General features: G+C 35.5%; 7 protein-coding genes across 8 annotated transcripts in view; 5 read left to right on the plus strand and 2 right to left on the minus strand.

Annotated features, from left to right (window-relative positions):
* Positions 1-16,617: 16,617 nt before the first annotated feature.
* On the plus strand, positions 16,618-24,382 carry LOC142342419 (uncharacterized). The gene is made up of 2 exons (XM_075393739.1): positions 16,618-17,226; positions 23,834-24,382. Exons 1-2 carry the CDS (start codon positions 16,640-16,642, stop codon positions 24,321-24,323), a joined length of 1,077 nt encoding a protein of 358 aa, XP_075249854.1. The 5' UTR covers positions 16,618-16,639; the 3' UTR covers positions 24,324-24,382.
* A 10,252-nt stretch (positions 24,383-34,634) lies between these two features.
* On the plus strand, positions 34,635-84,854 carry LOC142343206 (transmembrane protein 209-like). The gene is made up of 5 exons (XM_075394949.1): positions 34,635-35,392; positions 46,312-46,502; positions 50,228-50,406; positions 50,651-50,745; positions 84,055-84,854. The coding sequence occupies exons 1-5, from the start codon at positions 34,649-34,651 to the stop codon at positions 84,679-84,681; spliced, it is 1,836 nt and encodes a 611-aa protein (XP_075251064.1). The 5' UTR covers positions 34,635-34,648; the 3' UTR covers positions 84,682-84,854.
* Positions 35,497-36,871, plus strand: LOC142343207 (protein LKAAEAR1-like). Its single transcript, XM_075394950.1, has 2 exons — positions 35,497-36,030; positions 36,545-36,871. The coding sequence occupies exons 1-2, from the start codon at positions 35,814-35,816 to the stop codon at positions 36,808-36,810; spliced, it is 483 nt and encodes a 160-aa protein (XP_075251065.1). The 5' UTR covers positions 35,497-35,813; the 3' UTR covers positions 36,811-36,871.
* Positions 62,547-75,761, minus strand: LOC142342348 (uncharacterized). Its single transcript, XM_075393647.1, has 6 exons — positions 75,592-75,761; positions 72,946-73,094; positions 68,010-68,110; positions 66,487-66,616; positions 63,065-64,013; positions 62,547-62,809 (listed from the first exon to the last, which is right to left on the minus strand). Exons 2-6 carry the CDS (start codon positions 73,081-73,083, stop codon positions 62,547-62,549), a joined length of 1,581 nt encoding a protein of 526 aa, XP_075249762.1. The 5' UTR covers positions 73,084-73,094; positions 75,592-75,761.
* A 15,504-nt stretch (positions 84,855-100,358) lies between the features above and the next one.
* Positions 100,359-109,272, plus strand: LOC142342420 (uncharacterized). Its single transcript, XM_075393741.1, has 4 exons — positions 100,359-100,428; positions 104,609-104,694; positions 105,370-105,488; positions 108,408-109,272. Exons 1-4 carry the CDS (start codon positions 100,363-100,365, stop codon positions 108,857-108,859), a joined length of 723 nt encoding a protein of 240 aa, XP_075249856.1. The 5' UTR covers positions 100,359-100,362; the 3' UTR covers positions 108,860-109,272.
* A 1,596-nt stretch (positions 109,273-110,868) lies between these two features.
* Positions 110,869-112,211, plus strand: LOC142342421 (peptidyl-tRNA hydrolase 2, mitochondrial-like). The gene is made up of 2 exons (XM_075393742.1): positions 110,869-111,148; positions 111,853-112,211. The coding sequence occupies exons 1-2, from the start codon at positions 110,923-110,925 to the stop codon at positions 112,152-112,154; spliced, it is 528 nt and encodes a 175-aa protein (XP_075249857.1). The 5' UTR covers positions 110,869-110,922; the 3' UTR covers positions 112,155-112,211.
* A 12,494-nt stretch (positions 112,212-124,705) lies between these two features.
* The window catches only part of LOC142343208 (choline O-acetyltransferase-like), a 154,507-nt gene continuing 135,033 nt past the window's right edge, over positions 124,706-144,179 (minus strand). For both annotated transcript variants that reach the window (XM_075394952.1, XM_075394951.1), the window contains 5 exons: positions 144,070-144,179; positions 140,208-140,330; positions 139,504-139,708; positions 137,727-137,861; positions 124,706-125,469 (listed from right to left, as the gene is read on the minus strand). The exon at positions 144,070-144,179 is cut by the window's right edge and continues 43 nt beyond it. In XM_075394952.1, coding sequence (XP_075251067.1) covers positions 125,275-125,469; positions 137,727-137,861; positions 139,504-139,708; positions 140,208-140,330; positions 144,070-144,179 — 768 coding nt within the window. In that variant the 3' untranslated portion in view covers positions 124,706-125,274. The remainder of the gene's footprint in view (positions 125,470-137,726; positions 137,862-139,503; positions 139,709-140,207; positions 140,331-144,069) is intronic.

Raw genomic sequence — 144,179 nt, forward strand, 5'->3', positions numbered from 1 at the left:
TGTTGCTGTATCAAGAAGGCTCCAACAAATGAGATCCTATTGTCGAGGCAATATACGGTGCAGCAAAGTTTCCGATGCTTGAACTAAGTTAAAACTCAAACCTAACTGAGATCTGGCACATAGAGAGCACCAGTGCTGTAAGAAAAGTGTCAAACTGCTGAAAATTGTGTCTGACAGAGAACAAATTCCATATTTAATATAATTGCCTAAATTCCAATTGATTTTTAATGAAAACTTGAGTTTTGAAGTTCTTGAAATTTCAAGTGGAACTTGAAAACGGAAAGCGCTAACAGCCCGAAACGGCAGTACTGTCTTCAGGGACAACTATGGAATGCGAAACCGACAAAGACATTGGACTGAAGTAGTGCCTCTCTGGAACCAAAGATCAACACAACGATCGACGAAATAGAGTGACAATCGCAAAATCATAGAGAAAGAGGGCTTGTGCCAGAAAACGGACATCGCACCGTTGAAAACGGTACCAAAAAACACTGAAGAATCTCATTAATTTGCCACTTAAAAGAGTTGGTGGCTGCTGGTGCGTTCCGCAAATCTTGTGGCGAAAATAAATTTTTGACTGCTTTTGTGAGGAAGAACTCACATTGATTCATGTTCTCCACTCTGCAAAAGATTATACTCACTAGTTTTTTTAACAGAATTAGAGATACGTTTGCAAAGATAAGGCGTGATGTATGATGTGATTTCAAACTTGAGCCAATTCTTCATTTGTTAGGAGGCGGAAACCTATAGAATCATTTTACTGAAGCTGGTGATATCTTTCAATTGGTTTATAGGAGTTTAAATTTAACAGAGCTTTCTTCCCCATGAAAAATTTCAGTCGGTTGGCCATGTCCTGCCATAAAAAGACCAAGAACTAAGGAGGCATTTATAATCCGACATATCAACAGCGAATTGTAGAAATTCTACCTGTAATTTCGTTTTTGCGCGCAATTATTATTATTTTTTAAAAAGCAGGGCCGTCTGCGAGGTCAATTCAACTAAAAGCAACTAGCAACAAAATTTCAGAAAGAATGGAAGACCACTAGTTAAACTCAACATCATTCTTCAACGCAAAGTTGCTTTTCGCAAATCTAGGAAGCGCAAAAATCTGTATCAGAGGTTAGCTATCGTTGTTCAAAAGGGCGTGCAATTGGTTTAATACCTGTGGTTTAGTTCTGCGGCATTTGACTCCTGATAAGTTTATTATTAAATTAACGCTGTGACGTGGCTCCTAGAGACTAGCTTTTTGCTGTAAAAAACAACATTTTCTGAGATAAATTTCAATACGATGCTTTCATAATTCACTATTGATTGAATTCTTTTCCTTTTAATTAAAATAACGAGCAGCTATGCTCAAAAGAAAGTTAAATTTTCAGCAATTTTTTGGCAGCGTTGATTTGGAGATTAATCAAAACTATATAATCATCAATCAGCCTACATTAACCAGCACTTTGCGCCATGGTGACTATGGAATGCGAAACCTACTAAGACATTGGACAGAAGAAGTACCTCTCAGGAATGTCTACATCAATCAGAAAAGATCTCAAGGATCAACACAAAGATCGAACAAACTTATTGAACATTTGCGAAACCATAGAGAAATAGGGCGCGTACCACAAGACGGACGTCCCACCGTTGAAAACGGTACCAATAAAAAGTGAAGAATGAATCTCATTACTTTGCCACCTAAAACGAAAACTTTCAGGCTGGAAAAATTGGAGTTTGGTGGCTGCTGGCGCGTTCGGTAATTTTAGGAGCGAAAATAAATTTTTGACTGCTTTTGTGAGGAAGAGCTTACGCTAATTCGTGTTCTCTACTCTGCGTTGGATTATACTTACATGTTTTTAACGGAATTAGAGATACACTTGCAAAGATATGGCGCGATGTCTGATATGGAACAAAACATGAGAGAAACTTTATTTGTCACTAGGCAAAAAATATTTAATCGGCAATAAAACTGTATTTAATCGTAATAATGAGAGAATCATTATTAAGTGTCAAATTCTTTGTAAACATGGAAACTGCAGAATCAACCAGAAACTAGTGAATTTGGACAATTGAAAAGATGTAAAGCCATGAAGAACGCGTTTCAAGTTCTCTTCTAATACTTCTATTGTCAACATAGTGTCACTCTTGCGCAGCATCACTGTGAAATGCACCAAAAAGCTCATTTTCATCAAATTATGTTTTCTTAGAAGCAGTAATCAGAACAAAATGGGCCAAAGTTTTGACTCCGATCATGAAACAGAATTCCTAAAAGATGCCATGAACGTGCTCACTTGTTCAATTCAGAAGAAGCGCTTAAAAATATAAAAACTGTATAAACTATTCCAAGTCTTGTGCCTGAGAAATCACAGCCAACACCATCTAAACAGTCCCTAGCCATCATTATTTGCTGTACCAAGTACGCTCCAACAAATGGGATCCTACTGTCATGGCATTATACGGTGCAGCTAAGTTTCCGTTGCTTGAACTAAGTTGGAACTCGAACGTAACCGAGGACACGTGCTGTAAAAAAGTTTTCATACAGCTAAATACATTCTGCATTCTTTGACGATGAATAAATTCAATGCCTGATATACTTGCCTATATGACAGGTGATTTTACTTGAACTCACAAAATTTAGGACACGTACCAGAAGACAAACATCGCCCAGCTGTAAACGGAACCAACAAACAGTGAAGAATCTCCTTAATATGTAGCTTAAATTGAAAAGTTTCACGCTAGAAAAATTGTAGTTTGGATGCCGATGGCGCCTTTGGTAAACCTAGTGGCAAATAAAATTTTTGACTGCTTTTATGAGGTAGAACTTACACTAATTCATGCTCTCTACACTGCAATGGATGATACTCACATGTTTTTTTATCGAAGCAGAGATGCGCTTGCAAAAATAAGGCGTGATGTCTGATATATAATAAATTATGAGAGAAACTTTGTTCGTCAGTAGGCAAAAAGATTAAATCAATTTTCTGGAACTCAAACAAAAAGGCAAAAATCATAGCCAAGACTGACATCGTTTCATATATTAAAAAAATTAATTGATAACAAACTGGAGGCATGCAAACATGTTGCCTCAGACACAATCTACAAAATTCAACTTTTTGGAAAAAGTTAGAAAAAAAAGTACTTGACGTAAAATATCCCAAAAAAGAATGTGTTCAAGAAAAGATAACCAATGAACATAGAAAACTAGAACTACAAATAACCTTAATTTGACTGCAAACGACTGACGACGAATTCTTCCAGCAAAATTATGTATGAACTATATTTTAAAGTGTATTCATTCAAATTATGAGAAAAAACTTACGTAAAAGAATGTGTGTATTTCTTTCATCATGTATTTAATCGTAATAAAGAGAGAATCATTATTAAGTGTCAAATTCTTTGTAAACAGGGAAACTGCAAAATCAACCAAAAACTAGCGAATTTGGACAATTGAATAGATGTAAAGCCATGAAGAACGGGTTTCAAGTTCTGTTCTACTAATTCTATTGTCAACATAGTGTCCCTCTTGCGCAGCATCACTGTGAAATGCAACAAAAAGCTCATTTTCATCAAATTATGTTCTCTTAGAAGCAGTAATCAGAACTAAATGGGCCAAAGGTTTGACTCCGATCATGAAACAGAATTCCAGAAGATGCTAAGAACGTGTTCACTTGCCTATATTCAGAAATAGCGCTTGAAAAAATGAAAACTGTATAAATTATTTTAATTCGTGTGCCTGAGAAATCACATCCAACACCATCCAAACTGTCCCTAGCCACCATTATTTGCTGTGACAAGAACGCTCCAACAAAGGTGATCAATTTACGGTCCATCTAAGTTTCCGTTGCTTGAACTAAGTTAGAACTCAAACCCAACTGAAGGCATGTGCTGTATAAAGGTTTTCAAACAGCTGAAAACATTCTCTGACGATGAATAATTTCCATTCCTAATATGCTTGCCTGAAAGCCAATTGATTTTCATTGAACTCACGAAAATTAGGGCGCGTACAAGAAGACAAACATCGCCCAGTTGTAAACGGAATCAATAAACAGTGAAGAATCTCAATGATATGCCACTTAAAATTAAAATTTTCACGCTGGAAAAATTGGAGTTTGGTGGTTGATGGCGCTTTTGGTCTTCGGTTTTACATCTAGTAGCAAAAAAAAATTTGGCTGATTTTGTGAGGAAGAACTTACAATAATTCATGTTATCTGCTCTGCAATGGACAATGCTCACATGTTTTTTTTACGGAATGAGAGATACGCTTGCAAAGATAAGGCGCGATGTCTGATATAGAATAAAACATAAGAGAAACTTTGTTTGTCAGTAGGCATGAAACTAAAATCAATTTTCCGGAACTCAAACAAAAATGCAACAATTACAGCCAAGACTGCCATCCTTTCAAATATTAAAAAAAATAATGGACAATAAACTGGCGGCTTACAAATCATGTTGCCTCAGACAGCTTCTAGAAATCCTAGTTTTCGGAAGAAGGAAAAAAAGTAAATATGACTTAAATTATCCAGACATAGAATTTGTTCATGAGAGAATTACTTTTCAACATAGAAAACTAGAATTACAGCTATTCTCAATTAGACTGCAAACAACTGATAACAAATTCTTCCAACACATTTTTTTATGAACTGTTTTTTAAAGTGTATTCAAGTTATGTGGAGAAACTTACGTAAAAGAAGGTGTGTATTTTTTTCATCACGTGTTTAATCGTAATAAAGAGAGAATCATTATAAGGTGTCAAATTCTTTGTAAACATGGAAACAGCATCACTGTGAAATGGAACAAAAAGCTCAATTTCATCAAATTATGTTTTCTTAGAAGTGGTAATCAGAACTAAATGGGCCAAAAATTTGACTCCAATTTTGAAACAGAATTCCTAAATGATGCTAAGAACGTCTTCACTTGCCTATATTCAAAAATAGCGCTTGAAAAAATAAAAACTGTATAAATTATTTTAATTCGTGTGCCCGAAAATTCACATCTAATACCATCCAAACAGTCCCTATCCACCATTATTTGGTGTACCAAGAACGCTCCAACAAAGGTGATCCTATTTTCGTGTCAATTTACGGTCCAGCTAAGTTTCCGTTGCTTGAACTAAGTTAGAACTCAAACCCAACTGAAGCCATTTGCTGTATAAAGGTTTTCAAACAGCTAAAAACATTCTCTGACGATGAAAACTTTCCATGCCTAATATGCTTGCCTGAATGCCAATTAATTTTATTGAACTCACTAAAATTAAGGCGCGTACAAGAAGACAAACATCGCCCAGTTGTAAACGGAATCAATAAACAGTGAAGAATCTCAATGATATGCCACTTAAAATTAAAATTTTCACGCTGGAAAAATTGGAGTTTGGTGGCTGATGGCGCCTTTGGACTTCGGTTTTACATCTAGTAGCAAAAAACTTTTTGACTGCTTTTGTGAGGAAGAACTTAAACTAATTCATGTTCTCTGCTCTGCAATGGACAATGCTCACATGTTTTCTAACGGAATGAGAGATACGCTTGCAAAGATAAGTCGCGACGTCTGATATGGCATAAAACATGAGAGAAACTTTATTTGTCAGTACGCAAAAAATAAAATCAATTTTCTGGCAATCAACCAAAAATGAAGAAATACGCTTGCAAAGATAAGGCGCGATGTCTGATATGGAATAAAACATGAGAGAAACTTTATTTGTCAGTAGGCAAAAAAAATAGAATCAATTTTCTGGAACTCAAATATAAATGCAAAAGCCATAGCCAAGACTGCCATCCTTTCAAATATTAAAAAAACTATTTGATAACAAACTGGCGGCCTACAAATCATGTTGCCTCAGGCACCATCTAAAAATCCTAATTTTCGGAAGAAGAAGAAAAGTAAACATGACGTAAATTATCCGAACATAGAATTTGTTCAAGAGAGATTTACCTTTCAACATAGAAAACTAGAATTACAGCTATCCTTAATTAGACTGCAAACGACTGACGACAAATTCTTCCAACACAATTTGGTATGAACTATTTTTTAAAGTGTATTCACCCAACTGAAGGCATGTGCTGTATCAAGGTTTTCAAACAGCTAAAAAACATTCTCTGACGATGAATAATTTCCATGCCTAATATACTTGCCTGAATGCCAAATGATTTTACTTGAACTCACGAAATTTAAGGCGCTTACGAGAACACAAACATTGCCCAGTTGTAAACGGAATCAATAAACAGTGAAGAATCTCATTAAAATGCCACTTAAAATGAAAAGTTTCACGCTGGAGAAATTGGAGTTTGGTGGCTGATGTCGCTTTTGGTAAATCTAGTGGCAAAAGTAAATTTTTGACTGCTTTTGTGAGGAAGAACCTACACTAGTTCATGTTCTCTGCTCTGCAATGGATGATACTCACTTGTTTTTTAACGGAATGAGAAATACGCTTGCAAAGATAAGGCACAATGTCTGATATGGCATAAAACATGAGCGAAACTTTATTTGTCAGTAGGCTAAAAAAGTAGAATCAATTTTCTATAAATAAACCAACTATGCAGAAATCATAACCAAGACTGCCACCCTTTCAGGCATTGAAAAATTAAATTGATAAAAAACTGGCGGCATACAAATCATGTTGCCTCAGACATAATCTACAAATCAAAGTTTTGAGAAGAAGGTAAAAAAGAAAGTAAATCTGACGTAAATTATCCGAAACAAAAATGTGTTCAAGAGAGATTTAGCTGTCAACATAGAAAACTAGAACTACACCTTACATTAATTAGACTACAAACATCTGACGACATATTCTTCCAACAAAAAAAATTAAAATTTTGTATGATCTATTTTCTAAAGTGTATTCAAATTTTGAAAAAAACTTATGTAAAAGAAGGTGTGTCATGTTTTCTCATTATGTCTTTAATCGTAATAAAGAGAGAATCATTATTAAGTGTCACATTCTTTGTAAAAACGGAAACTGCACAATCGACCAAAACTAACAAATTTGGACAATTGAATAGATGTAAAGCCATGAAGAACGGGGCTCAAGTTCTGTTCTACTACTTCTATTGTCAACATAGTGTCACTCTTGCGCAGCATCACTGTGAAATGCACCAAAAAGCTCACTTCCATCAAATTTTGTTTTCTTAGAAGCCGTAATCAGAACTGTATGAGCCAAAAGTTTGACTCCGACCATGAAGCAGAATTCCTGAAAGATGCTAAGAACGTGTTCACTTGCCTCAAGTCAGAAGTAGCGCTTGAAAAAATAAAAACTGTATAAAAAATTTTATTTCGTGTGGCTGAGAACTCACATCCAACACCATCCAAACTGTCCATAGTCACAATTAATTGCTGTACCAAGAACGCTCCAACAAATGGGATCCTATTGTCATGTCAATATACGGTGCAGCTAAGTTTCTTATGCTTGAACTACGTTAGAACTCAAACCTAACTGAGGACCGGTGAAAGGAGAACGCCAGTGCTGTAAAAAAATTGTCAAACTACTGGAAATTTAGGGCAAATTCTTTATTTTAGTAAATTCCTAAATTCCAATAGCTTTTAAATGAAAACTTGAATTTTTTATTTGCTGTACCAAGAACGCTCCAACAAATGGGATCCTATTGTCATGTCAATATACGGTGCAGCTAAATTTCTTATGCTTGAACTGCGTTAGAACTCAAACCTAAGTAAGGACCGGTAAAAGGAGAACGACAGTGCTGTAAAAAAAATTGTCAAACTACTGGAAATTTAGGGCAAATTCTATATTTTATGTAAATTCCTAAATTCCAATAGGTTTCTAATGAAAACTTGAATTTTGAAGTTCTTAAATTTTCAAGTGGAACTTGAAAACGGAAATGACTAAGAGCCCGTAACTTCAAAACTACAGCTATCCTTAATTAGACTGCAAACAACTGACGACAAATTCTTCCAACACAATTTGGTATGAACTATTTTTTAAAGTGTATTCAAGTTATGGGAAAAAACTTACGTAAAAGAAGGTGTGTATTTTTTTCATCACGTCTTTAATCGTAATAATGAGAGAATCATTATAAGGTGTCAAATTCTTTGTAAACATGGAAACTGCAAAATCAACCAGAAACTAGCTAATTTAAACAATTGAATAGGTGTAAAGCCATAAAGAGCGGAGTTCAAGTTCTGTTTTACTACTTTTTTTGTCAACATAGTGTCATTCTTGCGCAGCATCACTGTGAAATGCAACAAAGCTCATTTTCATCAATTAATGTTTTTTTAGAAGCAGTAATCAGAAGTAAATGGACCGAAAGTTTGACTCCGATCATGAAACAGAATTCCTAAAAGATGCTAAGAACGTGTTCAATTGCCAAATTCGGAAGTAGTGCTTGAAAAAATAAAAACTGTATGAATTATTCCAATTCGTGTGCCCGAGAATTCGCATCCAACATCATCCAAACAGTCCCTAGCCACCATTATTTGCTCTACCAAGAACGCTCCAACCAAGGTGATCCCATTGCCATGTCAATATATGGTCCAGCTAAGTTTCCGTTGCTTGCACTAAGTTAGAACTCAAAGCCAACTGAAGGCATGTGCTGTATAAATGTTTTCAAACAACTAAAAACTTTCTCTGACGATAAATAATTTCAATGCCCAGTATACTTGCCTGAATGCCAATTGAATTTACTTGAACTCACGAAATTTAGGGCGCGTACAAGAAGACAAACATCGCCCAGTTGTAAACGGAATCAATAAACAGTGAAGAATCTCAATGATATGCCACTTAAAATGAAAAGTTTCACGCTGGAGATATTGGAGTTTGGTGGCTGATGGCGCTTTTGGTAAATCTAGTGGCAAAAATAAATTTATGACTGCTTTTGTGAGGAAGAACCTACAAGGAGAACGCCAGTGCTGTAAAAAAAGTTGTCAAACTACTGGAAATTTACGGCAAATTCTATATTTTATGTAAATTCCTAAATTCCAATAGGTTTTTAATGAAAACTTGAATTTTGAAGTTCTTAAATTTTCAAGTGGAACTTGAAAACGGAAATCACTAAGAGCCCGTAACTTCAAAACTGTTGTCAGGGACAACTATGGAATGCAAAACCGACCAAGACATTGGACTGAAGTAGTGCTTTCTGGACTCAAAGATCAACACAACAATTGACGAAATAGAGAGGCATTTGCAAAATCATAGAGAAAAGGGCGTGTACCAGAAGACGGACATCGCACTGTTGAGAAGGGTAGCAATAAAAAGTGAAGAATTTCATTACTTTGCCACCTAAAATGAAAAAATTCAGGCTGGAAAAATTGGAGTTTGGTGGCTGTTGGCGCGTTCGGTAAATATAGGGCGAAAATAAGTTTTTGACTGCTTTTGTGATGAAGAACCTACACTAGTTCATGTTCTCTGCTCTGCAATGGATGATACTCACATGTTTTTTTTAACGGAATGAGAGATACGCTTGCAAAGATAAGCCGCGATGTCTGATATGGCATAAAACATGAATCAACCTTTTAGTTGTCAGTAGGCAAAAAATTTAATCCATTTTCTGGAATTCAACCAAAAATGCAAAAATCATAGCCAAGACCACCATCGTTTCAAATATTAAAAAAAGTAAGTTGATATACAACTGGCGGCATACAAATTATGTTGCCTCGGACACAGTCTACAAAATCCAAGTTTTCGGAAGAAGGTAGAAAAAGAAAGTAAACTTGAAGTACATTATCTGAACTTAGAATGAGTTCAAGAAAGAAGTACCAACATAGAAAACTAGAACTACAGCTAACAAATTCTTTCACCAAAACTTCGTATAACCTGTTTTTTATGGCGTTTCCAAATTATGAGGAACAATTATGAAGAAAAGGTGTGTAATTTTTTTGCTTCAAGTTTGTAATTGTAATGAAGACAGAAACATTATTAAGTGGTGCATTTTTTGTAAAGGTGAAAACAGTAACATCAACCAGATACTAGCAAAATTTTATCAACTGAATAGATGCAACGCCTTGAATAACGGGGTTCCAATCCTTTTCTATCAATGCTATTTTCAACAGAGTATCGCTGTTGCGCCGTATCGCAGAAAGTGCATATAAAAAGCGCATTTCAAACGATTTACTTTATCTTGGAAGCAGCAATCACCACTACATAGGCCAAAAATGCGGGGTTGACTGCAAATATTATAATGTGTTCTGCTTGTGAAGACTCGGAAAATGAAGCAGGACTCCTAAAAGATGCTGATAATGCATTCATTTGCCTAAATTGACAATTAGTGCTTGAAATTATAAAAACTCCATAAACTTTATTAAGTCTTGTGCCTCATAAATCACACTCAACACCATTCAACCTGTCCTAGCCACCATTTTGTTGCTGTATCAAGAAGGCTCCAACAAGGGAGATCCTATTGTCATGGCGCTGTACGGTGCAGCCAAATTACCATCTCCTGACCTCAACTGGAACTCAACCCTAACGTAGGAATGGCCCATGTGCTGTATAAAAGTTTTCAAACAGCTAAAAATATTCTCTGAAGATGAATAATTTCCATGCCCAGTATATTTGCCTAAGTGCCTTTTGATTTTACTTGAACTCACGAAATTTAGAGCCCAGAAACTTAAAGGAGATCAAATGTCGAAAGTTTGAGACTGTTGCCATTTTTTCGATTAAAACTTAACATTGTTGAGAGGCAAGAATGATTGTAAACGACAAACTTAGAAAAACCATTTCAACTCTGCCTCCAGAACAGAGAAAAAATGGACTAAAACGCCTAACCTTGCTCAAAAACTTGTTGTCCTATCAGAAAAACTTCTGACGCACTCTTTCATCAACCCAGAGAAAAGTATTATTAAACAACTTTAGGCCATATTTGTTCGATGATGGATGTCCATTGTACTCGCTAACAGCCTGGCATGGTTGAACAGTCTTCAGGGAGACTATAGAATGGGAAACCGACTAAGACATTGGACTGGAGTGGGGCCTCTTTGGAATGTCTACAGCAAGCAGAACATGATCTCACCCAGGTCGAGGTGGCCAGACCGAAGTGACCCCTGATCAGACGAGTTTCGAGCGCACAGATGTTCCCGGTGCGCTCGAATTACATGGTCTGGAAAAGGCTTCGAGCGCACTTTTGTCTGAACAATGGTCTGGAACTTGCCTGATCAGAGGCCACTTTGTTCTGGGACGGTCTGATCAGAGGTCACTTTGGTCTGGGACGGTCTGATCTGAGGCAGTTTCAACCGCGCACAAGTCTGATCAGAGGCCGATTCGAGCGCACACTAGTCTGACCAGAGACCCATTCGAGCGACATTTTTTTCAAGTTTTTTTTGTTTTCGTACGGACTTTTGTTGTCTCGGGTAAGAGACAACAATAAAACAGCATTCTGATCGCAACTTCATCTGAAAATCTGATGGGTTTGATCAGAACCAAGGGGTCCAGCTGATAACAACTGCCGGTCCCCTCAAGAAAAAGTTTTGAATCTAAGTAGATCAAGACGTTTTTATGCAGAGCTGTCTAAGTTCATTTTTTCAGTTAAAAGCATAAAAAAATGGCATACTCAGTTATTTTTTTGATCATTTTTTTTCGATTTACTTTCATTAACAATACTTTCAAGATTGGTTTTTTGTTAGTTGAATATAAGATTGATAAAAATGATAGATGAAATGAATATATTATAACGATATTGAGAGATTTGTTCATGTTTAAAATCATTCTCTGATCAGACTATTTCGAACGCACTTTAGTCTGAACAATGGTCTGGAACTCGTCTGGACAATGGTCTGGAACTTGTCTGATCAGGGGTCACTTCGGTCTGGAACTCGCCTGATCAGAGGCGGCTTCGATCGTACTTCGAGCGCACAATGATCTTCGAGCGCATTCTCGTCTGATCAGAGGTCACTTCGGTCTGGGACGGTCTGATCAGAGGTCCCACTTGTCTGGGACGGTCTGATCAGAGACGATTTCGAGCGCGACCTCAACCTGGGCAGGGATCAACATAACGATCGATTATATGGAACGTACAAATATAAAACTATAGGGAAAAAAGACGCGTACCAGAAGATAAATTTCGTCCCGTCTAAAATAGTACCAACATTAGTGAAGATGCTCTACAAAATGCCTCAAAAAATTGAAATTTTCATGTTCAAAAAATTGGTTTTTGGTGGTTGCTGGCGACGTTGTTAAGACTTTGTGACAAAAAACATTTTGACTTCTTTTGTGAGGAAGAACTTAGACTAATTCCTGAGCTCTACCCTGCAATGGATTATACTCAATTGTTTTTCGACAAAAACAAAGGTGTGTTTGCAAAAATAAGACGTGATGTGTGATACGGCGTCAAAATTGAGCGAATCCTTTATTTGTCAAAAGGCAAAGATTATTATAATCAATCTACTGGAGCTCAACCAAAATTGCAAAAATCATATCCAAGATTGTCGTCATGTCAAACAATTAAAGAACTTATTGATAAACAGTTGGCGGCCTATCACTCATTATGACTCATACGCAGTCTAAAAAAACCCAAGCTTTGGGAAAAAATCAAGAAAATTAAAACATGACGCCGATTGTTGGAATATAGAATGTGTTCAAGAAAGCACTACCTGTCAACATAGCCGAAGAGAACTTCACAAAATCGAAAATAGACTATAAAGGCTTAACGACAAGTTCTTCCAACAAAAACTCGTACAACCTGTTTTTTTAAAGTGTTTTCAAATTATGAGAGAAACAGTTCAAAAATGTATGTACTTTTTAATGCACCAGGTCTGTAACTGCAATAATGTGAGGAACGTTATCAAGTGGCGCATTATTTGTAAACGTGGAAACTGCAACATCAACGAGAAAACTAGCGATTTTGACAACTGAATAGATTCAAAGCCCTGAAGAAGTGGGTTCAAATCTTGCTCTAGTTCTACTATTGGAAACGGAATGTCACTTCTGCGCCGTATCACTGGGAAGTGCACTAAAAAGCTCATTTCAAACGGTCAATTTTTTCTTGGAAGCGGTAATTACCACTGCATGGGTCAAAAATTTTACACCGACAATACAACAGTACTCCAACAATATGCTAAGAACGCATTCATTGGCCTCAATTGACAAGTAGCGCTTGAATATATAAAAATTGTATAAACTACATTAAGTCGTGTGCCTCAGAAAACACGCTCAACACCATCCAAACTGTCCCTAGCCACCATTTTGTTGCTGTATCAAGAAGGCTCCAACAAGGGTGATACTATCCTCATGGCACTGTAAGGTGCAGCCAAATTACCATCTCCTGACCTCAAATGAAACTCAATCCTATTGTAGGAATGGCACATGTGCTGTATAAAGGTTTTCAAACAGCTAAAAACAATCTCTGACGATGAAATATTTCCATGCCCAGTATATTTGCCTAAATGCTAATTGATTTTACTTGAACTCACGAAGTTTTGAGAGGCAAGAACGATTCTTACCGACAAGCTTCCAAAACATTTCAACTCTACTTCCAGAACAGAGAAAAAATGGACTAAAACGCCTAACCTTGCTAAAAAATTTGTCTTATCAGAAAAACTTCTGACGCACTTTTTCATCAACACAGAGAAAAGTTATTTTACATCTTTCGGCCATATTTGTTCAATGATGGGTGTCCATTGTACTCGCTAACAGCCTGGCATGGTTGAACAGTCTTCAGGAAGACTCTAGAATGGGAAACCGACTGAGACATTGGACTGGAGTGGGGCCTCTTTTGAATGTCTACAGCAAGCAGAACATGATCTCAGGGATCAACATAACGATCGATTATATAGAACGTACAAATATAAAATCAGAGAGAAAAAAGACGCGTACCAGAAGATAAATTTTGTCCGGTGAAAATAGAACCAACATTAGTGAAGATGCTCTACAATGTGCCTCAAAAAATTGAAAGTTTCATGTTCAAAAAATTAGTTTTTAATGTTTGCTCCCGACTTTGGTAAAACTTGTGGCAAAAAACTTTTTGGCTGCTTTTGTGAGGAAGAACTTAGACTAATTCATGTTCTCTACCCTGCAATGGATTATACTCAATTTTTTTTAAAAAAATAGAGGTGCGTACGCAAAAATAAGGCGTGATATGTGATATGGCCTCAAACTTGAGCCAATCCTTTATTTGTAAGTAGGCAAAGATTATTAGAATCAATCTACCTGAGCTCAACCAAAAATGCAAAAATCATATCTAAGACTGCCGCCATAACAAACAATGAGAAAAGTTATTGATGAAAATTTGGCGGCATATAACTCATTATGCCTCATACGCATTCAACAAAAACCCAAACTTTTTGAAAAATTCAAGAAAAATTATACATGACGCCAATTATTGGAATATAGAATGTTTTCAAGAAAGCACTACCTGTCAACATAGCCGAATAGAACTACACAAAATCTAAATTAGACTATAAAGGCCTGATGACAAATTCTTCCAACAAAAATTCGTACAACCTATTTTTTAAAGTGTTTCCAAATTCTGAGAGAAACAGTTTAAAAATGTGTGTACTTTTGATTGCATCAGGTCTGTAGTTGCAATAATGTAAGGAACATTATCAAGTGGCACATTATTTGTAAATGTGGAAACTGCAACATCACCGAGAAACTACAACATGTCTAATGTGCCTGATATAAAAATGGATCTTCATGAAATTAATTGATTTGGTTTCTTATTTTTTCTTTAGAAAAATCTTGTCACTTTTTAACAATATTGAAGGTTACCACTGGCGTTTAAAAGACTCTTTGCTCAACATATAGATTGGTTGCAACGAAAAATTTTCAGATGGCTTCGACAATTCGGACTTTTTTCTAATGTAATTTTGTTTTTTGCCTTATTTGTTGGTTATTTGTAGTCAGAGAATCTATTCTGATGAATGAATAACATCATTAGCTTTCAAATGAGCTTTAAATAATAAAGTTTAATGCCTTCAATTGGAGTTAATGGTTTTAGTGTCTCTGATACGATGAGTTGTTTTTAAAATTTAGTGATTGTTGTATCTCAGGTCACAATAGTTGATGTGTTTTAAGTCACATTCTCACATTGGTGGGAAGTCCTATTGGCGTTGAAAAGAATCAGTTTTATTTGACAAAATTTTTACACTGAATTAAATTTTCCTCGAATATTTTGTAATTTCTGGTTTTTGCCTGTTTATGTTTATTTTGTATTCGTACGATTTTTTTCTTATAAATAAGAGTTCTTAAAAGCTTCTTCTCAATGGATGGGTTACGGCACCTTTTTCAATTGGGCCATAGTTTTGATTTTGAAATCGGTTGCTTCCAATTGTTGTAGAGTTTTTGAACTTTCATTATTTGTTCCTCTTTTCGTAGTCTTGAGAGGTAGTCTCATCAATGATAGGTGCCATCCCCCTTTTTTGTGATTAAAACTTCAACCTCTTTTTAAAGTTTTATGTTACAGTCGATGTTTTATATCTTGGTCACTATGCGTTGTCTTAAAGTTTTTTTGATTGGTAAATTATTGAGTTTCTTTTTGTCCTTTTGAATATTAGAAATATAAACACGTCCTATTGATTTTCAATTGAGACCCGAGTGGTCATATATAAGTTTTCGTTTAAGTTTTTACTGAAATAATATAAAAAGAAAATGAAATAATAACGTATAATATTAATTGATTATGGCGTTAATGGCTTCAATACTTTGTTCTCGTAGATTGTTTTGTAAGTGTTTTAAATTTTTGTATCTGTAGTTGTTTTCTAGTCCTGTTCTGTTGATTGTTCTCTCCGAATACCCAAATACAGTTTCCCTAGAGACTTATGTTCATCTATTAAGAATTATTAGTTAAAAGCTTATGAGATTTATGAATTTTGAAATTATTTGGTGTAAAAATGCGATGGGTTTTTGGGATCTATACTGTTTCGGCCCCCATTGTTTTTATGACCCCCAATTGCAAATTATATAGCACGTTACTATGTAAAAAATAGCACGTGAGACTGGGAGCACAAGCTGGGGGCCAAAACAGTAGATCCGATTTTTGTACTTCGCCCCTTTCTTTTTGCCAGCTGGTTATCTAGTTCATTATTTACTACCAGCTTTGTAGACTAGTACAAGTCATTTTTTTTTAATTTTAGTTATATCTTGTGGTATTTTGATTTTTCCACTATGTGCTTTTAAAATTAGATATTAATTTTTGCCAGATTTTTCAGATTTTCTCTATTTTGTTGTTTGTGTTGTCTCGTTGTCTTATTAATTGCAGGTGTCGTGAGAGCTTATTAATTGCAGGTATCGTGAGATCTTTACACAAACATCTTGTTTTACATCTAAGCTCTTCATGGCAAAGAATTAGGCCAAAAATTGGGATGAGCGGGGTCGGAACATTGTGCAAACGCATATTACCGAGCCTCCTTGCTTTGGTTTTATAAAGTAATTTATCACATTTATTAATTTGTCTGAATTTAACTTGCCTTAGTTGCCTATAATAATCCATGATAAAAATATTTAGAGCTGCAAGCCAACCCGCATTGTTTGCTTTAAGCACTATGTTTTCTTTTTGGATCTTTTCCGTTTGCCCCCCCCCCCCCCCCCCCCCCAGCTTAGTGGGCACATATAATTTGCACCCCCAGACGCACGTGCCATATTTTTACATAATGATATACTATGTAATGGCACGTGCTCTGTAACTGGGGGCGCATAGCGTACTGGGGGGGGGGGGGGGCACAAACGGAAAAGATCCTTCTTTACTTTGCAGCAGCTTCGTGGACCTTTCAGAAATGTAATATGGAATCTGACGGTTTCAACGAAGATGAAGGATTCCAACAGGTGGCCTTGGCTCCTATAGAGGGAGAGGATGAGGATAACGATGATAATGGATGTGGGAATAGTGACTTAGCTACAGCCTCCAGCTATCTAAGAAGCGTAATGAGAGAAGCTAAAAATTTCCCAGATGTTGCAGTTGCTTCGCCGTGTTCGTTACGGCAAAGTGCGGGATATAAGAAACAACTGGGTCCCACCATGAGGTTATATGCTCAAGTTATGAACTCGCCTGACTCAAAACTGTCTAGTGATTCTTCTGTTGTTTCTTCAGACCAGGATCGGTTCCCCTCTGAAGAGTGGCAAGTAAAACAATTGGAACAGTTCATTATGCTCTATCATTATGTCGAGATTTTGAAAGCAAGAATTAAAGAAAATAACGAACGAGGTCCAAACATTCCCAGTGCAAACAATGAGTTCATTTGGTGCTGTGAGCTCTATGGGAAAGACTTTGCCTGTGATATTATTGACATTGAAACAATTCCGAAGAAATTGAGGAAACGACAGTGGTATCTAAAGCTGAAAGAAGAGATGAGAGCAAAGTTATCAACGACGTAAGAAAATAATCATATTCCACATGCAACAAAGTTTAAAAAGTTTGTAATTGGACAAAGTTCATGTTAATTTTGGTTACATGGCATTATAATGGTAGGTCATGTTTCCTAGCTACATTTCTAGCTATCCATCAAAATATGGAGAAGATTTCAACACATAGGTGGTTGAAAAATTACTCTCATTTCTCGGTTTACCTAACCCTCATAAATACATCATGGCAACCATGTCAATGATTAATTGGTAAAGAAACTGCTTAAATTTGAAGTTGGCGCATTAACTGTTTCAGCTAATTGCGTCTTACCTTGATAATAGGCAGCAATTGGTTAAATTAAATTGGGAAAATTCAGAAATGTGCGATGGTAGTGGTAGTGGTAGTGGTTTGAAGGTTTCTGAAATTTTACATGAATTTGATGCTAATTCGGATGTTTTTCATGTATTTTGCTGATTTTTGGGCTAATTTTTACGATTTTTTTTGCTACTGTTTTGTTTTACTGCCTCAAATGGGTTTGAAGATACCCCTAATACTTGAGCAATTTAGTTAACACGTGGTTACAGTTTTTTGGATATGAAGTTTTTTTGTTGAGAATTATGACGAAAAATGTCGAAAATTGAAACTAATTTTGTTAATTTTTCGGTTTTTCAGTTTTTCGGTTTTTTTGTTCATTAGACAAGTTTCTTAACCTATTAAGACTTGCCTATTGTTTTGCGAGTATCTGTGTACCCTATTGGCTGAAAAGAATTTTTGTTGAGATTTATGTGCTTTTGTAATATTAAAAAATATTTTTTTTTCAGTTTTTTAGTCAAAGTTGTTTGTAAGAGCTTATTTCATGATTTGGCTGCACGTATTTTTAAAAAATCTCCTAAGTGGTTTAAGTAGTTACTAGCTGTGGCAGATATAGTTTTTGGGGTATCAATTTATGACAGATTTCTTATCATATTTTAATAGATTTGATTTTTTTTACTTTTTGTTTTATGGTTTTATTTCAAGAGAGTCGTAATTTGTTAGAGGTGCGTGTTGTCTGATGAGTAGTTGGATGGCATTCAAGTGGATTTCCACTTCGAGTTGTTTCCGGAATTCTTCCGGCTATGTTTTAATCAATTCTATTGGAGTGATTTTTGAAGAGCGAAATGAAACGCGTGAAAAAATTGGGATTGATTTCGGTGCTGAACAAAAGTGAAGAGCGGAGCGAAAAGAGAGCGGTTTTTGTTCAGACCGCTGTTTTTGAGAGAGCGAGAAATTGATGTGTGAAAAAATTTTCTCCAAGCGAGCAAAATTTTTTTTGTTCACGTGCGGCTTTTAAAAGCAGTTTTTTGCGAATTTGATCGTTAAGAGGTTTGATTATGATATTCTATTAGTATTAGTCTTGTTTTGATAGGAATTGAAGGTTTTAAGTATTTAATTTGAGTTTAATGCTAATTTAGAGGTTTTTGATCAGTTTTGCTGATTTTTAAGTCAAAATTTACTAATTTTTTGTCTGTTTTTTTTGTTTTACTGCTTTAAGTGGGATTTGAATAGAAGCCTGTTACTTACGGAATTTTCAGATACCAATTGATTTAAATTTTGTTGGTATAGAACATTTTTTTCTTGGAAAATTTGACAGAAAAATTGAGAAATTTTAAACCATTTTTCTTATTTTTTTGCAGTTTTTCTTTTTTTAAGTCTTAGATAAGTTTTTTTAGCCTTTTATGACTTGCCCATTATTTTTCGGCTTTGTTTTTTTGTACTATAAAAAAACTTATTGTTTTTTGTGTTCTTTTTTTGTTAGTTTTTTGTTCAATTTGTTTTTGAATGCAGTTTCGATTCTCCCTTATTTTTTTAATTGAATTTGTGGGGGCTTAGGGTTCACAATAGTTGTTTAGTCATACTTTTGGGCAATTTTCTCCTTCGAGTTGTTTCCGGTATTCTTCTGGCTATGTTTTTTAAGATCTGTTCACACAATTTCATGATTTTTGAAGTCAAATGTGGTCTCGCCGAAACAGGAAGTGGAGCGAAAAAGCGAGTGGTTTTGTGGCGTGAATATTTTTCGCTCTAGTTTCAAATTAAAGTGAGAAAACGCTGGTTGAACAAAAATTCGGTTTCTCGGTAGTGGTTTTTTTTCACATGCGGCAATTTCACTTTGATTTCTTACTGTTTTTTCAATTTTTTGGATCGGATTTTTTTCTAAATGGTTTTCAATCCATTCACAGCTCATTCTAGACCTTTTTTTTTGTTTGAATTAAGTTTTCAATTCTCGCTAGTGGTTTTTTTTTGTTCACATGCGGCATTTTGACATTGATTTTCTGTTTTTTCTTATTTTCGATCTGATTTTTTTAATGGTTGTCTCAATTCACTCATTGTCCATTCTAGGTCTAGTTTTTGTGTTTATTCAATGAAAATTCTTTGAATTTTACGTCAGGACTTTTCTTGTTGTTTTTTTTTACTTCGTCTAACAGATTTTTGTTTCGTCTTACCCTGACTTCTTGGTATTGACTTTTTCAATGACTTCAGTGAATTCTACTGCTTTGCAGTTAAAATTTATGTTCGTCACGTCATTGCTGCTTTCAGGTCAATTGCACGACTCGCCTCACTCAAAAAATGACTTCAGAACTCAATAGTGTGCATCTAAGCAGTGCCAAACATATATGCCCTAATTCTTGATTATTAGAGTCGATTATTATAGTTTTTGATTTCGAATATTAATTTTGAAAAGGCCTATTAGGGCTTTCTCCTTATAGAGCCTATGTGTCTCATGAGAATGACAGTACGAATCTAATTCCAAAAGTCTAGTGGTCTATTAAAGGACTGGTGGTCATAGCCACAAGCATCTATCGCGGCTGTTTTCCGGTAATATGCCGGCTATGTTTAATGTACATGGAGAATTGTCATCAAATTTGGTCGCTGCAAAAGCTCGCAATAACTTAACCTGAGCTAATTGTGGACCTGCTACATGGGTCTCTTATCCCCAGGGATTATCGTACAGCCTTAACGACTACTATTAATATAGCCTGACCGTCTGAATCTTGGGAAACTTGGAAAAACTAAACCTGGCCTGAAGAATTATCATTCAAGGCTGAAACATTATGAATCACGCACTGTTTTAACATATAAATTTATTGTTTCAAGCTTGTACATTAGATTTGATTCGTTTTTGATGTGGTTGCGCAGAAAACTGTCAGCGCCCGAAATTTTTGTTCGATCTCAAGCTGAGTTTTACACCAATTTGGTAGTGGTTAGCCCTCAGTCAGCTATGGGAAAGTTAATTCGAGAAAGCATTAGTATTGAGTTTTACCAAAATGTCTGTTATGAGGTCGTTTTAATGCGACCATAGTAAGAAAAACGTAAGTTAAGGTCGCTTCTGTGAGATTCATGCCTTCTTCTTTGCAAGACTTGATGTATTTTATTAAAGTTTAATAATTCTTTCAACTGCACTGTTTTGCATGGATAGTGTTATATTTTTAATTTCAATGTTGAAATTTTACTTTACAATTGGAAAAAGCGGCATCGTCGATTCCAATGTTATCTAAATAGTCGGTTGTTGCGAAAAACTTTGCTAATTAGTAGAAGTTTTTCACGAACTATTTTACTACTTCTATTCGCAGCCATTTGGAGAATCCTTCGGTGGCCTTCGTGTTTTCATTTGCTCTTAGTTGTCCGTATTTATATTTTTGAGTTTTTTGTTTATGTTAAAATATGGGTTTTGATTCATTTTTTTGGAGTAATACAAATTTAGCATTTTACTTGCTTTAGTACTTTTGATGCAATCTTAGATGCCGACTTTTGTTTTAAATTGTGGCGTCGATATTTGGGCAGCAATAAAATTGATTCGGACTGAATCTTACATGCTCTGCAATGTTTTCGGTGAAGGACACGTTTAATGATCTTCGAGTTCTGGTCGATTTCGTTGTTTTTTTTTTCAAGCATGAGATCCTCAAATATTGTGTCCAATAGTTGACAGCTTTTGGGCTGAGAACAGGTATACACTTCTGCAGCATTTTAACATTTCACACCATTCCTTGCATTGGCGTTTTTTAAATTAAATTTAAAAACCCGACAGTATTACCAAAGTTCTTTTTCTCATAATGTTGAAATACACGATTGGAGCAACAAAAAGGGATCACTGTTTTAGCATAGATTATGCGCCAAATAACTAAGCCAATTTGGAAATTTATCCGCCAATGCATGATATCCTCCCTAAGTATCTCACAAGATCAAGATAGTCATGGCTTCCCAAAATGATTACAAAACTTGAAAATAACAAGTTTGGATTTTTGTCACTTTTGTCCAAAAACTTTAAACTATAAATTTACTTAAGAATGGTATTATTTTCTCAGATAAGGAATTTGAAAGAGCAACTTTCCTATTTGGTCTGCATACTAATAATATGTGATCTATTTTTTAACTGCCAAAAGATGCTTTTTACTGTTTCCGAGTTAAAAATAAGGAAAAATTAGATTCAATAGTTTGTTTTTAATAGTCGCACAGCGATAGCTGGGGCTATTATTGGCCTTCTCTTGGTTTTTTACAATTCAAAGAATTTGAATTGTATTGGGGCGCTGTCTTTTTTTTAAGATCTGTTCACACATTTTCATGATTTCTGAAGTCAAATTGGAGTAGTGATTTTGGTCACGCCGAAACAGGAAGTGGAGCGAAAAAGCGAGTGGTTCTGCGGCGTGAAATTTTTTCGCTCTAAATTTAAAGTAGAGTGAGAAAACGGTGTTTGAACAAAAATTCGCTTTCTCGCTATTGGTTTTTTGTTCACATGCGGCAATTTCACTTTGATTTTTACATTTTTTTCAATTTTTTGGACCGGATTTTTTTCTAAATGGTTTTCTCAATCCATTCATAGTCCGTTCTTGGTCTAGTTTTCTGTTTAGTCAATGAAAATTCTTTGAATTGTACGTCAGGACTTGTCCTGCTATGTTTTTTTTTTATTTCGTCGTCATGATTTTTGTTACGACCATATGACGTCACAGCCATTTTTTTGTTCATTCGTTCATGCAATTTCAACTGAATTGCATGCGTGACGTCATTTTTCGCTCTGAGTGGAGCGAGTTTTTTTGTTCATTCGCGTGATTAAATTTTTGGTCACACTTGACTTTTCTCACTCTCAAAAATGACTTCCTCACTTTGAAATTGACTTTTATTTACTTTAATTCAAAGAGATAAGGTCAAATGGGTGTCACTCTAAATGAAGGTTAATTGAGATCAGCTAATAGAGACAGCAATAACTTATACAGATTTTTAATCAAAATATAACAGATCAGCCTTTCAATGAAAAGACAAATTTTTTTGGTCTGTCTTTTTTACTGTTTTTTTTAGACTGGCGATCTGCGAATCTATTGCGGCTATTTTCTGGCAAATTGCCAGCTATGTTTCATTTTTTCCCTCTGCTGATAATTCTTATTGCGTTTTCTGCAAACAAAATAGCATTTTACTCTCTTGTATACGTACCTTTGGGTTATGAGCAGCTCACTTTTAGTTTTATATAACCGTTTTAGAGGTGAAAAATTGGAAAATAATGCAATTTTTAATCTTTAATGAAAATTTTTGTTTTTTCAGAAGACTGTTAACTTGGCACTTTCCTCTGATTTGTAGGGCTAAGATATCTCAGCACAGAAAGTTCAGCTCATCTTCTCAGCCGGCTATTATTGCGCTCCTATTTTTTACAATTCAAAGAATTTGAATTGTATTGGGGCGCTGTCTTTTTTTTAAGATCTGTGCACACATTTTCATGATTTTTAAAGTCAAATTAGAGTAGTGATTTTGGTCACGCTGAAACAGGAAGAAGAGCGAAAAAGCGAGTGGTTTTGCTGCGTGAAATTTTTTGCTCTAATTTTTGAGAAAACTGTGTTTGGACAAAAATTCGCTTTCTCGCTAGTGGTTTTTTTTGTTCACATGCGGCAATTTCACTTCGATTTTTACTCTTTTTTTGATTTTTTGGATAGGATTTTTTTCTAAATGGTTTTTCTAATCCATTCATAGTCCGTTTTAGGTCTAATTTTTTTAGTCAATGAAAATTCTTTGAATTGTACGTCAGGACTTCTCCTATGTTTTTTTTACTTCGTCGAAATTTTTTTCGCTTTACCATTTTGCCGCTTTTTCAGCATTTTGCGTGAAATCTTTTTGACTATTCTAGGCTAGTTTCTCTCTTCTCTCATTCTGCTAAAAGTGAATTTGAACATCAGTTGCTCAGCAAAGCAATTCAAAATGAACAGAGTCAGAATAAAAAATTGAGGTCAGAAATAGAAACGGGATAAACCCATAAAGCCCAATTTTAGATGCCCGCTATTTGAACGTCGTTCCTATAAGTCTTAGTTACCATCTCTTATGCTTATTGGTATTGATATTAGTCCCTGTAGCCTCTCTCTAAGAAACAGAAGTATGTTCAACTACGAAATGCCATCAAAATAAATCGGACTTAAAAAATGTTTTTGTACAAAAATTTTTTTTTCGATATCTTCTATTCTTTCAATCCCAATCATGCTTATTGGAATCAACAGCGGCTATTTTCCGGCAATCTGCCGGGTATGTTTGTTGTGTTGATAAAAATAAATTTGCTGTTTGTATTGCGAACCTTTCCTTCGAATGTGATATATTTTGAATTACTGAGTTCAAAATATTTTTAGGCCTCGTGAAGACACAAACAGCGTATCAGAAACAGACGAACAGGGCGAGTCAAGTGAAGACGATGAAAACGATAGTGCAAATGAGGTGCTGAATGAGCGAAATGAATTAATCCTTGAAAGCGACAAGCCTATCAGAGAACCCGTTTTGTCATTTATGGCCTTTCTGCCCCAGAAGGCAGTGGAATGTCTTCTAGCTTGGCATTACGAATGGTTTGGAGATGACCAGAATTATTCCAGTAATTCTACTGTCACAAATTACACCTTGAACAGCTCAAATTGCCTCTGGATTTATTCTTTACTGGCAGTTTTGGAAAAGCCAGTTAGCCCTGATACCGTTTTTTCTCTTCGACAACTTTGCAGACTTTGTAAAAAGTTGCGGATGTCATTGAATATTAATGAAGCAAACTATACAAAAGATTTGGCTGCTTTGAATTTGATAATATTGATTATAACTCGCTATTTTGATCAACATGATTTGGCTGATGGTTAGATAGTTAGTACTTGTTTCCGTTCCCGTTCTATTTTTGAATTTATTTTTCTTCCATTTAATTTTGCCTGAAGTTCCAAAAAACAGAATCATACTTCAGTTAAACCATCATACGTTGATTATTAATAGCCGCCGTCAGCCTCTCAACGCCTATTATATAGTCGCTCTCCTTTTTTTACATCTCCTTTTCTTGCGAGGAGTATTGGTGGTGCGTCTTTTAAGACTCGAATAGGCTTTATGTTTTTCTGTTTTTTTTGATAAGTGAACGAGCAAGAAAACCGGATGTTCAGGGAGTGAATAAAAATAGTCAAAAATGTTTTAGCGAGCAAATTCGAAGGGTTCTTTTGTCCATGCCTTCTTTTGATACAGAGCGAGAAATGTAGATGTGATAAAATTTTAGGCGAGCAAATGTGTGATAAAATTTTAAGCGAGCAATTTTTTGTTCACGTGCGGCTTTTTCAAGCGTTTTTTTTTCGGTGCTTCTATATTGTCTAGGAGATTTCAGACTACAGTTATAGTTTTAAGATAGTTTTGGTAGCGTTTCGAAGGTTTTTGGTAATTAAAGAGTTTTACGCTAATTTGAAGGTTTATCAACTATTTCTCCGATTTTAAGGCTATTTTTATCAATTTCTGGCCTAGTTTTTGTAATAATTTTACTTTTCATTGAATATAAGCATTATGCTCATGGGCAGTTTCTATTACCATTTTATTACAGGTTTGTTGGTACCAAGCAATTTTTTATAGCTGCGAAGCTGTAAGCTGAGCGTAGCTATATTGCGGTGCTCTTGGTTTTTTTTGTTTCGTCGTCTAACGCCCTTTTTTTCGTTTTACATTTGTTCACACAGCAAAGCTGAAAAAGTCAAATTTTCTGAATGACTTCTTCTTCTCACTAACAGCATTTGCGCGCGTGACGTCATTTCTCACTCGCTTTAGCGAAAGTTTTAGGTTATTTGCGTGATTAGATTTTGATCATACGTGACTTACCTCACTCAATAAAATGACTTTTGCACTTTAAAACTTAGGTTTAATTTGAATTTTTTTAAGGTCAAAGGAACTCATATGTGCAGTAAAGGTCCCTAATACGAGGCTACTGTGGAATGAATTTTAACAAGCTTTATTGGTTTATCGCTGAATGTTTTTTAGCCTAGTTTTTTTAGCGGCGGCGTCAATTTTTTTTCCATTTAGATCTGTATCTGTTTCTATCTCTATTTTATGGCACGCAGGTCTATTCTTTCGCAGCTATTCCGGCAATCTGCCGGCTATGTTTAATTAAATTTTGACAAAAATGCAGAATATTGAGTTTTATCTGAATTTCGCTTTCTTCAAAATTAGAGATATTTTTTGGTATGTCCTAATTTGTGTGAGCAATTAAATTGTCTCCCTCACATTGTTTTCCTTTTTTATTTGTACTTACACAAACTAAAAAATTATCTGAATTTTTGTTTTTTTGTTTAAATTACTTTTTAGTTAAATTTTGTTTTCTTTTCTGAATTAAGATAGTCCTCCCTCTTCATTATTCAGTCTTGCTGCAATCAGAAACTAGAAATTCAGCTGGCTGCTTTTTGGCAAAGGTATCTTCGAATCTTTTCCGGAATTCTTTCGGCTATGATTTTGATCGGTCATTTTGTTGGAGTGTATTTGAAACAGGAAGTGTTTAGTTCAAATTGCTAAAGGCAAAGAGAAGAGAGAGTGGTTTTCTGTTCATGCTATGTTTTTGAGAGAGCGAGAAAAGTGGGCGTCAAAAAATTTCGTTAAGAGAGCGAAGTTTTTGATCACGTGAGGCAGTTTTTTAGTTTAAACACCATTTTTTCCTTCAAAGATGTTTTTTTTACTGATTACCCAAACTAGCCACAGTGCATTTGACAATCCGAATCAAAAATGATGTTTATGATTCAACTTTGAGCAATTTTTTTCACTGTTTTGCAATGTACTCTTTTCTTAGCAGCTTTTCGTTCAAATTTATATAGCATCTGTGGAGTCCTGTGGTGTAAATTGGCTGTCTTAATGGTTTTAGTGGCTTTACGATATAATTTTCATTGATTTTGAGTTGTTTTTTTGAAGATAATTGAGTAAATTTAATCAAGTTTTTGACAATTTTTGGCGTTTTTTTAAGTTTCTGGCTATTGTTTTTCTTGTTCAATTGTGTTGTACTTTTGATCTGTTCTGTAGGTTTGGCTCCTAAAAGGTTCCATTGAAGGTCAGAGAGGGCACTTCGCTGAAATAAATAATAGTTTTGTTACTTTTTTCGGGTTCTTTTTTCTTTGCTTTTTTGTTCAAGTTTTTGCCAGATGTTGAGCGGGTATGTTTCTGAACAGAAGCAGTCAGAATTTTGTTGCCGAATGATAGATGGGAAAAAGCATTTTAATATCGGATAATTTTGTTCAAATGTTCTGTCGAAAATTTTTTCCCGACACTACCTAATTTTTCTACTCCCACGGTTTTCGCTCCCATTTATCGAATTAGAACGAAAGGATTTTTGCCAGTAGTGGTTTTGGAGCCGCAATTCGTAATGAAAAATTTTTAATGAGATTCTTTATCAATTTTTGTTGTCAGTTACACTTCCGTTGTTATTTCGCCTGTTATTGTTTCAAATTGAGTAGCCTTATCAATTAGGAGGTTCATTATTTTAACTAGGGCACTCATTTTTGTACTCCGAGTTTTTTCCGGAAGTCTTCCGGCTATGGTTTTTTTATTTGGCTTTACCTTTTGATCACTTTTTTTTGTTTTACGTAAGCCACGGTTTTCACGCTTGACTTACTTCACTCACTGTTTCAACTGAATGGATTTAAAATCCTTTCCTGTACTGAATTACCTAATGTAGTGAATACGGTCAAAGGTAAAAGAGCAAAATCGAAAGAAACTGGATACACATATGAAGCTAGGTCATTAAGCCGTTGTGCATTATGTTATCAAAGTTCATTGATGCGATTGCTAGCTGGCATTAGTATTATGCTTAATAGCCTTCAGTTTAAAAGCTGAGTTCAATTTAATTTTAGAATCTAACCGAATATGCAGAATTTACACTCCAAATATGAACATCTTTTCACTTAGTTTGTCAATTTCGATCTCTAATTTTTTCTTTCTGTTCCAATCTCAATGTGCGTCAAGCGGCTCAACGGCGGCAAATTTCCGGCAATTTGCCGGCTTGGCTTTCAGGAAGCACTAATTCACTGTGTAGACAATTTCTAAGTTTAAATAAGAATTAAGTTTTTTTAATTTGCTTATTGGTTGTTTCACATTATAACCCTCCACGAAATGAGGGGCCCGGTTATGATATAATTACCGCAACGGGGGGGGGCATTGTATGTTATAGGATTACCGAGCTAAGAAGGCTTTAATGGAATAGACCCGATTTAATCACCAACGTTAGCACCCAAAGATTGCCAAAGACTAATGATTTTTCATCTGACCTTTTTGTTTTCGTCGTCAAAAACGAGATAAACATATAACGAGCGTAGAGCATTAAGTCCTCCCAGAGTCTCGGCGATGCGATACTGAAACTGTTTTGGGGACATAAATTTATGGTGTGAAAGGCCACTTCACTCCCCACCCATTTCACCGCCCACTCACTCTTCCCCCACCCACCCCTACCCTCTTCCCCTCCCCACCCCTACCCCCACTTCTTCCCCTCCCCCCCTCCCCACCCCTACCCCCACTTCTTCCCCTCCCCCAATCACCACCCCTGTACATCGTTCTAGCCGTAACGCAGCGCTCAGATTTAGGTCTCATATTAGCTGAATGGGGCAGCTTCTGCTCACTTGTTAATTGATCTCAAACAAATGTTATATCGAATATTTTAGTTCTGTTGTTCTTAATGAGGTTTTTGTACTACCAATTTTTTGTCTGCCTGCTTTTCCGTCTGACAACCTAATTTTGTGTCTTTTTTCTTGAGAAACGGGCTAAATTGGAAACGCCTGAGGGCGTCAAGATGCTGAGTTCGTCGAGAGCCTTACTGAAGTCATTTTAGAGTTTAAATAACAGAAATCTGGTGATAAATTCATGAATTTTTGAAAAAAAAGATAAGCGGAGATTTGAAAAGAGAGAACTGCACAACATTTAAAGAGAAATCTGTTAATGGCAGCCGTTTCGATAGAAGCAAAGCTTCTGGTGATATCTGATCTAACAAGATGTTTTCATCTCTAGTTAATAGATTTTTTAAAAAATTTTCTGGGATCTTGAGAGTTAATATTAAACGTAAATTCTGATGTCATTACTAATATTTTTCATCAGCTTATACTTCTGTTGTCTTCTGTTCTCTTAGATAATTTTGAGGTTTGTGACAACTTGCAAAAATCGTTTGCCAAGTATAGTCAGTCTTTTACTCCTATTAGACTGAGAGACTCCGATTCGTGTAAGCTTTATTTAATGCTTTTTGGCCTGTGTTTTGACGGGAGCATAGGAAATTAGGAGAGACAAAAATTAAACGAAACTTTTATCATTGCTCTCAAAGTTTGTACCAGTTATTTGGGTCCCGTTGGTATTTTTTGCTTGATCAATTTTGTCAAGAGAATTAATTGTTATGGAGCTCTTAGGTCATCGGTAGTCTCTCAGTATACGTTTTAACAAATCTGAGGAAGTTAACTGTCGTGATTCTACTTTCAATTTTGGCTGTTTTTGATCCTTCCTCGTTCACATGGGGAGGGTAGCCTTCCTAGGAATGAGGTAGCTACTCAAAACCCCAATCCCTCGCCAGTCGTTTGAATGATGTATTTCCAGCCTTAGTCGGTTTTGTCATAATTTTTAGCATTGTTTTTAATCTTCATTTTGGCATCTTGTTTTTCCGTACGTTGATTAATTATTCTTTTTTTGGAAGTCTTGGCTGGTTACTCATGTAAACCATTTTTGAACAACGTTTTAATAACTTTGTCCTTTAGTCTGAAAAATCGGATAAAATTACACTCAAGAAGCGTTGTGATTCTTCTTGATTTGTGAAGTTTGTAGAATGACACAAATATCATTACAGGAAGTTCAAATTTCGTTAAGCGATTGTTCTTTTAAAAAGCTGCTATATTTTTCTTCTACTATTTACAATGCTGAGAACAACTGTTTTTTTACAATTCAAAGAATTTGAATTGTATTGGGGCGCTATCTTTTTTTTTAAGATCTGTTCACACATTTTCATGGTTTTTGAAGTCAAATTGGAGTAGTGATTTTGGTCACGCCTAAACAGGAAGTGGATCGAAAAAGCGAGTGGTTTTGCGGCGTGAAATTTTTTCGCTCTTAATTTAAAGTAGAGTGAGAAAAGGGTGTTTGAACAAAAATTCGCTTTCTCGCTATTGGTTTTTTGTTCACATGCGGCAATTTCACTTTGATTTTTACTGGTTTTTCGATTTTTAAGATCGGATTTTTTTCTAAACGGTTTTCCCAATCCATTCATAGTCCGTTCTTGGTCTAGTTTTCTGTTTAGTCAATGAAAATTCTTTGAATTGTACGTCAGGAATTGTCCTGCTATGTTTTTTTATTTCGCGGTTATTTCTGTAATAAAAAAATTTTTTTCAGAGTAATTTTCTGTAATAAAAAATTTTTTCAAAATCTTTGATCATTGTCTGTTTTTTGAGTGGCTGCTCTTAGGATCACATTTCAAAATTTTTAACAGTTACTATCTATTTAAAGCTTTTACAGTGCCTTGGGGAAATTGCGTAGATGAAGTTGAATTAGACATTAGAAACTTTTCATTTTCTAATAAGGTTAAGATTTTGTTGGTGCAGAGCAATTCCTAAGGTTAAGTTTTGTGCAAATTTGTGCAAACACTGTGCCTTTATACAAATCAGATTTTGAAGTTCGCATTGGCATACTTGTAATATTCTCGTCGTCTTTGCGGCTGGCTATTGTTGCGATCCTAAGAATTTGGAGTGTTGGTGCTGTCTTTTTTGAAAGATGTGCTCACACTTTTTTCGACTTTGAGCTTTCAAAACGAGATTGAATCCAGGGGCCGTTAAGTTGCACTGGAGGCTCTGAGATGGCTTTTGTGGTCTTTGAATTGCATAGTGTACTGAAGTTGTTCTTGAAGTTCAAAGCGAATTGATCACTTGTAAAATTTGGGTCTAAACTGTTTGGGTGTAAATGTTTTTGATGAATGGCGCGTCATTTGACGTTGGGTATAGCTAAGTGTGGTCTAGTACAAGCACGAATTTTCTTTCATGTTTATTTTCTGAGGTATTACTCTTGATAATGCCAAGTCCATCTGCAATTTTGAACTTTTTGAAAGTTCCTTTTTTGAGTAATTCTTTAAATTTTAGGGACCGATAGTTTTATCGAAAATTGTTCCAGAATGTTGTCTTGTAATTTTACATTTTGATTTTTTGGGGGCTAATTCTCTCTTGGGATCTGCTCTTGGTGCAATAAAAAGTCGTGAAAAGCAGGTGTAATCCTATTGCCCGACGTTGAGATGTTTCGACGTCAGAAAGAAATTGCTCATGGAAAGTATAAAAGCCGATTTTATTAGTCAATATTAAGTTGCTACATGTTGATTTACAATATTCGGATATGTTGAGCTCTGATTGCAATTATATTGTGTTTTTTGCCTATTTGGAGATTTTTGATAGAGAAAACAGCTTTTGAGGGTGTGTAATGATGACCGTTTCTCTTTTCTTGAAAAAATGAAAGTGTAAAAAACACGTCCGTCATTTCCCCATTTTGACCTATACATTGATTGTTAATTGTATTTGCTATAAATTTCCGCTATTTCTCTCTGTAACAAGATCAAACGTATCTGCAAAAAGCGCAACACGTTTTGGGTTAATTTTTTCCTGAATAACCCTCACTTTCCAAGTCACGGAGAGAAAATTTGACTTTTTGGAAATTTTTTCCAAGTTGAAAAGTTAGCAAGACGGCTGGTGCGATTTTGTGCGTATCACAGAATGTTCCAACATACCTTTAAATGTTGCAAAAACAACTTTTTAAGGAAACAGAAAAACCGGTTGGCAGAAAAACCGTTGTGGGTATTCGAAGGCAACTTTATGAAATGGGGATAATTACTTGTAATGTTTGAAACCAAAAAAATTGCCGTATTTTTTCTTCACCACATTCTAGAAAGATAAGTGCAGTACAATATGAAACACATAGACACAGAAAAACCAAACGAAAAGACACAGAAAAACCAAACACACAACACATTTTACACAAAATACTAGGAACAATAGTTTTATTTTGGCAGTGGTCATTACTCAGAGTTCTTCACTGTTAATTTGGGTTTAGTTTTAGGGTTTAGTTCTAGTTTTAAAAAAAAACTACGCGTGGATGTTTTGAAGCAATTGTATTAGTAAATATTATTATTTAAGCACTAAGCTTTAAAATGTAATTTTTGGAGTTTTTCAAAGAATGTCAATTTGTTTGATTTTTAGTAAACGGTCAAGAAAAAAGTCAATATAAAAATTTAGTTTTTGGCATCTGATCTTTACTCAAGGTTCAGCAACGTTCGTCTAGGCTCTTATTGTTTTTCTGGAGATCTGAGTGTTGGCCTCTTGAGGATATTGGTAGTGGTGACATTGACGTTAAAATTTGAAATGAACGTTTCCAAAATGTTGGTCATTTTGGATATTTCATGGGGAAATAAAGCATAATGAGACAACTAGTTTTTAGACTCCCGTAGAAGTGTTATCGGCAAAAATTAAAAACACAGATTTATGGCTTTCGACAAAAGTGAAGCACCGCAATTAGCATCTTTCGAGTTCTTCTAATTTTTCCAGATTTCTGCCAGTTTTTGCGCTCTGCCTTTATTTGTGTCTAACACTTAATGGGATAAATCTGTCAGCCGTACATGTTTTCAATTCTCACACATACCACACATTTCAAACACACTTATGCGTACACCCACACAAACGCGCACACATACAAATACAAACCTCGTCAAGAAAAAACAAGTATCAAGATTTTGGTGGCATCCGGTCTATACTCAAGGCTCGTCAAAGTTCAATACGTTATCGATTGTTTTTTCTGGAAGTTTAGTGTGAAATTTTTGACGAAATTGTATCGGTAATCGAAAAATTGGCATTATAATTTGAAATGAACTTTTTCGAACGGAAATATTTTTGTTTCAGGAGCATAATCGGCCTAAACTGTTTTTATAGCTCTGTTTTTGTTTTTAGCTAGATTTAATTAACAATTTTTTTAGTTGGATTACATTTAAAGCTGCATTTTGGAGAAAATTTCACACTTTCTAGTTTTTCATAATTTCTGCCCCTTTTGCCCTCCGCCTCTAACATGTAAACGGTCGTTAAAAGCTATACCTACAGGATCTTTTATTAGCCTTTAGAATTCATTGGTTAACATTGGTTCAAAATCCATAATTGTCAATTACTTCTGAATTTTTTGATCTAGAGGATATTAATTGGAACTATCTGCTCTGACATTATAAAGAATACATATAAAAAGTTAGGAAAAGATTTCCATCTTTACTTTTCAGGAATGTTTTTGGTTGATGTAATGTGCATTTCATGAAACTGTATTTCTCACGCCTCCGACGTTTTGAGAATACCTAATTGGTTAGTTCTCTTGAGATAGCAGGAATTGTTTGAAAAGACAACTCTAGATTTAGAAATCAAAACACTTTTTTCTGGTTTTAAGTTAACATTTCAAAGTTGATTTTTGCTATTTTGAGATATCTAAATTGTCTATACTATGTGATTTTCCTTATTTGTTTGTTACTGAGAAAAAAATGGTTCGTAATTTATTTTGTAACCAACAGAATACATTGTAACCAGCAGAGTGTTAAAAAGTTTTTTAAACAAAATTTTGAGAATAATTTTTGGAAGTTTTCGGTCAAAACGCTTAAATTGTTGATTTTTAGTCTTGAAACTGTGAAGATTTACTGGTGACAAAACACCATTCAACCTAACCAGATTTCTTGCATTTTTTCGTTTTTATCTTAGATTTCACGGCGATCTGCCCCCCCCCCCCCCCCGAGCTAAGTGTTTTGTTTTCAAGTTTTTCATAATTATTTTTCTGGAATCAAAACTAGATCCTGAGGGCAATAAAATGGTCTTTTTTCTCTACGGTGCGTAATCAAAAACTGAAAATTTGACTGAAAAAAAAGCCGGCCTTGCATATATCTTCCCCCATTTTTGAAAAAAATGCTGGAACAATAATTTGATAATTATATAACTTCCAGGCAGATAAGCATTTCTTCGTCTCATTACGAGATAATTAACGTTTGAATAAAAATTCCAGTCGAAAACTTAAGTCTTCACCATCCAAGTGAGTTCATTTCAGAGTTTTGACTTGTTACTCCAAATACTCGATACTGTTATACACGCCGCCTTCATCAAACAGTTCTCAATGGGCGTGGGTATGTTTTTACCAACGATTTGATGGGTACGACAGCCTCACGCGATCCCTTTTGTGGGTTTAATAGGCACCAGATTTCACTAAAATTCGTTTTGCAAATGAGCATCCACATTTGACATGAGCTTTGTGTCAAGTAAGTACTTTTTGGGGTTTTATCAAGCACAGCTGAGCGGTATGATCCTATTGTCTGTATAAGTCAAAGTGGTTCTTGGTCCGCTAGCAGGATTAGAAATGATGGTAAGTTTAAATGCAGCGTTGTTGTCGTTTTTATCAGTCTATAATATGTTTAGTGTTTTCATTGCTGTAATGATATCGTTTTGCACAACCAATTTTTGAATTATCAATGAGTGGAGTGATAATAAACTGTAACCAGATTAGAAGTGTTTTATTTTGATCCGTAAATGAGCTCACGTAACTGAGTTTTTATAACAACTGTGAATTACAAAAAAAAATTGCCCGAGCAAATGAGAGATTGGAATGCTCATCAACATCAAAGAAAATCTTTACTCTAGTTATGAAATCGGAATGTATATTACAATGATGTCAAATATCAATTTTTTGGTGTTCATATTCGACCTCAAGAAGCACTTCTCAATCAATGAGTTCATTTAAACTTGCAGAAATTGTCTTTGCTTGACATATGGCTGTTTTTGAAGCCACATGCAAGCAGAGATTATGCAAAGTTGTTAGTCCTCATTAAGTTTTCTTTTTGTATGCTTCTTGTATGACTACTAAGAATTCATAACAAGACATATATGGTCTATTAGGAGTATTTTCGGAAAGCATATTAGGTTTAAGTTTGAATTTTGTATGATCCTTGCATGAATACCTAGAAATCATACAAATCAATTATGAGCTCGTGTGTTTACCAACAATCATAACGACACAGTATGACTTCTTAGAATTTTACATAATAGTTAACCTGTGTAATCCGTCTGCGAAAATGGGAAGATGTTGACGTTGATATGCTATATTGTAAGCATGTGAAATCAAAAATTTTTATCTATTATTCTCCAATATTTCAGAGAAGTAACCATATAGGTATGTATTCTCCCCAAATGACAAGAAGGGTTCCGGGTAGCCTTAACAGCTCTTTCGACTCTCCGAGAAAAGAAGATTCTTTCATTCTGAAAGAACAGCAGCTGAAATGGCTTAGGAGTGCGAATATGAACTTAAAGTCTTGTCTTTTTCAAACTACAATAGCCGTTCTTTGTTTCGCCGAATTTTACTTGCGGCCGTTTGACCTGTTTATTGCCCAGCGACAGTTGGGCAGTTTTTACGTTTGGGTTCTTGGCGTCCTGTTTGCATCTAGTGCAATTATATGTTTCCTGTGCTATCTAGTGTACCGGAACAAGCATCGGGTATCGTTACTTGCAAAACAAAAACTGAATGCTTTCCAACAAAACAGTCAGATCGATAGCATCAAAAGGAAGTTGCTACTCAGTTCGAATAACATCAGAGAAAATTTGTCGAACAGTTTCAATTGCGTTAGACTGTCAAATTCTCAGAATAATTCACATCTTGCGAGCTTGGATGACAGCCAAAATTCACCCTTTGCAAAGTTTTCCACAGGACCGCTCAATCTTTCGGCAACGTCATCAGTTTTCAATACTTCAGCCGGGAAGTTGAGTCATTCGTTGAACAACAGTGCCTCTTTTTCAAGGTCAAGGTTGTCACCTAATGATTCTATGAATGTTACTGGCAACTCAAGCTACATCAGAGGTCAAGGACGTAATTCGTCATTTTCAGTTAGACAAAGAAGCTCGTTGATTGCGGCTGCTGAACAGGTGAGTTTTCACATTGTTTATTTGTGCAAATATTCTACTGTTTTGTCTATTTAGCTGTTTTGATTGAATAATAGAAGCGTGCTTCTTTGAGAGGTAAAATATACAATAACAGGCAAAAGAGTGCACGTGTATTTTTTCAACCATTCTGCTTGTTTTGCTACAAATGTATGTTCAAAATCGTAACGCTAATGCATTTCTCTAACAAAACGTTGATTTGTATTGTGTCTTATAAAATCGTTCGTTTTAAATTGACATAACTTTTGCCAGATTCGGAATTAATTTTTGTTTTGTCCATTGATAAGTTAATTGGTTACTTTTCAACGCTTTGTTTTGTAAATATCAGTTTTCCGTTATTTTGGTGGATCAGTGACTGATAACTACAGCAATTAGCGAATTAACTGAAGTTTGTTAGTTATAAATAATGACGGAAGAAGAAGAGAAATTTAAAGCTCATAATTGGAAGCATTTATCTCCCCATGAAGTGAAGAATTTGCCTCCCGTCCAAAGGGGGAGATACTTAGCCTACGAGGAACCCCCGAAAGATGTCTTGGATGCGCAGGAGGCGACGTTGAAAAGAATCAGAGAAACTTACAAACAGAAGAAAATAGCGACCAGGGGCAAAGAACCCGTAGATTTAGGCACGTTCTTAGCTTTCATATGTAAAATCTCTTTGTACGTTTTTCTGCATGTTGCTGTTTTTCGGGTCTGTATTATGGCTGCCCCCTCCTTCATTGTTATATCTTTGCGACTATGGGTGTAGGGTAGGAGGCGCGCATATGTTTTATGACCACAAGGGGGTATAACGTGAAAGACCTGTTTGTTCTTCTGGATACAAACAATTGAATTGGACCTTTTCCTTTGAGACTCCAAATTAGAAGATGCTTATCGTTTTCAACACTCCGGAGAAGGTGTTTTTCGACATCTTAACGTTCTTTAGAAGCGCAGTTTTTATGCCTCTGTTTGATATTTCTTCACTTCTGATCGGTCATTTCATCTATAAGCCATGCAATTGTCATTGCTAGTGGTTGATTAAGCAAAATTTTAAAGGGGAGGTGGGAGAAAAATGATTCTGGTATTGAGAACTGAAAACAACTCCATGTTTGTCTTTCTCTTGTTTATGAAAGAACGTGCCTTAACTTTACCGTTGGACAGAACGTGAGAAGCAAGAGATTCTGATTGGTCAATTAAAAGCAGCGGAAGCTCGAAACCGGTTGAAAGCGATGAAGACGAAGTACTATCACTACAGATCAGATGATGTAGCCCATTTAATCACAACACAACCTACAGCTCTCGCATCAGTTAAGCTGGAATGTCTTTTGCCCGCCAAAGAAGAGGAGTTGAACTTGAGAGACCCTTTAAACAGACTGAAACGCAGGAGGGTCGAGCAGCTTTTAGATGACCCAAACTCTTATGCTTAGATTAGATTTTGTGGAATAGTTCCAAAGCCTACTTTGAATACATTTAATTTGATGGTTTTAATACACTTGAGACAGCAAATCAATGATTGACGGTCTTTGAAGCCCTTTTGATTTCTAAAGTTAAAGGGACTTTCACTAAAGTGGGAACATCTAACTAATTGTTCCAACGTATACGGGAAATGTATATGAGAGGCCGGCTCTTTGTATTACAGGTTGGAAAAGGGAGCTCTTTAAAATGTTGAAAGGAAAACGGGACATGGAAGGGGGCGTGGGTGCGGTCCAGGAGTATATTAGATTATATTAATATAGTTGCTGGAAAAATTTTCATTATTTCGTATGATTAAATTCCTTTATAAAAATCTGTTTGAAAAAGAACCCAAATTTTCTAATTAAAATTAAGTATTCAGAAGCCAAAAATTGAAAAAAAGTTTTAACTTTTTGTGATATCTTTCTCTTCTTAGTACCCCTTTTGGCTTTCACTTTTTGGTAGTTATGCAGATTTAACCCAAACCGAAAAACGGAATCGGAAAGTTATACAGACATTAAAATTTATTAAAAAAACATTTAATTTTCTTTTTTATCCTAAATTAAGGTTTGAAACTTCATTGTTTTATATTTAGTTCCTCAAATTTCATTTGCCAGAAGCCTTTTTCATATGAGAAACAGTATGTACGTCAAAAGGCACTAAAGAACAATTTTTCTAGAGAAAAAATAAAAACCAAAGTCCGATATTTTTTTCTTTACCTCTCTGTGGTTTCTCTGGCCTCGAAGAAACTATTTTGCGTGCCCTCTCGAACAAACAATAACAATTTGAGTTTTTTTCATCATTTACTATTTGATTCCAGGGCAAAGGTATAGGAACATTAATATTTTTTGAATTACGAAACAGAAAGACCAAAAGCCTCTTAATTAACGAAATTTAGTTTTTATAAAATTTTGATGGAAACCCAGATCCTATGTTTCATTTTTAATTTGATTGGATTGAAATCTTACAGATTTGAGCATATTCAAATCTATATTCTGTTGATCGTTCCTGATTCCTCCGATGACTTTGGAATTGGAGGTCTCCGTAGGTTTCCGGTTGACCACATATTTCACTCAAAATAAAAATTGAAAAAAAAACACATGTAGAGATAACCAGTATATTTCTGCTTTACAAAACACCGGGAATTTTTAGTCGAAAATTATTTTTTTCTTGTCCATTTTTATGCAATTAGATGATGTACATTATAACCCACCACCGTTTTTGAAGTTCTTTAAGTCGTTCTTTAAGCGATATTGAAATCCAAGTTTATTTGGTAGGAAAGGTTTTTCTAAATAGCTGCAAAATATTAGCCAGAAGCAAGTCAACCTGTTTTTTAGGAGTTGTGCTTGGCTAAGATGAGGGAAAATTGATCGCATATGGGGAATTTGTAAAAGGCTCAACAGCAAAAAGCTTTTAAGAAAAGAAGAAGAATAGTCTATGTAAAACACTACAACCGTCCTCTCAACCTATTTTTGAGTGACTTTAAAACGCACTTTCTCCAGTTCTCCCAGAATTGGTTGAGTTATCAGGTTACAAAATTCACAAGAGTGAGTTAGATAAAATACAGAAATCTTCACTTTTTCAGTGCAGATCTTTTTTTTGATGACAGCTTGATTTTCAGTAACATTTTGATGAAAAAAATGTTTAACTGTGAATGTAAACCTCCTGTCAACTGAATTAACATTTCAGCCCAATATAACACGAAGGCAAGTTTTCCTTGTCAATGCTGCACCGTCTTGTTTACTCTTGTTTGGTTGACTTTGGAACGTACTTTCTCCAGTTGACTCAATATTGATTGAACCATCGAATTACGGAAATCATGTTCTTCGATTTTCCAGGTAAATAATGAATGGAGGTTTTTTTCTGTTTGATTAATAGCCGCCCTCATCTTCTGGCGAATAAATTTTGCTGGCGAATAAATTTCGCTGGCGAATAAATTTCGCTGGCGAATAAATTTCGTCAAAAGAAAGTCGGTATTTTGCAAAAAATCTTTTTGATATCTCTAGTCGAGTTTTGTTGTGCTCCTTTTACTGAAAGTCCTTTTAAACAGCAGTTACTCGGCAACGCAATTTAAAATAAAACGAATCAGTATCAGAAAACAAAACCAGAAATAGAGATGGGAAAAACCCATCAAGCTAGCTCAATTTTGGATGCCCGCTACTTGAATTTCGTTTTATATATCTGAGTGGTCGTCCTAGTGCTTTTTTGTACTGATCTCAATCCCTGGATCCTCTCATTAAGGAGCACGATTTTTTTGTTTTTCTTTCAATCGCAACTTGTGTGATTGAAATCAATTTTCCGGCTGTCTGCGGGTATGTATTAACTTGTTCAACGATAGAATTTGTCCGAATTTTAGACTATGGAATGAGAAATAACTTTCAACGGAGGTCTTAAAAAAGTCAAGATTTGACAATTAAAAACTGTGTTTTGGATGACACTTTGATTTTCAATAACATATTGATGAGAAAAGTTTGCAACTGGATTTCTTCATTATGCTATTAAATTGCTCTCAGCTTTACAAACTTATACGAAATCTTCAGTTCAGTACGAATACCTCAATCGTTTCTCAGCAAATGGGATTTGCTTTACTTCTATTTTCACCTTCTCTTCTAATAATTTTCGGCAGATTCTTAAAGCCGTATGTGTCTTTTATCGCATTATGCTTAATTGACTTCTGATTTCACCTCCTCTAGAGAATTATTTTAAAAATTTCTGTTGCACTTTCATCCCATGAGAGTAGAATTTTTTTGAACACCCTGATTTTTTTTCAATCGACTGTTTAGTGGAATTTTTCTTGGCTCTCGAGCGAAATTTGAAGCTATCACTGTAAGCATGTTTCCTTTTCAATGCAAAATTTTTGCTTGACTGTTATTATCCTTTTCTAGAACAATCTTTTGCTGCCGTTTTTGTTTCACGCTTGACTTCTTTGTTTTTCGGGATCTGAATCGATCTTGTTCCGAATTAAGTCCGTCGCTTTTTTAAAAGCTATTGCCCCAGTTGAGTTTTGTTAATTTTTCCGAATTTAGGTTTTTTGCATTTGAAAAGTTATTGTAAATGCGATACCAAAGAGGTGTAACTGAGTTTTAAGGTTGGGGTTGGAACCACTTCGCAGGCTATTATTTTGCTTTTTTTTCAAAATAAGCTGTCATTTTATTTTTTGCAATTTTTTGGTTCAGTGCTTGCCTGGACGAGATTTAGTCTGTAATTGATTTTTCCTGTATCGCCAGGATATTAAAATGCCATTTCAAAATAGATTTGCGAGTATAAATTAAAGAAATGTTCGAGAAAATGGACTGAACTACTTTCTTGAACTGAGCATTCTACGTCTTCATTGCAAGTTTTATCAAATTAGTTTTGCAAAGTAATTTGAATATAGTTTTTAAAGATCAGAAAGAAATTTTAAAAAATGAAATCATAAACGTTACCAAGATCTTCAAAAAGTAGCGTTCCAATTTCTTTTTGAGCGTGATTCGGGGTATCGTCTTCAGAAGTTGCCTTTAAATTGTTGGAGCAAAGTAAGAAAAACCATTGGTAGTGAAATTTGTTTAGGAATTTTGTGGCAAAATGGATACAATTATGTGTTGATAGTAAAGATTTAGATGGCAAGAAAGCACTATTGGGGTCTTTTTGTAAATATTTTCCTAACTATGTGATTTCTTTTCAACTGATTTGGCAGTTGCTCTAATCATTATTAATTGCTCTCAAACAAAATTTGCAATTATATTCATCCTGTGATCTTTTTAATGCGATTTTTTGCTTGACCAATTTTTCGTCTGACCCATTTGACTTTTTGTCTTCAAAAATGGGACAACAATTAACTTGCGAAGGGCATTAAGTTCTCTTAGAGCCTTACGCTTAACCATTGTCTAAGAATGCGATTCACCAAAAATGTTTTGAGGAGACAATTATTTCATTGTGCAAAGAGCGGTTCGTACTTTTAAAAGTTGGAACCCCCAAGCAATCATCCCACCCCCAGTCAACCCTCACCCCGCACCTATTCCGCTACCTCCCCCTCCCCACTCTCCTCAAAGCAAGCATCTCAGCCCCAGCTGGATACTAACGCAGCCAACAGCTCGATGGTCGTTTGAGAGCTATTTGCACGACGTTACTCGGTTAACTATTTTAGTTACCGGTAATTGTCGCGCAGTATATGGGGAAGCGTGCTCCCATTCGACTCATTTCGTTTTTTTGGTCACGTTGAGAGTTCAAGTCGCAGACTCCAAGAAATTGTTTTCATTGGTAAAAATTTCTGCGATTAAATTTTAGGAGTGGTCCTTGGTACTTGTTTTGTCCAATCTAATGTCTAATCAGAAGGCTTTTTAACGGCATTATTCCAGAATTCTAAATAGGCGTTGCGTTATTTTTTAATATAGGCGCTGTGAAATTATTTTAACAGCTTCTTTTAACTACTTACCGCCTCTTATGTTGCAGGTTTTGTCGGTGAACTTTTTTTTGCAATAGTTTGTCATTGAGTTGCAACATTTTATTGCAAAACGCTTGCTACAAGTTTTTCTGTGATAAAAGCTATAGCCAACTTCAGGAACGTTAATTGATATTCTTTTAAGTTTTCATTCAATTCTGTTTTCGTTGTTTTCAAAGATGTCAAGCATGTCTAGAGTGGAATGTTACCTGAAATTCGAATGACATGTTCTAATATGTAGAATAAGTTTTGTTGTCGTTTCTAACAAATGTTCCAAGGTTTTTCAAAATAGGGGAATATATATGCAGGCTGGCTTCTTTCTTTAGTCAAATTTTCACTTTTGGTTTTTGCATCTTAGAGAAAAAAGAGACGGTTTTGTAGCCCTTAGAGGCCAGTTTTGATTTCTATTAAAAAGTAATTTTGTTGGAAAAAGCTGTTCAAAACTGAAACGAAAACAAAAACGCAATGTTTGGGGGCGTGAAGGGTGTCCGTTGAGGAAGATATTCAATTATATCAATATAATTCCTAAAAATGTCATGAAACTATGTAATAAGCGTTTATATTCGACTTTAAAAATTTATTTGAAACAGAGAATAATTCCTTATAAAAATTAATTATTCAAAAGACAAACGGAAAGAAAGAAGACAATTTTTGTAATTTTTTGAGATCTACATCTTCTTCTTAGTGCGCATCCTAGGCTTTCACTTTGTAAGTGATCTCAAACGAAGTTCGTATTATGTTAGTCCTATCGTCTTTTTAATGTAATTTTTTGTTGGACCATTTTTTCGTCTGACCCATTTCAGATAGGTAAAGCCCGAAGGGCATTAAGTGGCTGAGTAGCTCACTTAGAGGCTTAGGCCTTAATAGTTTCTTATTATGAAATTTACCGAAACTGTTTCTAAAGACCATTTCGAGGTATGAAGAGCGATTCTTCATCTTCAAATTATGACCTTCCTCATTCACGCTCCCGTCCCCACTAACCCAACCCCAACACTCGTCGCTTCCATCCTTCTGCATCTGGCGATCTGATGAACCCCCTCGTCCAGCCCTCCTAATCATACCCCCCCCCCCCACACACACACACACACACACACACACACACACACACACACACCCACCCACCCCATCGGTTCACCCCCAAACCCCCCTTAACACTTAACCCCGACTCCACTCACTCCCCCGCCCTAGTTATAGCGCCCTAAGTCCCTGATGGCTACTTCGAAGCCAACCGGTCGTTTGATAGCAATTCACCCGATGTCAGTCGTTTATGTTTCCGGTTAAATTTAACCAAAACAGAAAATCTTAGGAGATGAGAATAGAAAAAATTGAACCGACGACAAATTAAAAAAAAACATTAAATGTTTTTCTTTGAAACTGTAAACGAGGTTTCAAACTATTTTTTGCTTGATAATTAGTTTCTCTGATTTCATTTGTCGGCAGCCGTAGCCATAGAAACAACTGTGATGCTCCCTACATGCCAGCAAATTTCAGAAAAAATTCTAGAATAGGAAAAACAAAGTTTTGTATATCTCTCTGGTGGGTTTTTGTGCCTCTCTGTATCGATTGAACTGTATTTTATGAAAATTAGGGTATCAATAGCAGAGACTGTTTGATTCAACGGCAAAGTTATTTGAACATTTTTCAAGTTGCACCTACGTGGGAACTTACTTTTAACCTCAAATGCACATCCCATATTTCATTTAGAAATTGATTTGATTGAAATTTCCCTGAACACCCTCTGTAGTCAACGAACAGAAAATTTGCAAAAAGTCGAAGAGATCATCACTGCATTTTCACTTCAAGAAGATAACTATTTCCAATCAGGAAACTTTTTTTCGAAACGTAGAGAATAATGTTCTTCATGTAAAATTTTGTACAAATTGATGCTTTGTACACCTTCAGCATTGAAACCCTCCGTCTTTTTATGCGTTAATATGTCATAAAATAAAGGAATTGGTCCATTCAGGGAAATTCAAAAATCTAAAAACAGTAAAGGTAATACTTTTAGAAAAAAAATTCCTTGTTTCATTCTATTTACTTCAGACTTAAATTGATTTTGCTCACCTGTTTTTATTTCATTAGCATTCCGATTTAATGGGATTTCCAGGCTATCATTAGCCACTTTGATTAGCCGGATCCATCACCTATGAGGAATTTATATTAAGAAGAACAGAAAAAAAAGTAGCCATTTGAGAAAAACGAAGAATATTATTGCCATCAATGCACTCATTCTCTCAACTTATGCTTGGCTGACTTTAAAATGTACTTTGTCAATTTGACTCAAAATTGATTGAGTGATCAAAATGCAGAATCTAATTGCTTTCGGTCGAAAACATAGAAGAAAAACTTAGCTGCTTTGTTTTGCAAAACAATTGACAATGTATGTGATTTAGTGTATCTTAAATTCATATCGAAATGAGGGTTTTGATTATTTTTTAATAGCCGCCCTCATCTTCTCAGCCGGCTATTATAGCGCTCCTATTTTTTTTACAATTCAAAGAATTTGAATTGTATTGAGGCGCTGTCTTTTTACGACTCGAAGAGGAGTTTTGGAGAAGTCCTTTTTTTAATCAATTTTATTGGAGTGATTTTTGAAGCGGGAAATGAAACGCGTGAAAAAATTTGGAGTGATTTTGGTGCCGAACAAAAGTGAAGAGCGGAGCGAAAAGAGTGGTTTTTTGTTCATACCGCTGTTTTTGAGAGAGCGAGAATTTTGTGTGAAAAAATTTTCTCTAAGCGAGCGAAATTTTTTTGTTCACGTGCGGTTTTTGAACGCAGTTTTTTGCAACTTTTGATGGTTGTGAGGTTTGGTTTCGATATTGTATTAGTTTTAGGCTTGTTTTGATAGGGATTGAAGGTTTGAAGTTGTTAATTTGGGTTTAATGCTAATTTGGAGGTTTTTGATCAGTTTCGCTAATTTATAGACGAAATTTAATATTTTTTGCGTTTTTTTTGTTTTAATGCTTTAAGTGGGATTTGAATAGAAGCTTGTTACTGAGGGAATATTCAGATACCTATTGGTTAAAGTTTTCTTGGTATAAATCATTTTTTTCTTGGGAAAATTGACAGAAAAATTGAAAAATTTTAAACCATTTTTCTTATTTTTCAGTTTTTCTTATTTTTTTTATCTTAGACAATTTTCTTAGCCTATTATGACATGCCCATTGTTTTGCGATCTTTACAATGCTCTTAATACAAAGAAACTTTAGTCGGCTTTATGTTTCCGTGTACTATTAAAACTTACAAAAAACTCATTAAGTTTTTCTTTTTTTTTTGTTCAAATTGTTTTTGAATGCCGTTTCTATTCTTCCTTAATTTTCTCATTGCATTTGTGGAGGTTCAGGGTTCACAATAGTTGTTCTAGTTTTTTAGTCATAAGTATGGGCAATTTTCTCCTTCGAGTCGTTTCCGGAATTCTTTCCGCTATGTTTTTTTTAAAGATCTATTCACACATTTTCATGATTTTTGAAGTCGGAATAGTGATTTTGTCACGCCGAAACAGGAAGTAGAGCGAAAAAGCGAGTGGTTTTGCGGCGTGAAGTTTTTTCGCTCTAAAATTAAAGTAGAGCTAGAAAACGGTTTTTGAACAAAAATTCGCTTTCTCGCTAGTGGTTATTTGTTCACATGCGGCAATTTCACTTTGATTTTTACTGTTTTTCGATTTTTTGGATTGGATTTTTTTTAATTGGTTTTTCCAATCCGTTCATATTCCGTTCTAGGTCTAGTTTTCTGTTTAGTCAATGAAAATTCCTTGAATTGTACGTCAGGACTTGTCCTGCTATGGTTTTTTACTTCATCGAATTTTTTTTCGCTTTACCATTTTGCCGCTTTTTCAGCATTTTGCGTTAAATCTTTCTGACTTCTCTAGGCTAGTTTCTCTCTTCTCTCATTCTGCTAAAAGTTAATTTGAACATCAGTTGCTCAGCAAAGCAATTCAAAATGAACAGAGTCAGAATAAAAAATTGAAGTCAGAAATAGAAACGGGATAAACCCATAAAGCCCAATTTTAGATGCCCGTTATTTGAACGTCGTTCCTACAAGTCTTAGTTACCATCTCTTATGCTTATTGGTATTGATAGTAGCCCCTGTAGCCTCTCTCTAAGAAACCGAAGTATGTTCGACTACGAAATGCCATCAAAATAAATCGGACTTAAAAAATTCTTTTGTACAAAAGTCTTTTTTTTTCGATATCTTCTATTCTTTCAATCCCAATCATGCTTATTGGAATCAACGGCGGCTATTTTACGGCAATCTGCTGGGTATGTTTTATTTTTTTATATTAAAGTTGTAGTCCTGGTAGCTTCAAAAAATAGCTTCCGTTTTCGTTTAGTAGAACTGATTGTGAAAAGAGTTTTTCCGCTCAGAACACAGAAACAATTTCACCAACTTGAGACATGTTGGAGCATTCTGTACTACGCATAGTCTCAAACGAGCCGTTTTATAATCTATGGAAAGATAAATAGTTGAATTACTAACAAAAAAGTAACTTGGCTTGTTCTTGTTGATGCCCACCTTTCAAAAGAAGGAGAAAATGAAAAGATTTGTTAATAGCTAAACTTCTAAAAGCCACGGAGAAGTTACAGATAATAAGTGAGTAACTGAAAAAGCAGGCTCGATGGCCGTAAAAATTAAAAACTATAGAAATGACTAAACTTGGAAAGTCTTGCAACTATAATAATCGTTTTTTTTGGCTGTATACGACAATGCTGAGCTTTTATTACGAATCTATCCTAAGGTTTTCGGACTAAATTTAGACAAAGTCTTTTATTTACCGTAGATCAGGGCAATGAATTGTAAACAGGAGCGGACTAAAGTGAGCCTCAAATCCTGCTTAGAGCTTTTACATCCCCACCCCGCTGGATGAAATCTGACATTCATATGTGCTTTAAGCTTTACCTGTTCTTTTCTTTGAAGAAATAGCAAAATAAACATGAGTTTCCTAATATAACAGCCTAGGCGCGCACGCGTGTTAAACACATTTAAGGTGTGGGTCTTTTTGATGTTTAATATCTTCTTCATAAAGATGTTAGTTGTATCCGAATTTCATTAATTTCAGTCTTTCCATCTCTCTCCAATGACTTGTCTTTCATCACCGACTAGTCCGCGCCAAAATGTTGGCGATTCGTCCTTTGCTTCGCTTGGGGCAGCTGGTGATGACATAATTAGTGACGTCAGAGATCTGGAGAAGTATCTGAACAGTTTCTACCAACAAGAGGCCGAGACCCTTGCTGCGCTTGACGGAGCGAGGTATGTTTATTACCCTTTTTTTAAAACAATTATTATCAACATTGATGCCTAATTGATTATTTATTCCCCATTTATGCACTTTTTTGGATCTCTGTCCGATGCTTATGCCATATGTTTAAGAAACGTCAAGTATACAGCCAGTCATAACAACCTAAGAAATCATCAAGAACTGTCGATTTTGTATAAATGGAAAAAAATTGTAGAACTCACCACTGGTTAATTTACTATATACCATTGCAATCTGTTATCATTTCAGTCCATCTAATCAATATCCCAAAGTTCTTCGGGCTGTCAAGGCAACAGCAATGCGGGTTTCAATCTGTCGCTTTTAGTAATCCGTATTTAGCATTGCCGCACAAATTTGATCGCTTTCTATTTAAAAATTTGAGGTGTATTTTGTCCTTTGACAATTGATTCATCATTCAAACGTGTTTTCATGTCATTGTGCAACTGTATCTTTACAAAGCATCCATGCAAGGCTTATACTAAGTTTGGATTCAATGTTTTGCAGAGTCAATTTACGTCTTGACGCATTCTATTTTCTATTTTTTTTTCGTGAACTTCTATTTTGCTTAGGTTATCTATCAATTTGGTCAGACGTTTTGTTGTGTTCAGAAAAGAAAACTAAGGCAACATCACTAATTGTTCGACCCCTCTTGAGGGGGGAGGGACTATATACTCAAATGGGTTTTTTTGTTCAGTCAATTTTGACCGATCGATATATTCATCGTAGAGAGTTGTGAGTGGTATCATTAAAAAGCCCGTCCAGCGTAGAACATGGAATTAAAAAGCTTTTTTGAATTTCGTTTTCTAGAGCGAGTTATTGTGGTTTAAATTTTTTGTGAATATTAGACTGATTTGCGTTTTTTATTCACATTTTCCGGAGTTTTTGCGCAAAGTTTTGTCAATTTTGTATTTCGTCTATTTGTTGTCATTTCGTCAAGATATATAAAAGTTGTTAACAACAATACTGTTTATTTTTTTTATAGACAAAAAATGTATTGTTGATAATTTTGGTTTTATTTTTTGGCTAAAATTTTGGCCAAATTTTTCAAAATTCAGCCTTTTTCATCAAAAATTGTCCGAAATAAGCTTCTTTAGTCCACGTTGATTAAATTCACCGGAGGTACACATCCTAAAACAAATAACACAATATTTGTAAACTACAAAAGGAGCTAATCTTATTTCCATTTCCATTGAGAGTAGTCTGGAATCAAATTTTTGCCGTTTTTTGCTACTTTTACTCTGTGATTATCAAAAACGCAGCATGTTTTTTTGATCTTTTAACTAACAAAATATTTAGATATATATAATTTTCGAAACAACTGAGTGTTCTCAATGGAAGAACAGCAATAGTTGACTAGTTTTGGTCCAATCTTGGACTGTTACAATCCAAAAAATATCGGATTGTAATAAGTCGGTCTTTTTAAAAAAAATTTTTTTTTTGTTATTGAAAGTACAGAACAGCTCAAATCAAAGCTCACTGTTGATGGGTCCAATTGTTTTCCTTAACACTTCCTAATTAATTCAACTAGCTTCCTTTTTGCTCGAAAGATTTATGTCGTTTTGACTTTTAGAAACTTCATTTTTAAATATACTATAGCTTGTTGAACTATTTTTCTCTTATTTTGGTCAACTTGTAGATTAGTGTCAGTAAAGAACGAATGCTTCTTCCTCTTCTTTTTACTGAAATAAAATTTAATGTTATTTATGGTTTCACGCGTTATGTTTTGGTTTTCTGGCTTCGATAATACTAGATAACACAAAATTTTTACCTTTAGGTATTAGCCCATTTTTCACGTTTGTTTTCTCGTTTTGTCACATTATCACGTTATTGACAGTTATTATTGCACATTATTGGCGTTCAAAATCAGACACAATTGATCGTAGAAAAGTCTCTAAAGGCAAAATTTATATTTTTAACGGCTTCGACACGCCTTTCTAGAAGAATTCAATTTAATTCTTTATATGTCTTTAACTACTGTTTTTACTTTGTCTTTTTCGTCGGATGAATTTTCCTGGATAATGAGAGGTCTCACTGTTTTTCTGTGGGGGAATATATAATCCTATATTCTGATTTCAGCAGATAGCTGATGGTTTTCATGACTTTGAAAACAATTGTTTTCAAAAATTAAAGAAACACTTAATTCGCATTTTTGTCTCTTTTTGTCTATTTGTTACCTAGTCTCGTTATGAGCAGCTCTTTTAGACAGGTTTTCATCGAGGAAATGTGAAAGTGTGCGCAATTCATTGTTTCAAAAGACTTCGTTAAGTTTTTACTGGATTTGACACACTACTTTTGCAAAAAAAAGTTAACTAATTTTTGATTTTTCACTGTTTGACGTTTTTTCTTGTAAAAATAAAACATATTCTGAACAATTAACAGGTCTCAAGCGCTTCCTTGGAATAATAAATGAGCCTATTTAATTATTTCAATTTGTGGCTAATGGTTTTTATGACTTTAAATATCATTGTTTTCGAAATATACAAAAGTATTATTAATTGCTCTCAAACGAATTTTGGAGCAATTATGGTAGTCCTGTCGGTCTTTTTTTGCAATTTTTCGCTTGACCAAGTTTTTTTCTGACGCAGTTGCCTTTCAATTTTTGAAAATGGGATGTACAGGTAGCGCCCGGCGGGCATTAAGTGCTCTTAGAGCCTTTCAGCTCACTAGTCTTCAAATATGCGATTTACAGAATCTCCTTTGGAGAATTATAAGTATGGTGCGAATGTCGGTTCTTAGACAGTGACCCCCCACTGTTGCCTCCCCATCAACGCCCGGTGCACCTCCGCTGCGCTCACTTACGCCCCTTCATTTAAGATAAAGATAGCCTTACTAAACCGTGCTGAGCTACAGACGAAGCCAACCGCTCGCCGGTCGTTTGAGAGCAATTCACTTTACGTTAGATGGTTATGCTACATAATTTTGCCCTTTTTCTTTTTTTCTACTTGTTACCTATTCTCATTGATAAGAGGTCGCATACCAGATTATTGGCGTTCGAGGAAGTTTTAATTTAACTTTTGTTTTTTGTCTCTATTTGTTCTTCTTGTAACCGCATAAAAGATTTAGGAATGCTAGGTCTTAATGTCCTCCTATGAAGGCGTTTTTGATCATAAACATTTTGGATGTTTTCAATTGCTATCTAATGATTTTGATTACTTTGAAATTAATTTTTCTAAAATCTAAGCCAATTTCGTAGCTTTGCTGTTTTTGTTCTTCATTGTCTAATTGATACCAGGCCTTATTATGGAGTGGTCGCATATTTTTCCTAGTAAAGTACAAGTTTTTTTAGTCAGTTTCAGTTTTATCTGACGCTATTTTGACCTTATTAATAATTTTTAAAAATGGACATAAAGTTTTGGATGTAATTAATGTTTGTTGTTATTGTTGTTTGATTTTGTTGTTCGTATTGACTTGCTTTTTTAATAATGGCTGATCTCATCAATCTAATGCGGCATTTTTTACTCCACTGAGTTGTTTGCTTTGGAGGCGATCTTTTTGTTCATATACATTTTTTTTGAAAAAGTTTCGAATTTTTGGGGTTTTTCGATCTGTTCCTCATTTGGTAGACATTTCTGCCAAAAATTTGGATGAGCGGGATCGGAACTTTATGTGCAAACGCACATTACCGAGCCTCCTATTTTAAATTTAAGTGTTTAATTTTGGAATTTTTAAAGTGCGGAATGCTTTGTAATTACGGAAGTTTTGAAATGATCTGTTGTAGGTTCTTGAATGAGGCCTCTCCCTCTTCTCGCCTTCTGAGAAACCTTCCGAATGACAAGTACCAGATCAGCAGTCCGTCTGTCGAATGTCTCGATTCCAAATCAACCTCTCCACTGGCTAAATCATCTGCTGCTGCATCTCTGGCGTCTTTGGTGAAATCAGACATTGTCTATTTTGGAGGCTAGTCTAGGAAAATGTGATACTGTTTCCCAGTGGAATTTTTTGGTGTCGTTTTTGTTAGTCATTGACAAGACAAGCTTCGAGAAAAGGTAGAATCAAAAGTGGCATTAAATTACTATGTGCAGTCTTACCCAAAGTATGCTAGAAAATTCACGATTTCAAATGCTGCGTTACATCGTGTACAGTGTTACAGTGAAATTATGGTTTTTATTAATAGATATTAGTTCTTGGATATGCGGTTTAGGCATAAGTGGTCTAGAAGTGGGTGACAAGATACAAAACTGGGTGGAGAATATGCGCAAGTGGATTGCGGCTACCGTTTTGAAACCCCTCGTTAAGGTATGTGATCAAATAAATGGAATCATTTTCTCCAAATTTTTGCCTTCACGTCGCAAATTTTTTAACCTCATTTTGCTTCAACTGAGTGGAATTAGTATCTGTTCAAGAAATTTCAGCTACTTGGCAGCATTTGCCAAATCGATAGCGGTCTGTTGTACAAATTTTAGCATGTTGTCAAAGGTCAGCGATTGTTGCTCTTTTTATAAACCCGATGCTTAGGATGCAAAAACTTCTGCATTCTGACTGAAACTGGAAACTAGCTAGGAAATTTTTTTAAAATTTTAAAAATTTGGTGGCTAATTTAGTGCCATTTTATTTAGCTCCACCCCACCTCGTTTATCCCTGGCCCTTTCAATTGAGCTAAAGCTAGCCTACCTCAATTAAAGTTTGAAGCAATTAAGTATGTCCTTTTAGGCAAAATTTTCTACCAATTTTAAGGCAAAATTTTTGCTTCTCTCTCAGAACATTCGTTCGCTCTCTAGTGACTTCAGGCTTGACTTCTTCATTTTTGAGTGATATCAACTACTTTCATTCCGAAATTAAATCTGTTGCTAATATGAAGGCGGTTGTAAATGTTACCTGGAAGCTGGTAAAGCTGGGTGGTTAAGGTGGGAGACTAGCATGTAGTAGATTGCTGGTTCGAGCCCCTCTTGGGTGGGGTTTTTTGCACGCATAAAAAATTCTAAGCTACACTCTGAAATAAATTGCCCACCTGTCCAAAAAAATTTCGTCCAAAATTAGTCGATATTTGTTTCTTCAATTTTTTGTTACCCGCCGCCAGCCTCTCAAAGGCTATTGTTTAGGCGCTCTCCTTTTCAATTCAAAGTTTGGATTGTACTGGTGCTGTCTTTTGTTTTTTTTTTGTTTGACGTTTTTACACTTTTTTCCGACTTAGAGCGTTTGGAATAAACCGGAAAACTCAGCGCAGATCAAGTTTCAATAGGTACACTAAGCTGATTTTAGCATTTTTTGATCTGCGAATTGTTATAACGTTTCTGGGAAGGCCTGATTTCAAGGTCAAGGTAAAACTCGGTTTTCCAATGTCAGTTTTTGATTCCAGATAAAAGCAATTTCCCTGTTTGTCAATTTTTAAACTTTAGTTTTTTTGAAGGTCAGTCATAGTTCATATGGCTGTTGTGATCTTCAAAATCTACTTTTATGCTAATTTGTTTGGTGTATGCTAGTTGTTTATGCCAGCTTAAACACTAGAATCAGAATAAATTTAAATGTGTGTTAAAGTTTTAAAGTGTTTTTAAATATGTCATTCTATAGTTGTCATTCTATACTCGCAGAATATGGGTTTTGGCTTGAATATGGGTTGATAGGTTGACCAACACAGAAAAGACTTCGAGGAAGCTAGGAACCGAATTTCTAACGACTTTTTAAAACTAATTTTTCCGTTTTTAATACTTTGTCTTTTTCAGGTGTTTAATAGCCGCGTCAGCACTTCAGGCGGCTATTATTGCGCTCCTATTTTTTGTACCGTCTAACAGATATTTGTTTCGTCTTACGCTGACTTCTTAGAATTGATTTTTTCAATGACTTCAGTAACTTTACTGCTTTGCAGTTAAAATTTGTGTTTGTGACGTCATTTGTGCTTTTAGGTCAATTGCGTGACGTACCTCACTCAAAAAAGTGACTTCTTAACTCACTTATGGAACTTCCAGTTTTATGAGCATTTACTTATTAAAGTTCAATAGTGTGCATCTAAGTAGTGCCAATATTCATGCCCTAATTCCTGAGTAATAGTCTTGAGTTTTAATATCGAATATTAATTTTGTAAAAGCTCCATTAGGAATTTTTCATTGTAGAACAAATGTGTCTAATAACAATGACACTCTGAATCGAACCCAAAAAGTCTAGTGGTCTATTAAAAAGCTGGAGGGGGGAGGGGGAGGGTCGAAAAATTCTGAAAGTTTCGATTCATTTTAATGAATAAATTTTGTCTTCAAAGAATTTGCTTTGAGATTTTCAACTCGACAATTTTCAGCATGATTTTTGTGCTTTTGTTGACTTTTTCTGTTTTGATCAGATTTTGCTACTGTTTGTCTATAACCTGCAATTCTTCTGATTGCTTGCAGGTTTCCTGTTTTATAGTTATTACAGAGAAATAGCTGATTTTAACTCGGCTATAAAGAAATTAACTCAAGTATAAATAATTGCTATTTGTCATTGAACATTTTTGTGCAGAGCCATTTTCTAAGAAGAGCCATTTTCTAATGGAAAATGTCACATGATTATTGCGCTTGCTGCTGAGTGGTTAATTTATTTCTAAACACACAAAAATGTCTCTGAGGATATTTGCAACAAGAATTTTATTGTTTCTTGGAAATCAACAGTTTTTGTTTTGTTTCCGCTTTTCCTTTGTGTCAACAAAGATATTTGCCAGCTGCGAATTTTTCCATTTTTTAAGTTTTCAAATACTAAATTTTGGTTCTCGATACCTCCTGTACCAAATAATGTGCAGTTTGAGTTTTTGTGTTTGATAATTTCATCTATATTTGTGAAAATGTTTTTCTGTTTGGCTTGTTTTTTTGCTATTGTTCTGATGGTCAATAGGTTTTTTTTTCGTTTTCCATTCAATATTTTGGATTGCAATTGAGGAATTTTTTTAACGGTCGATCACATTTTTTGTTCTAGACGTTTAAGACGACTTTTACCGACTTGGTGCTTTAAGTTATCAAAGTTTCTTAGTGTACTGCTAACTGGAAATAAAACTGTTGTTCAGATTTTACAATTATCATATTAATTTTAGGATATATAGCAAATGCCGTCGCGGATAATATCAAAAGAGATGGGATAGACCGATAAAGCCCTGTCATTAAGTAATCGTGGATTTGGATATCAGAGTTCATTGGAGAAATTTGTAGCTGGCAATAGTATCGTTAATGTTAATAACCTTTATTGGAGAAGCTTATTAAAAGTATAGTTCTTTTGTCCAATGTATACTGCTCTTCTTTGGAATAGAGGAACTTCCACCCATGTCAACTTTCATTTTTTTCTGTTTCATTCGCGGAGTTGTGGGCGGGGTTGCGGTATATTAGCTAGCATATTGCTTTTATTTCATTTTGTTGTTGCCGATAACTTTTAATCACTTTTTCCTGACTTTAAGATGCTGCTTACAATAGGCCGAATGCATTCTATTTGTTTTATAGAAGTAAGTATTAAGTATACATGAGCTTAAAGCTTAGGTAATATTTTTTTTCGAAAACGAAGTTCCTTATTTTTAAAAAATAAGAGGTACCTAATGAGTGCTGTTGGAATGTCATTAGTCTGTTGATCAAATGCTATTAATGGTCAAATTATTCGAGAGATTGTCCCTTTTTCTTCGTTTTTGTGGATGGAGACCTGCTTTCTCAATAAGCGAACTCAGAGGAGAAAGGTTAAACTTTGCAAAACATGTACAGATTGAACGACAGCAGGTTTTTAAGCTATTATTGGCCTACTCTTAGTTCTTTTATTTTGTTGTCAAGAGTTTTGTTTTGAACGTATGAAGCCAGCTCATTTCAGATCTCCTTGTTCAGTCGTTCATGAAATTTTGACTAAATTGCTTGCGTAACCTCATATTCTTTCTTAGTGGAGCAAGTTTTTGTTCATTCCTGTACTGGGTCACACATAACTTACCGCACTCTCAAAATGATTTTTGCTTACGTCAATTGTACGTGGTCTATTGAGTATGAAACGGTAGTTAAAGGTCATTTAAGGGCAGATCATAGAAACATCAATAAGTTGTACAGATTCTTTATAAAAAATATCTCACAAAATTGTGAAAAACTAAAACTCCTCCTTAAGTCTTTTTTCCTTATCTTTTGAGACTTCTGCTGAGCTATCGCAGGTATTCTGGCAATCTGCTAGCTATGTTGTAAAATAAGTATTTTCCGTCATTTTGGTTAGTGCCTGCATCCCATAATTTTTTCTCCACTTGTTGTGCTGGTTGTTTTTGAAGTTCCATATAACTAAACCTGTAGAAAAAATCTTTCAAAGGAGTCATTTGAGATGCATCTGGTAGCAGAAACAACAAACAGCAGTGTTATTGAAATTTGTGTCGTTGATTATTTTCTATGTTGGAAAATTTTTGTTCTTGACGCTATTTCACTGGCTCCTTTTTCCAGTCTTTTTTACTGTTGTTTAGGGAATCGACATCTATCTGGTCAATTGCACACTTTTCGGACGGACTCATTTTGCTTCAATTTCTGTTGTTTCAGAACTGAAACGCTGCTAATTTTCTGGAACTAACAATTCATATCCCTTTTAGGATTTTCGGAGACTCGAGTTGAACTTCTGTTTTTTACTGCATCGGCTCAGATCCAAAGATAAATTTATATATCCGTGTTTTCATGTTTATCATTGAACCAAATTAATGGTGTTTGGTGATGATTATTGGCGTTGCTATTAGTGAAATGTTTTTGAATTTGAAATGGTAGTCGAAATTAGTTTTCTTGCTCTTCCTTGAATTGTCCTCTTTTTAATCTTTTTCACCGGGAAAACAAAGATTTGCATTAGTTAAGGAAGTTTTTGAAGCGGCGATGAAAAGACTTTTTGAACCACTGGTGGGCTACTCTACAGAGTTTTTCAAAAGTCTCAATAACGTTCATAAAATTGTTTTTCTACTTTGAAGCACAATCACTGAATTGTGAGAGTTGTCCTAACAAAGCTGAAAACAAACCACTCAGTTTCAACTCAAATTAATTTTTTTTGCTTCATTTAAACGCTAACATTGGCTCAAACCCAAAAATTTAAAATCTCTGTGATGTATATGAGTTGGTCGAAGATGGTGTCGTAGTTATTCATACATTTTTTTTTGCATCGGAAATTCACAGTCGAGCTCTAAATTAGTTTTCATCTCTCAGCGTCACATCCTTTTCGGAAATTTGTAGAAGTTTATTAACAAATCATTTCAACTAATTCTACAAGAAGAACAAGGAGGCTCGGTAATGTGCGTACGGACATAATGTTCCCACCCCGCTCATCCACATTCTTGACTTTATTGGCTACCAAATGATGAATAGTTAGGAAACTTTCAAAAGCGTATATGGTTAAATAACCCACTGATGGAATACAATAATGCCACGCTACAGGGCTGATGAAACTTGTTGTTAATAGCACTACTAGAAAAGCAATCATAAATATCAAATAACAAACATTATGTACGACCAGAACTCGATTTCTTTATTTAAAAAAAACATGAAATCAGACTCGCATCAGATAAAACCTTAACAAAACAAATTAACCTGTACTTCATTAGAAAATATATGGGACCTGTCCTCAATGCGACGGGGTAACAAAAAAGCAAAAATGTGTTAAGTTGAAAAATACGTTTCCATGTTTACAAATAATTAATTTCAAAGTGATAAATATCAATTGATTTTAATTGAAATCGTTGAAGTGCTCATTTATATCTCCATAGGAGGCAATTGAGACCTGTCTTTATGCAGTGTATGTCATTTGACTACAAAAATACGGACAAATAACGGCAAAATGATAAGTTCAATTAAACTTTGCGCGAGAACTGTGGAGACCTACCATTAATGTTATAATTTAAAAAGAAAACAGAACCCTTTAACGTCAGTCAAGACCTATAACCAACCGAGAAAATAATGTTCGAATCAGCAAAAGTATTTGGGACTTCTAATTAGTGAGATTGAGTTAACTGTTGACGAAAATGAAAGGAAAAAGGAGACAGGTGGAAAAATCTTTTTAAAAAGTTATTTGAAAGTCATGAAAACAAAAAGCTATAAGCTGAAATCCTTACATAGGTTTAGTTTTAAGTCCTGGAGAACCAATTGAGACTTATTTTGATCAGGTATATGTCGTACAACATCAAAATGAAAGACAAACATAGGCAAGCATGAATAAAATCCACTAAATTTTGCGAGAGAACTCTCAGCCCAAAAGCATAAACTGTCCAACAAAAACAAATAGCATAATCAGCTGCGCTTTTTTAAACGCTGTGCATTTTTCCAACTATGTTTTCCTTCAATCAAATCTGTCAATAATAGGATACTTTTACAAGAACACAAAATGAACCTATAAAGTTTGCAACTATGTTCAAAAATTAAAAAAAAATTGTGAACTTGTCGTACCAAAAACCAAGAAACTATTTGTTAAGAATGAAGCAATTACAAAAGTTAGTTTAGATCTCAAAGCAAATGAATTTTGGCCATCTTTCTGAGACTGCGCAAGAAGTTTAGAGAAATAAGATGAAGTAGTGGCAAAGCTCAAAATTTCATCGACATTTTCTTAAAACCAATATATTCAAAGTGATGATTGACATAAGGTAACAACTGAAAGCATTGTTTAGTTTCACGTTTTACTCCTAAGAAATTCTATTGACTCTTGAGACTAAGTCATTGGACCACAAAAAATATAACAAACAAAACCAAAACATAGAATTCCGTAAAATTTTTCGGAAACAATTGGTCAGAGCCATTAAGACCTTGAGTTTAACTCGTGAAAACATAATATATGGTCGTTGGGCCTTATTTCTGTAAATAGTATCTGTCCATAATTGAGCCCTGATTGGAAATTCTTGTCAGTAATTTACATAGAAATATATGCGGAAATGTTTGAAATGCCGCGCCTTATAAAAATCTTTTAACCTCATAAATTTTTTTTACCGTAGGGGTCCACAGTGAGAAGAAGATCAGCCCTAATAGTGCTGCGCGGTTATGAAAACAATCAATCATTCAAATAGTTGTGAAATAGAACAATTCTCAAACAAAATTTTGCAGTATATCAAGTAAACAATGCATTTTGTGTAATTATCGAGTTCAAATTTTCAAAAAATTGACAAATTTATAATTTCAGAGGACTCTAAAGCCAACCGGAATACAACTAGCTCTCTTTTGAGCGTACGAAAAACATGACCGCAGTTTTTGTCTGTCTATTTTCAGCAAATTTAAAGAAAGTGGCGGAAAAAGCGTATTGGTCACATTTTTGATGAAAAAGGTTTCATTTTTGAAAAAATTAGCATAATTTCTAGCCAAAAAAAACTCGGATCGAACGATTGAGCAACCATCCTCTATCTTTAAATAAAGAAATCAATAGCACTACCGTAAAAATTTCAACTTATTATAGACAAAAAATTTGTTCAAGAATACGGAAAAGTGAATTTCGTCTACTATTCACAAAAATTTAAACCACGATAACTCGCTCTCGAAAACGAAATTCAAGAAATCTTTTGAGTCCATATTCTTCGCTGGTCGGGCTTTCTAATGATACCACTCACAACTCTACGACGATTATATCGATCGGCCAAATTGGACTGAACAAATTAAACCTGAAGATCATTGTATAATTTTGATTATTTCAATAAATATTCCTGATTATTCTAAAGGCATGTAAGCTTTAACCTTTCGGTTATATTATTAATTTACATGTTTGATAAAAAACTAATTTGAATATATTGTTCCTTCCCCCACTAAAGTGGGTCGGTACAATTATAAGCTTTTTGAGTTTATTAGCAGTACATTCTTCCAAATTGTACTGCTTTTCAAATTCTTCATATTTACACAATGGTTTTGGTTTACTAGGATAATACATGTTCGTTCGTTGAACGGAAAGGTTAAAAGCTTATGTAAAAAAGTTTGACATTTGCTGAAGGATTCTTCATCCCCTGTTGTTCTCGGATAGCTGCTCTGTTTTTTTTAAAAAAATAATTTGTGAAGCATAAGGAGTTGAAATGCAGAAAACTGAATTGCTTAATGACATTAAATAAAGTTGCTTAATGTTATTGATTTTATTTTTCCACTTCATTCTATAGTAATTACCTTGAGCTGAATTTAACTACATTGTTTCAAGTGAATTTGCCCGCTTGTTTTTTTTAAGTAATGGATTAAATATTGTATGCTCACCTTAAGTTAGTTTAAACTAAAACATAGTTTCGTCAACTTTGCTTCAATTTGATGGTTTTTTTTTGAAAAAACGTTCGAAATTAATTTTCATCTTAACGTGTTGCATGTTTGTGTTAATCTTTGTCCTCGCGATGTATATGAAGATATTTTTACTAGCATAACAACAAGAAAGTGTTGTTAGAAGCGGAACTTTTTGCACTTGTGTTGAAATATATGAAATTTTCAAAGGTTTCTGCTTTTCTAATGTTTTGCTTCCTTTGTTTTGCAGTTATGATTTTGTTGTACAGTTTTTAAGTGAAAGATTTTGCTCAAAACGCCTTCAATTTTTTCTGCTAAGAAACAGGTATGGCAAGCAGACTTTTTTCACAGCTTAAATGATGGAATTATCAAAAAAACGCAGATTTTAATGGATTTAACAAAGATCAGAGTTTTGTCTATTTTCTCCATATAATAGTTGTCAATCAATGAAAACGTCACGCTCTTTTGGTCTTTGTTTATCGGTAAAGATATCATTGAAATGGCCATTTTGAAATTATATGTAGTTTAAAGAATTATTTAAAAACTAATGCATTTGCCCCTTTGTAATATTGTGTCGATTTTCTTCGATAGAGATCGTATGAAAAGTAAGGGAAAATAAGCAACTTCAAAACAATCTACTTGACGTTTCTTTGATTTTTTTTATCTTCAGTTCATTAAATTTTTGAAAGCGCGTGTAGTTCGAATTTCGGTCTATTTTGTAATTTGTATCTTCTGGGTCAGTTGTACTATCGTCTCCTCCAAGGTTGATGTTGGATCTTTCAGGGCCATTCACAGTACTAGATCAGCCCTCTTGTTCAGTTTTGATTTTCATTACTTCCGGGTGTCTGATCACTGTTAAAAATCCAGCGTTGAGGGAACGCATTGTGAAGTAAAAGTTTCTCATCTCCAAATTATAGTAAACTTGTGACTTCTTTTAGGAAATCAAGTTTCGATGTCTGCTTAATTGGCTTTAAATTCACTCAGTCGGTCGAACTTGTTTGAGGAAATGGGATTCATGTTACCCGTAGAGTACCTCTCGTGGTGGTTTTTCTGTTTTTGATGTAAATTTTCTGAAGTTACTCAGTTCTTCTTTGAAAACTATGACAGAAGACAATAAATGAAGATTATTTTTCAATTAAATATCGGTAAATTATCATACGTTAGCCATACATCTAAATGCTCCTTCTACCAATGCAACACCGGCAATATATTGACCCAGTAGATGACTATTGTTTTATCGAACAAAACTTTGCCCATGTTTTCGCTTAATGTACAGCTTGTTAATTAGATCTATATAAAAGAGGGTTAAGATATTGCAGAAAATTATTTAGTTGTCAGTTATATGAAGGTAACAGTTTTTAGTGTGTTTGACTGACAAAAGCACATTCTTAATAAACTGATTCCATCGGCTGATTTAGTGCATTTATGATAATTGATCAAAAAAAGAAGAAAATATTTTTTGGTGAGTTAGACTGACAATAGCGCACTTTTGAATGTATAATTCCATCGGCTGATATTCTGCATAAATAATAATTAATCAGCAATTGAAAAATAATAATCTCTTAGCAAGTTTGACTGAGAGAAGCACACTTTTAATAGTTATTCATCAGCTCATTCATGTACTATAGTTATGATAGTTTATCAATAATAAAAAGGTAATTTTTTGTGACAAAAGCACACATTTAATTGGCTAATTCCATCGGCTGATGTACTGCATCAAAAATAATTAGTCAGCAATAAAATTTTAATAATCTCTTGGCCAGTTTGACAGAGAAGCACACTTCTATTTGGCATATTCATCAGCTCATGTACTATAGTTATGATAATTTATCAATAATAAAAAGGTATTTTTTTGTGACAAAAGTACACATTTAATTGGCTAATTTCATCGGCGGATGTACTGCATCAATAATAATTAGTCAGCAATAAAAAGTTAATAATCTCTTGGCTAGTTTGACAGAGAAGCACCTTTTTATTGGTCATATTCATCAGCTCATGTACTATAGTTATGATAATTTATCAATAATAAAAAGGTATTTTTTTGTGACAAAAGTACACATTTAATCGGCTAATTTCATCGGCGGATGTACTGCATCAATAATAATTAGTCAGCAATAAAAAGTTAATAATCTCTTGGCCAGTTTGACAGAGAGAAGCACACTTTTAATAGTCCTTCATCAGCTCTTTGATGTACTATAGTTATGATAATTTATCAATAATAAAAAGGTAATTTTTTGTGACAAAAGCACACATTTAATTGGCTAATTCTATCGGCTGATGTACTGCATCAATAATTATTAATCAGCAATAAAAAGTTAATAATCTCTTGGCTAGTTTGACAGAGAAGCACCTTTTTATTGGTCATATTCATCAGCTCATGTACTATAGTTATGATAATTTATCAATAATAAAAAGGTATTTTTTCGTGACAAAAGTACACATTTAATTGGCTAATTTCATCGGCGGATGTACTGCATCAATAATAATTAGTCGGCAATAAAAAGTTAATAATCTCTTGGCCAGTTTGACAGAGAGAAGCACACTTTTAATAGTCCTTCATCAGCTCATTGATGTACTATAGTTATGATAATTTATCAATAATAAAAAGGTAATTTTTTGTGACAAAAGCACACATATAATTGGCTAATTGCATCGGCTGATGTACTGCATCAATAATTAGTCAGCAATAAAAAGTTAATAGTCTCTTAGCCAGTTTGACAGAGAAGCACACTTTTATTGGGCATATTCATCAGCTCATGTACTATAGTTATGACAATCTATCAATAACAAAAAGGTAATATTTTTGTGACAAAAGTACACATTTAATTGGCTAATTTCATCGGCGGATGTACTGCATCAATAATAATTAGTCAGCAATAAATAGTTAATAATCTCTTGGCCAGTTTGACAGAGAGAAGCACACTTTTAATAGTCCTTCATCAGCTCATTGATGTACTATAGTTATGATAATTTATCAATAATAAAAAGCTAATTTTTTTGTGACAAAAGCACACATATAATTGGCTAATTGCATCGGCTGATGTACTGCATCAATAATTAGTCAGCAATAAAAAGTTAATAATCTCTGGGCCAGTTTGACAGGGAAGCACACTTTTATTGGGCATATTCATCAGCTCATGTACTATTGTTATGACAATTTATCAATAATAAAAAGGTAATATTTTTGCGACAAAAGCACACATATAATTGGCTAATTCCATCGGCGGATGTACTGCATCAATAATAATTAGTCAGCAATAAAAAGTTAATAATCTCTTGGCCAGTTTGACATAGAGAAGCACACTTTTAATAGTCCTTCATCAGCTCATTGATGTACTATAGTTATGATAATTTATCAATAATAAAAAGGTAATTTTTTGTGACAAAAGCACACATTTAAATGGCTAATTGCATGGTCTAATGTAATGCGTTTATAATAGATAAGAAAAGCTCGGACGATTTTAACGGAATTTTATGAATTTTACAATTTTTAATAGAATATTTTGAACTCTTTTAATGAATATATGAAATCAAACGTGTTTAATGCTCGCAATCAAAGTCTGTAACAATTATATTAGTTCTCAAAATGATGTAAACAATTGAAGCCCGGGGAGCATTAAGTGGCTGATCCATACGACTCATGTTCTCTAAGTATGCGATTCACCAAAAATGTTGATAAATAAATTCATGTGAAAGGGCGGTTCGTATGAGTTTGACCCACACTCACCCACCTCCCAATTCAACAGAAGATTCAGCCGATAAACCCCATCTCAAACTCCACCCCCTCTCCACCCCAGCTCCCACGCGCCACCCCTCCCACTTCTTTCTAATCATAAGACGTTTTTTAAATATGAGTTACACGATAACACTTCGCACACACTTCCTTCGAACGCTTCAACGGAAAGATAATTAAGTTTTTGCTTCTATTGTCTAAGCATCATATGCTGCGATGACTTGCGCACATCTCCTGTGCTTGTCAAGCATATTTTGTCTTCTTATTTTCCAGTCATCAAACATTCTCAAACGTTCTTGGTAGTCGTGTAATCTGAGCTCTTCCTCGGGTGTCTCCCATTGCAGTTGAACCAACTCCTCGTGATACCTGTCAATGGTTTGAATCTCCCGTTGAGCCTCTTCGTTTAGACACAGCAAGATATGCGATGGAATGACATTCGCAAGGCGGTTTGCGGCCAGATCTTTTACCAGCTCCAAAGAATTTACATAGAGCTCTGTGATGGAATTGTTGACTGGGGGTTTAGGTTTAATGTTCATATATAGACGATGGAATATGTATTTACCCAGGTATGAAAAGAATATAATCGCGAAAAGTATCAGAACCAACGTGTAGATCCAACTAAATATCCAGTTAATAACATAACCGAAAGGTTGAAGCAAAGTCTTAAAAAAAGTGTCTTTGGTGATATCATATACAATCAGTAGTACAAACGTACCAATAAACAGAAGATAGATATAAAATCTGAATGTCGCTAAAATCGGCGCAGAAAACGTGCGAATTGTGTACCGAATTGAGTCCAAAACGTTGCCGAAAAATGTGTTTTCAGTTATCAAATTTGTTTCTGCAGGAGCAGGCCCCGACGGGGAAAGATTGACTGCAAACTTTCCCTGGAGCTCATCATCAACATGAAGGTATTTTTCACATTCGTAAACTCGCTCCAGTTGTTTCTTCAGAATTGAGTCCTGTTTCTCAAAAATTTCGTCCACTTTGGTCCTAAGGAACTCCTCGTGTTGTGGGTGGTTCCCAAAGTATTCGTGTATGAATGAATAAACAACTTCCTTGTTTCTATTGAGCACTTTTTGTTGGCATTTAGTTGCTGGCTCTACGAATGACGTAACAATTGGCACTGCTACACTTTTGAATGCAGCCCAATTTGAGAACCCTCGCATTTCCTGTTGTCGGCCCGTATCCGCAAGTTCTCGAAGAGATTGTGGGCAAGTTTCCATTTTTTGTTTGTATTCTCTGTAAAATTCCGAAAAGTACTCGCGGTAGAAAGCGTAAATGCGCTGAGCATCACGCTGCTGTCCGTTCTCACTGGTGTATATACATTTTAGGGCATTCCTGCTTTGCTCAATGAACAGCGACAAATTTCTGTTTACTATTCTGTCTCTGTTATTAATGCGATCTTCTAACAAGCGACATTGCGCCTTGATTATATCGAAGTGCTTCTCAACTTGTGTCCAGTTGTCGTTAAATTCCTTGTACATAGGAGCAATAAGCAAGGAACACACCTTCTGATGCAGTTTGTCGAATCCACAGCATTCGGCCGATAGTGAGAAACGGGCAATGATGTTGTTGAAAAACTGGGATTCGTCTTCAAAGTTTATTTTAAGGCTGTTGACGAAAACGTAGTTCCTGAAGCTGTGTCTTTCCTTCTTATGAATCTGTGTAGAAAAATGTTTGTATGCTTGAGAGTGCATTTATCGGAGAAGAAATGTGACTTGAAACAGTTTCTTATTAATAGCCGCCCTCGCCTTCTCCGTCGGCTATTATAGCGCTCCTATTTTTTTAATATCCAAAGAATTTGGATTATATTGGTTCTGTCTTTTTTTACAATCCAAAGTAATTAGACTGTATTTGTGTGTTGTCTTTTTTATGATTCGAACCGGAGTTTTGGAGAAGTCTTTTTTACGACTCCAAGAGGAGTATTGTCGAAGTCCTTTTTTAATTCATTTTATTGGTGTGAACTTTTGCCTGTGCCAACTTGATTCCTGTTTTCAGTGTTTCTTCCCTTGAGTGCTGTTTTAAGTATGCATATGGGTTCGAATGGTGACCTTTTTTTGACGCTATTTGTTGTCAAAGGTTTTCAGGAAATGTTTAATTTTCGCCCCTTATTTTATTTATATTCCTGTTGTCTTCTCACTTAGTATCCTTATTAACAGGTCCAATTGGCTGCTGATGAGGTGCAATTTAACCTAAATAGTGTTTCGAATTTTTGGCTATTGGATACCATGACTTTGCCACTATTTTTTTTTTAGTTTTCGAGTCTTTGTTGTATCATCACTATTTTTTTTTTAGTTTTTCGAGTCTTTGTTGTATCATCAATTAATCTCATTAGCGAACGGTCTCGTAGGTTGCGATTAAGAATCATTTTATTTGATTTGAATGTTTCAGTTCAAGGCTAATGTTCAGTTCTTTCTATGACTTGACACTAATTGTTTTAAGAGAGAACTTATCTGTTGTTACGGAAGCTTAACTCTATCGCATTAATTGTTTCAGCTCAAAGCCATTGATTTTTTTACTTATAGGCTGTTCATTTTGAAAGGACGGTCCCCGAATTTTCGCTAGAGTTATTTTTCTTTTTGCTTTCTTATTAACTAATCTTCACAAAGTACAGATCTCGTCGGTTGCTAATATGATGATTCATTTTATCAAAATGTTGGGTTGTAGTCCTTGATTTTTGTGGCTTTTACTCGAGAAGCATTAGCGAGTTTGTCATTGGCAGGTTTTGGCGGCTGAGAGAAAGTGAATTTAATTAGTTCCTTGAGCTCGCAGCAGTTTTTTTTTAATGTAATTTTGACACTTTCAAAAATTGTTTGGTTTTCAGTGTTGCATCAGTTGTTTTTCTCGTTGTCTTATCGCTTGGTCTCCAAACTAACAGTGCTTTTTTTACCTCTAGTGCGGCGTAATGTTGGGTATTTTATTGGATCCGACTTTTAGCTAATGTTAAAGGATTTTGGGTTTGATTTACGAGGCTCTTATTTGCCGTCACTCACTTTGAAAGATATTCTTATTTTTGCCGGTTTCTTCAACTTTTCATTTTTTTTTCGCATTATCTGTTGTTGATTTTTACATGATTTTTGTATTGTGTTCACATTCTAAGGACGGGTACAGGCAATATTTAGAAATTGTTTTTACTTTTAGTGATTTTTAAGAATTAAAGACCCGAAAAAAATTCTTTGTTTTTAGATTTTGTGTTCAGCTTTACGGATATAGGATGGATCATGGGCTTTTGCGACTGTCTTAGTTTAATTTTGCTATAAAATTGTTAGTTTATTCAATTCTTTGGCTTGTAATTCAGGACTCAAGAGAAGTAATGGTGAAGTCCTTTTTCATCTATTTTATTGGTGTGAATTTTTGCGTGTGGCAATTTGATTTTTTTCAGCGTTTCTTCTCTCGAGTGCTATTTAATCATGCTTATGAGTTCTAATGGTGCCTATCCGTAATTGCTTAAATTCTTTAACGGGCAGTCAAAGCTTTTTTTTAACTTTGATGCTATTTGTTGTCAAAAGTTATCAGGAAATGCTTGATTTTTGCCCCATTTTTCTTGTTGTCTTCTCACTGAGCATCATTATTAACAGGTCTCATTGGCTGCTTTTGAGGTACAATTGAGCCTTCAAAATTTCTTCACATTTGAATACAACCAACAACGAACCGTGTGCGGAATCTATATTGTGGGTGTTAGATGTTAAATAATTTTTCCTGAAATGAGAATTTACCTTGTTTTTTAAAGGATCAATACTCTTTACTGTAACTTTTCAAAATAACTAAACTTAAATTTCTGATAGTTTTATGTAGAGAACTTATTTCTAAGATAACGTACGACGGAGCTTCAAACCAGATCAGAATTTGTAAAGACAGTTCTTTTTTTCATCCTAAATTGTTGCTTTTAATTAGAAAAGTAATTAAAATTGACCTAAAACTATTTGAGCAGACGTCCTAGAAATTTCAATGTAGAATCTTGATTTAATCCATTAAGTATCGAAAATATTAGTTACTCGCAGAAAGTCACCTTTTCCATTGCTTCTATTTTGATTACTTTTCTGTTTGCATACTCAAATATAGTGGACATAATATTTCATATCTTCGATGCCTCCAATTCCGTGGAACAGCGTTTAGAAGTTCTTACTTTTTTACCTTTTCAATGAGTTCCGTTACCCCCTCTCTGTCGTCAGATATCTTGTCGATTTTTGTGAACACAATTATTGTTCGTGACCCCTTTTCGTCAACTTCGCGTAGGAGCTGGAAAAGCGTGTTTAGACTAAATCTTTTGTGCAATCAATCACACACAATATCACACATTGTGGATCTCGTATATGTCTCATAACTGTTTCCTGGACGTCCCGTGTCAGTGAAGGGTCTTGATTCTGAGTAGTTGAATGGAAAATCCCTGGCAGATCTACTACTGTAAGGTTTCTTGTCTCCGGACTCTCTATCCTGAATGATGGCATCTCTGTGAGTTCGAATGCTCCATTCATCCTTTGATTCTGATTGGACGGAGCTGTTTCTTGTTCACTCTTAGAAAGGTCTTCCGGTATATCAAAAAATCTTTCGCTATTTTTAAGTCACAGATATGGCGATGATTAAATGATTACGTGAAAACAAATTTGCATTTTAAGTTTGACTACTTTTACCAAGATTCTGCCAATGGATAAATAGCGTCTGGGCTCGAACTTTGTTCTTAGTTACCATCTCTATTGCTTATTGCTGTTGATACTAGCCACTGTGTCGTCTCACTGCGAACCAGGAGTATGTTCAGTTCCAAAATGACATCAAAATAGTTCGCACTTTAAAATTATTTGTGTACAAAAATCATTGTTTTTCATTAGTTTTTCCTCTTCCTTCAATCCCAATCTTGGTTATGGGTTATCAACGGGGCTACTTTCCGGCAATCTGCCGGGTATGTTATAAATAATTTGTCAGAAGTTAAGTAATGTCGCAGAATTTGAAATTATTTTAAACCATTCTATCTACCTCTTCAAAATTGTAGGTTGTGAAATCCTTTAATGAAACTGCTTTTTTTAATAGGCGTTCCTATTTTGAAACAGATCCCTGAAAGTTGAGAATTTCGTCTTTGATTGAACTGGAACTGCTGAGTCGTCGCTTTTGTGGGTAAATCATAGAGCACGAGCTTGTGTCTTTTTTACGCATTGCGAGTTGAACTGCACATTTTGTTACTGCTCTTCCATCTCCTAAACATGCGGCATGAATTAATAAATTGTTTATTTAAAGTGATAGATTTTTTGTTAAAACACCTAAATTTTTTGTAAGGAGAATCCTTAATTTTTCCTTTTAAGGAGAATCAACAGTCTAAAAGAAAAGGCAACCCATGCACCCTGGCTCTCTCGACATTCGCAAACAAGCACGCACGCACTGACATACGCCCGCTTTCGGCAAAAAGCACAACGGAAGGCAACCTAGCCGATAACACGCGTGCGTATATTAGCCTCGTGCAAAATCAAATCTAATTTTTATAACTTGTACCGCTGTTTTATAATATAAGAATTTGCCAACGTTACTGTATTTTTCAAATTGTTTTGCTCCCTCTTTTGAGACTACAGGTTGTTTTTAGTGCAAAGTGGGTGGTTGCAGCCCTGGACCAAGTGGTTCTCAGTTTGCTATATATTTGAAATACTGTTAGTTGTGTTAGGTATTGTTACTTGCCTGTTGGAAGTTGTACTCCGCTTAGTATTCCGAGAACACTACTCTTGCCCGAAGACTGATCGCCAGCAGCTATCACATGAGGGATGTTGATTACGTCCTGTGAACATTAAAAATTTTAGTTGGTTATAATAACGTCAATTAATTCTTTGGGTCGGGTCAAGTTTTTCATATTTTTTATTGATTCCAAAAAAAATCTGTGGCTAAGTTTGCAGTTAGCTCGGGTGTAAATCATTTATTTGTGCGTTATCTGAAACTTTTTTGGTACAGAAAATCGATACAGCGACGGAGATCAATTATCGTGAGTAATGGAAGGAAGCAGTTACTTAAAAAGTGTACGGTCGTTGCTTTTGGCATTCAAAATTGATTTTCAATTATTTCCTATTACAAACATATTCAAGACTGATATCAAAGAGGAAACTCTTGATTACAATTTAGCCTTGGGTCCTTTAGATTACAATGGGTCCGTTACAGCGCTACTCTTCTGAACTTCCATTGGATCGACCTTGTGTCTGCATTTAATCTTGATGTTTATGCCGCGCTTTTTAATTGAATAAACAAACAAATTCAAGGTCAAATTTAACATTAGAGCTAGAATAGCATGACAAGAAAAATTCAATGCTACTTTCTGTCAAAGCGCATTCAATGTGCTCACGCTTGTCACCATCTTTACGATTGGTTTGCGAATAACCTGTTGTTGATATAGATTTTCGGCAAAATTTCTATAGGGTTAGCAAAGTTCTACGACATCAAAGTTACGCTGAAAAGAGTGATTGTATGGAAAATGGTTTACATTTTGTTGACATCTGTGTCTACAGCCAATCGAAGTCACATATTTGACATTTAAAACCACTCGACTATCGGCATAAAAAGAGCTTAAAAAGCTACCAAAGTCAGCCAAGATTCATAAATTTGGTTTGATTAAGCTGACATACTGTGCGTATTGAAGCAAATTTCCTGGAGAGGTAAATTACTTGTTACTGTGGTTTGTTTCTGTAAATTATCTGAGTTGTTGTTCAGCTTAACTTAACTTTGACGTGTTGAAAAGAGAATTAACTTTGAAGCCTTTACAATTTTCTTCCCTCAAGAGGAGCGAGTGAGACTTAAGTGGGACTTGTCTAAAGTACCAAGCAATTTCTCTTACTAGCTTCAAAGAAGCGTCGTTCATCTGTTGTGTCATTGAGCAGTTCGGTGAAAACACCCAAAGTGCGATTTTTGCTACATTTATTAATTTTTAGTGTCGGAAAAGAGTCTTCAAAAATATTAAAACTTTGGAGAGAGAAATTACTTGCCACAATTATTAGGTAGGACCATTGTCTTGAACTTTTGTCAAGAATTTTGCAATTTCGAATAATAATTTGAGTTCTTAACAGAAACTCGGCCGAAATTTAAATATATTTACTTGAAATCAATATTTTTTTGTATTCTGAGCGAAGCAGATGTTTGACAGCAATGCTGAACGATTTGTTAGTTGGGATAATTGAGTATCAAGTAATGCAGCGGTAATCTACAGTATAGTGGATTATACAGTTCACAAAACTTAACTGCAAAAACAATAGCTGGACAGATTTGAAATCGCTGAAACGAATTGATTGGTATAAGCTTTTTCGGTTTTGATAGGAGAGCAGCCGCTACAATTGATTTGGCGAGTAAAGAAAAAGTTTTGTAAATTAGGTAAGGTGCGCTTTATAAAAATGACATCTTTCGCTGAGATGTCAAAGGCGTGAACAAACAAGGAAACAGCCGAAGAAGTCCACGATTCACTGGCCGACCAGATTTTCTGAGGCCACAGCCAATCACTTATTTTTATAAACTGATTACTTCCTGATGCCATTAAATTTCAAACAAAATTGAATGAAGCAAAAAATCAGATAATTTCTTTGAAAACTCTCCAAATGTAAGTATAAAGAACACATAATTGTTATTATATTGTGCAGGTGCATTACGAACAAACTGGAAAAACCGGAAACGGAGAATAGAAGATTCGTACAGTTGGGTCTCTATCCCAGCTAACTGATCGGTCTGTGCGGATGCACACGGTCAAATCCTTTTTTCACTGAATTGGCTAACCGTTTCCGCTCAATCATTGGCTAACAACGCAACAGACGGTCCATTAAAAAACGGTGGAAACCAAGAAATGCTATGATTAACCATTTCTTTTCAAATTTCATTGAATACTGGACCTTCAACTCGTTAAAGTGCCTCTTATTAGTAAAAACGCAATTATTATTTCCATAGAACCATTTGTAGTAGGCGTTCCGACAAGGACAACAATAAATAAAAATAGGCTTGTAAAAAATGGAGGAAAGGGGTCAACATTTAATCCAATTTAATCACAGTTTCGCAAACAGCTTGCTAGCAATCATCTCAAAAAGTGATACCAATAAAATTAATATGAAAATCAATGCCATTCAAATGAAATCTGATTTAAATTAAATCAAAAGACAACAATGCGGTAGATAAAATAACTGCAACTATTATATCCTCGTAGACCGCAAAAAGTTTTTAAAAAAACTTCTGAAAGTGCGGCTAAATGAACAAAAAAGCTCACGTATGCATCTAAAAGTCTAAATGCTCAAAACAGTCAAAAAGCTTCTGAACATACAAATACTTGTTAATCTATGTGAGAAGAATTTCTGACGATGACTTTAGACTGAAAACGAAAAAAAACTACTTTGAAAAGTGACTCGTTATCGAAAAATTTTCTCGGGCTCCGTGAAAAGAGTGTCACACCTAATTATGATTCTCAGAATTATGCGTGATCAAAACCCACTCTGCTCTCTTTCTCCATCCTATTTTTGATCTCATCTTTTCAGCAGATAAACCTTAAAACTTTTCCACGTACGGTTGTTTCTGTTTAATTAACATTTGACCGATAGAAAAATGGTCCTTCGGCTCTTGACAAATGGAGCACAATGCCTCTGCGGTTTAGTTTACTAAAAACTATCACCTTAGGCCTCGTTTTGTTGACAATTCGTCAGTTTTGTGCGTGACAATTGAGGCTTGAAAAGTACATGTTCGAGGCCTACTTTTGTTTATATATTCATAAATTTTTTATGCCCGTTTATAGAGTGGAATTGCCAACTGCAGTCCTGAAATGAAGCAGTGTCTGAGTGTTGACCATGAAGAATGAATATAATTCCATGCACTTAAACTGAGCGCAAAAGGTAGACATCGCTTGGGTAATTGAGACAGGTTTGGTCAAGGCCGTATTACCTCAACTCGATGACTCGATGTCAAAGGTCCCTGATTTCTCCCGTTTGCAATCAGTACTCGATAGAAGTTTATCTGTTATATTAAATGTAAGTCGCACTTGGGCGCAATGGCTAACAGCACTCCTATCGTCACATAGTTTAATGGTCCTTAAACATGCAGCCTACACCACCATGCTTAAACAACTGATCTGCGAATGTTTTGGTGCTCATTGAGCATGCAGCTAAGCAAATACGAGCGTAACAAAAAAGCAGTTGACCAAAAATGTCCTTATTTAGAAAGTTCAATAGACGGCAGTAGGCATCGGTTCCGTAAGGGGTAGACCTATGACTCTTAATCGAGCGGCATGGGTTCGCGCCCAAGTGCGGGCGGATGAAGAAGCATAATTTCTGGGAAAAATTTGGAAGTTGGTTCTCTTTTTCCGTTCTTCATTTGTTCTCTCTTATTGTTTATTCATTGTCCTTTCGTTCTTTCTTCCTTCTTTATTTCTTCTGCCTTTCGCTCTCTCAGTGTCTCTTTATCTCTTTGTACATCTTTCCTATCTTTCATTTCTTTATTCTTTTTATTTTCTCTTCCTTTTTTCTCACTCTTTTCTCTCTCTCTCTCTCTCTCTCTCTCTCTCTCGCTGTGTGTGTCTCTTTATCTCATCTGTTTTTTTTTATTTTACTTGGTACTTTCTTTTCTGTCTTTTCTTTGGTTTCTCTTTTTCTCATTTTGGCTTTATTTTCGTTCTTTATTTGTTTTCTCTCATTCGTTTCTCTCGTTCTTTCCTGTCTTTCCTTTCTGTTTTTTACCTTCTCCTTTTTCCTCCGCATATTTAATGTCTTTTTTTCTTGTGTAAATACATGCGTCTTCAGACGCGCTACACTGCCATGTTTTGCGCTCATAAAGCATGCTAGTTCAAAAACAAGCGAGCCTAATCTGACCAATATTGTGCTGATTTTGAAATGATTTTTGATTTAGACTTAAGCAAAAGGCATTGGTAGCCTAAGGGATAAGACCAATTGTTGTTAAGCAAATGGCAGGGGCTCCAGTCCGAAAATTGGCTGAGAATTACGCATGATTTTCTGGCCAAAAAATTGGCAAATATTTTTTTCTGTTTCTTTCGTTCATGCTTTTGTGCACGTTCTTGTGCCTATTTTGTGCACGTTTTTGCGCTCATAGAGCATGCTGCATAGCAGAAATAGGTGATCCTAATAGCTTTAATTTAATTGTTAATTTATTATGTATAATTTCCTAATCCTGGCATATTTTAGCGCTCCTTAAACAGAGCCTAGCGTAGTACATGCGTTTTGAGACGCGCTGTGCCATCATGTAGAGGCTCGCTATCTGCAAATTCATAGCGCTCCTTTAACATAATGCTCTTTAGACACAGCAAAGCCGAAATTGTCGCTTAACAAAAAGCTGCTGTTGAATAGGGTAATGGACGCCAAAATTACACTTCAGTAGGCTAAGCGGCAAGAGCTGTGGCTGTTACACGAAGGGCATGGGTTCGAGCCCGAGATTGTACAAAAAATAAATCCTTAAATATTTTAAACCTGTTCGGATATGATTTTATGACGCTTTTTGCGGGCTTGCTAGTTTTTATTTAAAAATGAACCTTAAGGTGTTGCTGTAATTTTGTTAAAATTTGAAGTCAAATGTGCTCCATATGGAGCTTTCTTCCCCACATCATTCTTTCCCTGAGATGGGGTCAACGGCTGTAATAAGAAATTGTGTTACCTTTATTATGTTGGATCGTTTTATATCATCTGCAAGATCCAGAAGGTCAGAACAGTAAGCGTCAAATGCGCTTTGGGCCTCTTGGTTAGCCAGCTGTCTTCCACTAGTTGTGTTGTGAGTGAAAATTGGTCGATACATAGTTACTGAGGCTGTAAGCATGGTATGGGCAAACATTAAATTGATCTATTGACCTACATATGCATGAATAAATAGTTTTGTTAAATTGCATTTAACAGTTTTTAATCAAGAAAACCACTCGAACTTGCAAAGGGCGATAAGATTTTTTTAAAAGTTAAATGTAAAATGTTAGGGTAAATTAGAAGCTGACTTTGGGTAATTTTTTGATCCCACACAAAAGGATATTGCCCAAAATAGTTTAGCTTCCTGTTTTTTTCCTGGACAATATTAGCTGTTAACTTTTTTGATAGATCGTACAATTAAAGGAAGGTACTATTTTTCTTTGGTGTGGTACTTTGAAACTTTTATCTTATATTAACTTTATTCAATTTAACTTATATTGAATGCAAATCGAACTTCAGCACAATGATTAACAGCGCTCCTATTTTCACTTGTTTTAACGGTCCTTAAACATAGAGCCTAGCTTAATGCATGCGACAGAGCAAAAACAAGCGAGTCAAAAAAGCCATTGACCAAAAGATTGCTGATGTACAAAGTGCAATAGAGAAAAGCAATACGCACGGGTAGCCTAAGGGATAAGACCTGTGGCTGTTAAGCGGGGGACATGGGTTCGCGCCCCAGTTGGTGCCGAAATTGGCTCCAAATTTCTTTGCCCAAAAATTAGGTAATTGTTAATAGCCGCCCTCATCTTCTCAGCCGGCTATTATTTTTTTTACTTCGTCGAACTTTTTTTTACAATTCAAAGAATTTGAATTGTATTGGGGCGCTGTCTTTTTTTAAGATTTGTTCAAACATTTTCATGATTTTTGAGGTCAAATTGTAGTGATTTTGGTCACGCCGAAACAGGAAATGGAACGAAAAAGCGAGTGGTTTTGCGACGTGAATTTTTTCGCTCTAATAAAGTTTTTAAAATTTTTTCGCTTTCTCGCTAGTGGTTTTTTGTTCACATGCGGCAATTTCACGTTGATTTATACTTTTTTTTCGATCTTTTGGATCGGATTTTTTTTTCTGAATGGTTTTTTCAATTCATTAATAGCTCATTCTAGGCCTAGTTTTTTGTTTGAACTTAATTTCCATATGATTTTTGATTTTCAAAATTTATTGTTGGCCTTTTGCTTTCTTTCTGGATGTCTGCAACGTTTGTTGTCTAAAGCCACATACGGTGAGGCTTTTAGAGATGTTATTAATAGGCGCCCTCATCTTCTCAGCGGGCTACTGTAGCGCTCCTGGTCCTATCACATTTCATAGATCATGAATTGTATTCGGGTGCTGTCATTTTTAAGATCTGTTCACACATGATTTTTGAGGTCGAATTGGAGTGGTGATGTTGGTCGCGCCAAAACAGGAATTGGAGGGGAAAAGCGAATGGTTTTACGGCGTGAAGTCTTTTTTACTGGAATTTTTCAGTATATTAAAAAAAACGGTGTTTGAACAAAATTTAGCTTTCGCTATTGTGATTTTTTTGTGCACGTGCGGCAGTTTGTCTTCCTTATTTTCCGATTTTTGATCGAATTTTCTTTCTGGTTTTCCGAATCCATTCGTAGTCTATTTTTTGGTCTAATTTTTTTGTTTAATCAATGAAAATTATTTTGTTTCGGTTTACCTTAGCTAACATCTTGTTCAACTTTTTGTGTGAAAACTTTTTGACTTCTCGGGGCTAGTTCCATTCGTCGCTCAGTCTGCTCAAATTTGTTTTAAGTGGAAGTTGATCAGCAGAGCAATTGTTATTCGTTGGCTTGGGGGAAGTGAAGTTCGAGTCGATTTCGGAGTGTTCCGGCTATGTTTTTTTAAGATATGTGTCTACAGCAAACGTCAATATTTTAAGAGAGGCAAAGTTTGGTGTGGTCATCTGAACAGAGTCAGTACCAAAATAGAAACGGGATAAACTCAGAAAGCCCAATTTTAGATGCGCGGTACTTGAACTTCTGGCCCTTGTTAAACCCCCATTACGAAACCGACGCATGTGCAACTTCGAAATGAGTTGAAATTAGTTTGCTCTTTTAAAATGTTTTTTGTACAACAATCAATTTTTACATTGTTTTTCTGGTCTTTCGCTACAAATCGGCGGTATGAGAATCAGTGGCGGCTGCTTTTTGGCAATCTGGGGGTTTTGTTTCGAACTTATGTGTGACTACGCTTTTTGAAAAGAAAAGATTTTGTGAGACTTCTGAAATGTTTTATTTTTGTATGTATTGGATTTGATTTGTTTACTATTCATGGATGATCTTCTAAGGAGATGATTGTACAAACTCGCGGATTAGCAAGCATTCCTATTTTAAACTCATCGGATGACCTCAAAAGTTTTTCATATGAGCTTATTTGACTCCTTCGAATCAAGATTAGCTTTGGCCCTCAATCAGTTAAATCAATCGATTTAGATCACTTACTGAAAAAATCAGTATATGAACTATCGCAATTTTGAATCGACAAAATTTGAATACGAAATATTCAAATATTTTGTTCTTCTTTTATCTGTTATAATGATATTTATGGTTCAGGTGTACTTACAGGTACTGGAGAAGCCGTGTCACTAGTACAAAATACAATATTTTTGAAATCTGTTTTTTAATCTATCAGATATATGGAACTGCTATTTTGTTTATGACAAAGTTCTGAGCAAATTGAGCTTAAATGGAGATCTAAAATCTGGGGGAGGTTTAGCTTTATGGTTGAAACAATGTCACTGTTGCCCACTTATATTGATGCTGCACGTGTAGATATTAAAAATTTATGTTCATTTTACAGCGGCACAGTGGGGGAGTATTTCTCAGAAAAAGTAACATTTTCCGCTAGGGATATGTAAAAGTGTGGAGAGCATTTAATTTCGCCGACCATAGATTCGGCTTTTGTTTTTCAGTTCTATTGAACTAGAACGCAGTCGTTCGCTTTGTCGATTCCGCGAAGATATCTAAATATAAAGCTATTCGTTTATAATAAGATATTTCTCAGAAAAAGTGAAGATACATTTTTGTATCCCAGATCTATAAAAGCTTGTAAGCATTTTGTTAATTATAGTGGTTGCGGTGGTTTTGTAAGCGTGCTTTGTGGCTTTCGATACGCAGCTGCCTTGTCTTGCTACAGAATGTTTTGCTGCCTTGTCATTGCTATGTGCATTTGAGCTTCTTCTGAAGTGCAATTTCTTACGCTCAAAAAGATACTACTAAAAGTACGCTTACAAAAATGTGTGTAGTGAGGTTTGCGGTAAAAGTAAGCTCTCATTAGATTAGACTAGTTATTTTTTGCGTACGATGGGGTTTTGAGTGCAATCCATTCTCATAATCTAGTGGAACATCTGGGTTCCAGATGTCTTATCAGCGCTGAGGCCAAAGTATGATTAGTTTGGATAGTTTCAGCAGCTAAATATTTGTTTTGTTTAGTCTGGAAAGCACGCACTATTTAATCAGAACTCGTCTGAGTCTGTTTGGCGTAATAGGGACTCTTGTTTTTCCATTTGGATCTGCTGTTTATATGCAAAGCTAACAATTAAGTAATATAAGATTTTTAAATTGATGATGATTTTTGCTTTTTATGACAATTCTTGTGCTTTTTGACTGATGCATCCATGTTTAAGTCCTTCATCTTGTAACCTGGATGTGCTCAAACCGTGTCCGGCGGATTATAGCCGGCTTGAGTCGTGCATCTCAGAAAATAGCTTGGTAATTTTGCTTAGTCGTCACTGTCGATAAACGTTTTCTATTGCTGTCAAAGTGGCTATAAATGTTTTTTTACAAGCGTGATGAACTAGCTGAATCTATATTACATCTTGTCGTGGTTTTAGAGTTTTATTGCATCGAATGTCATGAGATCATTTGATTACGCCTTAAAATTGTTTACGCTTCTTTAATAGCCGCCTCCGCTTAGCCGGCTGTTACAGCGCTCCTAATTTTTTTAATTCAAAGAATTTGAATTGTATTGGGGCGCTGTCTTTTTTTAAGGTCTGTTCACACATTTTCATGATTTTTGAAGTCAAATTGGAGTGGTGATTTTGGTCACGCCGAAACAGGAAATGGAGCTAAAAAGCGAGTGGTTTTGCGGCGTGACTTTTTTTGCTCTAATTTTCAAGTAGAGTGAGGAAACGGTGTTTGAACAAAAATTCGGTTTCTCGGTAGTGGTTTTTTGTTCACATGCGGCAATTTCACTCTGATTTTCTGTTTTTCGATTTTTTGGATCGGATTTTTTTCTAAATAGTTTCTCAATTCACAGCACATTCTGGACCTAGTTTTTTGTTAGAATCAAAATTTCATATCTCACTAGTGGTTTTTTGTTCTCCCTGGCAGCATTTTGACATTGATTTTCTTTTTTTTGTTTTTCATCTGATTTTTTTTTGAAATGGTTTTCTCAATTCACTCGTTGTCCATTCTAGGTCTAGTTGTTTTTTAAATCAATGAAATCAATTGGGGCGCTGTCTTTTTGAAGATCTGTTCACACATTTTCATGATTTTTGAAGTCAAATTGGAATTGTGATTTTGGTCACGCCGAAACAGGAAGTGGAGCGAAAAAGCTAATATTTTTTGGCGTGAATTTTTTCACTCTAACTTTGAAGTAGAGTGAGAAAACGGTGTTTGAACAAAAATTTGCTTTCCGCTAGTGGTTTTTTGTTCACATGCGGCGATAGCACTTTGTTTTTTTTTAACTGTTTTTTTTTCGATTTTTTTGGATAGGATTGATTTCTAATTGGTTTTTTCAAGCCATTCATAGTTCACATTCTATGCCTATTTTTTTGTTCGAGCCAAATTTCCATTTGTCCCTAGTTGTTTTTTGTTCACATGCGGCATTTTGACATTGATGTTCTGTTTTTGTTTTTGTTTTTTTGGATCTATTTTTTTATAAAAGGTTTTTCCCAACCATTCATAGTCCGTTCTAGGGCTAGTTTTTAATTACTCAATGAAATTTCTTTGAATTTTACGTCAGGACTTGTCCTGCCATGTTTTTTTACTTCGTCGAATAAAAATTTTTCGCTTACCTCAGTTCAACATTTTACGTGAAACTTTTTTGACTTCTCTAGGCTTAGGCTAGTTTCTCTCTTTTTTCATTCTGCTAAAAGTGATGTTAAACATCAGTTGTTCAGCAAAGCAATTCAAAATGAACAGAGTCAGTATCAAAAACGAAATCAGAAATGGAAAAGGGATAGACCTAAAAAGCCCAATTTAAGATCCCGGTACTCGAACTTTGTTCTTCGTTACCATCTTTATTGCTTATTGGTTTTGCTACTAGCCACTGTCTGCTTTCACTATTAAACATGAGTGTGTTCAACTCCAAAATGACATCAAAATAGTTCGTACTTTAAAATTGTTTACAAAAATCATTTTTTCACTAGTTTTTTCCCCTTTCTCCCAATCTTGGTTATCGGAATCAACAGCGGCTATTTTTCGGCAATCTGTCGGGTATGTTTTAAGTTGCTCTCAACAAAGTTTGTAGAAATTACAATAGTCCTGCTTGTTTTAATGCAGTTTTGTGTACTTTTTACTCCTGGTAGTTTTTTTTGTCTGAGCTTTTTAGTTTTCGTCTTTGAGAACTAGATAATTGTTCCGACCCACATGTCCACTTACCCAAAAAAAATAATTCTTCTTTTTTTCTATAGGAGTCTTTCAGAATGGCAATTTTTCTGACTTTTTAAAAAATTAACTCAATATTTATACAAATTGCATCATTTATTTTTGCTTTTGTTGAATTTTTTTTCTAATTGATCTATTTTGCAAACATTTGAAACAAGTAATTGCTTATGGAATAATAATTTCCATATGCAAACATATGGATAATTAATTGTTTTTGATGGACGCGCAGCAAACTCAGGTCTATGTTTGGAATTATCTTGGATTCTTACAATTAATAACTTTTCAGATTAAATTTGGGCGAGGTGAGGTCACTTTTAAAATAATTTTTTGAATGTTAATTACCAACTAGAATGATTTCAAATCCAGGTCCAATTAATGACAGAGCCTATTTACAACAAAATGAGGCCAAATAAATGTCTTCACAGAAAAATCTTCGTTTTGTCTTCAGAGAACAGCTAATTTTTTTGGCTTAGACAGTTTATTTTCGTAATTTTTAATTAATAACCGATGTCAGCCTCTCAAACGACTTTTATTTTTGTTGTGTCCTTTTTTAAGTTCTTTCAATCTTTTGATCAAGTTTTTTGTTCTTCATAAGTCACGACTTTCAAGTTTGACTTCCGACTCACCTCACTCAATGTTTCAACTGAATGGATTCTAATTTCTTTCAGGCATTGAATTACGCAATTTAGTGAATACGGTCAATGTCAATAAGCAAAATCAAAAGAAACGGGATAAGCCAATAAGTCATAGTGCATTAGGTTATCAAAGTTCATAAGAACGATCGCTAGCTGATATGGTGTTAAGCTCAATACCCTTCAGTATAGAAGCTGAAGTAAGTATAGGTTTAGATTCTCACTGAATCTGCACGCTGAATTAGAGCAATTTCCGGAAGTTAGGAAAACTTAGGAACTTAGAAAAATTCGGTCAATTTAATATCTGCTTTTTCCTTCTGTTTCAATCCGATGTGCGTCTAGCGCGTCAACGGTGCTTTTCGGCAATCTGCCGGCTATGTTTGATTCTTCTTGTCTTGCCTTCTTTTTTAAAATTATTTTGGCGGTCTAATGACATTGTTTTGTTAAATAAAGAAGCAATTGGGTTTGTTATGAACTGTACAAAGCTTTTTATGAGCATATTTAAAGCTTTCAGTTGTTACTAATGACTGTTATGAGTATTTTTTAATGAAATTGTCATTGAAAATTTGAATTTTGCCAATTTTCTTAATTCTGTCCACATTTAGTTCATTCTCAACATATACAGGGCACATTTTGTTACAAGTGATGAAAATTATACTCTTTATAGAGGTTTGATATTTAAATAATGTTTTCTTGGCTTTCTTACCGCAAAATTTCTTAAAAGTTTTGTGATTTGCGCGTTTTTTCCTGTGTTTGAGCTTTTTATTTGTTCCCTTTTTGGAGTATCATTTAAACTAAACATCATTTGGTTTTGAAAGATTGCGCAAGAAACATCTTTTAAATTTTCAACGAATACGTTATAGTTTTAACGGCTGCGAAACCGTTATCTCGATAAGTTTAGAATTTTTGTATCTAATAATTCTTTTTTTTGCTATTTCACGGCATTTAATTGACAACCAACGACCTTAGTTTCTTCCACGGATGTTTAATTTTAAACCATTGTTTCAATTTCAAGTATTTATTTGTTTTCAATGTCTTGTAATTTCAATGGCTTCTACACTGTGGTTCCGATGAATTATTTGTTAAATTTTGAGTTCTGTCAGTATTTATGGTTTATTGTTGTCTTATGGTTCGCTCTCACTTATAACAAGCACAATTGGCCTCCTGAGATGATGCAAGTTAATCTCTTGCTTTAAGTTGAGACCCTATGGTTTGTTTGAATATTTTTTAAAAAAAATTGTTTAAAAAATGTCAGCGGATTTTTGAGCTTTGTCACTTTTATCTGGGTTGTCAATTAGGTAGCTTGGTGCCTGTGACGACAGGTCGCATCCTTTTTCTTGTGAATCAAAATCCGTTTTAATGTTTTAAATTGTTTTCAAGGTTATGGCTTTAACTTTCATCGTTTTTGATGTCATCGTTTTAATGGCTTCAACACTGTGGTTTCGATAAATTGTTTAAAAAGTTTTGAGTTTTATACGTATTTGCTGTTTTTCTTGTTGTCCTTTGATTCGATCTCAATAGTAAAAAGCACAACTGACTTCCTGAGCTGTTGCAAGTCAATCTGTTTTTGTTCTAAGTTGAAAGCTCATCCTTTGCCGATGGAGTTTGCCGGTTTTTTAATCTTCTCTCCACATGAAACTGAATGGCGGTTTATAGAGTTTAAAACCGCTGATCAGTAGTTTGAGAGCAAATCTCACGACGTTAGTTGGTTATGTTTTGAGTTGTTTGATCTTCCTTGACTGAGCTGTTCCAAAAAATTTGTTTGAGTCATGGAGATCAGTTGAACCCATCTCATACAACCCCCATGTTTTGTAGATCTATTTATTTTAGTTCTGATGTGATATTGTTTTTGCTGTGCAGATATTTTCTTCGTTCAAGTTTATTTCTGAATTAAAAATTTTGCAATTTCTCTACTTTTTAGCGGTTATGCTCTCTTTCGTTGGTCTTTCATGCTACGAGAATTGTGATTTCCTCAGCTACTCAATTGACCCTATTCAAATGCTATCAGTTTTAATTGCTCTCAAATGAAATTTGTAGCAATTAAATTAGCTCTGTTGGGCGTGTTAAATGCAAATTTTTGTACTAACAATCTTTCGTTGGATCGCTTGTTTCGCCTGATCTTCAGATTTACATGATACATGATTTTTGTCATGGTAAATGGGGTAATCTGATAAAGCATGGGGTTACTAAGCTTGTGAGTAGATCTCTATGAGTGTCACTAATCTCTTGATGCGATACATCGAAACTGCTGAGGAGAACTAAGTTTATGGTGAGAAGGGAAGTCGATGAGTTTTAAGACGCCGGTACTCCTAACCACACCCCCCCCCCCCCCCTCCGTCCGTTCCATTGACCCCAGCCCTCCTTCCTGCGATCTCTGCTGTGTAATGTTTAATCTTCTTAGGGTGCCTTTTATATAATGCACAATAATTTTTTGTTTCCAATTACATTTAAGATATCCAATTGAATGTTATCCAGTAATCGGCATTAACGTGTATATGTATCCAGGGGCGCTAGTGAAAATGGCAGACGTACCAAAATATTGAAATTTTACTGCTAGCCAATCACAATTGAGAAAATAGGAATACGGTTTTCTGATTGGCTGATAGCTCGACAAATTCTCCATGTTTTAAAATAGGATACGCGTGTTAACGTAAAATTGTTCAGAAATCGCGATAAGCCGAAATAGAATAATTATATTTTTTTGGGGGAAACTGGTCTCACGTTCGGTTGTGATAGATTCATATCAAGTCCCACGGGCCGCTGAGGCATGGCCATGGCCCGCAAGGCATGGTCAGATGCGGTAGAAAAATGTAATCTAGCATTAGGTTATATCCAATTTAGGCTAATTGAACGCATAAAGGTAGTGTTTTAAATTTCTCGACCAATCACATTCGTTGAAATTTCTACATTTTGGTACGTCTATTTGTTAAGATGTCACCGTATCCAGGAACTAAGAGAACTAGTTAGCGGGAAGCATTGTTCTTTAACTAAGTGTCTATAACTCAACCGTAATCATTTTGTCAGCCGACAAAACTAATTTTCATTTTCTGATTTCGTTGTAGTAGTAAGTTTTATTCTAACAGCACAAAAGGTTTTTGCAATTGTAATAGTCATCCACGACCGTTTATGCAAAAAGGTTGTCAACTAATCGAGATTTTTCCAAATTGTTTCCAAGCAATTGTGTCCACGGCTGGCGCCAGTCAATCTCTTGAGGTGGCAACTACACATGGCCTCGTCAGTTACCTCGAGCACAGCAGACGTCAATATTATGAGAGGCAATGTTTGGTGTGGTCATCTGTCGAAAGATACTCACATTGAGAATTGCGACTGGTTGTGTGTCGTTGCGAGAGATTGTAGCAGCGAAACCTGTCTTTACCAAGTTTTTGGCTTTTAATCCATATTCAGCTCTTTCAGAGCTGTCATTAGTAGCCTCTAGGTATACGACTGAGCGAAGTTGCTAGACTAAAAGAAATTCATGGTATGCAGGGCTTCTGTGGGGTGTCTCAATCCCTGTTTTTGATTGCCAGCAAATGAATTTGCCTGCTTCAGCTTAGGCTTGGTACTATCAAAGCCTACCTCTCGCCACTCGTTTGAGAGCAGTTCGTCCGGCATTTCGATTGTTTATTTTAAAAAAACTGCATATTTTGATGCAAATAACTAGTGACCTGGATTATGGTTAATCTGGAAGGTTTTGTGAGGCGCAATTGAATAGCAGGTTAATTTTGCTCTAAAATTAAATTTTGCGAAACCACCGTGATAAGCGAGTAAAGTCGGTAGCTATTTTCCTTAATCGCTTTCAGTTCAATATGAGCAATGTTTTCAAAAAGTGAAAACGCTGTGTATTCTCTGAGAACGAAGTAAACATGTTTAAGTCATTTCATTTTCAGGGAACAGGGTGTTCGTTTGAATGAATTGATTTCTGATTGGGTATTTATAAAGCATGTTGTTCCACAAGGAACAGTTCTAAGACTTCTTCTTTTAAGCATCATTGGCTTTACAGAATATGAAGATAATCAAGTTTACAGATGATACAACTTTTCTTTGCAAATGAGAACGGAGGGGAGTAGAAAAAGCAGTAATCTTAGAAAAGTAAGGGATTTTTATTTAAAACGAGGGAAAAAAGTGAGTTCATTAAAGTAAAATGGCTGTATCGATGAGATCAGATTATCTGAAGCGACATCAGATAAATTACCTAGCTAGTTTGTGTTCAGATTGCTGGTTTCATCTCACATAACTTGCGGTTGAGCCGACAAATGAACGTTGGGAACAAATGTTGGCTTCGTGTGAAAAAAAAGATACCTCACGGGATCTTATGGTGAAATAAGATATACCAATATAATGTGTGGCAAACTTCAAACAAATATTAAAATAGCATCTATTACAACAGTTAAAATTTATTTCAATGACTTATATATTATATGATATTGATTGTATTATATATTCACCCAATGATTGAATATTTTTTCTTGTTCAAAAATACATTCTGTAGAAAAGTTAATATAATTAAAATCAATATTATATTCTGAATTAGAGAGATTGTAGTTCTTGCAAAATTAGAAATCGAGTTCTTGCAAAATTAGATAGTTCGTTTGTAGTTCTTGCAAAATTAGAAATCGAGTTCTTGCAAAATTAGATAGTTCTTTTGAAGTTCTTGCAAAATTAGAAATCGAGTTCTTGCAAAATCAGATAGTTCTTTTTGTAGTCATATTGCAGTTTCTGCTCCAGAAATTTGCTTTTAGGCCACTTAATTGTTTTGACTGAACCTTTCAAATTCGTTGTTCTAGGCGATAGATGATACTAACAAACTGTTGGAGCAAAACGGAGTGACTGAGGTCAAACTGGGCAAGTCAAACATCAGCTCATTTGCTCTCATCCGACAACAATGCAACGCCAAGTTGACTCTTCTGGAAAAGGTCATTCCTTATCTTCATTTTACATCACATCAGGAGTACCTTCATCAAAGGCTTCAGATTCTTGCACATGATTCCTGCATTGCAAACTTCAATCATAACGGAGGAGGAAATTTCAATGGTGAGAAATGGAATGAAAGTGTGCCATCGGATGCCGACATTATCTTGCATGTCTTCTTCACGTACTTGGATCATCATGCAACTTCGCATGCTGCTTACGTCACAGAAAATAGAATCAAGTCCTTATACTTTGTGTCAGTTGGCAACTTACAGAAGACTGTCAAAGAAAACAAAAAGATCATGATTGGACAGGTAGCCCAGAAACCTCCCACCTATGCCGTTCTGTTCAAGGAGAAAGTGTTGCAGATTCCTGAAGGAAATTACAATCTGTTTCATGCTCTGTTGCTGTTTGTTTTCCTGCATGATAGACATAATTATGGTAAATTAGATACGATGGCTTTGGGAGCAGCCGGTGTGAATATTTCGTGGATATTTTCGTAAAGTGTTTTTGTTTTGTGGATGATACCAGCTAATGTGTGCTCCTTTTGATCTGTTTCCTCAACATTTCTGCTTGGCGAGGATCGAGTGGAAATTTTTTTTGGACTAAATTGGTCAATCTTTTAGGCATTCTTACAGAAATATTCTTATCTTTGTAATTTATGGTAATAAGCACAGTGCACGAACGGATTTTTGCTTAAATTTATTTTTAAAAGACGCATTCACTAACCAAATTTTGAGTCATGCATGTCGGTCAATTAGTGACTGGTTTGTGCCTGTCACTTCAAGTTCTTTTAAAAGAATCGAAATCGGGCGTATGTTTGATTTTTACCCTCCTCTATGTTCTCGCTTGCGTCAGACTTAGCTGTCTCTGTTGCGTTTCATTTTGATGGGCCGTTTCGTTGACATGTGGTGAAATAAAATGCGGAAAATATAGTCACTTATCCTGTTGACCAAGTGACTAATGTATCGCAGCTTTGAGAGCAACATCCTGCACTTCAGGGTCAGACAAAGTCGCGACCAAATACGTCAGAAACGTAATAATCGTCCGTGCGATCGACTGGCCCGTGTTCTGGCTCTATTTTAACGGTATCAACAAGATCCATTCGACAAGACGATGTCTGTTGCGGTTGTTACGTTGACTTCTGCAAACCAGATGCTGCTGCTGTTCTGGTCTTTTTCGCGTCCAAACGAAAATTAAGCTCAGCAAAGTTACTGACTAAAATCTAAAAAATTTTACTTTAATTGCTAGCGTTCCAAAACTTGATTAAAATTGGCTTGGTTTGGAGTTTTAATGCATTTGACTGAAATTGATTGATTGAAAATTCAATCATAGCTGATTAGGTCTTACTTAGTTGCGCGCTTAGAAGATACCCTTGCGTCGCGTTAAGGACTGCTATCCAGCTATCTGCCTTCCACAATCTCTACAAGTGAAGTAATGGGGGAACGGATACCCCAGGGACCAGGGGTGATAGGACCAAAGATATTAAAGTTTATAAAATGACCTATTTATAGGTTTTTTAATTGCCGCCGTCAGCCTCTCAACGGCTACTATTTAGGCGTTCTCCTTTTTTTTTACAATTCCAAGAATTTGAAGTGTATTGGGGCGCTGTATTTTTTTTGAAGATTGTTAAACATGTTAATGATTAATAGCCGCCTCATCTTCTCAGCCGGCTATTATAGCGGCCCTATTTTTTTTTTTTTACTTCGTCGAATAAAAAAATTTTTCGCTTTACCTCATTTTGCCGCTGTTTCAACATTTTGCGTGATATCTTTTTGACTTCTCTAGACTAGTTTCACTCTTCTCTCATTCTGCTAAAAGTGATTTTGAACATCAGTTGCTCAGCAAAGCAATTCAAAATGAACAGAGTCAGTATAAAAAATTGAAGTCAGAAGTAGAAACGGGATAAACCCATAAAACCCAATTTTAGATGCCCGCTATTTGAACGTCGTTCCTATAAGTCTTAGTTACCATCTCTAATGCTTATTGGTATTGATAGTAGCCCCTGTAGCCTCTCTCTAAGAAACAGAAGTACGTTGTCTTCAACTAGGAAATGCCATCAAAATAAATCGGACTTAAAAAATGTTTTTGTACAAAAATCTTTTTTTTTCAATATCTTCTATTCTTTCAATCCCAATCATGCTTATTGGAATCAACGGCGGCTATTTTCCGGCAATCTGCCGGGTATGTTTTTTGAAGTCAAATTGGAGTAGTGATTGTGGTCACGCCGAAACAGGAAGTGGAGCAAAAAGGCGAGTGGTTTTGCGGCGTGAAAATTTTTCACTCGAATTTTAGGGTAGAGTGGGAAAATGGTGTTTGAACAAAAATTCGCTTGCTCGCTAGTGGTTTTGTTCGCAAGCGGCAATTTCACTTAGATTTTTTTTTCACTTTTTTTGGATAATATTGAAAAGTCAAGCTTTGTCAATGAACACACCTGATACAACTCATCGAATCCACAACATTCGGCCGGTAGAGAGAAACGGGCAATGATGGTGCTGAAAAACTGGGATTCTTCGAAGTTTATTTTAAGGCTGTTGACGAAAACGTAGTTTCTGTTGCTGTATCTTCCCTTGTCATTAACCTGGATAGAAAAACGTTCGTATGCTTGAGAGTTCATTTATCGCAGAATAAAGGTGACTTGAAACGGTTTCTCATTAATAGTCGCCCTCGCCTTCTCAGTCCGCTATTATAGCGCTCCTATTTTTTTATTATCCAAAGAATTTGGATTATATCGGCTCGGTCTTTTTTTACAATCCAAAGTGATTAGATTTTTTTGATGTGTTGTCTTTTTTAATAGCCGCCTCAACTTCTCAGCAGGCTATTATAGCGCTCCTAATTTTTTTTTTACAATTCAAGGAATTTGAATTGTATTGGGGCGCTGTCTTTTTTTTAAAGATGTGTTCACACACTTTGATGGTTTTTGAAGTCAAATTGGAGTGATTTTTGTGACGCCGAAACATGAAGTGGAGCGAAAAAGCGAGTGGTTTTGCGGCGTGAAATTTTTTCACTCTAAATTTAAAGTAGAGTGAGAAAACGGTGTTTGAACAAAAATTCCCTTTCTCGCTAGTGGTTTTTTGTTCACTTGCGGCATTTTCACTTTGATTTCTACTGTTTTTTTTTCATTTTTTTGGATCGGATTTTTTCTAAATGGTGTTCCCAATGCATTCAGAGTTTGTTCAAGACCCATTTTATTGTTTGAAACAAATTTTCATTTCTCGCTAGTGGTTTTTCGTCTACATGTGGAAACTTAACTCTGATATTTACTGTTTTTTCGATTTTTTGTTGATAGTATTTTTTCCAAACGATTTTACCAATGCATCCACAGTTCATTTTAGGTCTCGTTTTTGTTTAGTCATTGAAATCTCTTTGAATTGTAGGTCAGGACATGTCCCGCTTTTTTTATAGATCGCTCTGCCTTTTGATCACGTTTTTGGTTTTATGTCACGGTTTTCACCCTTGACCTCTGACATACCTCAATCGCTGTTTCAACTCATTGAATTTTCGCTCATTGAGTTATGCAATGTATTGAATACGGTCAAAGTCAAATGAGCAAAATCAAAAACGGGATAAAGGGATAAAGCCCGAATATTAAGTCTTGGTGCATTAGGTTATCAAAGTTCATTCGAGCGATTGTCCGCTGACATTTTTATTAAGCTGACTAGCTTTTAGTTTAGAAGCTGAAATAAGTACAGTTTTAAAAAATAACTGAAGCTGCACACCGAATAAGACCTTTTTAAAAAACCTAGGAAAAAAGTCTCCAATGTTTCTCCTTCTTTGGTTTTGTTTCAGTCCCGCTGAGTGTCAAGCGCGTCAATGGTGGCTATTTTCTGGTGATTTGCCGGTTAAATTGATTGTTTTGATACCTCAGGGACCAAGGGGATAAAACAAAAGTCAAAATTACATTTGAAAGTATTAAAATTTTTTAACATTTTGAAAGTATTAAAAATTACTAATTTATAGGTTTGTAATTATTTTCTACTATAACTTTTTAAAATACTATAAATACATTAAATGAATTTTCATATTCATATTAAATCTTTATCGATTGGAAATAATAAAATTAAAAAGATTTGTAAAAAAAATAATATAGTGTAGATGAATTCTTTTGTCACACAGATAAGCCAAATCATAATAATACGAAACCCATTCAAATACTGTACTGAAACTACCCTTTTAGATGAGATGTTGAAGATATCTAGGGATTTACTATCACTAAATACAATTAATCGAGCACAACTGGAAATTTTTTTTGTTCCGACCCCACATGTGGGGGGAGGAACTATATACTCAAATGGCTTTTTTTTGTTCAAACAATTTTGGCCGATCGATATTTTCATCGTAGAGAAATGTGAGTGGTATGAAAAAGCTTGTCCAGCGTAGAATTCATATTCAAAAAGAGTTTTTGTATTTTTTTTTTCGAGGAGTTATCGAGGATTGAAGTTTTGTGTGAACAAAGGGATATTTGGCATGATTTTGTTCACTTTTAGTGTAATTTTTCTTCAAATTTAGAGTTTTTCTATAATAATAGTAATTCAAAATTACTTTTCACGCCACAAATAAACTAATATTGTGTTCCGTATAGACGAAAGGCAATAAAAAGACTAGTTCTGGTCTCATAGGGAAGCTTATTATAAACAAAAATTGAATTCTATTTCAGAACTCTTTTTACCATTTTTTTTTCAATTTTTTGTTTTTTTAGTCACTTAGAGACTAGTCACTTTTCATATCCAGGTTCAGTTAATAACAAACTTCATTTACAGTCAAACTATGCCCATTGAACAAAACAATCGCTTTCAAGGAATCGCTCATGTTTTTTTGGATTCGACTCTCAATTTTCATTTTTAAACAAAAATTTGATTTTCTTTTTGAGGTTTTACTATTTTTTGCCTCCTATGGCATAAACTAGTTGATTAGAAAAGCAATAGGTTTCTTAGTGATCTAGTGCTTCGATTGGGCACTTAATGGCTCTTAAGACTTTGAAAATAAATTTTCTAATTTTTTTTAACAGTAACCAATCATAAACTTATCTTCGTGAACTGTAAGTCATTCTCAATAATGACAGGAACCCCTTCCTTCCTACTGCAACCAAAATAATCTGGTTAGCGGTTTTATCTTCTAACTATTAGTTATATGACTTCAATGCCACACGTTTTCAAAAAAAATATAATTTTTGGATATTTTCCTATTATTGGTTCTTTTTCAAAATCTTATCTTGTTATCTTAATAATGATAGCTCCCATTGGCTGAGGGAAGACGTTCAATGGATCCTTTATAAAGTGTTCAGAGAAAAATTTATGGTTTAAACGGCTTCGACACTTCCTTCTCGCACTTTTCTACAGAATTATTGGTTTTTGCTTGTATTTGTTATTGTTTTCATAGCCAATGAGTTGTTTTAATGTCTTTCTGATAACATATGAATGACATACTTCCTTGTCGACCAATCGAGGCATAATTAAGCCTATTTATTGGCTACAGTTGAAGTCTAGTGAATTTTTTGGCGTTGATACTGCGGGTTCTCAAAAATTTCGTGGTTTTAATGTGTTTGTCCATAGTTGTTGATTTTTTGAAGTCATATTGTTAAAAAAAGAAAAATTCCATTGCTGTGAGAAAGTTAATTGAAAATAGAAAGGTTTTTACTGTAGATTTTTTTCTAATGGCTTCGACATTTTCTCGCTCAATTTTTTTTAATTTGCTTATTTTGCCTGTTTTTTTTTATATTTAGGTAGCCGTAATATGCTGACCGGTCTCATTAGCTTGTAATTGGGGATTGAATGAACAATGTAACCATAACTAGTCATTTTACGAATAGTCTTAAAGTTTATGAAATAATACTTTTTCATAGAATTTTCAAACTTCTGATGTTTTGTTTTTTGGACAATATGCGTTTTCATAAAATATGTGAGTGGTGTATTTTTGTTTCATTTTCTCTTCTTTTAGCACATTCGGGTAATAACAGATCCCAATGGTTTTCAAATGTGGTCCAAATGAAGATATTTATTCTTTCAGTGTGATTTTAGCTGAATTTGTATGAAAAAAACAAATGCAAATACAGGGTATTCAGATAAAAGATAATGTATTTGTTTTTTCCCAAATTGTTTGTCATTTTTCCGCATCTTTATTCAGTTATGGCTTAGTCTAACCAAATACAGGTCCCATTAGTTTCATAGTGATTTTCTAGTAAATTTATCAAGACTTTTATAAGCTAATGATTTTTAAGACTTTTGGAGTTATTTCATTTGAAAAGTGTTGGATTTCGCCTCATTTTTTCTTCTGTTTGTCGACTTGTTACCTAGTCTCAATTAGAAAAATTTCCATGTGCTGTAATTGTTAGGAAAAAGTACATTTGTTTAGTTAAGGTTTTATCTGTTTACATTTTGACGTTGTTACTAGGTGCTTTTAAATTTAGATATTGCGTTTTTGCCGTGAAATTTTTGTTTTCGCTCTTTGTTGTTTGTTTTTTTTCTCGTAGTCTTTTTGATGGCAGATCTAATGAGCGCTGTAATGAGGCATGGTATTGTGTATTTCAATTAGTCGTTAGGTTGTGTAACAGTTTTTTAAATTTCAAATATCTATTTTTGTTATCTCTTCGTTTGGTTGTCAATTAAGTCAATAATTTAGATGATCTTTGGTCGGAACATCATGTGCGAACGCGCATTAACGAGCCTCCTTGTATTTATTCGTAGTCAATAAATAAGTAAGGATGCTACAACAACTAATTAAAGAAGTTTTAGTCAAGAACTGAAAAAATTTAAAATTATTGCCGTTATAAAAAAGAAAAATGGCCTGCAAGTTTTTTTTCAAGAGTAGTTTTTAAGTAAATGAAATACTAGTTAAAAAATACATACTAGCAGTTATAGGTGTTTTTACCAAATATTCAATATTGCTGGGCTATACCTTTAATGAGTAAATCTGGTATATAAATAGCAAATGCTTAGAAACAATTTTACTAGAGGTTGGAATGCCAGAAAAATTATGGGTAGATGAAGGTTGTGATTTTTTATAAAAACTTCCGATCTTTACTTGAATGACTTAGTGTAGAATTATACTCAACGTATACTGACCGGAGTGCTGTTTGCATAGAGAGTTCTAACAGAACAATATTGCACATAATTATTAATCCAATGTTTATTAATGGCAATCGTAATTGTAATTATTTTGTATGAAGCTTTTAAACATATGAAAACATTATCTGTGCTTTTTTGATGACACCTGTTGATGCCTCAAACAAACCTGATAAAGTAAAAAATTATATTAATTTTCAGAACGCTAAAGCAAAGCTAAAAGTTAGTAATGTTAGAAGTGTAGATAAACGTATTTTTTAAAAGAGGAAATACTTTAATTTTAATAGTTTTGAAAACTATTGAAGTCTTAAGGACAAGCGGCAACATCTAAGATAGGAGATAATTAATGGAGAAATAGTAGAAAATAAATATGAACTAGTGTTACTTAAGTATAATTTTGACTTTGAATCTAACTATAAAGTATCAAAAAGCTTAGAGTTTTGTTGATTTAGGTTAGTATAAATTGTTCGATGATGACAAGGAACAGATTCAAGCAGACCAAAAGAGCACGCAGCAACTAAAACAAACCATTCAAATCAACTAAAGCGTATGAATTATTCGTAGAGGGTAATGCTGTTATTTATAATGATAAACATACTGTTGAGAACTTACCGATTCCTAAAAAGAACAAAGAGGATGTTAATATAGAGTTTCGTGACAAATATTTATTTTCATCTTTTATTAAGATTGATAATTTAAATAGGAATATAATTGAATTACGTAAGGCTACATTCGAAGTTACACAACAAACAGTATTCATTTACCCAAATCTTTATTGTATAATTATGGTTAATAAATAAGAGGGGTGCAACAACAGCAACTAGCTGATGAGGTATTTAGTCCACGAGGAAATTGAAAAAAGTAATACCATTTTAAAGATTAATTATGACCTGAAGCTTTATTTCAGACTGCAGAGTCATTTTTATGTAAATACAATATTGGTTGTAAATACATGCTTACAGTTATAGATATTTTAACAAATTATGCTTTGGCTTTACCTTTAGTGAATAAATCTCATATTTCAATAACTAATGCTGGAAAAGAATTTAAACAGAGGATGGAATACCAGAATAGATATTGGTAGACTGAGGTATTGAATTTTATAAGAACGCTTTCGGATTTTTGCTTAAAGATCAGGATGCAGAATTATATTCAACATATGGTGGACTAAAGGCTGTTTTCACAAAGATTTAACAGAACTCTATTGCACATAAATATCAAAACCAATGTTTATCAGTGGTGATCGTAATTCGGCAAATATATTCAATAAACCTTATAAGCTTATAATAACATTAATTGTGCTATTGTGATGACATCTATTGATGCTTCGAACAAACTTGGTTGGTTCTTTTGCTTTTAATAAATCTAATGCAAAGCTAAAAGTTGTTGATTATGAATGAAGTGTAGATAAACGTAATGTTTTTTCAAAGAAAAATACTTTCAATCGTAATAAATGTATTTAAATCAGTGAATTTTAAAAACAAGCATGAACATATAAAATAGATTATATTGATGGAGAAATAATAGAAAGTAAATATGAACCGAAACTACTTATGCAAAAATTTGACTTTATATCTAACAATAAAGCATTAAAGGTGCTTAACATTTTGTAAATGATGTAAATAATTTTAATTTGTGCGAAGACGACAATGAAAAGGTTTAAACAGGCCAAAAGAACAAGCAACAAAAACAAACAGTTTGACATCAACTCATGCACTCATCATTTATTCGTTTTGGGAAATAATAGTGTTGATCTGAATAATAAACATACTGTTAGGAACTTACCGATTCCTTTAGAAAACAAAGATGACGTTTATAAAGATTATCTTGACAATAATTTAGTGTCGTCTAATATCAAGATTGATAATTTAATTTAGTAGAAATCTAATCGAATTACGTTAAGGAACATTGAAGACGCTACACAAGAATCATTAATCATTTGCCTAAATCTTTTTATGAAACAAGTGATCAGCTTTCTCTCAAAACAATTACTTTAAGTACCTTATTTATTAAATAAACTGAATTTAAAAATATTTTTATATAATTCGATAATGAAATCGCCAGTGATACTATCAATATAATACATTAAAATAAAGGTTTGATAATAATAAATGTAATGAAAACATTAAAAATATTCAATCAGGTAATGCTTGTGTTTATAGATGGAGAGGAGTACAACAAGAACATATTGTACTGAGAAATACAATCCTTTCAAGCATTGAGGTATTACTTGATCGTAATTTAATTGATAATAAGGAGCAATCAAGATTAGAGATGCATTATGATTTTGATAAAGAAGTTGAAAGAATGAAAGAGTCGAAAGATGAAAATGAACCCAACAGCGCCAATTCTTGAAGGAAAACCTTTATGCGTTGGTCAGAGAACCAATTTTTGACAGTTGATGTTTTTTATAGTTGATTATAATCGTAAAGAAGTTCTTCTAAGATGACTATCTTTAATATACTTAGGTTTGTCATAATTGCTTTCACCATGATATTTTGCAGGGGTAATTATGCAATCAAATACCATAGTTGACATCTATTTGTTTTGGTTTTTTTATTAGAGTTAAATGATAATTTCAACGATGATCCACCTGATGGATAAAATTTAGGAGTATACATACTCCTTTGGAATGTTTTCTGCATTACTTATCCTTATCGATATTATTCCTGTTCTTGCTTTCTAGTTTCTACTGCTTTCTTAAAATATCAAGGTCTTTAGGCTTTTTGTGTAATCTGCTTTAAAGCCAAATTTAATGTACATTCATTTTTCTAAATTACTCGTTTTGCTTGATCCCATTTATTAAATAATATATAGATTTTATAGTTTTCTACTTCTATGAATTTAGGATCTAGAAAATTAGTTTTTATTGTTTCGTGTTCATAATTCTTACTATGATTTACGTTATTTTAGTCAACAACTCTTTCTTTTCTCTATAATTTCTTTGAGAGCATTAACTATTATCTGATCTTATGATTTCAGATTACTTTCTCGATTATTTAGTCTGGGATTACAGATTACAAAATCCACTTTTACTTTTAACCGTTTTAATGTAAGCTACTTCATAGATCAATATCAATGTCATAAATATCATAGCGAAGCCACCAAGGTTTTCTAAAAAATTTTATTTACTTGTTCATCAACATTTGTGATAACTTCTCATTTAGACGCTTCTGTATGATCAATTTCATTGTAGTTCAAACAAGATTTTCAAGCTAGTGGTTGGTTTGCCACCTTGTACCCTACCTAAGAGACTGTCCTCAGCATGCTGACTTGTTGATAGAATGATTAGGATTACTAATACTAGAAACAATCTCAGTGAAATTGAAATTCTTTTATGCATTTCAGTACTAAAATTGGCAGTGATTCTATAAATAAATATAATACAATAGAATAGACATTTGCTGATAATAAATTTAATCAAAACTTAACAAATGTTCAATTAAGTGCTGCTTGTGTTGATTGTTGGAGACGAATGTGAAAAGAACGTAGTTCTGAAAAATACAATCATTCAAAACAATGCGGTAGTACTTGATAGTAATTTAGTTGATAACGAACAATCAAGATAAGAGATGCAATATGTCTTGGATCAGGATATGAACGAAGTTTTGCACTAGTGAACGTGAACCCTCTCTCGAAGGGGTTATACCTCTCTACGATGGTCAGAGGACCAAACCATGCAACCATATCCGAACAGTTAATAATTGATAAAATAGTAGCTATAACTAAATTTATCAATAACAGAAAAGATATTAGAAGATTTTATGAAACTGAGACATTGAGTTATAGTCAAAAAATTAATGAGGTATGAAAATTTAATTATCATTCCAGAGATAACAGAAATCATATCTTCATCAGTAGTTGGAACTGGAAGCACTACTTCAATTGCATTGGTTGTTATATAAATACCATATTCTAAGCCAACAGCGTGTGCTACATCAACAATGTGGGTCACTTTGGAAAACTGTTAATACTAAGATAAACCAAAGTTTAATATTTTGTCAATGTATATTATTCTATTTTAACAATTTAATTATAAGTTTAATCACTTGCATTAAAAAAATTTATTGCACATATTCCAGATAATAAAGAATATGTTGTGTTACTTAATTTCTATGAAAAATGTTATCCCTAGCTACATTCCGTGTTCCGGAAATCTCCAATCAAGTGGTTAGATCTAATCGGAGTGATGAATAATCCGTCTGAATAATATTGTTCTCCGATTGGAGCGATATTTGTCGAATAAGTCGGTCGATCGCGTAAAAACTGCAGCAGGTTTTCTTCAATTGGTTTTCTTTTTGAATAAAAGATTTTGTCAAGATTTAATTGTTGGACACGAACTAACTGTTTTTCTTTAGAGTTCACACTCGTCTGCACTTAACCGAAGCTTTGCGTTTTTAGCAATTTGAAATACCTGCTATGGACAGGCGCAAAAAAGAACCACCACAAAGGCTCCAATTGTAGTTTAACAAATATATACAGCGTGTTTGTTATATGAGTTTTGAGAGCAAGTAATAATACTTATAGAATTTGGTTAACTTTGAAGGGTCTCTGGACTGTGGTATCTCACTCACCAGGCCACTAAATTTCCTGGAGTTCATGGAATTTCTTTCAAAGCTTTTAAGTCGTCTGCGTTTGTTTTCGGAGATCGAGTCTTCTGGTAGTGACAACGGAGGTGTCTTGTAGGTTGCTGAGCTTGCTGGGCTGTTTATCTTCTCTGACTGGACCGGCTGACCACGTTGTAATTGTTTGTGCATATGTTGTTTGCTGTTGGTCAATTGGGGTCGTTTTAGCCTTTCTTGTGTTTGTTCGCTTTGTCGATTCGGACGTGGGCGTTGTTGTATTTGTGATGTTCCAGCTATGTTTGCGGCACAGGTTTCGTCTAGTTTCGTCTAATTAGAATTGTCGTTTTTTTGGTTCCCTTTATATTCTCCTGCGGTCCTACATGCTACCATAAATATGAGGTGACGCTTTGTTTTGGATGCGGGTGAATACGAGTGCGGTGCGAAATACAGTGTTGTTCCTGTTAGGGTTATCTATTTTGATGGTGTCGGCGTATAGTTGGTTATCGTACCGTCAAGAATTATATTTTATTGTGGGACCAAAGTTACTCTGGGCTTCTTTGCTTTTCTCGCTATAGATTTACGTGCTACGTTTCTCGTTATTATATTTTTTAATGAGCGATCTCCAATGGAGAAATGAATTTCTGATGGCGTGTTCTTGACCTGGGTATTTTCGGAACGTTTTTGGAATTGTCAGAGTCAATCTGCGTGGCAGTGTTGGGAGGGGTATCATTTCTCTGCTGGATATCTAGATCGTGTTCAGCTGTTCCGCCCTTTCTGCACAGATCTTCTTGCGTCAGTGCGTCGTGACGCAGCTGTTGCTTGTGTAAGCAGCGAGTTGTGAGTTTGGGGTACAAGTTTTTTCTAGATGTTTTTTCATTATATTGGATAATTTGGTATTGGGTTTGCGACCGAAATGTGCCTAAAAAGGTTTGATTCTTATGTCCGGTTTGATATTAAGGCTATGTTTTTGATATATTAGCAAGTCAGTTAGTGTGTCATTACTTATTCTATTAGCAAGTCACGTACTGTTTCGTTACTCCAATTGGGGTTGATTTTTAGTACCAAGCGGCGTTTTATAGTTTATATAAGGCGTTTGACCCTACATGTTCCTCTGTGGTCTCCTGCTTGAACCAGTATAAATTTTTGTTTCTGTTACAGAAAATTTCAAAATGTTTTGCTTCGAAGGCTTGTGCTTGGTCACAGCGTATAGATCTAACGCTGTGGAGTTTGCAATCTTTTTCTAGATAGTTTACGGCTGATTCTGCGTCGCAGTTGTGGAATGTTTTTGCATGTGGGAAGCGCGATAATTTGCCAACTATTACTAATATATAATTAGAGTGATTTTTTTAAATGGGATGGGGTCTGGAGACTCGATTTGAACTTCTGATAGTAGTGGGAGCCTACCTAATAGGGATTAGGTATTAAGGGTTTTTTTGTTTTTACCTTTATCAATGCAGTTCCTGCATCCTTGGCTTTTTGCATTTTTTCGATAGGATACGTGGCCACCATACTAATTTGGAAAGAGCTATCATTACAACTCGCCCGCGATTTTTATTGTGTTTTGACTCCAGCACTTCTTGTTTTGATCGTGAAAGTATAACTAATCTATTGTCATAAACTAAGCAGTTTAAGGGGGTAACTGAGAGACCGCGGCGAATTCGAAAGTAAAGGTAAAACGTTTTCATTGCTGCCCAATTTTTGTTTGTAACAATTTCTAAAATTGGTTTTATTTCCATTTGGGATACTCCGCGATGAATTCTTTTTTGAAGACTCTTTTTATGAAAGTTATCACGATATAAGGAGGGGTGGGGGTGTCATGGTAGGCTTCAAATAATTCTGGGGTGTTCAGCGGGGTATAATGGCTCTAAACATTTTCTTTTGCAGTTGACGGCTCCATATGGGGAGTTCTGTTTTTTTTGGTGCTCAGGGTCTTTTTTATGGGAACTTTATACGTTTCAGTTGAGGGGTTCTTGCGAGTAGTAACGGCGACAAGCCTGTTATTTCGAAGATTCGAATTGCAGTTGAAGTTTTTGTTGCTTAAAGAGTTAGCAGAGTGCGACTGATTTGCAGAGGAGTTAAGGCTAAAAGCAGTATTTGTTGTGCTATCCGCTTGTATAGGATTAATGACGTCATTGGTTGTGACTTGTTATGTGTCCTGTGTAATTAGCTGGGAGCTAACGAGTTTTTGGCCAGCGAAAGTTTTATTTCATCTATTGTGTTGATTATCTGCTGATTATCTGCATCTATTATGTTTCTTTCTTCTGCTGACAGATTAGGGGCCCTGTTTTACGGATTTTGACTAAGATAGTCGGAAAATCCCATGTTTTTTTTACCTTGGATGTGTTCTACTTTAAAATCAAAAGGAAGAAGTCGGTCTACTTTACGAGTCAAAAGGCTTTGATAAGTTTTGATTTCTCTATTTTCTTTTAATGCCTTGAGTAGTGTGCTTAATTGTCCGCTTGGAGCAAAAATTTGGAGCCGTATGGAAAGTATTTTAAACGTTCGAAGGACCATACCACCACGAGCAATTCAGATTCGTTTGTCCTATAACGCATTTCTAGATTCTTGAGGAAACGGCTAGCAAACGCGACTGTCTCCCATATGTTGCCTGTTTTCTTGTTCTAGAGAGGCACCTAGTCGTTTGGTTTTGGCATGACAGCGGATTTTGGTTTGTTTTGTTGTGTCAAAGTGTTTATCGAGATTTATTAGACATTTTGTAAGATGATGAATGCACCCAATGACGTAATTGTTTTAATGTTTTTGGGGTTTCTAATTTGGTTATTGCTTCACTCTTTTGTTTTGTTGGGTTACTCCATATGGAGTGACGGTAAATCTTTTCCATGTAATATGTTCTTTAGCAAACTCTTATTTCTGAAGTTTAATTACAAGCTTCTTTCTGTTTAATTGATTTAAGATTTTGTCCAAGTCTTTTCGTGTTCCAGAAGGGATCTTTTTGTTGCAATTAATAAATCGTTGAGAAATGCAAGTTTTGAGGTTATATTTTAATGTGATTTATCGATGTCTTTTCGAAATGTGGCTGGTTGGTCCATAGAATCCTTTAATGAAACGATATGTGCCTGTTGCTCGACCACCTACTATCTTGAAGTTGCAATGTTTTTTGGTGTTTCCGTCTATTGCGATTCGACTGTATGTATACCTAAGTTCGATTGTTGAAGAGAAATATTGTCCTGGTGAGTTTACACTTTTATGGAAATATACTGCTACAAAATAGTCGATGCTTTGCATTTGGTTTTTGTTTTTTATGGATTGCGTCGTTCAGTTTTTTTGGAATCCAGAGCTGTTTTGACGCTTTTGTCTTTCGTCACTGTTATTACTGCAGGGCTAGTAACCTCTGGTAAACAGCTCTCGGCTGAGAAGGTGGATTCGACAATTTTCTGGTCTCGTCTTTACCCTCTAGTGTTTTGCGATTGAGATTCATCGAAGACAGCTGAAAGTTATTAATGTTTTGACTAGTGCCTGCTTCACTTGGTTCGCAGACGTCAGCGGATGCTCTGTGTGAAATTGCCTTTTGGTCCGATATCTTTTATCTGTGGTCATTATTGGAGTGTCAAGTTTGGTAAGCTCAATTGTCGTCAAATATTTTTGGTTTACTTGCTTTTGGGGATTTTTTTGGGAAACGCTCTGATTTCAACTGATAACGGTTTTCAGCTGAAAAGCTTGCCGATTGCAGACGACTCGACGCCCGAAATTCCGTTGCCTGATTAAGAACCATCAATTGATTAAATCAGCTCTCTACTGGAGAACTTGATTGTTAATCACTTCTGATATAACAGCGATTAATACGCGAGCCACTATATGAAGATATTAAAACGGAATTAATTTAATTAAGAATGCTAGTAAATTTATTAGCGCTTAGTGACGAAATTCCAGGACTGGAGACGAGCACTAAATTCTGCAGTGGAGCATGCTGATTGAGGCATAGGATAAGGTTAGCAGCATCTCGCTGAGAGATCACAACTTGCCAATGAATAGGCACTGTTTTCCATCGGTTCAGGAACGCAAATATTGATCGTTCAAATTTTGTTAAGCAAAAGCTAGCGGGACGAATTGCTGTTGTTGCATTTTTTTTTTGTTGTCATTTGGGGAAACAGATTAAAATCAATTGCCAAAGAAATGTCTTTGTCTGCTAGACATTATAATGATGCTTAATGTTTTTGTTTTTGGCCAATAATGCTGTGCTCCATTTTTGTTTCTTAATAATTGATTTTCTGTTTCAACTATGTTTTTGAGTGCGAGTAATTATAAGCCCTAGAACTTTTACATATACAGGATACTTTCTAGAGACGGGATTAAGATGGCATATTGTTAGATGGCATAGTTTTCGTTGTATTATAATGTGGTGTTTAAATCGCTGGACTTTACTTTTTATCCATCTAAAAAACTCAAACTCGAGCTGAAAATTCCAAACTGTGCATATTATCTTGCAAGCTTCTAACTGAGTTCTTGCAAGATCACCTGTCGATTTTTTTCGCAATCGACTGGAGGTGTTTTTTGGGGTGGATTTGTCAGGTATGATGTGCAATTTTCAGTGTTGATTATGGCCACCAGACCTGAAGACCTCAACTTGCCCGCAACAGTTGTCACTAAATTGGTCAAGGATTCAGTAAGTATCTTCTATTTTTGTTTGTGTTGAAAATTAATGCGTTGTATAAGTACTTAAATCACAATTATTTTTATTTGAAATGAAAAGAAGTGTAAGTATGTGAACAGCGAAATTCAGTTTAAATTATACTTAGCAATGTGATATTAGGATCTGCAAACGGTCATGTCAACACTTAATATTGTTCCGACCCCACTTGTGGGGGTGGGAGGAACTATATACTCAAATGGGTTTTTTTGTTCAGTCAATTTTGGCCGATCGATATATATCATCGCAGAGAAATGTGAGTTGTATCATTAAAAAGCTGTTTCAGCGTAGAATTCAAAATTAAAAAGATTTTTTTGATTTTCGTTTTTTTCGAGGAGTTATCGAGGATTGAAGTTTTGTGTGAACACGGGTTATTTGTTCACTTTTAGTGTGATTTTTCTTCAAATTAAGATATTTTCTATAAAAAATAGTATTTGAAACTCAAAATTCTTGCCAAAAAATGAACCAATTTTGTGTACCTAAAAGACTAAAGGCATTAAAAAAGACTAGTTCTGGTCTCATAGGGAGCTTCAATATCAAAAAAGTTCGAAATCTATTTGAGCGCTATTTTTTTTATAAAACTTTTCTACTTTTTTTTTGCTTTTTAAAGACACCTAGAGACAAGTCACTTTTCATATCGAGGTTCTGTTAATGACAAACCTCCTTGGCACTAAATTGAAGCCCAATGCACAAAAAAAGTTGTTTTCAAGGGATTGCTCATGTTTTTTTTTAATTCGACTCTGAGTTTTCGTAATTTTAAATGAAATTTTGAACTTCTTTTTGGGCTTTTTCTTATATTTTGGAGTCTTATGGCATGGACTCATTGACTAACAGTTTGATATGTTCCGTAATGAGATTTAAGTGAGCATATTTAGTGCTTCGAGTGAGTAACAGCTAATGGCTGTTAAGACTTAAAAAATAATTTTTCGAAAACTTTTTTGAGCATTAACCAATCATAAACTTATTATCGTGAACTGTTAGTCATTCTCTGTAATGACAGCACCCTCTTCCGTCCTACTGTAATCAGATTTGATCTAGTTGGCGGTTTTATCTTCTAACTTTTAGTAATATGACTTCAATGACACAAGATTTCAAAAATTTTTCAATTTTTTTTTGGATATTTTCGTATTATTGGTTACTTTTGAAATCTTATCACCTTAACCTAAAATTGAGAGCTCCTATTGGTTTCAAGAAAACGTTCAATGCATCACAGATAAATTTTTCAGAGAAAAGCTTATAGTTTCAAATGTCTTCGACTTTTTCTTTTCGCACTTCTCTACTGAATTTTTGGTTTTTGCGTGATTTTGTCGTTGTTTTCATAGTCGTAAGACTTGTTGTGATGTCTTATTGATCACCTATGAATGACAAACAACCTCATAATCCTATTGAAGCATATTTGATCGTATTTATTGACTTCCGTTTATATTTAATGAATTTAATGGCTGTTAAGAATTTAAAAATAATTTTCCGAAAATTTTTTTTGATTATTAACCAATCTTAAAATTTTCGTGAACTGTTAGTCAGTCTCAGTATTGAGAGAACCCACCTGCTTTCTACTGAAACCAAAAAAAGTTTCGTTGGCAGTTTTATCTACTAACTATTGATTATATGACTTTAATAACACAAGAACTTAAAATTTTTTTAAAAAAGGAAATTTTGGATTTATCGGTTACTTTTGAATTCTTATCACATTATCCAAATATTATACATATTATCCAAATATTATCCTAATCCCATTGGCCTGGAAAAGATATTCAGTGGATCACAGATAAAGTTTTCAGAGAAAAGCTAAAGGTTTAAATGGCTTGGAAATTTTCTTCTCACACTTCTCTATTGAGTTTTTCTTACTTCAAATGCAGCCAAAAATAATCTGGTTGGGGGTTTTATCTTCTACCCATTTGTTTTAATACTTCAATGCCACTAGTTTTCATGTTTTTTTGAAAAAAAATTTCGGGTACATTTTCTTATTTTTGGAGCCTTTGAAATCTTATCACCTTATCCTAATACTAATAGTTCCCATTAGTTTAGGCATGACGTTCTACGGATCATATATAAAGTTGCCAGAGAAGAACTTATGATTTAAATTGCTTTGAAATTTTCTGCTGGCACTTTTCTTCTGAATTTTTGGTTGTTGCCTGTCTTTGTTGTTTTCATCTTCAACAACTTGTTGTAAGTTCTTATTGAACAAATATGAATGGCCAACAAACTTGTTGTCCCATGGAGGCGTAATTTAGCGTATTTAGTGGATTCCGTTGAAAGCTAAAGAAATTAATGGCGTTGATACTACGAATTTTCTCAAAAATTTAGTGGACCTTATATATTTGTTCACATTTGATTTGTTGAAACTATATTAATAATAAAGAAGAATCCCATTGCTGTTAAAAATTAATTGAACATAGAAAAGTTTTTAGTGAAAAGCTCCTTTCAATGCTTTCGATATTTTTTTCGCTCAATTTCCTGATATTGCTGTTTTTTGCCTGTTTTTGTTCTTTAGGTAGCCGTAAATAGCTGACAAGTCTCTTAGGCCTGTAATTGGGGATTGAATTAATGATATTACCCGAATCAGATGGTCAGTTTATAGCCTTTGGTATTAAAGTTTATGATATACGTTTTCAAACCTTTTTCAAACTTTTCAGTTTTTGTTGTTCTTTGTAACTTATTTTCATCAATGAGAGGTCACATCCAATTTTTTGTATTCCAAAACAATAACATATCTACTGATTTTATTTGTCACCGATGCTCGGTTTGTTGGACAATATGAGTTTTTATAAACGTTTTCTGAGTGGTCAGTTGTTGCGCTTCTTTTTCTCTTCTTTCAGAAAAATGGCGTAATAACAGATCCAATGGTTTACAAATGTGGCCCAAACAAACTTATTTATTCCCTCAGTATAATTCCTGCTGCAGCTGAATTAGTAGAAATAAGAATTGAATTAAAAAGACACAATATTCAGATTATAGCTAATGATTTTAATGGTAGCAATAGTTTGTGTTTTCGCAAATCGTTTCTATTTTTTTAGGTTTTTCTTTAAAACTACCCAAAGACAATGCCTTTTGGTTTTGTAGTAACTTTTTAGTAATTTATCAAAGTTTATTTAGTTAAAGGCTAATGATTTTTAAGACTTGAATTTTCTTGGTTTAAAAAATGTTGATTAATTTTTGAATTTCGCCTGATTGATCGTTCTCTTTATTGACTTGTAACATAGTCTCATTAAGAAAACTTTCCGTCCGCTGTGTAGATAGGAGAAATTAAGTTTGAGTAGTTAAGGTTTTATCTGATTTTTTTTGACGTTGTTACTATGTGCTTTTAAATTTAGATATTCAGTTTTTGCCGTGAAGTTTTTGTTTTTGCTAATTGTTTTGGTTGTTTTTTAACTTGTAGTCCCTAAGGTCAGATCTCATTGGCGCTGTAATAAGGCATGGCATTATGTGATTCAATTAGTAGATAGGTTGTGTTATGATTGTTATAAACTCAAACATCTATTTTTGTTAATTATTCATTTGGTTGACAATTAATTCAAAAATGTAGATGAGCTTGGGTCGGAACATCATGTGCAAACGCACATTGACGAGCCGCCTTGTTTGTGTATGGCTATGAATAATCAAACTGGGGAACTGAACATTGTATTGGCACAATTGTGAACCTACACAAGATGTCAGGAGCTATCTACTTTCTTGCGCCAATCTTTTTCATTGAAAATATCAAACGAATTTTAACTAACCATCTGCGCTATTACCATTTTTTAACAACCGCTCACGAACGAAGCTTTTTGCAGAATCTAAATTATCTCATTGATTTTCTTAAGCAGCTGAACTCAAATGGAGGTAGTGTTTACAACTAAAAGTCAAGTGAAAGATATTATTTTTACTTGGTCTGTATTATTTTTGCCTCTAATTCTAATAATGCAAGTGGTTATACTAATTTCCACTTTAAAATCTTAATACTGGTCGATATCAACTTATAGTAACATTATTTAAAGCCCCTTGGTGAGCGTATTGAACCGTTACTACCCCCTGCCTCGACTGAAACATGCAGGCTACAATGAGATTGAGCGCTCTTCAGGAGTTCGAGACCAATTCGTCCGACATTAGTCGCTTGCTTTTATGCTCTGCAAAAAGTTCTTGTTGTCTGGTTGTGACGCCAGAATGATGTGTTTAGCTGCCTGCTCATGTAAATGTTTCAAAGGAGGCCCGGGTAGCAATCGGAAGAGCTGCGAGCATCTTCGTTCTCTATACAACTGCAAAGTAAGTTTTATCCCATACATAATGTCCCAACATTATTTCTTTTTGATATGCTAATTGATAGCAGAAGCAGTCGTCAGCTAAAGAAAAAGATAGAAGTTCATTTTATGGTACAATTGGATCATATAGTTATTACGATGTTATGCTCTGGCGGATGCTCAATTAACGAGGTCATGTCGGTTACAGGTTTTATTTTAAAAAAGACGTGGTATTATGTCTTAGCAGACATCTGTCTCAGATATCTTCTGATAAGAAGGCCTGTTGCCTTCGCTGTTTCACAGAATATTGATTTTATCAGTAATCCGAGCTGCAGGAAAATGTTGCATTACACAGGTTTTGGTTATGATTTTTTCATTCAACGAAACCAGTCCCCCCAACACTCCCCTTGTCTACCTCCATCTGGCGTTTTGCCCCAATCTCGTCCAGCTCTCCCAACTCTACCCCCCCCCCCCCCCCCCCCCCCGTCAATACTTCGACCCCCTCCCCATTCGGGTCACCAGCCCCTAATTCTAGCGTCGCTAAGCCCTAGCTGGCTACTGCCGAAACCAACCGCTCGCTGATCGTTTGAGAGCAATTCGCCCGACGTTAGTCGGTTATGTCTGTTGCTTTAAATAACTGGTTTTTTGCAATTCCGAAGTGCAGTCGTTCAGGATACAACTTTGGGTTTTACTTTTGCAGTGCTAATAACGTGGCAGCGTCTGAGAAGCGGAAGACGATCACACCTGAGGATATTTTGAGTGCAATGAGAGACATGGAGATGGACCAGTTTGTTAACCCACTCAGAAAATGTCTAGATGGTAAGATCCACTTTATATTAGGATCTAAGTTGTGCCGGTTTCGGAAAAAACCCACTTGATTTTAGATAGGAAATAAACCCGCACTTGACTTTTAAAGAGCCGCGCATTTAGTGGCCATGACCATTGCTTAGCGGCCCGTGGGATTTGATATGAAACTATCACAACCGAACAAATTAACACGACCAAAATTATAATTAAAATGGGGGTTTATTTCCTAGACCCAAAAGTTGTGCTATGGGTGTATTGGCGATAGTGGCTGAGAATGTTCCCTTTTCTCAGGTGAAATTTGATTATTTACAACGGGGATAATTTTCAGCCGAGTAGTATTGGTATTAATTTAATTAGAACCAGTACCACCAAAAACGTATATTGATTTGTTTGGACATTCGAAATCCTACAAGATGCCATCGAAATAGAACAAGAAGGTTCCATTTGAAATAGGCATTTATTAATAGCCGCCCTCATCTTCCCAGCCGGCTATTATAGCGCTCCTTATTTTTTTTACAGTTCAAAGAATTTGAATTGTATTGGTGCGCTGAGTTTTTTGTTAAGATGTGTTCACACATTTTTCAATGACTTTGATCTTTCAAAACGGGATAAACAGGTAAAGCCCAGCGAGCATTAAGTTTCATTAGAGGCCCAAAGTGGGCTTTAGTAGTCCTTCAAGTGCTTATGGTGGTGCAGCTGCTGGGATGGCCTTAATTTAAGGTTAAAAGGTCATTTTTAGGAGTTTTTGGGCTCAAAATGGTGCAATTTTTCATGTTTTTTTTTGTGATTTTTTTGAGTTTTTTGTTTGATTAGTCTTAGGTTGAAGTTTTTAGAATTTGATGAAGGCTTTTTGCGAGACAAAATTATTTGTAATGACAGTTTTATGAGCTATATGTTTTGGTACTACAAACACAAACACGCAAAATGATGCTAATTTTTGCAATTTTTTTCAGGTTTTTCGAAAATGTTTCATTTTTTGAGTTTTTTTTTATTCCTAGGTGTCAAGAAACCTCATCTAGGGTTTGATAAAGGGTTTGATGATAGATTACTGCATAGTTTCTAGTGATAATGTAATGGTTTTCAACTTTTTGGCATCATGAATTTTAGCATTTTTTGACAAAATTTGAAATTTTTTTCATATTTTTTGACATTTATTTTCAATATTCAAGTTGTTTGAGTCCCAGGGGCCAGAAAACCTCATTAGGGGTTGGATAATAACTTACTGAAAAATTTTTAGTTGCCATGGATTGGTTTTCAACTTTTAAATATCACAAATTTTAGCAATTTTTTTTGACAAAATTCGCAATTTTTTTAGGTTTTTGAAAATTTTCATCATTTTTTCAGTTGTCCAGCTTCAGCGACCAGGCAACCTCCTTTGAGGCTTGTTAGTAGGGCATTGCATAGTTTTCAGTAACAATGGAATGGTTTTTAACATTTTAATGTTTCGAATTTTAGCATTTTTTTTTTTGATAAAATCTGCAATTGTTTTAAGGTTTCCTAAAGTTTTTGTCAGTTTTTGATATTCATCCATTCTCAAGTGCAAGAAAACGTATTCCATGTTCTGATAAAAAGTTACTGCATGGTTTTTAGTTTCAATGGATTTGTTTTCAACAATTTAAACTTTCGAATTTTAGAAGTTTTTTGATAAAATTTGCTATTTTTTTCAAGTTTTTTCAAAATATTTGTATTTTATTTATTTTCTTGCCTCAGTAGCCAGGTAAACTCATCCAGGGTTTGATAGTATGTTATTAAATAGTTGCTAGGTGGCAATTAAATGGCTTTCAACATCTTAATAGAACGAATTTCTATTTTTGAAGTTTGAAATTTTTTTAAAAAAAATTATTGCCTATCGATCTATGAGCCAATGAGTTTAAAGCTTAGAATTGGGTTACTGGATCGCGTCTAGACACAGAAATGATTCTGAAGATGTTTGTTTTACGATTTTCAGCAACATTTCCTTGTAATTTGCAAATGATTTTTTTTCTTAAATTTTTTGGTCATTTTCGAGTTAATCGATCTTAAGGGCCAATGAATATTTTTCAGGTCTTGCATAATTAATACTGGACCGATTTCAGAGACAAAAATTTTTAACATATTTTTGAAATAGGTATTTTTAAAAGGAAAAATTGTGCCTTAGGTTTAAAAGCTTCAAGAGTTTTAGCAATGAGTATATTTTTGCTTAGTTTTGATTCTTTTAGTTTCTCAATTTTTTAGATGATCTTGTTTGTATTCTGGCTGGCATTGTTCAAGTGATCTGCTTGTCAGGTAGAGTACGTCTGAGTTTTTCATTCAATTCTTTGAATTGTATTTCAGGACTTGTCCTGCTATGTTTTTTTACTTCAAACTTTTTTTCGCTTTACCCATTTTGCCGCTTTTTCGACATTTTGCGTGAAATCTTTTTGACTTCTCTAGGCTAGTTTCAATCTTCTGTCATTCTGCTCAAAGTCCTTTTAAACAGCAGCTGCTCAGCAAAGCAATTCAAAATGAAGAGAGTCAGTATAAAAAGATCAAATTCAGAGATAGAAACGGGATAAACCCATAAAGCCCATTTTTAGATGCCCGGTACTTGAATTTTGTGCTCATAAGTTTTAGTTACTATCTATAATGCTTACTGGTATTGATACTAGACCCTCTAGCCTCTCACTGAGAGACAGGAGTATGCTCAATTACAAAATGACATCAAAATAAATCGCACTAAAAAATGTTTTTATACAAAAAACAATTTTTGTTGATATTTGCTTTTCTTTCAATCCCAATAGAGTTATGGGAATCAACGGCGGCTATTTTCCGGCAGTCTGCCGGGTATGTTTGTTGTATGTCTTTCTTCTGCTGTTCTCCTTGCTATAAAAGTGAATAGCGACTCACTCCATCATAAGTTGATCATGTTTGTTTTTCTAGAAACGTCTGCTAGTGTATGCGATTTGATTTCAGCATACAGAAAATGTTCAACAACTAAACCCAAGACAGGTGCCAAACCCCCCACAGCACCCAAAGGAGGTGGAGTTACCAAAAAACCCTCGCCCAAAAAACCATCAGCCTCCAAAACTGCACCCTCGAATACAGTAGACACCGATAGCAAAGCATTGAACGTTAAGAACGTGAACGCAGCGGAAACTTCCGCAGTGAGTAGGGACAATATTACGTCTCAAGTTACGTCATCTAATTCGTTGAGAGCACAGGAAGATAGTGACCTCGAGACGTCGTCAAGTGCCTCGTCATCTGAAGTAGAGCCGGTGAAGCGTCCGGATGCTAAGCATGGATTCACTAACATTCAGAGTACTGGAACCAGCTCATTGACTACCCCTGGGGCCAAAGTGGTAGTGGCCGAAGATGCTCTTGTGCTGGAAAACACTGATGAAGATTCAGATGACAGCAGTGATTAGCGTACCAGGAAAGCTCTTTACTGGCACAGAACAAAATTTGTTTTGAATTTTGTCGCTAACATAATTATGTGCGTCATAATTGTGATCGTTCGGAATTTTATCGAACAATTAGTTTTGTTACAAGTGAATCGGTCATTGTTGGTGGAAAGATATGCAATATAGTAATTGAATAAGGTATTTACACTGGACTCTATTTGATGATCTATTTTAGATAATATACCTGAGAAATGTTTGGTGTAAAATTGAGCGAATTGCTGGTAAACTACAGAATCTCAATCTTGTTTGATATTGAACATGAGCTGGTACATAAAGAAAACCTAAGTTCGGTCAAATTTTGTGCAAATATTGCTTTTTTGGTTTTGTTTTCTTAAATGAATTTTGAATTGTGTTTTTAATACATCGTTTTATTTTAATGAGTTTAATTAATTGTTCTCAAAGATTGCAGCAATTATATTAGTCCTGTGACCTTCTTTTATGCGATTTTTTGCTTGACCGATTTCTCGTCTGACCTATTTGACTTATCGTTGTCCTCAAAAACGAGATGAACAGGTAACGCTCGGACGGCACTAAGTTCTCATAGCCTTACGCCTAACCGGTGTCTCTAAGAATGCGGTTCACCAAAACTTTTGATAATTTAATGGTAAAAGGGCGGTTCTTATTCTTAAAAGTTTGACCCCCCCCCCCAGTCACCCTCAACACACCCCCAGTCCTCCCGTCCTCCCTCATCTACCTGGCGGTTGCGACCCCCTCTCTCTTCCAGCCCACCCAACCCTACCCGCACCCCTAATCCGCTACCCTTACTCTCCCGCAATGCAAGCATCCCTAAGCACCAGCTGGGAACTACCGAAGCAAACCGTTCGCCGGCCGTTTGAGAGCAATCCGCCCGACGTTAGTCGGTTATGTTTCACTACTTGACTATTCGTACTGTCATATGGTTTTGTGATGAGTTTTGAAACTTTGTGATATTTACTTGTAAGCTAAAATAGCTTTTCCGCAACTTATCCGTCTTTTGCTTGCTCGCTTCGAAATTTAATCTAGGCTATGAGCAACAATGAAATGATTGTGCGCAGAACTACAGAAAGCTGCAAAATTAGCTATGAATTAAACAGCAAATATTCCGATTAAAAAAGTGCAATTATAGCAACATTTTGTAAGAAACTCCCTCAAGTTCAAAGAAATGGAGGTTAATTTTGGGTACATTTGATAACTTAGCTTTTTGTGCCGGATAAGTTCTTCTTGATCAGAATTTTGCTTCCAAATTTTGCAGATAAAATTTTAGGAGAGCTGTCTAAGCTTTTTGCCTATTGAAATCATTGCTATCTCATGTTTCCTTTGCTAAGAATCTCCTGATGCTTTGCATGGGCTCAATTGCTTGACTAAAATTGAGTTTGTTTTTGCGCATTATGAATTGACATGATCCAGTTTATTTTGAAGCAACGGAGTTACATCAGCTATTGAAAGAAATTTTAACCTCTGTTTACGTTATATTTTTTATGATGAGAATTTTTTTATCGTAAAGACAAGTACCTTTGTAACGTCAGTTCAACAACTCGCTCGCATTTTTTATTGTTTTTTTACAAATCTTTGGAAGGCTTCGAAATTCAGTGCATATAGCATTTTCAAAGCATTAAGAAAAGATTTAGGCCACGTTGAAAGCTTATCGGAATCATTCCTTAACAACCTTAGTTTTTTTGTTGACGATAGCTGGTTTGAGCATAAAGATTCATTAATTGCTCCCAAGCGATGTTGGTAAAGCGTTAATCTTAAAGCTGCTCTTGATCTTAAAAGTCTGACCCCCACTCAACCGGGGGATAGGGGATAGGGTAGGGTAGGGTAGGGTTGGAAGGGGAGTGCTGGATGAGAAGGGAATCCAAACCGCCAGGTGGAGGAGGATGGACGGGGGTGTATTTGGGGGTGGGGTGATTGAGGGGCGGGGAGGGGGGCGCTAATGCCAGCATCCCTAAGAACCAGCTGGCTGTTACCTAAGCCAACAGCTCGCCGATCATCTGAGAGCAATTCGCCAGACGTTAGTCGCTCATGTTTATTATACGTGTCCGACCAGAATGCCAGATTGTTTTCAGTTTTTGGCAATGGACCCCCTAATGTTGATTGGGGGTATTGGACTGGGTTTTGTTCTGGGCAACAAATTGCGACTTCATTCTATAAGGCGAGTGATATCGGGAGTGGTATCGAAATATTACTACCCCCACTCTCCTCCCAACAAAAGTGTAGAAGCCATGAAGGGAGAACTGAAGCTCGTCGTCGCTGTGAGAATGGATCTCAAAATGGGTATGAACATGAGATTAGCGCGTTAAAATTTTGAGATAAAAGTTTTGTGGAGAAATTAATAAAGTGGTTTGAGGTTGATTATTTATATATTGAGTGATAATATGCAGAGTGACGATAACCCTAATGATTAATTGCTCTTGAACGAAGTTCATAGCAATTATTGTAAACGTGTGTTTTTTATGCAAAATTTTCGCGTGACAATTTTGACTTTTCGAGTGACTTTTTGCGTTTCGCATGACCTAAAATTCTCTCTCAATCGCAATTTTAAGCAGCTGAATTCAATTGGCGGCAATTTAATACTAAAAGTCAAATGAAAAGTGCGCCGAAACTGGTGCCATTTCTTACTTTAAATCTTAATAGTGGTATATGTTAACCTCTAATGTGGTATTTGAAGCCCACTATTGAACTTCTTAGTCCCATTTAGGCTCCCTCCTCCCCCCCCCCACCGACTGAAGCAGGCTGCAGTTCATTAGAGCTCCCACTAGTCGTTCGAGAGCAATTCTTCCGACGTTTAGTCGGTTATGTTTGATAATAGTAAGTGAGGGATGATAAAAAAAAAACTATACGATACGATTCTATTGTTGATACTATTCATTAACAATTGAGAAATATGCTAAGGATAGGTGGTAATATGCAAAGTAAAAAACCAATAAAATCCGGTCAACTTGCAAATAATTTTGACATTGGTCAGGTTTCCATTTCAGGCAAAGGCAAAATTGCAGCTCAATGTGCACACGGTGCCCTGAAAGCCTACCTCATATCACCCGATACTTTAAAACAGTCATGGACATTTCAAGGACAGACTACAGTGGTCACGCAAATTGATTCCTTAGAAGAACTGCGATCATTGTTTGAGAAAGGAAAGAGTCTGGGGCTTCCGGTCGCCATCATCAGAGATGCAGGTCGGACGCAAGTCGCGAGAGGAACTGAAACTGTTGTTGCCATTGGACCGGGTCCTATTAGTTTAGTTGATCAAGTGACGGGAAAACTCCCCTTGATGAAATAGTTGTTTTTAGATTCTGACTGATTTGAATAAGTTATGAAAAATCATCTTTTGACAGACCGTTCTTTTAATTCTTTGAATCGTTACTTCAATCGTATAGTATTACTCGAAGTAATTATAGCCGAGCAAGATTTGGCTTATGCTCTATTTCGGTTGTGTTTTTGTGAAGCTACATGAGGTAGATTTTGTTTATAGCGCGTTTAATGAAGTTGAAACAAACGAACTGCTCAAGGCTGTTGGAGTTCAAACTTAAATCGTCTAGATTAATTAAGATAAACACGGAACTTGGCTCGGTAATTTGCGTTTGAATATAATGTTTAAACTTAAATGTCTAGCAAATAAGGAAAGAATAGGAAACTTTCAAAAAATCACTTATTCTTTGAACTAATTGGTTTTTAATAGCCGCGTCCTCAATTCCAGGCGGCTATTATAGCGCTCCAATTTTTTTTACTTCGTCTAACAGATTTTTGTTTCGTCTTACCCTGACTTCTTGGAATTGACTTTTTGAATAGCCGCGTCCTCAATTCCAGACGGCTATTATAGCGCTCCTAATTTTTTTACTTCGTCTAACAGATTTTTGTTTCGTCTTACCCTGACTTCTTGGAATTGACTTTTTCAATGACTTACCTCACTCAAAAAAATGACTTCTGAACTCACTTATGGAGCTTTAAATTTTATGAACATTTACTTGTTAAAGGTCAATAGTGTGCATCTAAGTAGTGCCAAACATATATGCCCTAATTCTTGATTATTAGAGTCTTGAGTTTTTGATTTCGAATATTAATTTTGGGATCTTCTCCGTTTGTGCCCCCAGCACGTTATGCGCCCCTAGTTACAGAGCACGTGCCATTACATAGTAAGTCATTATGTAAAAAATATTGCACGTGCATCTGAGGGGTGCAAATAATATACGCCCACTAAGCTGAGGCGGCACAAACGGAAAAGATCCTAATTTTGGAAAGCCCTATTAGGGCTTTCTCCTTATAGAGCTTATGTGTCTCATAAAAATCACAGTCCGAAGCTAACCCAAAATGTCTAGTGGTCTACTAAAGGACTGGTGTGCGATCTGTCTATCTAATCTCTTTAGTTGTTTCAATTCATGGAAAGCCCCAAGCGTCTATCGCGGCTATTTTCCGGCAATCCGTCGGCTATTTTTTAGTGCTGTTATTTTATAATATCTTTTTACTATGTGAATATAAAGACACATTAGAAGGCCGATGAGACCTGTCATTAATGGGACTACGAGAGAAATTACACAACACAATAGAACGACAACAAATATTAGGTACGGCCACAACATTACGGAGAACATTTAGTAACAAAGTCAAAATGGCATCAATTAAAACCTTAAATTACAGAAGCTAACTTGTCCTTCACTGGAAAGCAGATGTGACCTGTCTTAAAATGGTGAATAAATCGACAAAAAACCGGCAAGCTCCAAACGCCTAGATTTTTTGAAATTAATTGATTTCACAAGTCGAAACAATCATTTGCGATTCACATTTAACTCCTTGGGAAGCTTAAGTGACCTGTCTAGAACATAAGACCAGACTACAATATGACAACAGTTAAGAAAAACTCGAAAATTCACTAACATTTTACGAAAACACAACACAGAGTGCTGAAGCCATGGAATGCGGAAATTGTTTGCGAGGGCCTCTTTTGAATATCAATGGGACCTTTCTCAAGTGACTCTGAAAATACAACAAAATGAACCACAGTTACTCACCTGTATCAAAAACTGCAAAGTGGAAACAGTGCCGCAGACGTAAAAGCATTAGTCAAATCAGAAAACCAAAAAATAGATTGAAGCTTTCGTCACAAGGAAGTGATTGATAGCTTTCATTAATGAGACAAAAAGTAGGTCAATAGACAGTCAAAATTATTTGTTATTTTTGCAAATAAGTATATCCAAAGTCCTTAAAACCATTAGATGTTAATTGAAGGCTTGAAATAGATGCACTTAGGACACTAAGAAGCTATTCGGACCTGTCATTATTCAGATTATTTTATAATACTAAAAAACAGCCAGTATAGGAATAAATCAGCAACTCAATTGGAGTTTTTCAGTAAACAAAATCCCACATAAACACCAAAAAACAACAAATATTTTCAATTGGATTTTCATCCACAGTAATTGGACTTGTTACTATCTGTGTGAATTGACAAATCGCCAAAAAATCACAATCGTTAATTTTCCAATGTTCACAAATTTTTGTTAAAATTTGTAGAATCTAAGAGCCGACAAGTATCAACTGAAAACATTAGATAGGTTCTTTTTGACCTTTAAAATAAGCTAATTGAATCTTTGTTTTTTGAGTCATAAGATAATAAAAAGTAGTCGAAAAGACAGCCATAAAAACAACGAGCTGCGAAAGCCATAAAAAGCATTTGCTGTTTTTTGAAAAAAAACTGGGTTCATTGAGTTTCAGGGTCTTTCCCATTATAGCCCCGCCATGAAAATATAGCCCCCCCATTATGGTATTTTTACCATGATTGGGGGGCTATAGGTTATCTGACCACTAAGCTGGGGGGCTATAATGGGCAAGACCCGAATTTCATTCGCACATACATGGGATATGGTTTAATTAACATTTGGTATAAATTCTTACTTGTCTGTAATTAGCTATAAACAGTCCAAGATTTTGGAAGAATGAATGCCCCAGTTCAATTCTAATACTATTGATTGTAACAACCTACATTGAGATCCAAGCTACACTTTCTTCTGCTGCGCGTTTTTTAAAGTTTTGTTGGGGAAATACATCATGTTACCAATAAAATAAACGTAAGCGAGAAATGTATCAAATTGCGTCATATTTCTCAGCCAATCAAATTAAACTATTTTAAATGCGTGCAAAATTCGTTCCAATTTACGTAGAGACCTCGGAAAAATAACATAATCCTATATATTAAACGAGTGAGCTCAAAATTCGGACAAAATTTTTGCATGTTTAAGGGGCCTCTTGATGCGCATGTTTCAGAGCCGCATTGAGCAGCATGGTTAAGCGAACATATCGAGAGAGTTCAATGACATAAAAAGCTCAAAGTAGATGGGTGAGAACCGAAATTGGGACAAAGGACTGCTAGTCAGGTGCTGTTTCCACGAGGCTAAGAGTGCTTGAAAGTATGCTCGCAAAAGAGAGGTTTTACTGTCCTGGGTTCTACGTGTTTTTTAATTGCTACCGAACTAAATTTGAAGTTCTTATTGTAAACGTGTGTTTTTCTGCAAAGTTTCAGGCAAATAGTTTAGAGAAAATTACGCAAAAACAATCATTGAAGACCTTCAGAAATGTTACGTAACAAGAGTTCCTGGCGCTCATATGGTCGAGCAGCTGTCGGATAAAAAATGGAACCTACGTCATCCCGTCATCAACCCGAACAAACAAAAGAAATTGCGCAGGGTATTCAATGGTGCAGCGAAATTCCATGGTAGGTTTTGAACGTACGTATCTTTGCTCACTGGCCCCGATTTGCTGCAAAACTTAATCAATGTACTACTCAGTTTTCGTCAACATCAGTTTGCAGTGTCTGCAGATATCGTAGTTATTTTCCTCCTGGTTGGTGTCCCTGACTGTCACCAGCCATCATTGCGTTTTTGTGATTGGACGGACCCGCCACAAATGTTGTAGTGTTTCAATACAAGCGCCATGTATTTGGGTTAAAGAATCGCCCTGTTGCGCTAATTTTGCATTTAAACGCACGGCCCTGGAGAATATAGGCCAATACCCAGAAGCTTCCAAAGAAGCCGTCCTAGAAAACTTCTACATGGCCGGTTACTTAAATCCGATGGAGTCCCCTGAGAGGGCTCTCAATCGATCGGGGGTATTAGCGCATCCACTCTATTTAGATGGGTTCAAGCTGACTAAATTTGTGAGCAGTGTGCAAAATTTTTCTGATGAGATTGATGGGGCACCTCAATCTACCAAACCCAAGGTAATTGCGTCATCTAAGGAGTAATCATTGCACGTGCTGGGCCGAAGCGGAATCACAACAATGACACTTTAGTTGTGAGTCGGGTTACCTCCATTACAGTAACTAGTTCCTCAACAACAACGCTTGGTGTTGAGCCTAGTGTCTAAGGTATTTGAACCCATCTGCCTAGTGACACCATTTATCGTTGGTGCTCGATTGTTACTAAGGTACATCTGACGTGTCAGTTGGCAGCATTGGAATCAAAACCTACAAAGAAGCACTTTTGAAGGGTTCCTCGAATGGAGTGTAGAATTACCGAAGCTTTTGAAAATTATTTTTCGGAGGCGCTATTTATCGCGAAACTTTGAACACCTGGAATTGCATATGTTTGACGATAGTTTGCAAAAATTTTTAAGTGCCGTTGCATTCCTCCGAGCTCGAGTAACTACTTCGAGTGGGCATCAAACGGAGTTTGGGTTTTCCTTGGGTAAAACTCGCGTAGCATCTATGAAGGTGCAAACAGTTCCAAAACTGGAACTACAGGCAGCGCTACTAGCCGCTCAATCGATAGCAACCACGTAGCACCAAGAGATAACCCGGAAGAAGCTCCAACTTCTAGTATGTCTACTGAGGTTTTACAATCAAGTAGCTTGGTGAGGGCCCCCGAAATTCCTGGGAACCAAGCAATTCCCATTCGAACCAAGCACTAAAATATTTAATAACATCAAGCTCGGTATAGCTTAAAAAAATATAACGCTAACACATCCTTAGCCGCATCAGCAAATAAATCAACTGAGGATCCGCCTCCGGAACTAATCCCCTTCGATAAGTTCAATTTTTATCAAAAGCTGCTACGGACAACAGCATATAAGCTCCGGCTGTTACCCTCCAATTAAAGCTACCGTAATGCTGATGGTAGTAAAATCGATCCAATTGAGCTTGACGAAGCCGAGCGTCATCTTCAGCATCTCGTTTAAAGAGAATCTAGTGATTCCAAAAAAAGATCTCCTAGAAAATAAATCCGTTAAACGGAGTAGCCGTATCGCTCTGTTTTCCGTTTCATTGAACAAAATGTCTTATCCGTTCGGCTGGCTGCATCAAACGGTTGGTTGAAGTTGATTTTGATGTGAAACACTTTTTTCTTGGAGGCACGCCATATATTTGTAAAACAGTTTCTCATAAAAAAATCACCATCAAGGCGTTGACTATCTGAGAACTAAAATACAGGAACGTTATGCTATCCTCAAAATGTGATCCTGACTGCGTTCAATGAAATCTAACAAAGTTACGTGCAGAATTTTCCGCGCTGCAATTATTCAACCCATCATTGCCGAACTACCAGTTTTAAGACTTGCATGCCACACTCCCCCTTTAACAAAACCGGGATTGACTGCTTTGGCCCAATTTACGTCACTGTTCGTCGGACTACCGAGAAGAAACGGGGATTCCTCTTCACTTGATTGGCTACCCGTGCGGTCCGTATGGAAATCGTCCCATATATTGACGCTAATTCGTGTGCAATGGAATTAGAGTGGTTTGTCCCTCGTTGGCGAACACCTAGCTTGAATTGGTCTGATAATGGTACTAACTTTGTTGCTGCGGAGAAAGAGATCTGCAAGAAAATTGAGAAATGGAACGACATCAACATCCCCGCAGAACTTGCCCGCAAAGGCATTAAGTGGAGGTTCAACCTCCCAGTGCGCCACACCAAGGTGACCTCTGGGAGAGGCTAGTACGTAGTTTTAAGCGAATTCTTTACAATATCCTCGGTACTCGTCGCCTCACTAACAAAATTTTAAACACTCCTTTTTGTCTATGAGAACACGCACTTAACGCACGCCCGTTAACGCCCTAATCTTTTTCTACTTGGTAACCAAGCAACAGCAACTTGATCAATTCATGACATCGACGAGTTCAATTGTCGTAAACGGTACGCCCGCTCACTGTCATATGCTAACATTGTTCGGTCAGATTTGATCAAAGAGTACGTACCGGCGCTGAACCGACGTTCTAAGTGGCAGACGCCTGTCGGGCAACACCTAATGACCGGTGACTGGGTTTGGGTATTTGAAGAGACCAAGCCAAGGGTTAATACCCAAGTGCTCTTATCACTGGTCTCCTTCACGGTTCCGACCGTGTCGCACGCTCCGAGGTTTTGCGATTGTCCGCTGGATCGCTCGTCCGATCACTCGTTAAATTAGTACCTAATCTCCCAACATCTTCTCTGCCAGAGAGTGTTACTAAGTAAATAATCGCACGCGAGAAATTGTATCAAATTAAGTCAATTATATCAGCCAGTCAAGTTACAGTATTTAAAATGCGTACAGAAATTGTTCCAATTTACGTATAAAGCTCACAAAAAGTAAATATAACATAATTTCCTTAAACCCAATCAATAAACATGTCAAATAAGACCTGTTTGTTTTTAATAATTTTCGTTATTTCGCAGAGTTTTGTACAGAATGGTGACCGTCTTTGGCTTCGAGTATGAAAAATAACTGATACTATTCAAATGAGAAAAAAGACTTTGCGGTCTAAATCACTTGTTGTTGTCTAAAGCTCAACCGTTGCTTTGTATAACAACATTATAACTATGCTTGATATTCTGAGTTGAAACTGTTCACGGTGGTGTGTTTTGAGTTATTTACAGCTACACATCATTTGGCAGAAATCCAAAATGTTAAAAATAAATCAAACTTTTTGTATAGATGTGGATTTAAACTTGCGAAAAGATGGTAGAGTCTCATATGACGCAAATTTTGATTTTTCCTTCATATGCGTTTATGATATTTTTGTTTATATTTTTCAGTCGTTTACTTCTGAAGAATTAGGGCAAAGTGGGCTCAAGGGGAATATATGTTGCCAATTTTCCTTAAAGAAGGTTGTGTTTTTCTCAAAAAGTTCAAAAAAATTTTAGCCTAAAAACGCGACTAAACAGTTCAACATCTCTGCTATCGTCAAGGAGAATTGAAAATTATTTATTTTATTTGAATCTTTTTTTGTACCATTTTCTGGGGTTTTATTTTCACGTTCATTTTTCAGTTGAAAGTGGCTTTTGTGAGAGGACTTTGTCAGTGCTTGTTCCCATCTCATGAATTAAAAATTAATTTTATGAAATTAAAAAAAAATTTCTGATTGCAAATGAGATTGATGGGTCACCTCAATCTACCAAACCCAAGGTAATTGCGTCATCCAAGGAGTAATCATTGCACGTGCTGGGCCGAAACGGGACATTTTAGTTGTTAGTTTTTAGTTGTGAGTGACACTTTAGTGGTGAGTCGGGGTACCTCCATTACAGTAACTAGATTATCAACAACAACGCTTGGTACTGAGCCTAGTATTTAAGGTATTTGACCCCATCTGCCTAGTGACACTATTTATCGTTGGTGCTCGATTGTTACTAAGGGACATCTGACGTGCCAGTTGGCAGCATTGGAATCAAAAGCTACAAAAGAGCACTTTTGAAGGATTCCTCGAGTAGAGTGTAGAATTACCGAAGCTTTTGGAAGTTATAATTTGGAGGCGCTAATCTTCGCGAAACTTTGAACAACTGGAATTGCATATGTTAGACGATAGTTTGAAAGAAGTTTTAAGTGCCGTTGCATTCCTCCGAGCTCGAGTAACTACTTCGAGTGGGCGTCAAACGGAGCTTGCGTTTTCCGTGTGTAAAACTCGCGTAGCACCTGTGAAGGTGATGACGGTTCCAAAACTGGAATTACAGGCAGCGCTACTAGCCGCTCAATTGAAAAAAGATATCTGCCAAACTCTCTCAGCTCTTTCAGTCAACAGGGTTTTCATCTAGACCGACAGCACTACTGTCTTGCAAGGGTTTAATTTTACAACCATGCACCCAATATTTGAAGCAAACCGTGTTAGCAAAATCTGAGAACGCACAAGTGTTGTCGAAAGAAACCACGTAGCCCCATGAGATAACCCGGAAGAAGCCCCTACTTCTAATATGTCTACTGAGGTTTTACAATCAAGTAGCTTGGTGAGGGCCCCAAAAATTCCTGGGAACCAAGCAATTCCCATTCGAACCAAGCACTAAAATATTTAATAACATCAAGCTCGGTATAGCATCAAAAAAAATATAACGCTAACACATCCTTAGCCGCATCAGCAAATAAATCAACTAAGGATCCGCCTCCGGAACTAATCCCCTTCGATAAGTTCAATTTTTATCAAAAGCTGCTACGGACAACAGCATATAAGCTCCGGCTGTTACCCTCCAATTAAAGCTACCGTAATGCTGATGGTAGTAAAATCAATCTAATTGAGCTTGACGAAGCCGAGCGTCAACTTCAGCATCTCGTTTAAAGAGAATCTAGTGATTCCAAAAAAAAGATCTCCTGGAAAACAAATACGTTAAACGGAGTAGCCGTATCGCTCTGTTTTCCTTTTTATTGAACAAAATTTCTTATCCGTTTGGCCGGCTGCATCAAACGGTTGGTTGAAGTTGATTTTGATGTGAAACACTTTTTTCTTGGAGGCACGCCATATATTTGTAAAACAGTTTCTCATAAAAAATCACCATCAAGGCGTTGACTATCTGAGAACTAAAATACAGGAACGTTATGCTATCCTCAAAATGTGATCCTCACTGCGTTCAATGAAATCTAACAATGATACGTGCAGAGTTTTCCGCGCTGCAATTATTCAACCCATCATTGCCGAACTACCAGTTTTAAGACTTGCATGCCAAACTCCCCCTTTGATAAAACCGGGATTGACTGCTTTGGCCCATTTTACGTCACCGTTCTTTGGACTGCCGCGAAGAAATGGGGATTCCTTTTCACTTGATTTACTACCCGTGCGGTTCGTATGGAAATCGTCCCATCCATTGGCGCTAATCCGTGTGCCTTACCAAGGTGACATCTGGATAAGGCTAGTACGTTGTTTTAAACGAATTCTTTACAACATCCTCGGCACTCGTCGCCTCACTAACAAAATTTTAAACACTCCTTTTTGTCTATGAGAACACGCACTTAACGCACGCCCGTTAACGCCCGTGAGCGCTGACCCGTGGATAACATCTAATCTTTTTCTACTTGGTAACCAAGCAACAGCAAATTGATCAATTGTTGACATCGACGAGTTCAATTGTCGTAAACGGTACGCCCGCTCACTGTCATATGCTAACATTGTTCGGTCAGATTTGATCAAAGAGTACGTACCGGCGCTGAACCGACGTTCTAAGTGGCAGACGCCTGTCGGGCAACACCTAATGACCGGTGACTGGGTTTGGGTATTTGAAGAGACCAAGCCAAGGGTTAATACCCAAGTGCTCTTATCACTGGTCTCCTTCACGGTTCCGACCGTGTCGCACGCTCCGAGGTTTTGCGATTGTCCGCTGGATCGCTCGTGCGATCACTCGTTAAATTAGTACCTAATCCCCCAACATCTTCTTCTGTGCCAGAGGATGTTACTAAGTAAATAAACGCACGCGAGAAATTGTATCAAATTGCGTCAAAAATCTCAGCCAATCAAGTTAAAGTATTTAAAATGCGTACAGAAATTGTTCCAATTTACGTATAAAGCTCAGAAAAAGTAAATATAACATAATTTCATTAAAGCTATTCAAAAAACCTGTCAAATAGGACCTGTTTGTTTTTAATAATTTTCGATATTTCGCTCAGTTTTGTACAGAATGGTGACCGTCTTTGGTCTCAAGTATGAAAAATAAACTGATACCAGTCAAATGAGATAAAAGACTTGGCGGTCTAAATCACTCTTTGTTGTCTAAAGCTCAACAGTTGCTTTGTTTAACAACATTATAACTATGCTTGATATTCTGAGTTGAAACTGTTCACGGTGGCGTGCTTTGAGTTATTTGCAGCTACACATCATTTGGCAGAAATCCAAAATTTTAAAAATAAATCAAACTTTTTGTATAGATGTGGTTTTAAACTTGCGAAAAGATGGCAGAGTCTCTTATGACGCAAATTTTGATTTTTCCCTCATATGCGTTTACGAAATTTTTGTTTATATTATTCAGTCGTTTACTTCTGAAGAATTAGGGCAAAGTGGGCTCAAGGGGAAAATTTGTTGCCAATTTTCATTAATGAATGTTGTGTTTTTCTCAAAAAATTCAAAAAAATTTAGCTTAAAAATGCGACTAAACATTTCAACATCTCTGCTTTTTTTAAGGTTAAAATTGACACTATGGCTAACGTTTGAAACAATTTAATAGCAAAATTAGACAATAAAATTAGATCAAAAGGTGCTGAAAGTAAAGAAAATCAGGTCAAAGGACAATTTGTAAAAACAACAATAAATACTCGGAAGAGCCGAATTCTATGTCTTCCGGCCCATTCATTCATAAAGACTCAAATATAGATAAAGAAATATATGTGCTTTTCCGCTCAAAAAAAGTTTGTAGCAGCTGTTACGAAACGAAGGTGAGATTTGGTTATTATGGGTTTTTACCAACTGAAGAAGTGTATTGGTCTACTAGAGGTTTGCAAAGCTGTAGGACGGATGGATTTTCATCATTGAATACATTTTTTGACAGAATGCTGCATAAAATTTACCAGTTTAGCCAATTTTGCTCTTGTTTTTATTGAACAGTTAAAAGTAGTTAATACTAAAAAATTGATAGTGCAGTTTTGTTTGGAGCCTATCAATATGCTATATGGGATAAAAACTGTTGCCTTTTAATTTCCAGCTCGTACTACAAAATTTTCCACTAAATTTAAACTTTTCTGCTTTAAATTGCATTTTGTCAAACACTTAAAGTCACTGTTTTATGATTTAATTGTAATTAATCTCGAATGGCTAGTTTATGACCGCATTGTTAGGAGAATTGTAAATCATTTAATTTATTTCAATATTTTTTTTGTACCGTTTTCTTGAGGTTTTATTTTCACGTTCATTCTTCAGTTGAAAGTGGTTCTGCTTTTGAAGCCATGTTTTTGTGAGAGCACTTTGGCATTACTTGTGCTCATCTCATGATTTAAAAATTAAATTTGTGAAATTTAAAAAAAGGTTTTTTTTCTGATTGCAAATTTGGAAAATAATAATGGCATTTTGTCTTCTTTAGAACAAAAGATCCTCAACAAAATTTTTCTCATCTGAATTTTTGTTTTTTTTGTTGTGTCCAACAAACTGCTAAATATTGAATCTTTTGCAAGGTTTTGTTGATTAATTGGATGTTCCCCCTTCTGTAGTTTTTGTTTTTGTCATGCTGCAAAAATATATAATATGCCGATGAGTTTTTGAATTGAGTTCTATTTGCAGAGAGATGTTTCGTTTTTTGTTGTAAAATATGCGAAATTGCTGTTGATCTCACGTGTTTTCAAGAATGAAGAAGTTTTTAACAATTTTGTTCCAGCATTAAGCGGTTGGTTTCTTTTTTGAAAGTTTTCATTTGCCTCTATTTTTGTATCGGAAGTTAAGTTTCCAGATTAAATCATTATTCTTTATTCAAATTCGTCATTTCCACATAAATTTTTTTGTCGAAATTTGTTTGTACTGAAATATTTTACTATTCAGTGGAAAATAGCAGCTGCCATTCAAATTTTCGTTTTCGGCAGAACTGGGAGCAAAAAGTACTCTACTGCGACCTTATTAATAACTGCTTTGCTCACTCGGATAGCTATTTGTCTGGTATGTGTTTTCGTCTTAAACAGTTTTGTTTTACAAGAGTTTTTTCTGTGTTTTGTTTCAGATTTTCTTCAGCTTCTCTTGGGCTAATGTGAATCTGTCGTGGCTTATTTCTTTAAATTATCTGGTTTGTTGTTCGTCGGGCTGAAACCTTTAAAAAATATTGCTTTGAAGAATTTCAACTCTCTGCGTTAATTTTGTAATATAAAATTCTCTCCATTGTGTTTATATACTTTTCTATATACAAATTTAGTTATATTTTTTTTGTATTTTTCTATATGGTTCAGCAAAATTGATGAAGAACGCTTGAATAAGCAGATATTCACGCTTTCAAGGTCAATTGTAGTCCCGGATTGCTTATCCTTGAACTCTAAGGCCACCTCCTTATTCCAAAACTAGCTGTCCAAAGCCATATTCCTGCCTGTCGTTCGAGAGCAATTCGTGTTGTGGTAGTCAGTCATTTTTAAACAAGAAATATATGCTGCATCAGCATCTCCATCGATACAGTTCTCTATCAATGTTGCTATGTTAAATTATGTTATTTATGTTATACTTGTTTCTAGCTGTGTTACAATTATCAACAATAACTCAGCAGCTATAACTTGATTAATCGTTGTAATTATTAAGATTCCACACACTAGAAAATCTGTTGAAATCTCACTAGTCGTGTTTCTGTATTTTATGCGCTGTATCAAAACCTGCAATACCACTCCTCAATCAACTTGTTAAGGGAAACTTAAACAGCCAGGAGTTGTTTTAAGAGATTTTCAATACTCGATATGAGCTATACCCGGGTTTTTCATCATACAAAATCATTCTTAGTAGTCATACTAGGCCATATATGATTCATAGTAACCATACTAGGTCATATATCATTTGTATGACTTCTTTGAAGTATAAAAGGATCTTACAATTTTCTTTATATATACAAACTAAACAACAAGTGACATTAGCAAAAGCATGTGCTCAACAGCTTCGAAATGGCGTTGGGTCAGCTCAAGGGGTCAGCCCTAGAAATCTCCTGTATGTATTTTCTCCATTGTTGGGTGGTGATTGTGCGAAAGATTGACAATTAGATTGAATTCAAATTTTCAGTCATAATTTACTATTTGCAAGTCTACAGCTATTCTTTTTGCATTCAAGACGACACTAAATTATCATAATGCGACATTTTTGGGTAGAAAGTAGAACAAATTGCACTTTATGCTGGAGGTGAAAACGATTCTTTTGAAATATACGAATTTTGCGGATCATCGATTATGAGTTCGGGTTTGAGCTGCAAGTCAGAATTTCAAAGAGTCACGTGACCTTGCTTGAAACACGCAACTCGTACACTGACCAAAGTTTAGTAGCAAAGTCGAGTTTTGACTGGGTATATAGAAAGTTCTGTCATCGTAACTTCTGGCATACTGCAGACTTCTGGCAACTTAAATTTTGCGCGTGAGTGTTCCGATGACTGTTATACAATTTATTTGGAATGGTGAGCACATTAATCAGCACCCGATAAATATTGCACTTTTAACTGGTGATTATAAATTTATAGTTTACATTCTTGAACTAACTATTTTTCACTATAAGGGAGTATACATTCTATCTAGCAAATTATGATTCAAATTAGCTTTTTAAGAACTTCCTTGGCATTCTGTATCTCTTCCAAGAAGAGAGAATGTTTGGCTTGTTTGGATGACTTGAGTGAAGAGACACAGAGGGTGATGACGTCATTGTGTATGTTATAGCACACTCCGTACCCGTCTGGGCTAACTGGGCCATAATATGCAAACTGCTCTGACTTCCCACTGCTCATCTGCAAACAAAAGAAAATTGTGAGCTTATAGACTTTCGAGAGACTTATCATTATTATATGGTCCATTTTTATGGTATCTATTTTTTGGTAGTCAAAATTAAATGGATATCGCAAATATTTCTCAGTAAGTATGGATCAGAAAGATGTTTTCAAGTTTTTTTAGGTTGTCTATTTTCCTCTCCTTATTGATGGAAAAGGTCAATCATAGGCTGCAAGTGCGTTTTTTTATAAGCTGGTGATACAGGCATAGGTTTTGAAAACATGCGTTTTTCAGGTTTCGGGTTAATTTCGATTGTTTCTACCTTTTCTCATTTAAAATAATTCCTAATGATGGATTAGCGTTATAATAATTTGAAAGTTTTCTTTTGGTCTGCTCTTGAACAATTTTTTGGAAAAATTTCTGCCCAAACTTTTCCTTTTTAGTTCATTTTTTCAATTTCTTAGTTGTTGTTAATTTTGTTTTTTTTTTATTATTCGAAAATTTTACGTTAATATACTAGAAAAAATCAACATACGAAAATTGCGTTTTTTATAAAATCAAGAAAGCTGGAGTCAGAAATCAACATGAGACCATTATAGATATACAACAATTTGTTGTTCTGATTGCTGATCACTTAGGCTGATTTCCGTTGTTTTTGTTTCCTTTTTTCTGTGATTTTTTTATTAAATTTTGATTAACTTGGCAAAAATATGTAAAAATTTACAGATAATGATATTGATTATGCCTGAGCACATGGAACAGGTTTGTTGAACTGTTGGATTGTTTTTATGCCTAAAAATTGGCCGAAATTTTGGAGATTGAGCCCTGTCGTACTCTTTTCAAATAGAGTAGCTATTCGCGGTGCGAGTATGCTTAGAATTATTTAGATAGAGATTTGCGGAGCGAAATCCTGATTTGAATTATTTGCGCTTTCTCGCGGAGCGGGATTGAAAGAGAGAATTGTTAACTGAATTTGAATTGCAAAAGTTAGCAGATTGAAAAGAAATGAAATGATGTGCTTGTAAGCAAACGTGAATGCATGATCAGACATGTCTGATCACGAGGCGGGAAACCAAGAAGGAAATCATTAACAGATCACAAGATGCAAACTGAATAAATATGAACATGATTATCAAGGGCAAATAAAATGAACTACTTTACGACATCATATAAGATATACTGCATCGGGTAAAAAAATAAATGATGATAGCCTCAGGTATCACATACCCCTCACATTGACAAAAAAAATTGTTGAATACAATTTTCGAATTTATACATAATAACAATATTGATAAATTAATACTTGGTCCCCGGTTAAATAAATAATAACAATATATTTACTGGTTATCATAGCTAAAAATAAGTACTATTAATATATGAAATGTTTCAAATGACATGTCTTCGAAGAAATGCAGTTTCAATTTTCCCATTCATTTTCATCTGAGTCATGTCATTCTGCCTCGAGTGCCGTCATTGACTGAACGAGGGTTGGCGTATCTATTTCGAGTAGAGACGGATTCCGCGAAGCGGGTGGTGAAACTTCTCCAATTTGTGGCGAAATGTTAGTCTCTTCAGGCTGATTTTCAGCAATCTGTTGAACCGACTCTACAATAGACTCGGGTGGAGGCTGGAAAATTTCCACGTCACCCGCTCGTCGAGGTTGTTTTGGTGGTGGCAAAATTGTGGAGTCTGGAGTTGGACTGTCGAATCCGTAGTATGAGGGGCTACGCCTATTTCTATGTGACGATCTCTTTTGCTGTGCTACTGCGGTCCGCGTAATTGTGTACGATGTTGTTGGTTCCTCGCTATGCGAAACTGCGGCGGCGTCAGATTGTTGGTTTCGGATAGCGAGAAAGTTTGGGATTTTTGGGGATTCGCCCTCGCATCGCGCATGAGATATTAGATTTGGATGAAGATACCCCGCTGCCCGGGTCACGTTTTTGGTGCTTCATCTTTTTATCTCCTTTTTGTTTTCTTGAGAATTCTTTTACGTGACTTTGGATTAGTTCTTCAACAATTTTCTCGCCTGAACGTGGTCCCCTCCTGTCCGCATATGCTTTCAATGGAGTTTGCTGCTCCAATTGTGTCCAGAATTTCGCAATGTCACTGTTACGTACTGTGACCACTGTTTTGCCGGGTTCCTTAATCGTCGAGGTGGTTGGGCTAACCTTCAGGATGTGCGAGCCCGGCGAGAGTACTTCGTAAAGCCCCTCTAAATTCTTCTTGGATCTTCTCTTTCCATGAATTTTCCGGGCTAGATTGAGCTCTACTGCACGTTCTTTCAGCGGGAGTGGGCGGATTGCCTTGGTTCGGAAGAATCGTGACTCGCCGTCCGTGCTCGCTTTTTCTCGTTCCTTTGCTTCGTGCGTCGCCCGTGACATACCGGCTTCCACTTCGATGTCACTGCGATAGCCGTTTACCCACTTGTTGTCTGGAAAGATTTCTTCCGGCATCACAGTGTCTTCATCCAAATAGTGGTTTACAATGTTTTCATATGTTAGATTTGACAATTTACGCTTTGTCGCTATCACGCTTAGCGGGGTGTTAGGTTTTCTTCCAAAGTGTGCTTCGAACGGCGAAATCTTTGTTGTTCTTTGTTTACATATTCGCAGTTGGTGGATTATTATCTTTAATGCATGCTTTACATGAAAAGCGTTAGTAGACGATTTTTCCTCTTTGATACATGCGAGTCTATTTTTAATAGTTTGGATTAGTCTTTCTACCAATCCAATGGCACGATGATCGTTCACAGGAGCTTCGATTATATCAATGTTATTTTTATTGCAAAAGGTCTTTACTTGATTGCCAACTAAACACTTTGCTTGATCGAGACGAATAGATCGTGGAATCCCGTGATTTTCAATATACATGTCCAAAAATTTTAGAACGTTTGGTCCATTAGCCTTGTCATAAATATATGCAGTAGGATATTTAGAAAAACGCTCAATTGCTGCTAGAAAGTAAACTTCATTACCCTTTTCATCAAATATTGGACCTCCAAAATCAATTTGAATTTCTCGATTTGGTTCAACACACAGTATGTGGGGATTAAATTGCCTAGCCGGAATAACAGATTTAAGGTTCTTACCAATCACCGTGCAGGGTTTGCACTCGGTGGCTTTAACAATGGGCTCTCGATGCATGTATGGCCACCAGCAATGCGTGGCCATACATATCATACCCCATGTACCCGGGTTGCTGGAGTGTATGTCATCGATCATCGCCTCTCGCAGAACGTTCGGAATGGCGACCTTTTCATCAAAACACACGCACCCGGAACGTACGTGGAGGTCCCTTCAATAAGAACGGATGTAAGGGTTTATAGCTTTGAGACGGCTCTCGTTGTCTGTCAGGATACAATCCCGGAGCTCTTTCAATACTGCATCTTTGCTAGTCAGTGATGCAATCAGCGACTTGTTGAATATTTTCGATACGATATAGTCACACGTCGGGACATGTGGGCTGGGTGTGAGAAGTGTGCTTGTGTCCGATGAATGAGTCGGGGATGTCGGCGTTGTAATTAGACGAGAACCTGTTGCACGGGTGTCGCTAGAAGGTTCGTTACGTTGATTCGCGGCGCGGGAATTACTTGGCAAGTTAGATCGCTGACTTGTTGGGCGAGTTGCGTTTTCATTGGCCGATTGTTGATTCGCCGTGCGGGATGTGCCGTTGAAACGAACGCGAGTGATACGCTTCTTAGAAAGCATTATGTTAAATTTATTTCTGATGATGATTTAGTTGAACTTGAATTTGTGGAATTTAAAAGACACGACTGGATTGTAGAATGAATTGAGGCAAAAAGCACTGATTTTATTTTTGGGTGAAGACTTTTGGGTGGTGAGCTACTTTATTCCGAATTCGGAATAATTGTTTATTCTGACTGGTATTTCGCTGAGCGAGAGAAGTGTTAAGCGGACATTGCGACGCGTGTTCTACTTATTTCGAATTGTTTAAATTGCTATTAGCATTTGAGGCTAGTTTTTGCGGCGCGGGTGAACTGTAGAAAACATGTTTGCGTACTCGTGTTGCGTGTGTGTTAATTGAGTTTATTGGCTTATTATTGGCTTCAGTTTTAGGTGTGATATGTAATGCGGGTTCATGTGCCTCAATTGTAGGTGTGATTTGCAATGCAGGATTGTGCGTTATTAATAATTGGTGTAATGGAGGAGCAGATTTTATGTTGTTTAATTCTAACGCATCGATAGATTTAGAGATTAATTTTAACTTCGCTACAATGAGTTCCTCATCATATGCTGATACCTTTTTAGCTTTTTGCGACGAGTGTCTAGAAATGTAGTCGAATAAACCCATTTTCGCCCCGGGAAGATGTTCAATATCAAATTGAAATGGGAGTAAGCGATCGACCCAGCGGGTCAATCTGCTGTTGTAGGATTTATTCAATCTATTTTTTTTCATGTTTGATAAAAGTGCACGATGATCCGTAATCACCGTAAAATGTTTTCCATACGAATAGTTTTTGAAATATTCAATTGACCAGGCTACACCCAGAAGTTCGAGTTCATTTACACTAAAACGTTCTTCGCATGAATTTAAAAATTGAGACGCAAATGTGATTGGTTTCCACTCATCAACTGTTAGTTGTTCAAGAGCTGTTCCGAGGCCGGAACGTGACGCATCACATTTCACGCGCGTTTCGAGTTGCGGGTTGTAGTGGCTGTTTGCGGTTGCGTTCGCAATGCGAGTTTTAATCTCGTTAAAACAGTTCTTATGTTCCGCTGTCCAGATAAATTTTGATGAATTTTTCAGTAATGGGCCGAGGGGGTAACTAATTTGAGCAATATTAGGGATGAATTTCCCAATGTAGTGAACTGATCCCAAAAAAGAACGGAGTTTCTTTAGAGTTTTTTTAGAGCTTCGAGTGTTAATATAGCAGCTGTTCTGCTTTCGAGAGGCGAGATACCTGATTGCGAGATATGGTATCTAAGCCAATCAATTTCTAACTTCCCAAAATGACATTTAGGAAGTTGTATCCTAAGATTTTCATCATCTAATCGTTGCAGACATTTCATTACATAGTTTTTATGTTCTTCCAGAGATCCTTTACTAGCAATCAAAATATCGTCTAGAAAACAATATGTATTTTTTAATCCAATTAGGGTGTAATCCATAGCTTTTTGAAATTCAGCTGGCATATCTGTGAGACCGTAAAATCCTGTTTGAAATCTGTAAGTGCCGGTCATATCACCACTGATGATATTAAAGTTACAGTGATTGGCCGTGTTAGCGTCTAAATTCAACTGAGTGTAAGCGTATTTCAAATCAATCGTAGAGAAGTACGCTGTGTTTTGCGACGCGGGAGCACTTATTTGTTGAGAAATGGATTCAATTAACGTATCAATATTCGGCATCTGATATTTATTCTTGTGAATGGCTTTGTTTAAAACTTTTGAATCCAGTGCGATCTTTATTGTTTGGTCTTTCTTTACCGTGACCAGAATTGGTGATATGAAATACTTATCAGGGCAGCTTAAAAGTTTTTTTTATATGTTTTTCGTCTAACAGCTTTTTAAGTTCGATATTAACTTTTTCTTGTAGGTTAATTGGAATACGTCTACCTTTTTGATGTCTAGGTTGGAAATCTTTGTGAAACTTAGATTTTGCTACATGACTTTTTGATCTTCCAATACGCAATATCAATTCAGGAAAAGTTTTTGCGATTTGTTCTTTGAATTCTGGGGATGAAATGTTGTTGACATGATTACCTTTTTGAGATGTAGATTGAGTCACTGCCAAACCAAGTTGATCAAATATCACAGCCAATTAGAGACTATAGTCCGTCAGATACAACTGTGAATGTTGCTGAATCACATGTTCAACCCTTGCTCGCTATTGGGGATTGTATCTTTCCCTCAACCTGGATTAGTTCATTTGAAAAGTTCCGAACTTGTGGGGACACCTATTCGTTAATCCAGAAAGCGCGAGGACTGCTTTGTACCACTTCCGATGCGAGTGAACGTTTGAGAACACTGCATGCGCTCCCGGAGTCCACGAGTAGTGTAGTGTTGAGATTGCCAATCTTGATTGGCATGTTGAGTGGTTCTACTTCCTCTACAGCGTTCTCAATCACCGCAACCGTGTTATCCTCTTCTCCACTACTGTAGTCCGATTCATACAGTTTGTCTGGTTGTAGAAAATTCACTGAGTCCTCGGGATGCGGTTCTTCTTCCACAACACGTACCATCTTTTTCTTTGAGTTTTGTGGTTTTGTATTCACATTCTTTTGTTTTCTATAAACCTTCGCAAAATGATTTAGAAGTCCACAATTGTTACACGTTTTGCCTTTCGCGATACATTTTTCGCGGTGATTCGGAAGCCACATTCCTCCGCAATTTGAGCAATTGAGTGTCGAACGATTGTTTTGTTTTGGGGCATTGTTCGTATTTTGCCAGTACGAATTTCGGGAATTATTGGCGAATTGGACCGCGTTGACGTTTGCCGGAACAACCGTCTTGTTGTGTTGCTGTATTTGATGATGGTTTCGCATCCCGAGTTCCATGTTGATTGCTAGCTCCAAAACCTGCCGCAGTTCGACGGTTTGTTTTAGGAGTTCCTTTTGAATTTCAGGATCCATCAGATTAGTGATGAAGACGTCGCGTATCAGGGTCTCTTCTTTGTTCTCAAAGTCACAGTTTTCTGCCAATTCCTTTAATTTACCATAAAAATGTTCTACTGTTTCTCCCCGAAGTTTTTTCGTAATCAAAAAGATATCACGATCGAAAGTTATGTTGCGAGGGCAAATGAATGCTTCTTCCACGATCTTCCAGAAGTCTACAGTAGCGAGGGTATCGATCATGATGTGCGGTTTCATGCAATTGAGAATGCGACGTCCCTCTATTCCGATGCTTAGGTAGAGTAGAGATACAGTTTTACGATCTGCCAGTGGCCACGGTTTGTCACCACACATGATACCCACTTCTATTAGTCTTTGGCATTTGTTTTGCCAGTGCATTTTCTGTTGCGCTTTGCGCGCGTTCCTCTCTCTCTCCGATTGTGCGGAAGCACCCACTATTGTCTCTTCATATATTGGCTCAAGAGGAAATTTCACCATCTCAGGTTTAGGTCCAAGTAGCGTATCGAGAATGATATTCTCCTTTGCCAACAGTGCCAATTTGTACCGCACTCTCCATTTCTCCCAGCGAAGAGGGGGATCGGGTGTAGGTTTGTCCGAGAAAGGGTCAATTCCGAGAGGTGTTCGTTTAGTTGCTGACTGCGCCGTGTTGTACTCTTTTCAAATAGAGTAGCTATTCGCGGTGCGAGTATGCTTAGAATTATTTAGATAGAGATTTGCGGAGCGAAATCCTGATTTGAATTATTTGCGCTTTCACGCGGAGCGGGATTGAAGAAGAGAATTGTTAACTGAATTTGACTTGCAAAAGTTAGCAGATTGAAAAGAAATGAAATGATGTGCTTGTAAGCAAACGTGAATGCATGATCAGACATGTCTGATCACGAGGCGGGAAACCAAGAAGGAAATCATTAAGAGATCACAAGATGCAAACTGAATAAATATGAACAAGATTATCAAGGGCAAATAAAATGAACTACTTTACGACATCATATAAGATATACTGCATCGGGTAAAAAAATAAATGATGATAGCCTCAGGTATCACATACCCCTCACAATGACAAAAAAAATTGTTAAATACAATTTTCGAATTTATACATAATAACAATTTTGATAAATTAATACTTGGTCCCCGGTTAAATAAATAATAACAATATATTTACTGGTTATCATAGCTAAAAATAAGTACTATTAATATATGAAATGTTTCAATTGACATGGTTTCGAAGAAATGCAGTTTCAATTTTCCCATTCATTTTCATCTGAGTCATGTCATTCTGCCTCGAGTGCCGTCATTGACTGAACGAGGGTTGGCGTATCTATTTCGAGTAGAGACGGATTCCGCGAAGCGGGTGGTGAAACTTCTCCAATTTGTGGCGAAATGTTAGTCCCTTCAGGCTGATTTTCAGCAATCTGTTGAACCGACTCTACAATAGACTCGGGTGGAGGCTGGAATATGCTTAGAATTATTTAGATAGAGATTTGCGGATCGAAATCCTGATTTGAATTATTTGCGCTTTCTCGCGGAGCGGGATTGAAGAAGAGAATTGTTAACTGAATTTGAATTGCAAAAGTTAGCAGATTGAAATGAAATGATGTGCTAGTAAGCAAACGTGAATGCGTGATCAGACATGTCTGATCACGAGGCGGGAAACCAAGAAGGAAATCATTAATAGATCACAAGATGCAAACTGAATAAATATGAACAAGATTATGAAGTGCAAATAAAATGAACTACTTTACGACATAATAATAAGATATACTGCATCGGGTAAAATAATTAATGATGATAGCTTTAGGTATCACAAGCCCGTTTCATTAAAGGGTGCATCAAAAAGTTTCTTAGCCCATTTTGTTGAAATTAGCCGGAAGTACTGGCCTAAAAACCTGCTAACAAAATCATTGTAAACTTAAATGGGGACTATTTTTGATTCAGTTTTCTACGAGACTCTTCAAGAAATAATTTTTTTCCTGCTTTTCACTAATTTAATTAGATTCTTTAAAGTAAATTGCATCATTTAGTAATAACTTATTTGTAAATAGGAAATTAATGTTTGATCTGCTTTGAGAGTAGTATTTACAAAACTCGTTTGACAGTGCTATTTCAAGTAAATTGAGAAACTGGTGATAAATTTCGGCTCTAATAGTTACTCTTTCTGTTGTCCTCAAACCCAATATCATTAGCGACAGGTTGCAATGGTAATCTAGTAAGGCACAATTGAACCTAATCTTTGATTTCAGTTCATAGCTTTTGGTTTCACTTACTTTATCTCTATGTAATCTCATAATTTTTAAAAGATTTTCGAGTCTTGCCACAATTGGTTGTTTTTTTGTCCTGGCATATAGGTTTGCTAACGATATGCAACAACGATTTTCGTATGGTTCATACCAAAAACTGTATTTTTACAGTTGATTTTTTTTGGTTTATTTAATTATTCTATCACTTGTAAAATATCTCTTTTAAAAAGTTATCGAATGTTGAGTGTCTTACCGTCTTACCCTAGTTTGCCGTTCCCTTTTGAGTCTTGTTTGCTTAACCTGGATAATGACCAGAGCCAATGGTTTTCAAGTGAGATATAAAGAAAATTTTGTAATTCTTCCAAAGAATAGCTTCTGGTTTTTTGAGCTGAGCTCATCAGTATGTGTTTTAATAGGGAAGCAATGGGACGCGACGAGTAGTTAGCGCAATTATGCCACAGGACAACAAAAAGTCTACAATAACAGGAAAATTGCAAAAAAAACCTTTTTTTTTTGCAATTTTCCTGTTATTATAGTTTTTTTTTGCAATTTTCCGGTTTTTTGCAATTTTCCTGTTATTGTAGTTTTTTTGTTGTCCTGTAGCAGAATTGCGCTAACTACTCGTCGCGTCTCCTTGCTTCCCTATTAAAACGCATTTGAAAAATTTTGTTGTTTTATCGTTATCTAATAGTTTTGACATGATGAAATTCAATGACTATTTAAGTTGTGTAATTTATGCATATTATAGTTGTTTTCTTTTTTTTCAGTCGTGGTAAGAATATGTCTACAAGAACCACTAATATCGTCCTTTAAATATTGCTTTGGTTCCAATTCATCTGTGTAAATTAAAAGTTTAACACTATTTGTTTTTAAAAAATAATCTTGTTTTCTGAGATTCACTCATGCTTTTTTTGTTTTTTTTTTGTTAGTCTCAGTGAAAAAGTCTCCCAACAACTACTTAAGGGAATTATAATCAAACTATTTGTATGGTGCTTTCTACCACTCACAAGCTGAATTCTATGCTTAAAAATAACTTCTTTGATGAAGTGATTCTTTGATTAAAAAAAGCAATGCAAACCATACGTTTTTATTAGTTCAATTTCTGTCCATTTTTCCATTTTCGTGAAATTCAAGAAGAATTCATTGGTATTAACATCACCCTCACAGATTTCTGTCTTTCTTTAGTTTAATTCTTGTTTTAAATTACAAAGTACGAAATACTCTTCAAAATTTTAAAATTTTCCATCGCATTTTCCCAAAAGTTCGGATGAGCGTGGTCAGAACATAATGTGCAAACGCACATTACCAAGTCTCCTTGTGATATTGTATTTTAAGATTGCTTAATTGATTTCGTGATGATACTGGTTAGCAAGTTTCTGAACCGATTTGAGTAACACCGTATCACATACAACCGAAAGGGAATTATCGCGTAGCGACCACTCTATTTCTGTTGCTTGGGGGGGGGGGGGGGGGGTCATTGTGCAACAGCAAATAGCTTCTATGTTAATCAGAAGTTTGCCTTGGGTAGCGTCTTCTTTTTGATTAAGATTCAGTCAATAGTCGCGAAGTTGTCGTCTTTCTTCGAAAGTTTCTTTTTATTTTGAAGAGCTGAATGTGATTGGAAATAGGAGCCCGGAGTAGCCATGTTAACAGGCTGGTATTGATACTTAATGTTGATCATAGATAAAATTTAATTTGTCTTTTGATTCATAAATGTGGACGCAAATTTTGTTTAGTTATTCACAAAATATTCTTATAATAAGTTGGTACCAGTTTTTTAATGCCGGTGTTTTTCCTGAGATTTTTTGCGCTACCTTTTTTGTCATCAGTTTTCCTTTAACCCGCGACTTAATGTGTAGAGGAACTTGGATAACTGTTAAAAGTGCGAGAGTATTAAGCCACCAAGTATTTCTTGTGAAGCCTTACAAATATCGATTCTTTCCAATTATAGCCCCCCATCTGCGCCAACTTAGGCTAAAGACTTTTTGCGCTTGCTTCCTTCCCCTCCACTTAAGTGTTTGGCGCAGGCCTTAGGTGTTGCTTTGCTGGGCTTTGCTGCTGCCCTTTTCTGCTTTGGCTTCTTAGGCTTGCTTTGGGAGGGGGTATCCATTCACCTTTTCCTGCTGTTCTATGTTGCTCACTTTTGTCTTCTGTTAAGGATTTTCGACACAACCATGACGAGGAGAGGACATCCGGGTTGAAAAGAAACAAAAAGAAAGCAAAGAAAAGTTCAAAAAGAAGAAAAAGAAACAAAAAGTTTGAGAAGAAGAAAAAAGCAACAGCGCGAAGGATCTTCTCTGGTTTTCTTGTTGTGATATATTGAAAATACGATGCCTTTGTTTTTCTTATGATGCTTCTTTTATTTATTTAAAAAATTCAGTTCTTAATCTATAGGATAGGACGTAGGACGTTTTTTGTCGGTATGTGTCCCTACAACGTAGGAAAGGTCTTTTTCGGCTATAGTTGGGCGCTTTTTAACTAGGTTTTTAGGCTATTGTTTAAAAAAATCTTGCAAAAAAGTTAATCTTCTAAGATTCTTGTAAGAAAAAAATTAATCTTGTAAGAATCTTGTACAAAAAAAATTAATCTTGTAAGAATCTTGTAAGAAAAATTTAACCTTGTAAGAATCTTGTAAGAAAAAGTTAATCTTGTAAGAATCTTGTAAGAATCGTGTAAGAAAAAGATAATCTTGTAAGATCTTGTAAGAATCTTGTAAGATTTAACAACGTCTTGTAAGAGTCTTGCAAGACTCTTGGAAGATCTTACAAGATTAACTTCTGTTTACGACTCGGGCAGATAACCTATAGCCCGACCATCATGGTAAATATACCATAACGGGGGGGCTATAATGGGAAAATGCCCAGATGTCTAAGTAAAACCAAAAAAAAATTTTTTCGCCAAAACTGATGAGGATACATAAATTCATGCTGTTAGTGACTGTTCTTCGAGTTTTGGACTTCTTTAAATCCAGTGTAGATGGGCTCCCCAAGCTTAAGCTAGTTACTACTAAAGCCCAACCCTCGCTAGTATACTGAGAGTATTTGGTCTGACGTTAGTCGTTTATGTTTTGTATTACAGATGTAATTTATATGAATATTTTTGCTTTCCTTTTCATTCTTCATCCTTTTTAAAATGTTCTCATTTTGGTGGAATCTAGGATGCCTTTTGTTTAGAAATTAGTGTTATTCATTGGTGTTTGAGAACTACCTGAATATTTTTTCCGGTTTTGATTGCCAGTTTCCCCCTGGACAGTAAGGATGTACACAATAAAATGTCTCAATTTTCTGTAACTTCATGCAAATTATTTTGATTGATGAAATCGAAGTGTGCCGCGATTAACTTTAGCTTACCTTTTTTTCTAGGTTAATTTTATTGTTTCATTGAACCGTATAATTAGAACCATTTTACTACTTCTGACCTAGTGGTAATTGAAATTAACCAATATTGTTACCTGGCTGGTAGTTAGTTTGAAGTTGAAAGTGTCTGCGAACTCCTCTGAGAGGAGGAAAGGCTCTGCAACTTGTTTCTCTCTGCAGAAGTCTTTCATGCACTGAAGAAGCATGTCGGCACCCCTTCCCCGAATTACCTTAACACAAGACCGTCGTTCGCTAGGATCTTTCTCCGACAAAAATGTTTCGAGAAGGCACTGGATTATAATTTAGAAAACGTTAGATTGAAATTCAGATTTATGGCGAACAGATACCTTAATGTAAGAAATAGTCAATATGTCAACTGTTTTGACCTCTCGGGAACAGAAAAGGTTCATAGAGAATTTTTTTAAGGTTAGAGTGAACCCGGTCGAGGTTTGGCGGTGAATTTTCTTAAGAAATGCGGTGAAATGCGGTGAAAAAAAGATGAATTGTCACCGCGTATTTCTTACATCTTTTTGCGGTGAATGCGGTGAATCGCTGTGAATTATTTATCTTCACCGCGTCCTCAGCATTCTTACAAAAATGAAGCTTCACACAAGACTGTCATTCGGTAGGATCTTTCTCCGACAAAAAAGTTTCGAGAAGGCACTTCTCGAAACTTTTGACAGGTTCGAACCTCTGACCTCCTGCATGTCTTCAACAGCTTATTCCATTGCCCCAACTGTCATGTAATTTCGTGATATTGCTTGTAAAATTAAATCAGATTGAGCAAACGTTGGAAAGAAAATGTGGTGAATTTTTGTAAGAAATGCGTTGAATTTCGCGGTGAAGTTTTGTAAGAAATGTGGTGAATTATTTTTATCACCGCATTCACCGCTTTCACCGCATTTTTTACATTAAATTGCCACAAAACTCGATACGGTGAATTTTTGTAAGAAATGCGGTGACATGCGGTGAAATATTTATATTCACCGCATTCACCGCAATCACCGCATTTTTTACAAAAATTCACCGCATTCACCGCATTTCATACAAAAATTTAGCCAAAAATCTCGACCCGGGAATAGAAACATTTAGTTTTTTTACAACCTTCATTTCGAAATTTCAAAACTGGCATGATTACAAAGGCTACTTACAATTGTAACTGCAATGATTTTATTAATCTATTAGGTTAGTTGAAACGATGACACTGCAAAGGTAATACGTAATTGCTAAATTGGCTGATTTTACCCTCATGGATTTAGGTTTCCTTATGTTTTGTAGCAGTGGAAATACTGAATGTGCACCTTCAACCAATAAGAGACTGAGAAGACACTATTATCTTTTAAATAGAGAGGACTGAACTAACTGTAGTCAGTCTATTAGTTATAGAGATATAGGTAAGTCTACTTCGCGCGCAGAAATAAGTAGCTCTAGCTCTTTATACTTTAAGGCTGTAAAAGGAGCCCACATTGGGTCTGCCTTAGTTTGTGAAAGCAGGCTTGGGTACATCCTTTGTAAATTCTTTCCTCAAATTTGTATCTTACCATGTATTAATATTACCATGTATCTCAACAGGCAAGTAGTTTTTTTGTGCAAAATAGTTAAGGATTTTCTTTCAAAAACAGCTCAACTTATTATTGTAGCCCAATTCCTCGAATGTTTTATCGTATTATAATGAATACATTCCCGTGTATTAACATTGCTATAGGGCATCTGATCACACGCTAACCCTAACCCCAACCCTATATTTTAGGTATTTCGTCATATTGAGTATATTGGCATTGGGTATTTTGCCTTGATACCAAAAATTTGAAACTGCCTTGAAACTGCCAATGTGACCCTGAAACGATAGGTTATCATGACAGTTGTTGTTACCGTATCAATTTGACGTTGTTGTTCTGTGCACGCTTCAAGTAGCAATTTCTTAGCCTCAGTGATGTTTTCCAGAAAGTCTCTTTCTGAAACTTTTTGGACAAACTTGAGAGTTGTTGGGTTGTTCGCCCGGATGTTGTCGGCTCTTCCTCGATCGAAGCGACGAAGTGAGGCGCTTTCGTAAGAGTGACACAAGCAGCCATGAGTTCTAAAGATGCTAATTTATCAAATCGGAACGGTTTCCGTCGTTAACATCCTTAACTTGTAAAAAAAATGTCAATCTATGCTGACGAACGAATATACGTTTTTTTACATTGATAAAGATCTATGTATCTTTTATTAAGAGGTGGGAATAGCCATCACCATTTATGAATACCATTATAAGTGTGTGATTGGATTAATTATATATTGTCATATTCTAAACCTTAATGGGGGGGGGGGGGTTGATTTCTAAAGAATTTTTAAGTTTGAATCGTATACAGATAACTATTTGTGAGCATCAAGAATCGAGCGTTCCTTGCGACAGTTGGTGAAATAAAAACTCTGCTTTAACCAACGCATCATTATGCAGCTATCAAGCTCTGTCGTTTTTTCGATATTTAATTAACCTAATCACAATTAATTTGATTATAAAAATGGTTTGATAATTCTGTTGTTTTGCACTCTGGTTATGACAGTCAGAAAATTCAATTGTCCACAGAATCTACCTATAGTAAGCCAGTTGTAGCATGAGTTGAACAAAGATGTCTGGATTGATGCGGGCTCTCTTGATGGTCAATTTGTTCAAGTCAGCCAGTACGACATAGTCCAGATTTACATCTGCTGCATTTCTATAAAACACATCATAACTGTTAACATACTGAATTCAAGAAAGCAGTACGTCCAAAAAGGCACTGCGCAGACCAGCTATGACTATATGGAACTCTGATTAGACCGTCACAGAGCAAATTGACCTCTATGCAGGCATTTGCGTAGTCGAATTGTTGTGTGCGCTCGAAGTCATTTCGAATCTGACCATCGCAGATCAAAACGACCTCAGACTCAGCCAAGACCATTATCTTATTTTGCGACCATAGCCCAGACTCAACCCACAACCGTCCAGAATTTTGAACCCGAAATCACCTCTGACTTTCATGCGTTCCAAATTGTTCCCTGATCATACTTTCGAGCGCAGAAAGCAAGTTGAGAACGTGTGATTAAACTTGCGCTCGAATTTCTTTCTGATCAGACTGAAGTGCGCTCAAAACTGAACCTGATCAGACCCAGTTGTGCTCCTCAGATCAGAAACTAGCATCAGAACAAAAAGCTGAAGTTCAGGAAGTTAATTTTTCTATGTCTCTGTCATAAGTTGCTTTTACGATAGCTGAACATAAGGAGGTTCTCATAGGTAACGTATCTGACCATTAACTAGACTTTCGCGAAGTTTAAAGGTGATTCGCACCAAGTAAATTCGAGCGTTATTCCCTACAACCTGGGCCCGAGTTGTACAGAAACTTTTACGATTATCAGGAAATCATAGAAGTCAAAAGTCATGTATAATTTTAACCTTGTATAACTTAGTTGTTCCGACCCATCTGTGGGGGGAGGAACTATATGCTCAATTGGGTTTTTCTATTCAATCAATTTTCGCCGATCGATATATTCATCGTAGAGAATTGAGACTGGTATCATAAAAAAAGCCCATCCAGCGTAGCATATTGAATTAAAAAGATTTTTTAAATTTTTGGTTTCTTACACGGAGTTATCACGGATGAAATTTTTGTAAATAGCAGACGGAAATCCGTCGTTTTTATTCACAATTTCTTTAATTTTGGACTAAATTTTTTTTGCAAATTTGGCTAAAATTTGATAAATTTGTTAACAGCAATGTGATTGGTTTTACTTATAAGGATAGAAGAGGCTTGCCGATTGATTTTATCTGAGTCTTTATTCAATGTTTTTGCTAAATTTTTGAAATTCAGACTTTGTTAAAACAAAAATTGTTTCAAAAAAGCTTTTTTAAACCACCTTGTTTAAATATCTCTAAAATGGAGACCTAACAGACGCTGTCAAAATCTTTAAAAACTCCGAAAAAGGATAGTTTTATTTTCATTTCCTAAGGAAAATCTTCAGGAATCGTTTCCTATAGAAGCCGACTTTTCAAAAAAAATTAATTATACAGTAATTATGCAGAAAGCATCATTTATTTTTGGTTTACTGAAATATTTTACCTGCTAATTGATATTTTTTGCAAACGTATAAAACAATTAATTGTTTTACCTGGACGCACAGCAAAATCAGGGCTAGGTTTTGATTCATCTTGGACTCTTACAATCTAATATTTTTCGGATTAAATTAGGGCGCGGTCTCTTTCAAAATAATTTTGCGTTTTTGATATTTAAATGTTGATTAACGACCAGAAACATTTCACAACAAGGATCACTTAGCGACAGATCTTATTTACAACCAAATAGGGCCAAATGAACATATTTTGTGTCTTAAGAGAAAAACACTTTTTTTGGGCTTTGACAATGTGTTTTAGTAAATTTTTTGAATGATTTCCTTTGTTTTGCTTTCGTTTGTCAGTCTTTTTGCAGCATCTTGACTTCGTCCTATTATTATTCAACGATTGCATTGGCTTCTATAAGGGCTAGAAGTGGTACTTTGCAAATCTTGCAGTTGCTAGCCTCTTAGGGCTTTATGTTTGTTTTAGAAAACTGTCAAATAAGTTTTGAAGTTTGCCAATTTTTTTTTGTCTTTTTTCTGCCAGCATATAGTTTTGTGTCAAACTATACATAGGAAAAATTATTCCAAGTGATGTCAAAATTACTCCTCATATTTTTCTTATGCCTGATACACTCCTGATTTCTCTTATAACAAATTCCAATCGGCATTGTTTGAGTTAATGGCTGCAAAACCGTTCCCTCAAATAACTTATTTGATTTATTGTTTTCGTCTCTAATTTTTGTTCTTTTAACAGAGCTAATCAACTTCATGCTGGTTTAAACAGTGTTAGCTCAGTTGGTTATGTTTTCATTTTCGTCTTTAAAGCTGTAAAATGTGTGTTTCTTATAAAATTTGTGAGTTTTTGATACCTGTCAACTTTTGTGATTCTTTTTTTTGTCTTTTTTATTAAAGACCCTTTTCAAGGAAGACATTTAAAATCAAAGGAGACAAAAGCAGAAAATTCAAATTCTATCTGTCAATTTAAAATTTTTATTGGTGTTCGATGTCTTGCAGTTTTAATGATTCAACACTGTGTCGAAAAATTGTTTATGAAATTTTGAGTTCTGTCCGTATTCCACATTTGATGTTTTTGTTCGTCTGATGATACGGTTTCATTAACAAAAAACTCAACTAGCTTCATGAGTTGCTACAAAATAATCTGTTTTTGCTTTAACTTGAAATCTTATGGTTTATTAGAATTTTTGAAAGAAAGTTTTTTGAAAACAACTTGAACAAAGTTCGGTGGATTTTGGAGATTTTTCATTTTTATCTCATTTCTGTTCGTTTTAGCTGGCTTTCTGTAATTGCAGCTTGCATCCACTTTCTAATGAACCGAAATCCGATTTCTACAATGGTTTTATTTTCAACTAACGGTTTTTTTTGGCTTTGGTTCTACGCATGTGCTGTTTAGATATTTGCCCATTTGTGAGTTTTCTGTTTTGCTGCGTCATTGTCACACTAATGGGGTTGCCAAATTGAAATTGCGCAGTTGAAGATATTTAGTGTGTTCCAAGATGAGTTTATATTTTTCGCGGTTGCGACATTGCTTCCTTGTTAAACTTAAATGATTTTTTTTTCGTTTTTGCCGTTCTCCTTGTTGCTGTCTGACATATTATGGATAATAGCAGGTCTCAATTGCTTCCTATGAGGTAAAAACTTACCTTGTTAATAAGCCGAGATGGTACCTATTGGTTGTAATAAATTTGAAATTGGATGTTTTAAAAAATAAAAACGCACACAAACTGCGATGCAGTGGAAACCTTTGTCGACCTGTTACCGAGTCTCATTAATGATCGGTCTCCTATCTTATCTAATGAAGTACAACTTAATTGGTTTAGTTCATGTTTGTCTGATTCCGTTTCCTTTTGTTATAAGTTTTTTTTGAAATATAATCAGGGTGTTTTGGTTGTGATTAGTGTTTGCTATTGTTTGATTTTTAAGTTTGTCTTGTCCAGTACTCTCATAAATGGCAAGTCTCATTGGCCCTCTAATCTAGCATTTTCTCAGCTGCCGTGTTATCGGTAGACGAACAATTTCATTTTTGTTAGGGTGAACTGTTGGTTCACTGTTGTACCTGAAAGTGCGCATCAGCTCTAAAGGCGAATTCTACAGCACTCTTTTACCCTGTGATCTTAATGTCTCGCTCTTGGGTATTTGTTATGACCGGATTCCTCGTGCTTTCCTGTTCTGCAGACGTCTTATTTCTACCGATATTTACGTTTAACAAGTTCCCTTTATGACTCCCTTAATCTACTTTCAATTGTACTTTTTGTTTTGACCTGGCAGTGAATGTCCAGTTGCATTCCATCGCAACAAAATATGCAATTTGGATAGCTGGTGCTGTTATATATGAATCAATGACACCTCATGAATGACGATTTCATCTTGTTCAGTTGTTCAACTGCCTTGGAGTCTAAGTCCCACTTGAGGTGTTTTGGGCATCCTAAGATCTCATTGGATTTCCACACATCATC

Source organism: Convolutriloba macropyga, chromosome 7, assembly GCF_964194025.1.
Source record: "Convolutriloba macropyga chromosome 7, txConMacr16.3, whole genome shotgun sequence".
In the NCBI taxonomy this organism is placed as follows: Eukaryota; Metazoa; Xenacoelomorpha; order Acoela; family Convolutidae; genus Convolutriloba; species Convolutriloba macropyga.

What these genes read in the sequence shown, in the direction of transcription:
- LOC142342419 (XM_075393739.1), top strand. Translation starts at nt 16,640, where the DNA reads ATGGAATCTGACGGTTTCAACGAAGATGAAGGATTCCAACAGGTGGCC. An exon ending in AGAGCAAAGTTATCAACGAC is followed by an intron (nt 17,227 to 23,833) that starts GTAAGAAAATAA and finishes AAATATTTTTAG; the next exon opens with GCCTCGTGAAGACACAAACA.
- LOC142343206 (XM_075394949.1), top strand. Translation starts at nt 34,649, where the DNA reads ATGTATTCTCCCCAAATGACAAGAAGGGTTCCGGGTAGCCTTAACAGC. An exon ending in AGACATTGTCTATTTTGGAG is followed by an intron (nt 50,407 to 50,650) that starts GCTAGTCTAGGA and finishes TATGCGGTTTAG; the next exon opens with GCATAAGTGGTCTAGAAGTG. An exon ending in TTTTGAAACCCCTCGTTAAG is followed by an intron (nt 50,746 to 84,054) that starts GTATGTGATCAA and finishes TCGTTGTTCTAG; the next exon opens with GCGATAGATGATACTAACAA.
- LOC142343207 (XM_075394950.1), top strand. Translation starts at nt 35,814, where the DNA reads ATGACGGAAGAAGAAGAGAAATTTAAAGCTCATAATTGGAAGCATTTA. An exon ending in CAAAGAACCCGTAGATTTAG is followed by an intron (nt 36,031 to 36,544) that starts GCACGTTCTTAG and finishes ACCGTTGGACAG; the next exon opens with AACGTGAGAAGCAAGAGATT.
- LOC142342348 (XM_075393647.1), bottom strand. Translation starts at nt 73,083, where the DNA reads ATGTATCGACCAATTTTCACTCACAACACAACTAGTGGAAGACAGCTG. An exon ending in AACGATCCAACATAATAAAG is followed by an intron (nt 68,111 to 72,945) that starts GTAACACAATTT and finishes TAATGTTCACAG; the next exon opens with GACGTAATCAACATCCCTCA. An exon ending in TATCTATCTTCTGTTTATTG is followed by an intron (nt 62,810 to 63,064) that starts GTACGTTTGTAC and finishes AGCTGGTAAAAG; the next exon opens with ATCTGGCCGCAAACCGCCTT.
- LOC142342420 (XM_075393741.1), top strand. Translation starts at nt 100,363, where the DNA reads ATGGCCACCAGACCTGAAGACCTCAACTTGCCCGCAACAGTTGTCACT. An exon ending in CTAAATTGGTCAAGGATTCA is followed by an intron (nt 100,429 to 104,608) that starts GTAAGTATCTTC and finishes TGATGTGTTTAG; the next exon opens with CTGCCTGCTCATGTAAATGT. An exon ending in GTTCTCTATACAACTGCAAA is followed by an intron (nt 104,695 to 105,369) that starts GTAAGTTTTATC and finishes TTACTTTTGCAG; the next exon opens with TGCTAATAACGTGGCAGCGT.
- LOC142342421 (XM_075393742.1), top strand. Translation starts at nt 110,923, where the DNA reads ATGCCAGATTGTTTTCAGTTTTTGGCAATGGACCCCCTAATGTTGATT. An exon ending in GAGAATGGATCTCAAAATGG is followed by an intron (nt 111,149 to 111,852) that starts GTATGAACATGA and finishes TTTCCATTTCAG; the next exon opens with GCAAAGGCAAAATTGCAGCT.